The sequence below is a fragment of the Arachis ipaensis genome, chromosome B10 (assembly GCF_059453495.1).
Source record: "Arachis ipaensis isolate K30076 ecotype BB chromosome B10, ASM5945349v1, whole genome shotgun sequence".
Taxonomy (NCBI): domain Eukaryota; kingdom Viridiplantae; phylum Streptophyta; class Magnoliopsida; order Fabales; family Fabaceae; genus Arachis; species Arachis ipaensis.
Window position 1 is genome coordinate 96,721,703 of NC_142435.1, and position 144,179 is coordinate 96,865,881.

General features: G+C 38.7%; 5 non-coding genes and 1 pseudogene across 5 annotated transcripts; 5 read left to right on the forward strand and 1 right to left on the reverse strand.

Annotated features, from left to right (window-relative positions):
- Positions 1-2,314: 2,314 nt before the first annotated feature.
- On the forward strand, positions 2,315-107,572 carry LOC148580984 (uncharacterized; annotated as a pseudogene).
- LOC148580985 (small nucleolar RNA R71) lies at positions 25,255-25,358 on the forward strand. The gene has a single exon (XR_015894491.1). It is a non-coding gene; the product is annotated as a small nucleolar RNA R71 (small nucleolar RNA).
- On the forward strand, positions 62,883-62,990 carry LOC148580986 (small nucleolar RNA R71). Its single transcript, XR_015895854.1, has one exon. It is a non-coding gene; the product is annotated as a small nucleolar RNA R71 (small nucleolar RNA).
- On the forward strand, positions 81,929-82,032 carry LOC148580987 (small nucleolar RNA R71). The gene has a single exon (XR_015894750.1). It is a non-coding gene; the product is annotated as a small nucleolar RNA R71 (small nucleolar RNA).
- On the reverse strand, positions 102,663-102,769 carry LOC148580988 (small nucleolar RNA R71). The gene has a single exon (XR_015899494.1). It is a non-coding gene; the product is annotated as a small nucleolar RNA R71 (small nucleolar RNA).
- A 26,580-nt stretch (positions 107,573-134,152) lies between the features above and the next one.
- LOC148580989 (small nucleolar RNA R71) lies at positions 134,153-134,260 on the forward strand. The gene has a single exon (XR_015899704.1). It is a non-coding gene; the product is annotated as a small nucleolar RNA R71 (small nucleolar RNA).
- Positions 134,261-144,179: the final 9,919 nt, after the last annotated feature.

Here is a 144,179-nt window from a genome sequence, read left to right on the forward strand (position 1 = left end):
TTACTCAGAGGTTTCGCAATCTTAGAAAAGTCCTTTATAAACCTCCTATAAAATCTTGCATTGCTTAAGAAACTTTTTATTGCCTTAACATTAGTGGGTGGTGGTAATTTTTCAATTACTTCCATCTTGGCTTTATTAACTTCTATTCCCTTTCTTGAAATCCTGTGACCAAGAACAATTTCCCCAGTTACCAAAAAGTGACATCTTTCCCAGTTCAAAATGAGGTTTGTTTCTTGACACTGTTTCAAGACCAAGGCTAGATGCTTAAGACAAGAATTATAGGAAATGCCAAAAATAGAGAAGTCATCCATAAATACCTCAATGAACTTTTCAACTATGTCTGAAAAAGAAGAAAGCATACACCTCTGAAAAGTTGCTGGGGCATTACAGAGTCCAAACGACATGCTCCGGTAAGCGAATACTCCAAAGGGACAAGTGAATGCCATCTTCTCCTGGTCTTGAAGGTCTACTGCAATCTGGTTATAGCTAGAGTATCCATCGAGAAAGCAGTAGAAAGCACGGCTGGCTAGCCTCTCGAGCATCTGATCAATGAAAGGTAGGGGGAAGTGATCCTTCCTTGTGCCATTATTGAGCTTCCTATAGTCAATACACATTCGCCATTCTGTGACAGTTCTTGTGGGGATAAGCTCATTATTTTCATTCTGAATTACTCTAATTTCCCCTTTCTTGGGAATCACTTGTACTGGACCTACCCATGTGCTATCAGAAATAGGATAAATAATTTTGGCTTCCCAGAGCATCATAACTTCCTTTTAGACCACTTCTTTCATGGTTGGAGATTCAATCGCCTCTGTGGTTGCACAACTAGTTTAACATCATCTTCAAGCAAGATCTTGTACATATACTTGGTTGGACTGATACCTTTTAAGTCACTAATGGTCCATCCAAGTGCTGTTTTATGATTTTTAAGCACCTGAATTAGCACCTCCTCTTCCTCCTGTCTCAGGGAGGAACTTATAATCACTGGATACGTGTTTTTGTCACCTAGGAATGCATACTTCAAGGATGGAGGCAGCGACTTTAACTCGAGCTTAGGAGGTCTTTCATCAGTGCAAGGCTTCTCTCTCTGAGGTGCTAGCTCATCAATTTCAAGCAGAGTGTCTTCAGAGGAAGCGTCCAGATCATCTTCAAGCTTTCCAGCTTCAAATATCTCTTCAACCAGAGGTTAAATGATATCAATTCTCATGCGTTCTTCAAAATAATAAGGATGTTGCAAAGCCTCTAAAACATTTAGCACAATCCCTTCTTCATTGACCCTCAGAGTTACTTCACCCTTCAGAACATCTATAAGGGCTCTTCTTGTGGCTAAGAAGGGTCTTCCATGAATTATGAATGTATTCTTGTCCTCTTTCATATCGAATATCACAAAGTCAGTAGGGAAGATAAAAGATCCTACTTTCATAAGTAGATCCTCCGTCTACCACTCTAAAAGGGTACATGATAGAGCGGTCAGCAAGTTGGAGACAAATACGGGTAGGCTTCACTTTACTAATTTGGAGCTTCCTCATTAATGATAGTGGAATAAGGTTGATGCTTGCTCTATGATCACACAAGGCCTTTTGAATAATGGTGTTTCCAATGGTGCAAGGAATCACAAAACTCCCAAAATCCTGTAGTTTCTCAAGGAGATTCCTCTAGATGATTGCACTATATTCCCTAGTAAGTACCACTGTCTCTACTTCTTCCCAATCCCTCTTGTTACTCAACAACTCCTTCTTGAACTTGGCATACAGAAGCATTTGTTCAAGGGCTTCTGCAAAGGGGATGTTGATTTCAAGCTTCCGAAAGACTTCTAGAAACTTGGAGAATTGCTTGTCTTTTTCCGCTTTCTGAAGTTTCTGAGGGTTTGGTAGTTTGGCCTTGTATTCTGGGGCCTTGGGGAGTGCCGGATGTGTGTCAAGAGTGACTGAAAAAAGGATTGTCAGGGTGCCTGGGGGGAAGGTTCTTTGAATTTTCATTGGCGTTCAGTCCCCCCCTTACTGGGTGTTCAGCGCCCTTGGTGCTCCTTGATGGGCGTTCAGCGCCCATGGTGGTACTCTCTGTCTTTGTAATTTCCTGCTCTGGTGTCTCTTTTCCACCTGGGTTTTCACTATTTTTATGTTGAGTGACTAATGTCTTGCCACTCCTCAGTTGAATTGCCTGGCATTCTTCTCCACCATTGGGGACGATATTAATTAGTACAGCTTGCTTAGATATTCGCTGGTCCATTTGGTCCATTCGTATCTCCAGGTTCCTAAAGGAGGTTTGGGTTTCTTGTATAAAGCTTTGTTGGCTCTTTGCAAGTTCTACAATAATGGATGCCAATTCAGGGGTACTCTGAGATTGTGGGGGCTGAAATGGGAAGTTGTTGATTGAATTTTGATTAGGACCTTCTTGAGAGTTGCTGGCATAAGTTGAAATCATCTGCTTTAATAGGAGGCACACTAATACTCCTTTCATAGAAATCTGGAGCAGGCGCTATGTAGGAGCCCATGGTTCTTCTAAGTTGTGAATTTCCATTCGGATCCATAGTGAACTCCTCCTGTTCCTTGGTGCACGAAATTGTGATTACACTTTAATTATGTAAAATTCATGGCTCTTTCTTCCCCTGGCAATGGCACCAAGAACATGGTGCCAATGCCATGGTTCACAACTTCGATACAACTAACCAGCAAGTGCACTGGGTCGTCCAAGTAATACCTTACGTGAGTAAGGGTCGAATCCCACGGAGATTGTTGGTATGAAGCAAGCTATGGTCACCTTGCAAATCTCAGTCAGGCAGATATAAATTGATAATGATGTTCTCGAATAATAAATAATAGAATAGGGATAGAGGTACTTATGTAAATCATTGGTAGGAATTTCAGATAAGCGAATGGAGATGCTTTTCGTTCCTTTGAACCTCTGCTTTCCTGCTATCTTCATCCAATCAGTCTTACTCCTTTCCATGGCTGGCTTTATGCAAGGGCATCACCGTTGTCAGTGGCTACATCCCCTCCTCTCAGTGAAAAATATGCTCACATGCTCTGTCACAGCACGGCTAATCATCTGTCGGTTCTCGATCATGCTGGAATAGGATTCACCCTCCTTTTGCGTCTGTCACTAACGCCCAGCACTCGCGAGTTTGAAGCTCGTCACAGTCATTCAATCATTGAATCCTACTCGGAATACCACAGACAAGGTTTAGACTTTCCGGATTCTCTTGAATGCCGCCATCATTCTAGCTTACGCCACGAAAATTCCGGTTAAGAGATCTAAGAGATATTCATTCTAGCTTATTTCATGTAGAACGGAAGTGTTTGTCAGGCACGTGTTCATAGGGGAGAATGGTGATGAGCGTCACACATAATCATCATCTTCATCACGTTCTTGGGTGCGAATGGATATCTTAGAAGCGAAATAAGATGAATTGAATAGAAAACAGTAGTACTTTGCATTAATCTTTGAGGAACAGTAGAGCTCCACACCTTAATCTATGGGGTGTAGAAACTCTACCGTTGAAAATACATAAGTGAGAGTCCAGGCATGGCCGAGATGGCCAGCCCTCAAACGTGATCTAAGATAGCATACAATTGATCAAAGATGTCTAATACAATAGTAAAAGGTCCTATTTATAATAAACTAGTCACTAGGGTTTACATGAGTAACTAATTAATGCATAAATCCACTTCTGGGGCCCACTTGGTGTGTGCTTGGGCTGAGCTTTGAGTGTTGCACATGCAGAGGTCCTTCTTGGAGTTGAACGCCAGCTTTTGTGCCAGTTTGGGCCTTCAACTCTGGTTTTGGCTCCTTTTCTGGCGCTGGACGCCAGAATTGGGCAGAGAGCTGGCGTTGAACGCCATTTTACGTCGTCTATTCTTGGCCAAAGTATGGACTATTATACATTACTGGAAAGCCCTGGATGTCTACTTTCCAACGCAATTAGAAGCGCGCCATTTCGAGTTCTCTAGCTCCAGAAAATCCACTTTGCGTGCAGGGAGGTCAGAATCCAACAGCATCAGCAGTCCTTCTTCAACCTCTGAATCTGATTTCTGCTCAAGTCCCTCAATTTCAGCCAGAAAATACCTGAAATCACAGAAAAACACACAAACTCATAGTAAAGTCCAGAAATGTGAATTTAACATAAAAACTAATGAAAACATCCCTAAAAGTAACTAGATCATACTAAAAACATACTAAAAACAATGCCAAAAAACGTATAAATTATCCGCTCATCACAACACCAAACTTAAATTGTTGCTTGTCCCCAAGCAACTGAAAATCAAATAGGATAAAAAGAAGAGAATATACTATAAATTCCAAACTATAAAATGAAACATAGCTTCAATCATATGAGCGGGACTTGTAGCTTTTTGCCTCTTGAATAGTTTTGGCATCTCACTTTATCCATTGAGGTTCAGAATGATTGGCATCTATAGGAACTCAGAGTTCAAATAGTGTTATTGATTCTCCTAGTTCAGTATGATGATTCTTGAACACAGCTTCTTTATGAGTCTTGGCCGTGGCCCTAAGCACTTTTTTTTCCAGTATTACCACCGGATACATAAATGCCACAGACACATAATTGGGTGAACCTTTTCAGATTGTGACTCAGCTTTGCTAAAGTCCCCAATTAGAGGTGTCCAGGGTTCTTAAGCACACTCTTTGTTTTTGCTTTGGACCTTGACTTCAACCGCTCAGTCTCAAGTTTTCACTTGACACCTACACGCCACAAGCACATGGTTAGGGACAGCTTGGTTTAGCCGCTTAGACCAGGATTTTATTCCTTTAGGCCCTCCTATCCACTGATGCTCAAAGCCTTGGGATCCTTTTTATTGCCCTTGCCTTTTGGTTTTAAGGGTTATTGGCTTTTTTTTTTTTGCTCTTGCCTCTTGGTTTTAAGAGCTTTGACTTTTTCTGCTTGCTTTTTCTTTTTCTTTCTATTTTTTTTCGCTTTTTTTTTTCTGCAAGCTTTGTTCTTTGCTGCTTTTTCTTGCTTCAAGAATTATTTTTATGATTTTTCAGATTATCAAATAACATGTCTCCTAGTCATCATTCTTTCAAGAGCCAACATATTTAACATTCTTAAACAACAACTTCAAAAGACATATGCACTGTTCAAGCATACATTCAGAAAACAAGAAGCATTGTCACCACATCAATATAATTAAACTAAGTTCAAGGATAAATTCGAAACTCATGTACTTCTTGTTCTTTTGAATTAAAACATTTTTCATTTAAGAGAGGTGATGGATTCATAGGACATTCATAACTTTAAGACAAAGTTACTAACTACTAATGATCATGTAATGAAGACACAAACATAGATAAGCACTTAACATAGAAAACGAAAAAACAGAGAAAGCAAGAACAAGGAATGAATCCACCTTAGTGATGGTGGCGTTTCCTTCTTGAGGAACCAATGATGTCCTTGAGCTCTTCTATGTCTCTTCCTTGTCTTTGTTGCTCCTCCCTCATTGCTTTTTTATCTTCTCTTATTTCATGAAGCATGATGGAGTGCTCTTGATGTTCCACCCTTAGTTGTCCCATATTGGAACTCAATTCTCCTAGGGAGGTGTTGATTTGCTCCCAATAATTTTGTGGAGGAAAGTACATTTGAGGCATCTCCGGGATCTCATGGAAATGAGCTTCTTGCGCCTCTTGAGCTCCATGACTGGGCTCTCTTGCTTGCTCGATCTTTTTCTTAGTGATGGGCTTGTCCTCTTTAATGAGGATATCTCCCTCTATGTCAATCCCAGCTGAATTGCATAGGTGGCAAATGAGGTGAGGAAAGGCTAACCTTGCCATAGTGGAGGACTTGTCAGCCACCTTGTAGAGTTCTTGAGGTATAATCTCATGAACTTCCACCTCTTCTCCAATCATGATGCTATGGATCATGATGGTCCGGTCTATAGTAACTTCAGACCGGTTGCTAGTGGGAATGATTGAGCATTGAATGAACTCCAACCATCCTCTAGCTACAGGCTTGAGGTCCAATCTTCTTAGTTGAACCGGCTTCCCTTGGAGTCAACCTTCCATTGAGCTCCTTCTACACATATGTCCATAAGGACTTGGTCCAACCTCTGATCAAAGTTGACTCTCCTTGTGTAGGGGCATGCGTTCTCTTCCATGTTTGGCAAGTTGAACGCCAACCTCACATTTTCCGGACTAAAATCCAAGTATTTCCCCCGAACCATTGTAACATAGTTCTTTGGATCCGGGTTCTTACTTTGATCATGGTTCTTGGTGATCCATGCATTAGCATAGAACTCTTGAACCATTAGGATGCCGACTTGTTGGATGGGATTTGTTAGAACTTCCCAACCTCTTCTTTGAATTTCATGTCGGATCTCCGGATACTCATTTCTTTTAAGTTTGAAAGGGACCTCAGGGATCACCTTCTTCTTGGCCACAACATCATAGAAGTGGTCTTGATGGGCTTTGGAGATGAACCTTTCCATCTCCCATGACTCGGAGGTGGAAGCTTTTGTCTTCCCCTTCCCCTTTCTAGAGGATTCTCCGGTCTTAGGTGCCATCAATGGTAATGGAAAAACAAAAAGCTTATGCTTTTACCACACCAAACTTAGAATATTGCTCGCCCTCGAGCAATAAACAAAAGAATAGAAGAAGAAGAAGAAGAAATATGGAGAGGGAGAGGGAGATGTGGTTTCGGCCAAGAGGAGTGTAGAGGGGTGTGTTGTGTGAATTTGATGAAGAATAGAGGTCTTTATATAGGGAAGGGAGGGGGGGAAAGGTTTCGGCCATATGGGTGGGTTTGGGGAATTGGTTTTGAATTTTGAAGGTAGGTGGGGTTTATGAGGTAGGTTTATGGGGAAGAGTGGTTGAGGTGATTGGTGAAGGGTTTTTGGGGAAGAATGTTTATGGGGTTGTGTGAAAGAGAGTGGTGAGAAGAAGTGAGTGGAGGTAGGGGGATCCTGTGGGGTCCACAGATCCTGAGTGGATCCTGTGGGGTCCACAAATCTTGAGGTGTTCAAGGATTTACATCCCTGCACCCATTAGGCATGTAAAAATGCCTTTGCACACAACTCTGGACGTTCAGCGCCAGGTTGGTGGCCATTTTGGGCGTTCAACGCCCATTTGTGTGCCATTTCTGGCGTTGAAAGCCAGAACCATGCCTGTTCTGGCGTTCAGCGCCCAGAAGCTGCCCATTTTGGGCGTTCAGCGCCAGAACCATGCTCTGTTCTGGCGCTGAACGCCAGACAGATGCTCCTCCAGGGTGTGATTTTTCTTCTGCTGTTTTTGATTCCGTTTTCAATTTTTATATTTATTTTGTGACTCCATATGATCATGAACCTACAAAGACATATAACTAAGAAAAATATAGTTAGATAAATAAACATTGGGTTGCCTCCCAACAAGCGCTTCTTTAATGTCAATAGCTTGACAGTGGGCTCTCATGGAGCCTCACAGATGTGCAGAGCTTTGTTGAGACTCTCCAACACCAAACTTAGAGTTTGACTGTGGGGGCTCTGGTTGACTCTGCTTTGAGAGAAGCTTTTTCTGCTTCCTCTCCATGGTTGCAGAGGGAGATCCTTGAGTTTTAAACACAAGGGAGTCCTTATTCCATTGAAGGACTATTTCACCTCTGTCAACATCAATCACAGCTCTTGCTGTGGCCAGAAAAGGTCTTCCTAGGATGATGGATTCATCCTCTTCCTTTCCAGTATCCAGGACTATGAAATCAGCAGGGATGTAAAGGCCTTCAACCTTTACTAACACGTCCTCTACTTGTCCATAAGCCTGTTTTCTTGAACTGTCTGCCATCTCTAATGAGATTTTAGCAGCTTGCACCCCGTAGATTCCTAGTTTCTCTATTACAGAGAGGGGCATGAGGTTTATTCCTGAACCAAGGTCACATAGAGCCTTAAAGATCATGGTGCCTATGGTACAGGGTATTATGAACTTTCCAGGATCCTGTCTCTTCTGAGGCAATGTCAGTTGATCTAGATCACTTAGTTCATTGATGAACAAGGGAGGTTCAACTTCCCAAGTATCAATGCCAAATAATTTGGCATTCAGCTTCATGATTGCACCAAGAAACTTGGCAGTTTGCTCTTCAGTAACATCCTCATTCTCTTCAGAAGAGGAATACTCATCAGAGCTCATGAAGGGCATAAGGAGGTTCAATGGAATCTCTATGGTCTCTAGATGAGCCTCAGAGTCATTTTGTTCCTCAGAGGGAAGCTCCTTATTGGTCACTGGACGTCCCAGGAGGTCTTCCTCCTTGGGATTCACGTCCTCCACTCCCCTTGTAGGTTCGGCCATAGTACTTATGTCAATGGCCTTGCACTCTCCTTTTGGGTTCTCTTCTGTATTGCTTGGGAGAGTATTGGGAGGGATTTCAGTGATCCTTTTACTCAGCTGGCCCACTTGTGCTTCCAAATTTCTAATGGAAGATCTTGTTTCATTCATGAAACTTACAGTGGCCTTAGACAGATCAGAGACTAAGTTTGCCAGATTAGAAGTATTTTGTTCAGAGTTCTCTGTCTGTTGCTGAGTGGATGATGGAAAAGGCTTGCTGTTGCTAAACCTGTTTCTTCCACCATTATTAAAGCCTTGTTGAGGCTTTTGATCCTTCCATGAGAAATTTGGATGATTTCTCCATGATGAGTTATAGGTGTTTCCATAAGGTTCACCTAAGTAATTCACCTCTGCTATTGCAGGGTTCTCAGGATCATAAGCTTCTTCTTCATAAGAAGCCTCTTGAGTACTGTTGGATGCAGCTTGCATTCCATGCAGACTCTGAGAGATCATATTGACTTGCTGAGTCAATATTTTATTCTGAGCCAATATGGCATTCAGAGTATCAACTTCAAGAACTCCCTTCTTCATAGGCGTCCCATTATTCACAGGATTCCTTTCAGAAGTGTACATGAACTGGTTATTAGCAACCATGTCAATGAGTTCTTGAGCTTCTGCAGGCGTTTTCTTTAGGTGAATGGATCCACCTGCAGAAGTGTCCAGTGACATCTTTGATAGCTCAGATAAACCATCATATAATATATCCAGAATGGTCCATTCTGAAAGCATGTTAGAAGGACACTTTTTGGTCAACTATTTGTATCTTTCCCAAGCTTCATAGAGGGATTCACCTTCTTTCTATCTGAAGGTTTGAACATCAGCTCTAAGATTGCTCAGCTTTTGAGGAGGAAAGTACTTGGCTAAGAAAGCCGTGACCAGCTTATCCCAAGAGTTCAGGCTGTCTTTGGGTTGAGAATTCAACCATAATCTAGCTCTGTCTCTTACAGCAAAAGGGAAAAGCATGAGCCTGTAGACTTCAGGATCTACTCCATTAGTCTTAACAGTATCACATATCTGCAAGAATTTAGTTAAGAACTGAAAAGGATCTTCAGATGGAAGTCCATGAAACTTGCAGTTCTGCTGCATCAGAGAAACTAATTGAGGTTTCAGCTCAAAGTTGTTTGCTCCAATGGCAGGAATGGAGATGCTTCTTCCATGTAAATTGGAATTAGGTACAGTAAAGTCACCAAGCATCTTCCTTACATTATTATTATTTTCGGTTGCCATCTCCTCTGCCTGTTCAAAAATTTCTGAAAGGTTATCTCTGGATTGTTGTATTTTAGCTTCTCTTAGTTTCCTTTTCAGAGTCCTTTCAGGTTCTGGATCTGCTTCCACAAGAATGTTCTTATCCTTGCTCCTGCTCATATGACAAAGAAGAGGGCACATAAATAATAATAATAATAATATGGATCCTTTATACCACAGTATAGGGATCCCTTTGTGAGTGGAAGAAAAGAGGGAGACAAAGAGTGTGATGTAAAGAAAGAAACACAACTGTGAGGATGGCAGAGATGTGAGATGAGATGTTAGTAGATAAATAAATAAATAGAATAAGATGGGAGAGGGAGAATTTTCGAAAAATATTTTTGAAAAAGAGTTAGTGATTTTCTAAAATGGTTTTTGAAAAATGTTAGTATTTTTCGAAAATTTTTAAAATCAAAAATAAAAAATAAGAATAATTAGTTAATTAAAAAGAAATTTTTGAAAAAGAGGGAAGATATTTTCGAAAATTAGAGAGAGAGAGTTAGTTAGGTAGTTTTGAAAAAGTTAAGAAACAAACAAAAAGTTAGTTAGTTAGTTGAAACAAATTTTGAAAAGATAAGAAGTTAGGAGGTTAGAAAAGATATTTTGAAACCAACTTTTTGAAAAAGGTAAGATAAGAAGATATTTTAGAAATTAGTTTTGAAAAAGATTTGATTTTTAAAATCTCAATTAATGACTTGATTCATAAGAAATCACAAGATATGATTCTAGAACTTAAAGTTTGAATCTTTCTTAACAAGTAAGTAACAAACTTGAAATTTTTGAATCAAAACATTAATTGATTATGTTATTTTCGAAAATTTGGTATAAAAATAAGAAAAATGCATGGGCATATGTAAAATGAGAAAAGACTTACCAAGAAAAATGCATATGTAAAACAAGAAAAGACACAAAACAAGAAAAGACACAAAACAAAAAATCATCAAGATCAAACAAGAAGACTTACCAAGAACAACTTGAAGATCATGAAGAACACTATGAATGCATGATATTTTTCGAAAAATGCAAGATGCATATGCAATTGACACCAAACTTATAACATGACTCAAGACTCAAACAAGAAACAAAAATATTTTTGATTTTTATGATTTTCTAATTTTTTTGGATTTTTTTCGAAATTTATATGAAAAAGAAAAAATAAGGATTCCAAAATTTTTAACATGAATTCCAGGAATCTTGCATTCTTAGTCTAAAGCTTCAGTCCAGGAATCAGACATGGCTCACTAGCCAGCCAAGCTTTCAATGAAAGCTCCGGTCCAAAATACTAGACATGGCCAATGGCCAGCCAAGCTTCAGCATGTAATTCAGACATGACACGCCTGACATACCCATTCCCAAAGGAATTAGATATGGCTTTATAGCCAGCCAGGCTTCAACATGCTTCATGAAACACTAGAATTCATTCTTAAAAATTTTGAATAAAATTTTTGAAAACATTTTTATATTATTTTTTTGAAAACAGATGAGAAAATTTTGAAATATTTTTGAAAAATTTTTGAAAAGAAAACGAAAAGAAAGTTACCTAATCTGAGCAACAAGATGAACCGTCAGTTGTCCAAACTCAAACAATCCCCGGCAACGGCGCCAAAAACTTGGTGCACGAAATTGTGATGTCCAGGCTCGAACAATCCCCGGCAACGGCGCCAAAAACTTGGTGCACGAAATTGTGATTACACTTTAATTATGTAAAATTCATGGCTCTTTCTTCCCCTGGCAATGGCGCCAAGAACATGGTGCCAATGCCATGGTTCACAACTTCGATACAACTAACCAGCAAGTGCACTAGGTCGTCCAAGTAATACCTTACGTGAGTAAGGGTCGAATCCCACGGAGATTGTTGGTATGAAGCAAGCTATGGTCACCTTGCAAATCTCAGTCAGGCAGATATAAATTGATAATGATGTTCTCGAATAATAAATAATAGAATAGGGATAGAGGTACTTATGTAAATCATTGGTAGGAATTTCAGATAAGCGAATGGAGATGCTTTTCGTTCCTCTGAACCTCTACTTTCCTGCTATCTTCATCCAATCAGTCTTACTCCTTTCCATGGCTGGCTTTATGCAAGGGCATCACCGTTGTCAGTGGCTACATCCCCTCCTCTCAGTGAAAAATATGCTCACATGCTCTGTCACAACACGGCTAATCATCTGTCGGTTCTCGATCATGCTGGAATAGGATTCACCCTCCTTTTGCATCTGTCACTAACGCCTAGCACTCGCGAGTTTGAAGCTCGTCACAGTCATTCAATCATTGAATCCTACTCGGAATACCACAGACAAGGTTTAGACTTTCCGGATTCTCTTGAATGCCGCCATCATTCTAGCTTACGCCACGAAGATTCCGGTTAAGAGATCTAAGAGATATTCATTCTAGCTTATTTCATGTAGAACGGAAGTGTTTGTCAGGCACGTGTTCATAGGGGAGAATGGTGATGAGCGTCACACATAATCATCATCTTCATCATGTTCTTGGGTGCGAATGGATATCTTAGAAGCGAAATAAGATGAATTGAATAGAAAACAGTAGTACTTTGCATTAATCTTTGAGGAACAGCAGAGCTCCACACCTTAATCTATGGAGTGTAGAAACTCTACCGTTGAAAATACATAAGTGAGAGTCCAGGCATGGCCGAGATGGCCAGCCCTCAAACGTGATCTAAGATAGCATACAACTGATCAAAGATGTCTAATACAATAGTATAAGGTCCTATTTATAATAAACTAGTCACTAGGGTTTACATGAGTAAGTAATTAATGCATAAATCCACTTCCGGGGCCCACTTGGTGTGTGCTTGGGCTGAGCTTTGAGTGTTGCACGTGCAGAGGTCCTTCTTGGAGTTGAACGCCAGCTTTTGTGCCAGTTTGGGCGTTCAACTCTGGTTTTGGCTCCTTTTCTGGCGCTGGACGCCAGAATTGGGCAGAGAGCTGGCGTTGAACGCCAGTTTACGTCATCTATTCTTGGCCAAAGTATGGACTATTATATATTTCTGGAAAGCCCTGGATGTCTACTTTCCAACTCAATTGGAAGCGCGCCATTTCGAGTTTTCTAGCTCCAGAAAATCCACTTTGAGTGCATGGAGGTCAGAATCCAAGAGCATCAGCAGTCCTTCTTCAACCTCTGAATCTGATTTCTGCTCAAGTCCATCAATTTCAGCCAGAAAATACCTGAAATCACAGAAAAACACACAAACTCATAGTAAAGTCCAGAAATGTGAATTTAACATAAAAACTAATGAAAACATCCCTAAAAGTAACTAGATCCTACTAAAAACATACTAAAAACAATGCCAAAAAGTGTATAAATTATCCGCTCATCATTCCTACACATACAAACAGAAAACACAGAGGAATGGAAATCTCTACGTCAGAGTATAGAGGATTTCCTATGAGGTATCTTGTGGAAAAGAAATAAAATAAAACAAAGCAAGCACTTGAACTTAAAAATTTTGAAAACACTAAAGAGATAAATAAACCAAAATTTTCGAAAATTAAAAATAAAAGACACTAGTAATTTCAAAAATTAAAAAGAAAGAAGACCATTAAAGGGACACCAAACTTAAAATAAAAAATTAAGGGCAAGTAAACAAAACTAAAATCGAAAATTAAAAGAAAAATTAAACAAACAAAACTAAGAAAAAAAAACCTAATCTCAACAATCAGACAACTAGAAATTGTCAATCACAGACAATTCCCAGCAACGACGCCAAAAACTTGGTGCACGAATTAGGATTTTGCACAGCTTAACTGGTAAGTACACTGGGTCATCCAAGTAATACCTCAAGTGAGTGAGGGTCGATCCCACGAGGATTGTCGGACTGAGCAATAATGGTTGTCCAACTGGCATAGTTAGGCGAACTAAAAGGGGTTTTGATGGTTGAAATTCGCATAAAACAATAAACAAGACAATAAAGAAAGCAATTAAGGGTTTGGTGTAAAACAGTAAGAGAAAACAGTTAAGATTTCAGAGATGTTTATTTTTCCATGTTAAAAGATCTTACTAACTATTTTAGCAATACATGGTTCATTTCATGGCAAACTATAAATGACTAAACTCTAATCTCTTAGTGATTTAGTCTTTTCTAACCTTCATTAACCGCCACTCTCATGGTCACTTAATTCTGATTAGAGGGTTAAGTTCAAAAATAAGTTTATGGCCACAAAAACTCTAATTACCCAAAGCTAACAGGATTATATGTCATATATCCCAATTAGTTCATGTAATTAGCAATTTAGGAGGCATTTATTTTCAAGTTATTGTTCAAGTGAGATAGCTCTCTCAAGAATCACAAGAACTCAAGTAGAATAAGGATCATACTCTCGTTCCACCCAGATTCAAAAGATTAAGAATGAAAACAATCCTTGAAATTGAATTAATACATTAATTTAAAATAGAAAAGCAATAGTTCTAATCAATAGAAATAAACAGAGCTCCTAACTTTAACCAAGAGGTTTAGTTGCTCATGACTTACAGAAAAACTAGGGTTCGGAAAAATGTGCGGAATGGCCAGCAGATCCTCGATTACAAGAGATCTTTTCCCTTTTATATTAACCTAACTTTAATCGGAAATTAAAATAAAAAAATAAAAATAATAGCATAAAACTAAGAGGTATTGTTTGTAAATAAAAATTACAACAAGAAAATAAAATAAAACTAATAAATGCTAAATCTACTTGAGAAGCCCAAAGAGAAGAAATTCGGGTAGCCTTGCTGGTGTTAAACGCCATATTGGGCTTTTAACGCTATAGAGGGGGTAGGCATTTCTGGTTCTGAGTCCCTTGCTGGCGCTAAACGCCAGTTGAGTGTTTAGCGCCCAAGGACGGTGCTACCAGCTTTTCTCCCTTTTACTCCAAACTTTGCCAAATTGCTATGAATTTTACCTGAAGTCATACAAATACTAAAACAACTCAAAGTATCATCCAAAGAGGAATTTTACACTAAATTCAAATAAAAATAAATAAAATTTAACTAAAAACAATTAGAAAATGATATGAAAAATGGTACAAGATGCTCACGTATTAGTAAGACAGAGAATATGGTGCCCTCGAACTCCGGAGGGAGAAGTCAAGACATAGGATGAGGAAGGAATTAACGATGAATGATGAAATTGGTAATTTGAATTTTCTTTTCTGGTGGTTAGTTGTTTCTTTCCTTTTGTTTGTTTATTCTTTTTCCTTGTCGTTTTTCTTTCTTTCTTTCTTTCTTTTTTCTTTCTTTCCTTTTTATGAATCATGTTTTTGTTTCTATTTTCTTTGTTTTCTTTAGTGATTAAACTTGTACTTGTTCTCCAGTACTTTATTGGTGTAAAGTGAGTGGTTTTTAATGAAAAGAATGAAAAATAAAAAGAAAGTTCAAAATAAACGTGGTGGTTATTAGAAGTATGGTTATATTCCATGGACCTAAAGTATATGAATGGATCTTGAGGAAAAGGAGATAGAATCTCCAAAAACAAAGGTTTTGGAGAAATAATTTGAGAATCCAAATGTCCAATTCCTTGATGCAGTGAAAAAAGAGTATGGGAAGATCGAAAAATCCAAAAGCAATAAGGCTCTAAGCACCAATGACTAGAGCCAGTTATGTGCCTGTGATGCTTGTGTGCAAGGAGAGACTTGGGTAAGTAAATCCGAAGAGTGTCTTATTACCGGATAACTTGGGCCAACTGGCTCAGGATTATCGACTGAAAACCCATATTAAGAGTTGCCTTGAGACAAAGCATTTATAGTCCAAAGAGACTCTCGGCATCTATGTCTGGATGAATGAATTCCTAGTTATTTGCTTGTGGTGATGATTATGTCAAGGAGAGACTTGCATAACTTGATCTGAGGGGTGCTTCATCATCCGATAACTTGGGCCAACTGGCTTCGGATTATCGATTAAAAACCTATTAAAAAGTTGCCTTGAGACAAAACACTTAGAGTCAAACACTTCAAATATCTTTCCTCGGTTAAAATAGTTAAGTAACTGCAATTCCAAGGCCATACAAGTCTAAGAGGATTCTCATAATACAAATTAGAGTTGAGTTTTTGAATATTCTTGATTCTCAAGTATGCAAGATTCATCAAGATAAGAGGAGTCATATGTAATCATGGAGGTTATCATAAACCCCACTTTTATTTGAACTTAAATTTACAAAATCTTCAATTCTTTTCACTAAGATAAACTCTATTTACTCTTCTTTTTGCTTGAGGACAAGGAAAGTTTTAAGTTTGGTGTTGTGATGCTTAGGCATCTTTAGTTGTTTTTAGGTTACTTTTTGAATAGTTTTCTTAGGTTTGAATCAAAGTTCTTATGTTTTTAGTAAATTTTTATAACTAATCATATGTTTGGAGTTATTTTAGAATGAATTATAGTTGATGTATCAACAGACTTTGATGTATGGTTGTTACTTATTAGAGTTGATGTATTAATACACTTTGTTTATGTTTTGAATTATATTGACTTGCTTGTTTATAGTACTTTTCTTTTAGTTTGATAATACGATAAATTTATTTATTTTTTGAAATATTATAAATATTCGAATACAAAATAGATAAAAAAAATTGTATTTATTAAATTTATATTTATTTTGTATAAAAACAGGTTTATTTTGCAATGGAAAAATCTAAAAAAAAAATCTATTTTACATTACTGACGGATTTATAGACGGATTTTCTGTCTGTATTCAGAGGTATGGATGGTTTTCCAAGGTTCCAATTACAGACAGAAAATCTGTCAAAAAATCTGTTTCCAATTACCGACGGAAAATCTGTCGAAAAATATATCTCTAATTACATACGAAAAATCCGTCAGAAAATCTGTGTCTAATTACCAACGGAAAATCCGTCAGAAATTTCGACGCTAAAGGGAAATGGAGGGGAGAATTTACCAAGGAAAAATCTGTCGGTAATTGGTAAAAATTTGTCGGTAAATTACCGATGGAAAAAATCCATCGGTAAATAATTTCCGATGTGGCTTTTACAGAGGGACAAAATCCGTCGGTAATTTTGTCGGTAACCAAAAATTCGTCTGTAATAAAGACCAAATCTGTCTGTAAACCTCGCTTGTCGAGGTTGCGGCACCGGCATAAAGACGATGGTTAACTGATAAACCACTATTTTATGATTTATATTGTGTTTAATTGAATGGTTTTATCAAGTCTTTACCCACTATACGATTAGCATGGTATTACAATTCCATCCCAAAATTGTTCAATGGTTGAAAACTTGCTCCGTAGATATCTTTTAACTATACATTTTAACTCTCCTCCATCCCATTCGATGCCGTGATCCGTGTGTTAAGTGTTTCAGGCTTCATAGGGCAGGAATGGCTTAGAGAGTGGAGAGGAAACTTGCAAAAATGGAAGGAACACAAGAAACCAAGGAGATGACCAGCGAATAATGACGCGAGCACATGGCCCATGCGAGCGCGCGAAAAGAAGAAATCGCAGTGACATGAACGCGTGCCTGACGCAAACGCGTGGATTGAAGCCTGCACGAATGACGCGAACACGTGGACGACGCGAACGCGTGACAAGGAAAATCGCTGAATGACGCGAACGCGTGGACGACGCGCGTGCGTGACCTGCACGATCTGCAAAAATAACAGAATACGCTGGGGGCAATTTTGGGCCATGTTTTGACCCAATTTTCGGCCCAGAAACACAGACTAAAGCTAGGGAATATGCAGAGACTCGAGGAGGCTTCCACACACATTCAGATTCATCACATTAGGATTACTTTAGTTTTAGATCTGAATCTAGATTAATGTTATATTGATAGTTTATGCTTTTTCTTTGGATTGTGGATGTTGAAGAGTCATTACCTCCGTGAAGATATTACCTTAGTTTGTTTCCTTATTCCTTTACTCTTATTAGATGCTCATTGACCCTATTCAATTAAGTATGTTGCATTTGGAATTTATTAATATATAGAGTTATTTTTATTCTTAATTAATTTTAATTCTCTATTTAATTTTATTTAATTATGTCTTCTTATATTTTTATGATTATTAATTTCATGTCAATAGAGTAGATTCTCTACTTGACATGGGGGTTGATTAAGAGGAGATACTTGAGTTGGAATGCTCAAGTGCCTAGTTAAATTGGACGTTGTTGGCTAATTCTGTATCTGCTAACGCTGGACCTTCTCGAGGGAGAGGACTAGGATTTGCGGGTAAGAGTTAGTTCAATCACTATACTTTCCTTTATTCAGTAAGGGTTAACCAAGTGAAAACAACAACCTCTTTACACTACACTTGAGAAGATTTCAACAAGGATAGGACTTCCACTTAATTATTTCCCCAGTCAAGGCCTTTTATTTGGAATATCAATAATTATTCTTAGTTTATTTTTATTGCTTTAATTCACAATTATTTTAATTACTCATTATCAAAACTCAAACTTTCTGGGAATTCTCTGATTAATAAATTAGCACTCTTTGTTGCAACTTGTTGGGAGACGACCTGGGACTCATACTCCAGTATTTTTATTTCTAAAATTTGTGATAACCCTTTTTAAATTGGTGAGGCAGATCTTAGCTGGTTAAGAGCTATACGTGCAACGCTATTCTCTTATTTGGAATCTCTTAATTCGTCAACTTCTGCCGCGCACCAATTTTTGGCGCCATTGCCGGGGAGTTGCAATAGTGTGCTAAATTATTAATTAGTGTAAATATTTATTTTTAATTGCATATTTTATTTTTGTTTTATTACCGTGAGCTTCATGTCTTTCTCATTGAATGACGCGTTCATTGCCTGATCCGAGTTTAGTCCCATTTGACCCTGAAATTGAAAAGAACTCTTTCACGTATTAGACGAACTCGACGTCGGTTAGTCTCTGAGGGTGGTGAAGTGATTGTTATCGATTCACCAGTCTCATCTGAGGGCGAATCTGAACTGCCATCTGAGAGCGAGACAAGCTCCTTTACTACTGATCCAGTTGATTCACGTGCAGGTGACATGGCAGAACCTAGGAGAATTACTCTCCAGGAAGCTGGAGCCCCAAACTTCACTCTGCAACCATATCAAGTGCGTCATCCAAATCTGGCTACAGATTTTGAACTAAAGATTGCACTAATCAACTTGATGCCCAAGTTTCATGGCTTACCTGCTCAAGAGCCTATCAAGCACCTTAGGGATTTCCAGACAGCCTGTTCTACTGTTAGGCGTCATGGTGCAGATGAAACTTCTATTCTATTAACCACTTTCCCATTTTCTCTTGAGGGAAAGGCGAGGGAGTGGTACTACACTCAACCTGAAGCGACTGTTACTAACTGGGATACGCTTAGAAGAGAATTTTTGGAAAAGTACTTTCCGGCTGAAGTTACTGATAGATTGAGGAAGGAGATTTCAATGATTATTCAAGGCAAATCCGAGACTCTCTACGAATATTGGGAGCACTTCAACAATCTCCTGGACGCATGTCCCCATCACATGATTGATAGACTAGTATTGATCAGCTACTTCACTCAAGGCATGAACCCTAGTGCACGAAATTGTGATCTCAACGGCGCCAAAAACTTGGTACGCACAATCATAATCTCAATTCTTATTCACAACTTCGCACAACTAACCAGCAAGTGCACTGGGTCGTCCAAGTAATAAACCTTACGTGAGTAAGGGTTGATCCCACGGAGATTGTCGGCTTGAAGCAAGCTATGGTCGTCTTGTAAATCTCAGTCAGGCAGATTCAAATGGTTATGGGATTTTGATAATTAAAATATAAATAAACATAAAATAAGATAGAGATACTTATGTAATTCATTGGTAAGAATTTCAGATAAGCGTATGGAGATGCTTTGTTCCCTTTAAATCTCTGCTTTCCTACTGCCTCCATTCAATCCTTCATACTCCTTTCCATGGCAAGCTGTATGTTGGGGGATCACCGTTGTCAATGGCTACCGTCCGTCCTCTCAGTGAAAATAGTCCAAATGCGCTGTCACAGCACGGTTAATCATCTGTCGGTTCTCACTCATGCTGGAATAGGATCCGTTGATCCTTTTGCATCTGTCACTACGCCCAGTACTCGTGAGTTTGAAGCTCGTCACAGTCATCCCATCCCAGATCCTACTCATAAGTGAAAGTGGTCAAGGCATGGCTGAATTGCCAGCCCCCTAAACCTGATCTCTGAACATAAAATTATACAAAAGATATGAAATAAATCACTAAAAGTAGTTTTTATACTAAACTAGTAGCTAGGGTTACACAAGATAAGTAAATGATGCAGAAATCTACTTCTGGGCCCACTTGGTGTGTGCTTGGGCTGAGCATTGAGCTTTCATGTGTAGAGACTCTTCTTGGAGTTAAATGCCAGGTTGTAGCCTGTTTCTGGCGTTTAACTCTGATTTGCAACCTGTTTCTAGCGTTTAACTTCAGAATAGGGAAGGAAGTTGGCGTTTGAACGCCAGTTTGCATCATCGAGACTCAGAAAAAGTATGGACTATTATATATTGCTGGACAGCCCTGGATGTCTACTTTCCAACGCAATAGAGAGTGTGCCAAGTGGGTTTCCGTAGCTCCAAAAAATCCACTTGGAGTGCAGAGAGGTCAGAATCCAACAGCATCTGCAGTCCTTCTTCAGTCTCTGAATCAGATTTTTGCACAAGTCCCTCAATTTCAGCCAGAAAATACCTGAAATTACAGAAAAACACACAAACTCATAGTAAAGTCCAGAAATGTGATTTTTATTTAAAAACTAATAAAAATATACTAAAAACTAACTAAATCAGACTAAAAATACTAAAAAACAATGCCAAAAAGCGTATAAATTATCCGCTCATCACAACACCAAACTTAAATTGTTGCATGTCCCCAAGCAAATGAAAATCAAATAGGATAAAAAGAATAGAATGTACTATAAATTCCAAAATATAATGAAACTTAGCTCCAATTAGATGAGCGGGACTAGTAGCTTTTTGCCTCTGAACAGTTTTGGCATCTCACTTTATCCTTTGCAGTTCAGAATGATTGACATCTATAGGAACTCAGAATTTAGATAGTGTTATTGATTCTCCTAGTTCAGTATGTCTATTCTTGAACACAGCTACTTTATGAGTCTTGGCCGTGGCCCTAAGCACTTTGTTTTCCAGTATTACCACCGGATACATAAATGCCACAGACACATAACTCGGTGAACCTTTTCAGATTGTGACTCAGCTTTGCTAGAGTCTCTAATTAGAGGTGTCCAGGGTTCTTAAGCACATTCTTTTTTGCTTTGGATCACGACTTTTACCGCTCAGTCTCAAGCTTTTCACTTGACACCTTTACGCCACAAGCACATGGTTAGGGACAGCTTGGTTTAGCCGCTTAGGCCAGAATTTTATTCCTTTGGGCCCTCCTATCCACTGATGCTCAAAGCCTTGGATCCTTTTTACCCTTGCCTTTTAGTTTAAAGGGTTATTGGCTTTTTGCTCTTGCCCTTTTGGTTTAAAGAGCTATTGGCTTTTTCTGCTTGCTTTTTCTTTTTCTTTCTCTCTTTTTTTCGCATTTTTTTCTTTTCTTTTTTTTTCTATAAGCTTTTGTATTCACTGCTTTTTCTTGCTTCAAGAATCAATTTTAGAATTTTTCAAATTATCAATAACATTTCTCCTTTTCATCATTCTTTCAAGAGCCAACAAATTTAACATTCATAAACAACAAATTCAAAAATATGCACTGTTCAAGCATTCATTCAGAAAACAAAAAGTAGTGTCACCACATCAATATAATTAAACTAATTTCAAGGATGAATTCGAAATCATGTACTTCTTGTTCTTTTGTTTTTATAACATTTTTCATTTAAGAGAGGTGATGGATTCATAGGACATTCATAGTTTTAAGGCATAGACACTAGACACTAATGACCATGTAGTAAGACACAAACATAAACAATGCATAGAGAATGAAAACAGAAAAAAAACTAAATAGACAAGGAGATTAAGGAACGAGTCCTCCTTATTGAGGGTGGCGTCTTCTTCCTCTTGAAGAACCAATGGTGTTCTTGAGCTCCTCTATGTCTCTTCCTTGCCTTTATTGCTCCTCCCTCATAGCTCTTTGATCTTCTCTAATCTCATGGAGAGTGATGGAGTGCTCTTGGTGCTCCATCCTTAGTTGTCCCATGTTGGAACTTAATTCTCCTAGGGAGGTGTTGATTTGCCCCCAATAGTTTTGTGGAGGAAAGTGCATCCCTTGAGGCATCTCAGGGATTTCATGATGAGGAATTTCCTCATACTCTTGTTGAGGTCCATGAGTGGGATCTCTTGTTTGCTCCATCCTTTTCTTAGTGATGGGCTTATCCTCATCAATGAGGATCAATGAGGATGTCTTCCTCTATGTCAATTCTAGCTGAATTGCAAAGGTGACAAATGAGGTGAGAAAAGGCTAACCTTGCCAAAGTGGAGGATTTGTCAACCACCTTGTAGAGTTCTTGAGGTATAATCTCATGAACTTCCACTTCCTCCCCAATCATGATACTATGGATCATGATGGCCCGATCCACAGTTACTTCGGATCGGTTGCTAGTAGGAATGATAGAGGGTTGGATGAACTCCAACCATCCTCTAGCCACAGGCTTAAGGTCCGGTCTTCTCAATTGAATCGACTTACTTCTTGAGTCAACTTTCCATTGAGCTCCTTCTACACATATGTCCATGAGGACTTAGTCTAACCTTTGATCAAAGTTGACCCTTCTAGTGTAGGGGCGTGCGTTTTCTTGCATCATTGGCAAGTTGAATGCCAACCTTACATTTTCCGGACTGAAATCTAAGTATTTTCCCTGAACTATTGTAAGCCAATTCTTTGGATTTGGGTTCATACTTTGATCATGGTTCCTAGTGATCCATGCGTTTGCATAGAACTCTTGAACCATTAAGATTCTGACTTGTTGAATAGGATTGGAGAGTACTTCTCATCCTCTTCTTCTAATCTCTTGTCGGATCTCCGGATATTCGCCCTTTTTGAGCTTAAAAGGGACCTCAGGGATCACCTTTTTCTTGGCCACAACTTCATAGAAGTGGTCTTGATGGACCTTTGAGATGAACTTCTCCATCACCCATGACTCAGAGGTGGAAGCAATTGCCTTCCCTTTCCTCTTTCTTAAGGTTTTTCTGGCCTTAGGTGCCATTAATGGTTATGAAAAAACAAAAAGCAATGATTTTACCACACCAAACTTAAAAGGTTTGCTCGTCCTCGAGCAAAAGAAGAAGGAAAATATTAGAAGAAGAAGAAAATAGAGGAGATGGAGGGAAAGAGTGTACTCGGCCAAGGGGGAAGAAGTGTTTGTAATGTGTAAAAATGAAATAGTGGTGATGGGTTTATATAGGGGTTGGGGGTTAGGTTTCGTGTATTGGGGTTGGGTTTGGGAGGGAAAGGAATTTTTGAATTTGGAGGTAGGTGAGGTTTTTGGGGAAGAGTGGATGGATGTGAGTGGTGAAGAGTATTTGGGGAAGAGATATGGAGGTGATTGGTGAAGGGTATTTGGGGAAGAGTATTATGAAAGGGTGTGAAGAGGAGAGAAGAAGAGGTGGGATAGGTGGGGATCCTGTGGGGTCCACAGATCCTGAGGGGTCAAGGATTTAGCATCCCTACTCCATTTAGGCATGCAAAACGCCCTTAGAGTGCACTTCTGGCGTTAAACGCCAGGTTGCTGCTTGTTTCCGGCGTTTAACGTCAGCTTTTCTCCCATTCTTGGCGTTAAACGCCAAGCAGATGCTCTGTTCTGGCGTTAAACGCCAGTCTGGTGCTTGTTTCTGGCGTTAAACGCCCAGAATGGTGCCAGACTGGGCGTTTAACGCCCATTCTGCTACTCTTACTGCGTTTAGATGCCAGTAAGCTCTTCCTCTAAGGTGTGCTATTTTTAATGCTGTTTTTCATTCTGTTTTTGATTTTTCAATTATTTTTGTGACTTCACATGATCATCAACCTAAAGAAAATATAAAATAGCAATGGAAAATAAATAGATATAATTAAATAACATTGAGTTTCCTCCCAATAAGCGCTTCTTTAATGTCAATAGCTCGACCGTGAGCTCTCATGGAGCCTCACAGATAACCAGAGCAGGGTTGGGGCCTCTCTACACCAAACTTAGAGTTTGGTTGTGGCCTCTCAACACCAAACTTAGAGTTTGGTTGTGGCCTCCCAACACCAAACTTAGAGTTTGAATGTGGGGATTTTGTTTGACTCTGTATTGAGAGAAGCTTTTCATGCTTCCTCTCCATGGTTACAGAAGGAGAACCTTGAGTCTTAAGTACAAGGTAGTCTTCATTCAACTGAAGGACCAACTCTCCTCTGTCAACATCAATCACAGTTTTTGTTGTGGCTAGGAAGGGTCTTCCAAGGATGATGGATTCATCCTCATCCTTCCCAGTGTCTAGGATTATGAAATCAGCAGGGATGTAAAGGCCTTCAACCTTTACTAGCACGTCCTCTACTAGTCCATAAGCCTATTTCATTGATTTGTCTGCCATCTCTAGTGAGATTCTTGCAGCTTGTACCTCAAAGATTCCCAGTTTCTCCATTACAGGGAGTGGCATGAGGTTTATCCCTGACCCCAGGTCACATAGAGCCTTCTCAAAGGTCATGGTGCCTATGGTATAAGGTATGAAGAATTTTTCGGGATCCGGTTTCTTCTGAGGTAATGTTTGCCTCATTAATGCACTCAGTTCATTGGTGAAAAAGGGGGGTTCATCCTCCCAAGTCTTATTACCAAATAAACTGGCATTCAACTTCATGATTGCTTCTAGATACTTAGCAACTTGCTCTTCAGTGACATCTTCATCCTCTTCAGAGGAAGAATATTCATCAGAGCTCATGAATGGTAGAAGGAAGTTCAATGGAATTTATATGGTCTCTGTATGAGCCTCAGATTCCTTTGGTTCCTCAAAGGGAAACTCCTTTCTGTCCAGAGGACGTCCCATGAGGCTTTTCTCACTGGGACTCACGTCCTCCTCACTCTTTCCAGGTTCGGCCATGTTGGTCATGGTTATGGCCTTGCACTCTCTCTTGGGATTTTCTTCTGTATTGCTTGGGAGAGTACTTGGAGAAGTTTCAGTAATCTTCTTACTCAGCTGACCCACCTGTGCCTCCAAATTTCTAATGGAGGACCCTGTTTCATTCATGAAACTTAGTGTGGTCTTGGATAGATCAGAGACTATGGTTGCCAGGCCAGAATGGCTCTGTTCAGAATTCTATGTCTATTGCTGAGAAGATGATGGAAAAGGCTTGCTATTGCTAAACCTATTTCTTCCACCATTATTATTGAAGCCTTGTTGAGGCTTCTGTTGGTCCTTCCATGAGAAATTTGGGTGATTTCTCCATGAAGGATTATAGGTGTTTCCATAGGATTCTCCCATGTAATTAACCTCTGCCATTGCAGGGTTCTCAGGATCATAAGCTTCTTCTTCAGAAGATGCTTCTTTAGTACTGTTGGATGCAGCTTACAATCCATTTAGACTCTGAGAAATCATATTGACTTGCTGAGTCAATATTTTATTCTGAGCCAATATGGCATTCAGAGTGTCAATTTCAAGAACTCCTTTCTTCTGAGTTGTCCCATTATTAACAGGATTTCTTTCAGAAGTGTACATGAATTGGTTATTTGCAACCATTTCAATGAGTTCCTGAGCTTCTTCAGGCGTCTTCTTCAGATGAAGATATCCACCTACAGAGTTGTCCAAAGACAACTTGAACAGTTCAGACAGACCACCATAGAATATACATATGATGCTCCATTCTGAAAGCATGCCAGAAGGACACCTTCTGATCAATTGCTTGTATCTTTCCCAAGCTTCATAGAGGGACTCACCTTCCTTCTGTCTGAAGGTTTGGATTTCCACTCTAAGCTTGCTCATCTTTTGAGGTGGAAAGAATTTGGCTAGGAAAGTACTGACCAGCTTTTCCCAAGAGTTCTTGTGAATCTAACCATGTTCTAGCTCTGTCTCTTACAGCAAAAGGGAAAAGCATAAGCCTGTAGACCTCGGGATCAACTCCATTGGTCTTGACAGTGTCACAGATTTGTAAGAATTTAGCTAAGAACTGATGAGGATCTTCCAATGGAAGTCCATAAAACTTGTAATTCTGTTGTATTAGAGAAACTAATTGAGGCTTAAGCTCAAAGTTGTTTGCTCCAATGGCAGGAATTGAGACGCTCCTTCCACAGAAGTCAGAAGAGGGTGCAATAAAGTCACCAAGCATCTTCCTTGCATCTCCACCATTGTTATTGGGTTCGGCCATGTCTCCTTCTTTTTCGAAAATTTCTGTCAGGTCCTCTCCAGATAGTTGTGCTTTAGCTTCTCTTAGTTTCCTCTTAAGAGTCCTTTCAGGTTCAGGATCAGCTTCAATAAGAATGTCTTTATCCCTGTTCCTGCTCATATGAAAACAAAGAGAACAGAAAAGAATAGAAATCCTCTATGTCACAGTATAGAGATTCCTTTATGTGAGTAAAAGAAGAGAAGAATAGAAGAAGGAGAAGAGAAAAAAATTCAAATTTAATTTAAAATAAAAAAATATTTTTGTTTTTATTTAGAAATCAGTTATAATTCGAAAATTAAAAAGAGAAACAAAATGAAATTTGAAACTAAATGAATTAATTAAATAAAAAGATATTTTTGAAAAAGTTGTTAGGGATTTTCGAAAATTAGAGAGAGAAAAGTAGTTAGGTGATTTTGAAAAAGATATGATTGAAATAGAAAATTTTTAAAATCAAACTGAAAAGTTAAGTAGTTAATTGCAAAACATTTGAAAATCAATTTTAAAAAGTTAAGAAGTTAGAAAAGATTTTGAAAAAGATATGATTGAAAATCATTTTAAAAAAGATTTGAAAAGGAAATTAAAAAGATTTGATTTTTGAAATTAAAGTTGGTTACTTGACTAACAAGAAACTAAAAGATATGATTTTAGAATTTAAAGTTTGATCCTTTCTTAATAGGCAAGTAACAACTTAAAATTTTTGAATCAAAACATTAATTGTTAGCATTAATTTTGAAAATATGAAATAGAAATAAGAAAAAGATTATGAAAATAAATTTTGAAAATTTCGAAAATATGAAAGAAAAAATGAAAAAGATTTGATTTTTTGAAAAAGATAGAATTTTTAAATTGAAATTTATGAGTAAAACAAAGAAAGATATATTTTTGATTTTTGGATTTTTAGTAAAGAGAAAGAAAAACACCAAATTGAAACAAAACATAGAAATTATGAATCAAAACAACTAATGCATGCAAGAAAACTTTGAATGTCAAGATAAACACTAAGAACACTTTGAAGATCATGATGAACATCAAGAACATGTTTTTGAAAATTTTTAAGAAAAGAAAAATATGCAAGACACCAAACTTAGAAATTTTTAATGTTGACACACTAACAAATTGAAAATGCACATGAAAAACAAAAAAAAAAAACACAAAACATGAGAATGCAAAGATCAAACAAAGAAGATCATCAAGAACAACTTGAAGATCATGAAGAACACATGATGAATTTTCGAAAATTAAAGGGAAATTAAAAAGATGCAATTGACACCAAACTTAAAAATTGACACTAGACTCAAACAAGAAACATCAAATTTTTGGGTTTTATGATTTTATTAAATTTTTTGGTATTCTTTTTTTTGAAAAATTTTTTGGAAAAAGAAAAATAAGGATTTCAAAATTTTTAATGAGAATTCCAAGAATCATGCAATGTTAGTCTAAAGCTCCGGTCCAGGAATTAGACATGACTTACTAGCCAGCCAAGCTTTCAGTGAAAGCTCCAGTCCAAAACACTAGACATGGCCAATGGCCAGCCAAGCTTCAGCAAAACATTACATACAACAGCTAATTTGCTAAGAAAGACAAAGAAGCTCTTCGAAAGATAGTTAAAACCTCGGTCCAAAAGATTAGACATGGCTTAACAGCCAGCAAGGATTCAACATATCTCATGAAACTCTAGAATTCATTCTTAAAAATTTTGAAGAACATAGAATAATTTATTTTATTATAAAATTTTTTTTGAATGATTTTTTCGAAAACAAAAAGAATAAAAACAAAAAGCTTAAAATTAAAATAAAATTACCTAATCTGAGCAACAAGATGAACCTCAGTTGTCCAAACTCGAACAATCCCCGTCAATGGTGCCAAAAACTTGGTGCACAAAATTGTGATCTCAACGGCGCCAAAAACTTGGTACGCATGATAAACCACTATTTTATGGTTTATAATGTTTTTAATTGCGTGGTTTTATCATGATCTTTACCCACTTATTCATATGATTAGCATGCATTTATATATCCTTCCTAAAATTATTACATGATTGAAAACTTGCTTCCTAGAGACTTTTAATTATGCATTTTAATTCTCCTTTATTCCATTCGATGCCGTGATTTGTGTGTTAAGTGTTTCAGGCTTTATAGGGCATGAATGAGTTGGAGATTGGAAAGGAAGCTTGCAAAAATGGAAGGAACACAAGAAATTGAGGAGATAACCAGCGAGAAGTGACGCGGCCGCATAGCTCACACGACCACGTGGAAGAGAGGAAATCGCAGTGACGCGGCCACATGGCTTACGCGACCGCGCGGAAGAGAGAAAATCACAGTGATGCGGCCGCATGGCTCACACGACCGCGCGGATTGGAATAGCACAAGTGATGCGGAGGCATGGACGACGTGCCCGCGTGGCAAAGCAAAACGCCGCATGACGCGTCCGCATGAATGACGCAATCGCGTGACATGTGCGATCTGCATAATCTGCAGAATTCGCTGGGGGCGATTTTGGGCCCTGTTTTGACCCAGTTTTCGGCCCGGAAAGGCAGACTAAAGCCAGAGGACATGCAAAAACCAAAAACAACATTCATTCTACACAGTTTTTAGTTTTTAGATCTAGTTTTACTCCTCCTCTAGGTTTTCTCTCTACACATTCATAGTTCTTAGGATTTTTACTGCTTTTTGCATTGGGATATTGAGAAGAGTTGTTACCTCACCAAGACTTCGTTATTCTAGTTCGTTCTCTTTACTTGGCTTTACTCTTCCATGTCCTTTAATTTACTCAATTTTACTATTGGATTATTTTAGAATTTATTAATACAAGAGTTACTTTTATTTTTAATTGATTTCTTTGAGTTTTATTTATCATGTCTTTCTTTAATTCCCTTTCCTATGTTATGAATTCCACATTCACAATGAGCGAGTAGTTCCCTAACTTGATGGGGAGTTGATTGAAAGGAACCCTTGAGTTGGAATGCTCAAAAGAGAAATTGTAATTGGGTTTATTGTTGGATTGCTCTCTAGTCACTAACGCCAATCCTTCCAAGTAAGCGGATTGGGACTTGTGAATAGAAACAGCATTCCAGCTTGTTTGACTTTCTCTTACCTAGTAAGGGATAACTAAATAGAACAACCCCCAATTATCAATTAATCTTGAGAGTACTGCAACAAGAATAAGGCTTCCAACTAAGCTACTCTCAGTCAAGGCTTTTATTTAAATTACTTAATTTCCCCAATTTAATTTCCTGTTTATTCAACTCAAACTCTTTCTAAAAATATTTGATTAATAAAATAGCACACCTTTCTGCAACTCGTTGGGTGACGACCTGGGACTTATACTCCCAGTATTTAAATTTCAATTTTTGTGACAACCCTTCTAAATTGATAAGCGGATTTCTGGTTGGTTAAGAACTATACTTGCAACGCACAACTTATGTCAATTCTTAATTAGCCAATTTCCGTCACATCAATTTTTGGCGCCGTTGCCGGGGAGTTGCAATAGAGTGCTAAAGTTATTAATTGGATTTTATTTATTTGCATTTTATTTTATCTTGCTACCATGAGCTGCTTGTTTCTTTCGTTAGACGACGCGTTCACTTCCTGATCCAAACTTGCTAGTATTCGATCCTGAGATTGAAAGAACTATTTCACGAATAAGGCAAGCTCGGCGTCGGTTAGTCCTCTCTGAGGGCGGATCTGAAATGTCACTTGAGAAAGAAACCAGCCCCCGTTCTACTGATTTGGTTGATTTACGTGCAGGTAACATGGCAGTAGCTAGGAGAGTTACTATCCAGGAGGCTGGAGCCCCTGATTTTACAATGCAACCATTTCAAGCGCATCACCCAGCGGTGGCTATAGACTTTGAAATAAAGACTGCACTGCTCAATTTGATGCCCAAGTTTCATGGCTTGCCTGCTCAAGAGCCTATCAAGCACCTGAGAGATTTTCAAGCAGCCTGTTCTACTGTCAGGCGTGATGGTGCAGATGAAACTTCAATTTTGCTGAAAGCTTTCCTGTTTTCTCTTGAGGGGAAGGCAAGATAGTGGTACTACACTCAACCAGCAGCAACTGTATCCAACTGGGTTACACTTAGAAGAGAATTTTTGGAAAAGTTCTTTCCAGCTGAAGTTACTGATAAACTGAGGAAAGACATTTCCATGATTGTTCAAGATGAATCTGAGACTCTCTATGAGTACTTGGAGTGCTTCAATAATCTTCTGGAAGCTTGCCCCTACCATATGATTGACAAGATAGTGTTACTCGGCTACGTCATGCAAGGCATGAGGCCCCAAGATAAGACCATATTGGAAAATGCTAGCATTGGGTCTATGAAAAAGTACAAGACCACTGATGAGGCATGGCAATTGATCAGCGACTTAGCTGAATCTACTAGGAATCACAGGCAAAAACAAGGCCGTGCAAAAGCCGTTGCAGAAGTATCCTCTAGCCGAGAGACTGCTGCTTTAACTCAGAGTATCTGTGAAATGACCAACTTGCTGAAGCAGATGCAATTGAACCAACAACAAGTTCAGCAAGCTCAACCTTCTCCACCACAGCAAAACCAACAGTTAGTCCCACAGAGAGTTTGTGGAATCTATGTTGATTATAGCCACTATACTGATGAATGTCCGCAGCTCCAGTAGGAAGACAACACTGTGGCAGCCACTCATAATTTCTATGATCACCCCAACCAAGGGTACAATCAAGGTGGCAACTACAACCATGGATGGCAGGACAATTCTAATCAGAATTGGAGGGACAACAACAATAACAGAGGAGGCAGAGACAATCAGGGAAATCAGAGGTGTAATAATAACAACAACAGGCAGCAGAACCAGAACCAGCCTTACAGAGCACCTCACTTGAGACAGTCCCAAGGATCACAGAATATCCAACAGCAGACCTCTCAAATTACTTATCCTTCCTCATCTTCTAATGATGATTTACTACAATCCATTGATCGGAGACAACAGACCATGAAAAATAACATTAATGCCACTCTAAATGGTCTGAACGCTACTCTGCAAGCTCTTGTCTCACAGATTGGATCAATGAATAACTCCAATAACCAGCCTTTGAGCTCCAATGGAATCCCCTCTCAACCATTACCCAATCCCAAGGGTGGCATTAATGCCATCACCCTGAGGTCCGAAACCACACTGCAGAAGAGGAATCAGGAGGAGCCAAGCCTACCAGAACACGCCTCAGCTGAAGAGGAAGAGGACATACAGGACATAGCTGAAAAAGAAGAAGTTCACCCACAGGAGGAAGCATCACAGGGTGCAGATACTGCAGAAGACACCATTCCTATCCCCTTTCCACAACTTACAAGGAAGCCCAGGAAGCAGCTGGAACCTGATCCCAAAATGGTAGAGATATTCAAAAAAGTTGAGGTAACTGTTCCTCTTTTTGATGTTATTCAACAGGTACCTAAATATGCAAAGTTTCTAAAAGATTTATGTATACATAAAGACAAAATTAATGAATTAGAAACTATTCCTTTAGGTAGTTCCATATCTGCTTTAATGGGAGGTTTACCTGAAAAGTGTAGTGATCCAGGTCCTTGTATAGTTAATTGTACTATTAGTGGTGTGATAATTTCTGACTGCATGTGTGATTTAGGAGCATGTGTGAGTATAATGCCTTTGTCTATATATGATATTTTGAGGCTCCCTCCCTTAAAAAGGTTGGCAGCTCGTTTTGTGTTAGCAGATAAGAGCATTATTACAGTGGTTGGAGTTGCTGAAGATGTATTAGTGGGCATTAAGGGACTCACATTCCCCACTGATTTTTATATTCTGGAGATGCCCCAAAATGACTCAGAGAAGCCATCATCAATCCTACTTGGAAGACCTTTCCTGAAGATATCAAAGTTCAAATTGGATGCTTTTTCAAGAACATACTCTTTTGAAATAGATGGCCGATTAGTAAGTTTCAATCTGAATGGAGTTATGAAGCACCCTCCAGAAGATCATTCTATCTTCCAGTGTGACATCATAGATGAAACTGTAGCTGAAGTTCACCAGGAGGAATTAGAGGAGAAGCACACAGGACAAGTTCCAAGTGTGGGGACATTCTCAGAGGACAATGACAGTGCTTTACCATTGTTACCAGCTCCAGACAACCCAGAGCCTGACCATGATCAGAAGTTACACTTGTAACCCCTTCCTCCACACCTCAAATATGCTTACCTTGAGGACAAGCAACAGTGTCCAGTTATCATTGCAAGGGAACTCACTTCTCAACAAGAAGAGCAGTTACTTAGTGTGCTGAGGAGGCACAAGAAGGCAATTGGGTAGAGTTTGGCAGATATAGTAGGCATCAACCCCCAAGTATGTGAGCACAGAATATTTTTAGAAGAGGGAGCAAGGCCCGTTTGTCAACCCCAGAGAAGATTGAACCCCACTATCTTAGAGGTTGTCAAAAAGGAAGTGACCAGACTACTGGAGGCAGATATCATCTATCCCATCTCAGACAGTGAATGGGTAAGCCCAGTACAAGTAGTACCAAAGACGTCTGGAGTCACTACAGTAAAGAATGAGCATGGAGAGCTCAGAGCAACCAGAGTACAGAACGCTTGGAGGGTCTGCATTGACTACAGACGCCTCAACCAAGCAACCTGTAAGGATCACTATCCTCTTCCATTCATTGATCAAATGCTGGATCGCCTGTCAGGTAAATCACATTATTATTTTTTAGATGGTTACACAGGCTATTTCCAGATTCATATAGCTCCTGAGGATCAGGAGAAGACTACTTTTACATGTCCTTTTGGGACTTATGCTTACAAGAGAATGCCCTTTGGCTTGTGCAATGCACCAGCTACCTTCCAAAGGTGCATGATGAGTCTTTTCTCTGATCTTATTGAGGACTGTATGGAAGTTTTTATGGATGATTTTAGTGTTTATGGCGATTCCTTTAGTCTTTTCTTAGATGGATTATCTAGAGTATTAGATAGATGTGTTAGTACAAACCTCGTATTAAATTTTGAAAAATGTCACTTTATGGTTAAACAAGGTATTGTACTAAGACATGTTGTGTCTAATACTGGCATTTCTGTAGATCCAGCAAAGGTGGATGTTATTTCTAGTTTACCTTACCCCTCTTCTTTGAGGGAAGTCCGTTCGTTCCTTGGCCATGCAGGTTTTTATAGGAGATTCATTAAGGACTTCAGTAAGGTAGCGCTTCCCTTATCCAGGCTACTACAGAAAGATATTGAGTTCGAGTTCAGTGAAAATTGCAAACAAGCGTTTGATAAGCTGAAGACCGCCCTGACTTAAGCTCCAATTGTGAGAGGACCAGACTGGAACTAGCCATTCGAAATAATGTGCGACGCTTCCAACCATGCAGTAGGAGCAGCATTGGCTCAGCGTGAAGGTAAGGATCCTTTTGTTACTGCTTATGCGTCTAAAACTCTAGATGCAGCACAGTCCAATTACACTACTACTGAGAAAGAGCTTCTTGCTATTGTTTTTGCTCTGGATAAATTCTGAGCCTATTTACTTGGTACGAAGGTAGTAGTATACTCAGACCATGCAGCTCTAAAGTATCTATCAGCTAAGAAGGAGTCCAAACCAAGGCTTATACGTTGGATACTGCTATTACAAGAATTTGATTTAGAAATTAAGGATAGGAGTGGTAACCAGAATTTAGTGGTAGACCACTTGAGTCGCCTTGAGCACATTTTAGATGACCCCACTCTTATAGCTGATAATTTTCCATTTGATAACCTGCAAGCAGTATCTGAGATAGTCCCTTGGTATGCACCTGTAGCTAATTATCTAGTTAGTCGTACCTTTCCTCCAAACTTTTCTAAGCATCAAAGAGACAAGCTGAAAAGCGAGTCTAAATATTATACATGGGATGACCCATATTTACGGAGATGTGGTGCTGACCAGGTAATTAGACGGTGTGTGTCTCAATCAAAATTCCAGTCCATCTTAGAGGCCTGTCACTCATCTGAGAGTGGAGGATATTTTGGCCCTCAAAGAATTGCTAGAAAAATCTTAGACTGTGGATTTTGGTGGCCTACTCTTTTTAGAGACTCTACTGAATTTTGTAGATCTTGTTTCCCATGCCAGAAATTTGGTAATATATCCAGGAGGGATGAGATGCCTCAACAAATTATGCTTTTTTGTGAAATTTTTGATGTTTGGGGCATTGACTTCATCGGTCTATTTCCAAATTCTAATGGTTATTTTTATATATTGTTAGCTGTGGATTATGTTTCCAAATGGGTGGAAGCAATTCCTACCCGCACTGATGATGCTAACACTATTGTTTTCTTTGTGAGAAACCACATTATTTGTCACTTTGGATCACCACGAGCAATCGTGAGCGATCAAGGCACCCATTTTTGTAACAGGAGACTAACAGGATTAACGAAGAAGCATGGAATAACTCATAAGGTTGCAACAGCCTACCATCCTCAGACTAATGGGCAAGCTGAGGTGTCAAATAGAGAGATAAAGCGTATCTTGCAGAAGATAGTCAAACCTCATAGAAGAGACTGGAGCACCAGGCTACAAGATGCACTTTGGGCGTACAGAACCGCATACAAATCACCTATTGGGATGAGTCCTTTCCGCTTAGTTTATGGAAAAGCTTGTCATCTCCCTGTTGAAATAGAGCACAAAGCCTTTTGGGCAGTAAAGGAGTGCAACATGGGAATTGAGAAAGCTGGAGCTGAAAGGAAATTACAACTGCAAGAATTAGAAAGCCTTCGCCTGGAAGCTTATGAGAACTCAAGACTATACAAGGAGAAGATGAAGGCGGTACATGATCAGCACATCAGGAGGAAAGAGTTCCAACCTGGGGATTTAGTCCTCCTTTACAAATCTCGACTAAGGCTTATGCTAGGCAAGTTGAGATCAAGATGGGAAGGTCCATACAGAGTAGAGAAGGCCGAACCGTACGGAGTTTATCACCTAAGCCATCCTTCAAGCTCTGAACTTATCAAAGTTAATGGACATCGTTTAAAGCTGTACCATGGTGAGCAGCTGAAGAAAAACAAGGAGCTCGAGATCTTCCTCTTGGAAGATCCCCACATAGCCAAAGATTGAGCTAATGGAGTGATGCCAGGGCATCTTGGCCAGTTTCACTGACCTTTTCTTTACTGTTTTTAAGGTAGTTTCATGCATTTTCTTAAGAAATAAGCTAGTTTTGGGTGGATATTCACTTACATCTTGATTCAAGCATACATTGTGCATTTTACATGATTTCATTAGGATTTTGCATGAATTATATGATAAATTGGATGATGCATGATCCATGATTAAGAGCAAAACTTTGATGCACTTTGTTTGATTGATTTCAGGCCAAACGAAGAAGAGAAGAGCCACGTTAGTGGCTACGTTAGTTACACTAACGTAGGCACTAACGTGGAAGGAAGGAAAGCCCCAACGTTAATGGGAAAAGCTAGTGGCATTAACTTTGAAGAAAGGAAATGGAGCCAACGTTAGTGACACTTAACATTATCACTAACGTTGGACCAAGCTCATAAGTGGGCACGTTAGTTCCCATGTTAACTTAGTTAACGTGGCCTCTAACGTTAAGAAGAAAGGAGGAAAGCCAACGTTAGTGACATTCAACATTGTCACTAACGTTGGCCCAAGTTACAACAAAGCCACGTTAACTCCCACGTTAACTTAGTTAACGTCGAAGCTAACGTGGAGAAAGGTGGTGATCGACAACGTTAGTGACACCAAACATTCTCACTAACGTTGGAGTGAACTCACAAGCCCCCAATAAGCCACGTTAACTCCCACGTTAACTTAGTTAACATGGTAGTTAACGTGGGCAAAAGTCCCACCTGGCAGCCTGACCATGCCTTCTTCAAACACGCATAACTTGAGCCACAAAGCTCCAAATGAGGTGATATCAGTGGCATTGGAAAGTAGGATTCCAGAGCTTTCCAAGCATATATGGCACTACATGGTTGACACTAAATTTGAGGAAGAAAACCTGCCCCAAAAGTGCAATGATGAACATGGTATCAGCCTGTATTTAGGCCAACTGACCTCTTCACCTTCCAAGAAGTATAACTCGAGTTGTAGAGCTCCAAATGATGCGCTTCCAAAGGAATTGAAAAGTAGACATCCAGGGCTTTCAAACGATATATAATAGTATGGGGTGGACACTATGTTTGAGCTTCAGAAACGGGAAATCGCTAATGTTATTGGCAATCAACATTTCCAGTAACGTTGGCATATATGCCAGCGACCATGTCCACTTCAGAGGGGCATAACTTGAGTTACAAAGGTCCAATTGAGGTGATTTCAGTTGCGTTAGAAAGCTGACATTCAGAGCTTTCCAACGATATCTAATACTCTATAGTGGGCATGAAATTGGAGTACAAACAAGAGGTATCTTTTAAGCCCCAAAAACACCAACTGGGCAGCAAGTGCAACGTTAGCCACAATAACTTCAGCACTAACGCCACACTTGTAGCGTTAGTTTGGCTAACTTTGGCACTAACTTTAGCACCTAGACCTCAACTTGACTCACTTCTCTCTCAAGCCCACTTCAAAGCTCAAGCAAGCAAGCCCACAATTGTCAACCAATCAAGGCCACAAGAAGCATCTAGAATAGGAATTTTCATTTAATTGTAATTTGCTTTTAATTTCATTTTGTAATTTAGGAGAGCCTATATAAAGGCCTTAGTTTTTACATTGAAATCATCTGAGGCTAGACGAGGCTGGGAATTCTGGAAGGAGGGATTAGAGAGGGGTCTTCGGACTCCCTCCCCTCACACACTTTTCCTTTTCTTTCTTTTCTTTGCACTTTTCATTTATGAATTCTGAAGTTTCAATTTTAGTTTTAATCTTCATCTTTACTTTTCTGCACTTTCTTTCTTTTCTATTTTTGTAGAGCAATGATCAACTAACTCTTTACATTGGGTTAGAGAGCTCTATTGTGATTCAATGGATCAATTGTAGTTCTTATTCTTCTTCTTCTTTCTTTTCTCTTGATTTTACTTGAAAGCTTTCGGTCTTCATCCAATTGGATAGTTATCTTGGAAAAGAAGCTATTCATACTTGGATCTCTTCTGAACCTTGAAAGAGGAATGAAGAGATCAAGCTAGAAATGCTTTCTCATGCTGGACCAAATTGGGTTTGGATGGATATGTGACTATAATCCTCTCAACACTTGATTTGGGAAATGCATGTGGTATAATCAGTGACCATACTTCATCTCTTCTCATGAGCAATTGACCAAGGAATTGGCTATTGATCAAGATTTGAGAGATTGAATTACAAGAAATTGTAATTCAATCACTTAAGATTGCCAAGGAGATCAATGAGTGCATTGATTGAGGAAGAGATGATGAGAATGAACATGATCCGGAGGATTACAATATCTCTTGATCCCAATGTTCATTTTATTTTTAGTTCTTACATTTACTTTTCTTGTCATTTTACTTTTCTGCACTTTATTGCTTTCTTTACTTTTCTGTCAATTTACATTTCCTTGTTACTTATGACTCCATTATAATTCGTCTAACTAGGATAATCAATTAACCATTGATTGCTTAATCTGTTAATCTCTGTGGGATTCGACCTCACTCTATTGTGAGTTTTACTTGACGACAATTCGATACACTTGCCGAAGGGAAATTTGTTGAGAGACAAATTTTCCGCGCATCAAGTTTATGGCGCCGTTGCCGGGGATTAATTGTGATTAACAAACTACCGGTTGATTGATTTACTAGATTAGACACTTTTCTTTTGTCTTTGTTTTCTTTTATTTCTTTATTTTCTCTTGCTAACTAACTGTTTGTGATATTGCCTCACTGAAAATTTCCTCATCTGTGACAATGGAGATTCCAATTTCTTTTGGTGATTATTGTTTGAGACAGAGCTTTCTGCAGGAAAGAAAGGAGCATCCATCATATTTTAGTCAATCAAATTTTATGGGAATCTCGCCACCACCACAGAAAGATTCACTTTACTATGCTCATGGTGGGTGGGAGTATCAAGAACATGAAATGGGGTACTTCCCAGGGTCACAAAATGGTTCATATTTTGATGACTTTGATCACTACTCAAGTTGTACCTGGGAAGATCAAAACCAAAGAGATTTCACTCATCCATACCCCATTCATTAAGAGCCATCACCTCTGAATTATACAACCTCACCTCCAAGTTTCACATGCCTAAATCCTTCATCATTTGAGTATGCCTCAGCACAAAAGTCTATCCAAAATCCATACAATTCATTTCACCATCCACAAAACTTAATCCACTACCCACAAGAGTCATACCACTTTCAGAACACACAACTACAAAACAACCAATTCCATTCACAAACCAACCCCGCCCAACCATTACAACCTACCCAACCACCTTTAGATAGACTTGCTAGGATGGAACTCTTCATGGAAGAGCTCAAAAGAAGTAGAGAAGAAGAGAGACTCATTAGGATAGAGCTCCTCCTTGAAGAAATAATAAAGACAAACAAAGAGGAGAAAATAGCAAGAAGGGACCATGAAGAAAAATTGAGACAGAATACACAACTCTATTCTGAAGAACAATGCATTGAAGAGCTGAGAGCACAAAGAGAGACCACTTCACTCTCTCCTGAAACAGAGGAGTTCATTCAAAGGTGAAGAACAATAGAGGAAGTCAATCAAGGGAGCCCACACTCCAATGAAACAGAGAGTTGCATAGAGGGTGAGTTCATTGAACCACCAATTCAAGAGGTTCTTGATGAAGAGGATGCTCCACCCATCATACAATACCCAAATCCTGAAATCAAGGTGGTAAAGGCAATCAACATGAACACTAACAAAAGGATGGTGACCAAGAAAAGAAGGACAATATTTATGAAGAAGAAAAGGTCAACCAAAAGCCATCCCACCCCTACCCCAACAAGCAAGTTTACTCAAGCTAACAACAGAAGAAGGCTTGCTGGGGAGAGGCACTCAAAACAAGGGGCATTAACTGGCTCCTCTTTCCTCTTGAGGTCATTCCTCTTAACAAACTGGAAGAAGAGGAAGAAAGTTGTGAACAACATGTCAAGCTAATGACATTAAAAGAGCGCTTGTTGGGAGGCAACCCAACCGTAGGTAACATTTTCTTGCTTTGCTTAGTTTACTTTCAATAATTTGGCATATGATTGCACTCTAAGTTTGGTGTTGCCATGCAACAATTTGATTTCCAATCTTCACTGGGTACTTGCAACAGTCTAAATCGATAGTGGCACACTAAGTTTGGTGTTGCCACTTAACTTTCATGCAAAGTACCATGCCAACACCACTCATCAATGCAATAACATTGTCTCTGTTTTACTTCTTGTGCTTTTGTTGTGATCCATAATCTTGCTTGCTAAAACACATGCATACTCACACTTTATTTTAAGACATTCATGATCCATCATAAACCCCGTCACCACTGTTTTAATTGTTGCTTGAGTATAAGCAATCATTCTATGTCTGGTGTGGGAAGGGGAAGAATAGGAGGAAAAGGGCAACAACAAGGAAGATAAAATACAAGGTGGTAAAGTTCCTTTCTCCTCTTACTTATTTCCAGCACTTTAATTTGCATGATTGTCTTCTATTTTCTTTGTATGCATGTGTGATTTCTCCCTGTGAATAAGCATGTCAATTCTGTCCTTTAAAGGTTTTTGTTGATTAGGGCTGTGTTTGCTAGTCTGAATGTCATTACTGCATCATCTCCTTACTTACTTGTATGCTTGTCCTTTTGAATCAAATGAAAGGAGAATGAGTATTTTTAAAAGACCAGAGTAGAGTTCATACTATGGAATGAGTTCATGAGTTTGTGGTGTGGTCATAAGTTAGCTAAGTTGGTTCAACCACAAGGGTGGGAAGACAACTATCTGTCATGAATACTATGCTTGAGACACACCCCATGAGACTAGCTAAATAAGAAGATCCTAATAAGAAAGAGGGAAAGAACAATGAAAGTGGAAGAATAAAAGAAAAAAAGTAAGCAATAAGGCTAGGCACCAATGGTTTTAATCTTGAAGCATGTGTTTGTGGTGCTCCTGTGTGAGGGATCTACTTGGATGAATAAGCTCTTTGGGGTGCTTTATCACTTGGTAACTTGGGTTAACTAACCCGTGATTATCAGCTGAAAGTCCACTATCAAGAGTAACCCTCACTACAGAGCATTTAGTAACCCAAAGAGGTGCTGGACACCAAGGTCTCAAGAAAAGAAAATAAATAAACTATGTGCCTGTGGTGTGTATGTGTGGGGGAGAGACTTGAGCAAGTAAGTCCTTAGGGGTGCTTCAACACCTAGCACCTTGAACCAACTGGTTCGGGAGTGTTGGCTGAAACCTTATTTTAAAGAGTTGCCCCCTTACGGAGCACTTAGCCTAAGAACAAAAATAAACCCTGAAATGACAACAAAAGGATCAATGAATAAAAGTCTCATGGGATGCAATCACAGTGAGTATTCTAGGACATGATAAAGGTCTGAAAGCCAGGAATGAACCTAAGTTGCTATGCATGAAACCACCATAAAACCAGGGACATGACTTCCACAAGAATGACTCATTTCTCTTGGCATTCCATTCATCATTCTCTTGTTCCAGTACTTGCTTAGGGACAAGCAAGCTTTAAGTTTGGTGTTGTGATGCCAGGGCATCTTGGCCAGTTTCACTTAGCTTTTTTTTACTGTTTTTAGGTTAGTTTCATGCATTTTCTTAGGAAATAAGCTAGTTTTGGGTAGATATTCACTTACACCTTGACTCAAGCATACATTGTGCATTTTACATTATTTCATGAGGATTTTGCATAAGTTTAGTGACAAATTGTATGTTGCATTGCCCATGACTTGGACTAGAACTTTGATGCACTCTATTGTTTGATTTCAGGACCGAAAGAAGCAAGGAAAGGGAGGAAACTTGCAAGGTTAATGAGAAAAGTGATTGCCAATGACACTCTCATAGCCATCATTGCCCACGTTAAGAATCATGTTAACTAAGTTAACGTGAACTCTAACGTGGAAAAGGGAAGTTGAGCTAACGTTAGTGACACTTAACATTGTCACTAACGTTGGCAAACACTCATGAGTGGCCACGTTAGAGCCCACGTTAACCTAGTTAACGTGGCTTCTAACGTTAAAGGGGGAAGAGAAGCCAACTTTAGTGACATTCAACATTGTCACTAACATTAGCCTAAGGATGCAACACACCACGTTAACTCCCACGTTAACTTGGTTAATGTGGGAGCTAACGTAAGAAGTTAGAGTTGTCGCCAACGTTAGTGACACTCAATATTGTCACTAACATTGGAAGCAACCACACAACCCCCCAAGGAGCCACGTTAACTTCCACGTTAACTTAGTTAACGTGGAAGCTAACGATGAGGAATGAATGATGAGCCAATGTTAGTGACACTCAACATTGTCACTAACATTGGGATGGCTAAGAATGGCCACGTTAGAAGCCACGTTAACCTAGTTAACGTGGACTCTAACGTGAGATCTAGGGGCACATTGGAACGTTAGTGACAATGTTGAGTGTCACTAACGTTCTCGAAGGTTGGCAATGCCACGTTAGAAGCCACGTTAACCTAGTTAACGTGGAGCTTTAACGTGAAGCAAAAAGGGGCACACTGGAACGTTAGTGACAATGTTGAGTGTCACTAACGTTCTCGAAGGTTGGCAAGGCCACGTTAGAAGCCATGTTAACATAGTTAACGTGGGCTCTAACGTGAGGCAAAGGGGTACATTGGAACGTTAGTGAAAATGTTAAGTGTCACTAACGTTCTCGAACTTATACTTTCAATAAATGTTAACACCCCTAACGCCCTGAGCTGAAGTCTCTGCCCACTTAGCACTTTCTCTCTGCAAGTAAAGCCAAGCCCAAATGAAGAAAAGAACTGCTTCAAACTCAAGATCCAAAGGCCCAAGACTTGAAGAGCAAACTAGAAGCTGAGAAGAGTAGTATATATAGGAGTAGCTTTGAATTGTAAAAGGAGTTCTGGAGGCTGGAAAAAGAGAACTACTCTCTGTATTTTACTTTCTCTGCATTTTCGAGTTTTATGATGTATTCTCCATCTTTGTTTTCATTTTCAAGAGCTATGAACAACTAAACCCCTTTCATTGGGTTAGGAAGCTCTGTTGTAATTTGATGGATTAATACTAATTTTCATTATTCTTCTTCTATCTTTTCTCTTGATTTTACTTGAAAGCTTTCGATCTTCATCCAATTGAGTAGTTATCTTGGAAGAGAAGCTATTCAAACTTGGATCTCTTTTGAACCTTGAAAGAGGAATGAAGAGATCAAGCTAGAAATGCTTTCTCATGCTGGACCAAATTGGGTTTGGATGGGTTTGTGACTATAACCCTCTCAATACTTGATTTGGGAAATGCATGTGGTATAATCAGTGACCATACTTCATCTCTTCTCATGAGCAATTGACCAAGGAATTGGCTATTGATCAAGATTTGAGAGATTGAATTGCAAGAAATTGTAATTCAATCACTTAAGATTGCCAAGGAGATCAATGAGTGCATTGATTGAGGAAGAGATGAAAATGAACTTGATCCGGAGAATTGCAACATCTCCTAAGCCCAATGAACTCCCCATCTCTGATCTTACCCATTCTCTTTAATTTCTGCCATTTACTTTTATGAGCAAATCCCCCATTCCCATTTACAATTCTGCAATTTATTTTCAGTCATTTACTTCCAGTCCTTTAATTCTAGCATTTACTTTTCTGTTATTTACATTCCCGCCATTTTATTTTCTGCAACTCTCAAACCAAATTCTGAATTCGCTCAACTAGAACATTCTTCTAATTAAAGTTGCTTGATCAATCAATCCCTGTGGGATTCGACCTCACTCTATTGTGAGTTTTTACTTGACGACAAATTTGGTACACTTGCCGAAGGGAGATTTGTTGAGAGACAAGTTTTCCGTGCATCAAGTTTATGGCGCCGTTGCCGGGTATTAATTATGATTAACAAACTACCAGTTGATTGATTTACTAGATTAGACACTTTTCTTTTGTCTTTGTTTTCTTTTATTTCTTTATTTTCTCTTGCTAACTAACTGTTCTTATTTTATTGCATCACCCACAACTAACAGTAATTCTGAGTAGATGAGGTTAGCAATATACCCACTTAACCATTCATAAACTTGATGCATGGAAAACTTGTCTCTCAACAAATCTCCCTTTGGCAAGTGTACCGAATTGTTGTCAAGTAAAACTCACAATAGAGTGAGGTCGAATCCCACAGAGATTAACGGATTAAGCAATCAATGGTTAATTGATTATCCTAGTTAGACGGTTCAGATTTGGATGATGAGCAGCAGGAATTGTAAATTGACAGAAAAGTAAAGAAAGCAATAAAGTGCAGAAAAGTAAAATGGCAAGAAAAGTAAATATAAGAACTAAAAATAAAATGAACATTGGGATCAAGAGATATTGCAATCCTCCGGATTATGTTCATTCTCATCTCTTCCTCAATCAATGCACTCATTGATCTCCTTGGCAATCTTAAGCGATTGAATTACAATTTCTTGTAATTCAATCTCTCATATCTTGATCAATAGCCAATTCCTTGGTCAATTGCTCATGAGAAGAGATGAAGTATGGTCACTGATTATACCACATGCATTTCCCAAATCAAGTATTGAGAGGATTATAGTCACATATCCATCCAAACCCAATTTGGTCCAGCATGAGAAAGCATTTCTAGCTTGATCTCTTCATTCCTCTTTCAAGGTTCAGAAGAGATCCAAGTATGAATAGCTTCTTTTCCAAGATAACTACCCAATTGGATGAAGACCGAAAGCTTTCAAGTAAAATCAAGAGAAAAGAAAGAAGAAGAAGAATAAGAACTATAATTGATCCATTGAATCACAATAGAGCTCTCTCACCCAATGTAAAGAGTTAATTGATCATTGCTCTATAAAAATAGAAAAGAAAGAAAGTGCAGAAAAATAAAGATGAAGATAAAAACTAAAATGGGGTACTTCCCAGGGTCACAAAATGGTTCATATTTTGATGACTTTGATCACTACTCAAGTTGTACCTGGGAAGATCAAAACCAAAGAGATTTCACTCATTCATACCCCATTCATCAAGAGCCATCACCTCTCAATTATACAACCTCTCCTCCAACTTTCACATGCCTAAATCCTTCATCATTTGAGTATGCCTCAGCACAAAAGTCTATCCAAAATCCATACAATTCATTTCACCATCCACAAAACTCAATCCACTACCCACAAGAGTCATACCACTTTCAGAACACACAACCACAAAACAACCAATTCCATTCACAAACCAACCCCGCCCAACCATTACAACCTACCCAACCACCTTTAGATAGACTTACTAGGATGGAACTCTTCATGGAAGAGCTCAAAAGAAGTAGAGAAGAAGAGAGACTCGTTAGGATAGAGCTCCTCCTTGAAGAAATAATAAAGACAAACAAAGAGGAGAAAATAGCAAGAAGGGACCATGAAGAAAAATTGAGACAGAATACACAACTCTATTCTGAAGAACAATGCATTGAAGAGCTGAGAGCACAAAGAGAGACCACTTCACTCTCTCCAGAAATAGAGGAGTTCATTCAAAGGTCAAGAACAATGGAGGAAGTCAATCAAGGGAGCCCACACTCCAATGAAACAGAGAGTTGCATAGAGGGTGAGTTCATTGAACCACCAATTCAAGAGGTTCTTGATGAAGAGGATGCTCCACCCATCATACAATACCCAAATCCTGAAATCAAGGTGGTAAAGGCAATCAACATGAACACTAACAAAAGGATGGTAACCAAGAAAAGAAGGACAATATTCATGAAGAAAAAAAGGTCAACCAAAAGCCATCCCACCCCTACCCCAACAAGCAAGTTTACTCAAGCTAACAACAGAAGAAGGCTTGCTGGGGAGAGGCACTAAAAACAAGGGGTATTAACTGGCTCCTCTTTCCTCTTGAGGTCATTCCTCTTAACAAACTGGAAGAAGCGGAAGAAAGTTGTGAACAACATGTCAAGCTAATGACATTAAAAGAGCGCTTGTTGGGAGGCAACCCAACCGTAGGTAACATTTTCTTGCTTTTCTTAGTTTACTTTCAATAATTTGGCATATGATTGCACTCTAAGTTTGGTGTTGCCATGCAACAATTTGATTTCCAATCTTCACTGGGTACTTGCAACAGTCTAAATCGACAGTGGCACACTAAGTTTGGTGTTGCCACTTAACTTTCATGCAAAGTACCATGCCAACACCACTCATCAATGCAATAACATTGTCTCTGTTTTACTTCTTGTGCTTTTGTTGTGTTCCATAATCTTGCTTGTTGAAACACATGCATACTCACACTTTATTTTAAGACATTCATGATCCATCATAAATCCCGTCACCACTGTTTTAATTGTTGCTTGAGTATAAGCAATCATTCTATGTCTGGTGTGGGAAGGGGAAGAATAGGAGGAAAAGGGCAACAACAAGGAAGATAAAATACAAGGTGGTAAAGTTCCTTTCTCCTCTTACTTATTTCCAGCACTTTAATTTGCATGATTGTCTTCTATTTTCTTTGTATGCATGTGTGATTTCTCCCTGTGAATAAGCATGTCAATTCTGTCTTTTAAAGCTTTTTGTTGATTAGGACTGTGTTTGCTAGTCTGAATGTCATTACTGCATCATCTCCTTACTTACTTGTATGCTTGTCCTTTTGAATCAAATGAAAGGAGAATGAGTGTTTTTAAAAGACCAGAGTAGATTTCATACTATGGAATGAGTTCATGAGTTTGTGGTGTGGTCATAAGTTAGCTAAGTTGGTTCAACCACAAGGGTGGGAAGACAACTATCTGTCATGAATACTATGCTTGAGACACACCCCATGAGACTAGCTAAATAAGAAGATCCTAATAAGAAAGAGGGAAAGAACAATGAAAGTGGAAGAATAAAAGAAAAAAAGTAAGCAATAAGGCTAGGCACCAATGGTTTTAATCTTGAAGCATGTGTCTGTGGTGCTCCTGTGTGAGGGATCTACTTGGATGAATAAGCTCTTTAGGGTGCTTTATCACTTGGTAACTTGGGTTAACAAACCCGGGATTATCAGCTGAAGGTCCGCTATCAAGAGTAACCCTCACTACAGAGCATTTAGTAACCCAAAGAGGTGCTGGACACCAAGGTCTCAAGAAAAGAAAACAAATTAACTATGTGTCTGCGGTGTGTATGTATGGGGGAGAGACTTGAGCAAGTAAGTCCTTAGGGGTGCTTCAACACCTAGCACCTTGAACCAACTGGTTCGGGAGTGTTGGCTGAAAGCTTATTTTAAAGAGTTGCCCCCTTACAGAGCACTAAGCCTAAGAACAAAAATAAAGCCGGAAATGACAACAAAAGGATCAATGAATAAAAGTCTCATGGGATGCAATCACAGTGAGTATTCTAGGACATGATAAAGGTCTGAAAGCCAGGAATGAACCTAAGTTGCTATGCATGATGGAGCATCCAACTTACGAACGTTAAAGCAAAGTGCTAGGTGGGAGACAACCCACCATGGTATGATCGTTCCTTTCTTTATCTTTAATTTTCCTATTCAATAACTCTTCTCTTTATTAGTACATTTCATGCATCTGCATTTACATACTTTTATTTTTTAAAATAAATGTTATGTGACGCGACCGCATCATTGACGCGTCCGCATCACTAGGAGATGGGAGAAAATAAAAAACAAACAGAGAGTCAAGCAAGAGCGTGGCTGGAGGCGTGCCAATGGCACAAATCATCCCATGCGACCGCGTCGCTGACGCGTCCGCGTCGAGTGGGAATACTGGCCTCCCACGCGACCGCGTGCCGCACGCGGCCGCATGACCTGGACTTCGACGTAAAAAGGGGTGCACGACCGAAAGTTGTGCTAGAGTGGTGCTGGATTGGTGCTGGACGCATAATCCTTTCCACGCGGCCACGTGACCGACGCGATCGCGTCAAATCCCAATAATTGACCACTCACGCGATTGCATGCCCCACGTGATCGCGTCACCCAATATTTGGCATTTCATGATTTTGAACAGAGAGTTGTGCGAGCGCGAGGCTGCCCTCGCGCCATTAGCCTAAAATTGGTCACGCAACCGCGTGACCGACGCGACCGCGTCAATCAGTATCAGCGCAAGTCACACGACCGCGTTCCCCACGCGACCACGTCGATTGCGCCGCACAACTTCCCTGATTTGCCACTTATCTTATCTTTTTCTCCTCAAATCCTATTTTCTCTTTTCCTTCCTTATTTCTTCCTTCCCCTTTCTTCTTTCTTTCTCACTTTTTACACCCTCACTCTCTCTTTCTCTCTCTTTCTCTCTCTCTCTCTCTCTCTCTCTCTCTTTCCCCCATTAACAAGGTTTTCTTTTTCTTCTTCTCTCTTTACTTTTCTATTATTCTTCTTAATTTTATCTGTTATCTTCTTTTCTTTTCATTTTACCTTCATTATTCATATTTTCTTTTTCTTTCTTTTTCCTTTTTAATTGGTGTTATAAATTTATGTGAGTCATTATTTCTCATTATATGCTTGTGGATTGTTATAAATTTGTTTGACAATTATATATTACTTTTTCAAAGGATGCTTGCATGTTCAATTTCATACTTTCAATAACTTAATTATCATGCATGCTATATGTTTGTGAAAAAGCCCATATGGCATTTTGCACTTTTCTCCGTTGTTCTACTCTACTATTAAATGCCCGTTTTTCACAAAATCCCTTTTATATTTTATTCGTTATAAATAATTGTCAATACAAATCTAATGGTTTATTACGAGTGATGCTTGATCTATGCTACTCATGCCTTTGCCAACATGCCAATAAACACCTTGCATTCACTTGTCATTATATGCACTAACTATTTTCCATTGATGACTTTCCACATGTAGTCATGACCATGTGATAACATCATTTACCTTTTACTGTGCATTCATAACCACCCCTTTTCCATTCTCTTCCTTACTCTATCTCTTTGAATTTAATTTACTTTCTCTTCCCTTTTTCAGAATGGCCACCAAGAAAGAAAAAGATAAAGCTACTCCCAAATCAACAGCAAGAAGAGGAACAAAAAGAGCATTAGTGGCAGAATCCTCTTCAACTACGGTTAAACCCTCAACAAAGAGACTTAAGAGGATTATAAAGGTTGATGATAAAGAAAAAGCCTTCCCAGCAAAGGACACTGCACGATTTCCCAATCGCTACTGTGAGCAGATGTTCTCCATCCTGGCAGAAAGGAGCTACAACAACGAATACCTTCTTCTCCTCCCAAACCATATTGCTACCTTTATTGAGCCGCAAATTGCACAAAGACAATAGGGTTTCCTACAGAGACAGCCGAGGCAGGTCAATCTTTCTTGGGTAGTCGAGTTCTACTCCAACTTCCACCTGCCAACCCTGCAGTCTGTCTTTGTCCGTCAGAAGCAAGTCCCCACTACAGAAGAGGCCATTCAAAATGCTCTAGGTCTTCCCCCTATTCCAGAAGGTGTGGATGCCTTTCAAGAAGCCGCACTCAAGTGCCAGATGTACCAATTTAACTGGGACGCCGTTCTCAGAGTTATCGCACTACCTGGCAGCCGATGGATCTACGGATACCATCGTACCCGCCCTAAGGGAATTTTGGCTTCAGCACTTACCTTGGAGGCTCGCGTATGGGCACAAATCATATCCCATTACGTCTTTCCGAGCACTTACGAGTCCTCCTTTACTGCGGACATGGCCGTTCTACTATGGTGCATCCTTACAGACCAGCCTCTGAACCTACCAAGACACATCCGGAATGCCATGGGACACATACAAATCGCAGGCAACTTACCTTTCCCCGCCTTGGTCTTAGATCTCGTCTCAGCAGCCGGAGTCTCCTTTAGAGCTGGGGACACCAAAGCCATACTTCCATGGGATGATCAATATGTCCCTAATGGGAAATATATCAGACCCTCAGCAGCCACTACAAGCCAGCCCACTGAACCGGCTCAGGACATTCCTCTTTCCATACCACAAGCACCTACCACAGACCAAATGCTCCATCAGATACTCGAAAGGTTGGATCGGCAGGAACACAAAGCTAAGATGAGAGAGCGCCGTAACAAGCGCCGATTCACATACCTCAAGGAGCTGATTATGGGAAAATTCAAGGACTCAGACACCCTGGACTCCACTTTCTTTACTAGCACAGGGAGCCATGATGGTCCCGACTGTGGAGATATTGCTACCAGCCCACCCCTGTTCCTGACAGATGGCACCGAGGACGGCGCAAAGCCTAAAGTGCGGGGAGGTCGGTCAATACCTAACTTCCGGAGGTAATTTCTTTTCCCTAAACACCAATAAATTAGGATATTTAGTTAGTTTTTCTTTTATAGAATAGGATAAATTGCATAGTAATAGATTAGTTGCATGCATGTTCCACTTGATTGAAAAGACAATAAGTTTCTTCTAAGACTCTATCTTTGGAACAAAATTTCACTAATTTTAATTAAATTTTTACGTTAAAATTGCTTGAAGTTGTATTTGGAACATGATTTTTGAGCAAAAGAACACACAACCTGTGAGAATTGAGACTTTATGCATGGTTACATTATTTAACCATAATTATTTTATTCTTGTGTGTTTACTTCTCTATGATTGTAATCTATATTTTGTTTCATCCTATATGTCCAATGTTTATTATATTTATATGTTTGCATATGATTGAGGCCATTAATTGTTTAGCTCACTTATCCAAATTAAGCCCACCCTTTCAATTACCTTTGTTAGCCACTTTGAGCCTTTAAATCCCATTTGTTCTATATTTTACCACAATACTAGCCTTAAGCGAAAAAACAATTATATATCCCAAAGTGAATCTTTGGTTAGCTTAAGATTGAATTGTGTGTGCTAATTAAGTATGGGAAATTGTGGGAACAAAAGATAATAAGGGAATGTGTCATGATAATATAATGGGAATTTGGGTACCTACTCATGTGAACTTATAAGAATTCAAAATCTATGTGCATTGATAAGCTATGTTTATTTTTGATGCTTATATATATAAAAAAATATTCAATAAATAAATAAGGGGACAAAATTACCCCAACGTTAAGTTAAGAATTCAAAGGTCAATGCATGTATGATAAAAATTAAAATAAAAGTTGATACATGAGTATGGAATGTGAAAGAGAAATTCTGGGTAGCTAGGTATGAATTCTAAAGTTATATAGAATATATATATAGGTTATGTTAAAGCTTGGGTTAATTAAAGATTCAGTTTATAAGCTTACTTAGCCATATATGTATCCTTACCATTACCTTGGCCCCGTTACAACCTTGAAAAGACCTCATGATGTTTGCATTGGTATATCAAATGTTGTTGATTGATTAGGAGAAGAACAAAAATTAGAAAGCATGATTAGAGAAGGATGGAGTGATTACCGTATACACTACAGAGACTAAAGTGTACATACACCATCAGTGAGGGTTCAATGCTTAAAATTTTATGTTCCCTGCTTTCATGAGTTATCTTCTTGCATTTTTAGCTGTTCTTACTGTATAAGAATTGAATTAGTGGAATTTAATTTATATTTGTCTTGAAGAACTTATTTATTATTGATCAAGTGGACAGAAATCATATAGTTGCATTCACATATATAGGTTGCATTGCATTGCACGAGTTCTACATGTCCCTACTCATTCATTTTATCTCCTTCAACTAAGCATGAGGACATGCTAATGTTTAAGTGTGGGGAGGTTGATAAACCACTATTTTATGGTTTATAATGTGTTTAATTGCGTGGTTTTATCATGATCTTTACCAACTTATTCATATGATTAGCATGCATTTATATTTCCTTCCTAAAATTATTACATGATTGAAAACTTGCTTCCTAGAGACTTTTAATTATACATTTTAATTCTCCTTTATTCCATTCGATGCCGTGATCTGTGTGTTAAGTGTTTCAGGCATTATAGGGCATGAATGAATTGGAGATTGGAAAGAAAGCTTGCAAAAATGGAAGGAACACAAGAAATTGAGGAGATAACCAGCGAGAAATGACGCGGCCGCATGGCTCACGCGACCGCACAGAAGAGAGGAAATCGCAGGGACGCGGCTGCATGGCTCACGCGACCGCGCAGATTGGAATAGCACAAGTGATGCGGAGGCGTGGACGACGCGCCCGCGTGGCAAAGCTAAACGCCGCATGACGCGTCCGCATGAATGACGCAATCGCGTGACATGCGCGATCTGCATAATCTGCAGAATTCGCTGGGGGCAATTTTGGGCCCTGTTTTGACCCAGTTTTCAGCCCGGAAAAGCAGACTAGAGCCAGAGGACATGCAGAAACCAAAAACAACATTCATTCTACACAGTTTTTAGTTTTTAGATCTAGTTTTACTCCTCCTCTAGGTTTTCTCTCTATACATTCATAGTTCTTAGGATTTTTATTGCTTTTTGCATTGGGATATTGAGAAGAGTTATTACCTCACCAAGACTTCGTTATTCTAGTTCGTTCTCTTTACTTGGCTTTACTCTTCCATGTCCTTTAATTTACTCAATTTTACTATTGGATTATTTTAGAATTTATTAATACAAGAGTTACTTTTATTTTTAATTGATTTCTTTGAGTTTTATTTATCATGTCTTTCTTTAATTCCCTTTCCTATGTTATGAATTCCACATTCACAATGAGCGAACAGTTTCCTAACTTGATGGGGAGTTGATTGAAAGGAACCCTTGAGTTGGAATGCTCAAAAGAGAAATTGTAATTGGGTTTATTGTTGGATTGCTCTCTAGTCACTAACGCCAATCCTTCCAAGTAAGCGGATTGGGACTTGTGAATAGAAACAGCATTCCAGCTTGTTTGACTTTCTCTTACCTAGTAAGGGATAACTAAATAGAACAACCCCCAATTATCAATTAATCTTGAGAGTACTGCAACAAGAATAGGGCTTCCAACTAATCTACTCCCAGTCAAGGCTTTTATTTAAATTACTTAATTTCCCCAATTTAATTTCCTATTTATTCAACTCAAACTCTTTCTGAAAATATCTTATTAATAAAATAGCACACCTTTCTGCAACTCGTTGGGAGACGACCTGGGACTCATACTCCCAGTATTTTAATTTCAATTTTTGTGACAACCCTTCTAAATTGATAAGCGGATTTCTGGTTTGGTTAAGAACTATACTTGCAACGCACAATTTATGTCAATTCTTAATTAGCCAATTTCCGTCACGTCAACGCACAATCATAATCTCAATTCTTATTCACAACTTTGCACAACTAACTAGCAAGTGCACTGGGTCGTCCAAGTAATAAACCTTACGTAAGGGTCGATCCCACGGAGATTGTCGGCTTGAAGTAAGCTATGGTCATCTTGTAAATCTCAGTCAGGAAGATTCAAATGGTTATGGGATTTTGATAATTAAAATATAAATAAACACAAAATAAGATAGAGATACTTATATAATTCATTGGTAAGAATTTCAGATAAGCGTATGGAGATGCTTTGTTCCCTTTGAGTCTCTGCTTTCCCACTGCCTCCATTCAATCCTTCATACTACTTTCCATGGCAAGCTGTATGTTGGGGGATCACCGTTGTTAATGGCTACCGTCCGTCCTCTCAGTGAAAATGGTCCAAATGCACTGTCACCGGACGGCTAATCATCTGTCGGTTCTCACTCATGCTGGAATAGGATCCGTTTATCCTTTTGTGTCTGTCACTACGCCCAGTACTCATGAGTTTGAAGCTCGTCACAGTCATCCCATCCCAGATCCTACTCAGAATACCACAGACAAGGTTTAGACATTTCGGATATCAAGAATGCTGCCAATTGATTCTAGCTTATACCACAAAGACTCTGATCTGAACCAGGGGGCTAAGAGATTTGCATTCAAGCTCTTTTTCATGTAGAACGGAAGTGGTTGTCAGGCACGCGTTCATAGGTGAGAATGGTGATGAGTGTCACATAATCATCACATTCATCATGTTCTTAGGTGCGAATGAATATCTTAGAATAAGAATAAGCTTGAATTGAATAGAAAAACAATAGTACTTTGCATTAATTCATGAGGAACAGCAGAGCTCCACACCTTAATCTATGGGTGTAGAAACTCCACCGTTGAAGAATACATAAGTGAAAGTGGTCAAGGCATGGCCGAATGGCCAGCCCCCTAAACATGATCTCTAAACATAAAATTATACAAAAGATATGAAATAAATCACTAAAAGTAGTTTTTATACTAAACTAGTAGCTAGGGTTACATAAGATAAGTAAATGATGCAGAAATCCACTTCCGGGTCCACTTGGTGTGTGCTTGGGCTGAGCATTGAGCTTTCATGTGTAGAGACTCTTCTTGGAGTTAAACGCTAGGTTGTAGCCTGTTTTTGGCGTTTAACTCTGATTTGTAACCTGTTTCTGGCGTTTAACTTTAGAATAGGGCAGGAAGTTGGCGTTTGAACGCCAGTTTGCGTCGTCAAGACTTGGGAAAAGTATGGACTATTATAGATTGCTGGAAAGCCCTGAATGTCTACTTTCCAACTCAATTGAGAGCGTGCCAATTGGATTTTTGTAGCTCTAGAAAATCCACTTTGAGTGCAGGGAGGTCAGAATCCAACAGCATCTGCAGTCCTTCTTCAGCCTCTGAATTAGATTTTTGCTCAAGTCCCTCAAATTTAGCTAGAAAATACCTAAAATCACAAAAAAAGATACAAACTCATAGTAAAGTCCAGAAATGTGATTTTTATTTAAAAACTAATAAAAATATACTAAAAACTTACTAAATCATACTAAAAACTACTTAAAAACAATGCCAAAAAGCGTATAAATTATCCGCTCATCAAACCCCCAGGATAAGACTACACTGGAAGGTGCTAGTAATGGTTCTTTGAAAAAGTACAAAACCGTAGATGAAGCATGGCAGATGATTAGCGACTTAGCTGAGTCCACTAGGAATCACAGACAGAGGCACAACCATCCCAAGGCTGTTGCCGAAGTTTCTTCTAGCATTGAAACTACTACAGAGTGTATGTGAAATGACAAACCTACTTAAACAAATGCAGTTGAATCAACAACAAGCACAACAAGCTCAGCTCTCCCACCACAACAAAGCCAATAGTTAGTTCCACAAAGAGTATGCGGGATCTGTGCTGATTATAGTCATTATACTGATGAATGTCCGCAGCTCCAACAGGAAGACAACACTGTGGTAGCCACTCACAACTTCTATGACCGCCCGAATCAAGGATACAATCAACAAGGTGGCAACTACAACCAAGGTAGCAACTATAACCATGGATAGCAGGACAACTCCAATCAAGGCTGGAAAGACAATTCTAACCCTGGCTGGAGGGACAACTATAACAGAGGAGGCAGAGACAATAATAAAAACCAGAGGTGGAATAACAATAATAACAACAGAAAACAGAATCAGAACCAACCTTACAGAGTACCTCACCTAAGACAATCACAAGGAACCCAGCACAACCAACAACAAGTTCCTCAGATCACTTATTCTAATTCTTCATCAAATGACGAGATGCTCCGTTCTCTTGTGCAAGGACAACAAGACATGCAGGTGCAGCTGAACTCTAGTCTGAATGGCTTGACTGCAACTTTACAAGCTCTCGTCTTCCGGATGGATTCATCACTTAATTCCACACATCAACCTTCAAGCTCCAGTGGAATTCCTTCTCAACCATTGCCTAATCCCAATGGTGGCATCAATGCCATCACTTTGAGGTCCAGAACCACATTACAGGAGAGGAACCATGAGGAGCCAAGCCCACCAGAACACGTGCCAGCAGAGGATGTGGTGGAAGTGGAAGATGCTGAAGAGGAAGAGGACGTACAAGACATAGTTGAAGAAGAGGAAGCTCAACCACATAATGAAGCACCAAGGGATGCAGAAGCTGCAAATCGCACCCATCCTATCCCCTTTCCACAACTTGCAAGGAAGCCCAGAAAGCAGATGGAACCTGATCCCAAAATGGTAGAAATATTCAAAAAGGTCGAGGTAACTGTTCCCCTTTTTGATGTTATTCAACAGGTACCTAAATACGTAAAGTTTCTAAAGGATTTGTGCATACATAAAGATAAGATTAATGAATTAGAAACTATTCCTTTACGTAGTTCTATATCTGCTTTAATGGGAGGTATACCTGAAAAATAAGGGATCCAGGTCCATGTATGGTTAACTGTACCATTGGAGGTGTGATATTTTCTGACTGTATGTGTGATTTAGGAGCGTGTGTTTGTATAATGCCTTTGTCTATATATGATACTTTGAGGCTCCCTCCCTTAAAAAGGTCGGCAGCTCGTTTTGTGTTAGCAGATAAAAGCATTATTACAGTAGTTGGAATTGTTGAAGATGTATTACTAAGCATTAAGGGACTCACATTTTCCATTGATTTATACATCTTTGAAATGCCCCCTAATGACTCAGGAAGACCATCATCAATCCTGCTTGGAAGACCATTCCTGAAGACTTCAAAGTTTAAGCTGGATGCATTCTCAGGAACTTACTCCTTTGAGATAGATGGCAGAACAGTGAGTTTTAGTTTAAATAAAGCTATGAAGCATCCTCTGGAAGATCATTCTATCTTCCAGTGTGACATTATTGATGAAACTGTGGCTGAAGTTCACCTGGAAGAATTAGAAGAGAAGTACATGGAGCAAGGTCCAAGTGTGGGGACACTTTCTGAAAATAATGAGAACACTTTACCATTATCACCAGCCCCAGATGATCCAGAGCCTAGCTATAAGCAGAAATTAGAATTAAAGCCCCTTCCTCCACACCTCAAGTATGCTTACCTTGAGGACAAGCAGAAGTTCCCAGTTATCATTGTAAGGGAACTCACTTCTTAACAAGAAGAACAGCTACTCAGTGTGCTGAGAAAACATAAGAAAGCAATTGGATCGAACTTGGTGGATATAGTAGGCATTAGCCCTCAAGTTTGTGAACACAGAATATTCTTAGAAGAAGGTTCAAAGCCTGTCTATCAACCTCAAAGAAGATTGAATCCCACCATCTTATAAGTTGTCAAGAAAGAAGTGACCAAGCTACTTGAAGTAGATATCATTTACCCCATCTCAGATAGTGAATGGGTCAGTCCAGTACAAGCGGTGCCCAAGATGTCTGGAGTCACAACAATAAAGAATGAGCACGGAGAGCTCCTGACAACTAGAGTGCAGAATACATGGAGAGTTTGCATTGACTATAGGCGTCTCAACCAGGCCACTCGCAAGGATTATTACCCCTTGCCATTCATTGATCAGATGCTTGATCGCCTGTCAGGTAAATCTCATTATTTCTTTTTAGATGGCTATACAGGATACATTCAAATTCATATAGCTCCTGAAGATCAAGAGAAAACCACTTTTACATGTCCCTTTGGAACGTATGCTTATAAAAGAATGCCTTTTGGCTTGTGTAATGCACCTGCTACTTTCCAAAGATGCATGATGAGTATCTTTTCAGATCTTATTGAGAACTGTATAGAGGTTTTTATGGATGACTGGTGCACGAAATTGTGATGTCCAGGCTCGAACAATCCCTGGAAACGTGAGCAACTTGGTACGCGTAATCGTGATTACACTTTAATTATGTAAAATTCATGGCTCTTTCTTTCCCTGGCATTGGCGCAAAGAACATGGTGCCAATACCATGGTTCACAACTTCGATACAACTAACCAGCAAGTGCACTGGGTCGTCCAAGTAATACCTTACCTGAGTAAGGGTCGAATCCCACGGAGATTGTTGGTATGAAGCAAGCTATGGTCACCTTGCAAATCTCAGTCAGGCAGATATAAATTGATAATGATGTTTTCGAATAATAAATAATAGAATAGGGATAGAGGTACTTATGTAAATCATTGGTAGGAATTTCAGATAAGCAAATGGAGATGCTTTTCGTTCCTCTGAACCTCTGCTTTCCTGCTATCTTCATCCAATCAGTCTTACTCCTTTCCATAGCTGGCTTTATGCAAGGGCATCACCGTTGTCAGTGGCTACATCCCCTCCTCTTAGTGAATAATATGCTCACGCACCCTGTCACGGCACGGCTATTCATCTGTCGGTTTCCGATCATGCTAGAATAGGATTCACCCTCCTTTTGCGTCTGTCACTAACGCCCAACAATCGCGAGTTTGAAGCTCATCACAGTCATTCAATCATTGAATCCTACTCGGAATACCAAAGACAAGGTTTAGACTTTCCGGATTCTCTTGAATGCCGCCATCATTCTAGCTTACGCCACGAAGATTCTGGTTAGGAGACCTAAGAGATATTCATTCTAGCTTATTTCATGTAGAACGGAAGTGTTTGTCAGGCACGTGTTCATAGGGGAGAATGGTGATGAGCATCACACATAATCATCACCTTCATCACGTTCTTGGGTGCGAATGGATATCTTAGAAGCGAAATAAGATGAATTGAATAGAAAACAGAAGTACTTTGCATTAATCTTTGAGGAACAGCAGAGCTCCACACCTTAATCTATGGAGTGTAGAAACTCTACCGTTAAAAATACATAAGTGAAAGGTCCAGGCATGGCCGAGATGGCCAACCCCCTAAAACGTGATCAATAGATCAAAAGATAATCCAAAGATCCAGGATGACTAATACAATAGTAAAAGGTCCTATTTATAATAAACTAGTCACTAGGGTTTACATGAGTAAGTAATTGATGCATAAATCCACTTCTGGGGCCCACTTGATGTGTGCTTGGGCTGGGCTTGAGTGTTGCACGTGTAGAGGTCCTTCTTGGAGTTGAACACCAGCTTTTGTGCCAGTTTGGGCGTTCAACTCTGGTTTTGGCTCCTTTTCTGGCGCTGGACGCCAGATTTGGGCAGAGAACTGGCGTTGACCGCCAGTTTACATCCTCTATTCTTGGCCAAAGTATGGACTATTATATATTGCTGGAAAGCCCTGGATGTCTACTTTCTAACGCAATTGGAAGCGTGCCATTTTGAGTTCTGTAGCCCAGAAAATCCACTTTGAGTGCAGGGAGGTCAGAATCCAACAGCATCAGCAGTCCTTTTTCAACCTCTGAATCTGATTTCTGCTCAAGTCCCTCAATTTCAGCCAAAAAATACCTGAAATCACAGAAAAGCACACAAACTCATAGTAAAGTCCAGAAATGTGAATTTAACATAAAAACTAATGAAAACATCCCTAAAAGTAACTAGATCCTACTAAAAACATACTAAAAACAATGTCAAAAAGCGTATAAATTATCCGCTCATCACAACACCAAACTTAAATTGTTGCTTATCCCCAAGCAACTGAAAATCAAATAGGATAAAAAGAAGAGAATATACTATAAATTCCAAACTATCAATGAAACAGAGCTTCAATCATATGAGCGGGACTTATAGCTTTTTGCCTCTTGAATAGTTTTGGCATCTCACTTTATCCATTGAGGTTCAGAATGATTGGCATCTATAGGAACTTCAGATTTCGAATAGTGTTATTGACTCTCCTAGTTCAGTATGATGATTCTTGAACACAGCTTCTTTATGAGTCTTGGCCGTGGCCCTAAGCACTTTGTTTTCTAGTATTACCACCGGATACATAAATGCCACAGACACATAATTGGGTGAACCTTTTCAGATTGTGACTCAGCTTTGCTAAAGTCCCCAATTAGAGGTGTCCAGGGTTCTTAAGCACACTCTTTTTTTGCTTTGGACCTTGACTTTAACCGCTCAGTCTCAGTTTCTCACTTGACACCTACACGCCACAAGCACATGGTTAGGGGCAGCTTGGTTTAGCCGCTTAGACCAGGATTTTATTCCTTTAGGCCCTCCTATCCACTGATGCTCAAAGCCTTGGGATCCTTTTTATTTGCCCTTGCCTTTTGCTTTTTTAAGGGTTATTGGCTTTTTGCTCTTGCCTCTTGGTTTTAAGAGCTTTTGGCTTTTTCTGCTTGCTTTTTCTTTCTATTTTCTAAATTTTTTTTTCGCCTATTATTTTTTTTTTCTGCAAGCTTTGTTCTTTGCTGCTTTTTCTTGCTTCAAGAATCATTTTTATGATTTTTCAGATTATCAAATAACATGTCTCCTAGTCATCATTCTTTCAAGAGCCAACATATTTAACATTCTTAAACAACAACTTCAAAAGACATATGCACTGTTCAATCATGCATTCAGAAAACAAGAAGCATTGTCACCACATCAATATAATTAAGCTAAGTTCAAGGATAAATTCGAAACTCATGTACTTCTTGTTCTTTTGAATTAAAACATTTTTCATTTAAGAGAGGTGATGGATTCATAGGACATTTATAACTTTAAGACACAGTTACTAACTACTAATGATCATGTAATGAAGACACAAACACAGATAAGCACATAACATAGAAACGAAAAACAGAAGAAATAAGAACAAGGAATGAATCCACCTTTAGTGATGGTGGCGTTTCCTTCTTGAGGAACCGGTGATGTCCTTGAGCTCTTCTATGTCTCTTCCTTGTCTTTGTTGCTCCTCCCTCATTGCTTTTTGATCTTCTCTTATTTCATGAAGCTTGATGGAGTGCTCTTGATGTTCCACCCTTAGTTGTCCCATATTGGAACTCAATTCTCCTAGGGAGGTGTTGATTTGCTCCTAATAATTTTGTGGAGGAAAGTGCATTTAAGGCATCTCCGGGATCTCATGGAAATGAGCTTCTTGCGCCTCTTGAGCTCCATGACTGGGCTCTCTTGCTTGCTCCATCTTTTTCTTAGCGATGGGCTTGTCCTCTTTAATGAGGATATCTCCCTCTATGTCAATCCCAGCTGAATTGCATAGGTGGCAAATGAGGTGAGGAAAGGCTAACCTTGCCATAGTGGAGGACTTGTCAGCCACCTTGTAGAGTTCTTGAGGTATAATCTCATGAACTTCCACCTCTTCTCCAATCATGATGCTTTGGATGATGATGGCCCGGTCCATAGTAACTTCAGACCGGTTGCTAGTGGGAATGATTGAGCATTGAATAAACTCCAACCATCCTCTAGCTACAGGCTTGAGGTCCAATCTTCTTAGTTGAACCGGCTTGCCTTTGGAGTCAACCTTCCATTGAGCTCCTTCTACACATATGTCCATAAGGACTTGGTCCAACCTTTGATCAAAGTTGACTCTCCTTGTGTAGGGGCGTTCATCTCCTTGCATCATGGGCAAGTTAAACGCCAACCTCACATTTTCCGGACTAAAATCCAAGTATTTCCCCCGAACCATTGTAACATAGTTCTTTGGATCCGGGTTCTTACTTTGATCATGGTTCTTGGTGATCCATGCATTAGCATAGAACTCTTGAACCATTAGGATGCCGACTTGTTGGATGGGATTTGTTAGAACTTTCCAACCTCTTCTTTGAATTTCATGTCGGATCTCCGGATACTCATTTCTTTTGAGTTTGAAAGGGACCTCGGGGATCACCTTCTTCTTGGCCACAACATCATAGAAGTGGTCTTGATGGGCTTTGGAGATGAATCTTTCCATCTCCCATGACTCGGAGGTGGAAGCTTTTGTCTTCCCCTTCCCCTTTCTAGAGGATTCTCCGGTCTTAGGTGCCATCAATGGTAATGGAAAAACAAAAAGCTTATGCTTTCACCACACCAAACTTAGAATATTGCTCGCCCTCGAGCAATAAACAAAGGAATAGAAGAAGAAGAAGAAGAAATATGGAGAGGGAGAGGGAGATGTGGTTTTGGCCAAGAGGAGTGTAGAGGGGTGTGTTGTGTGAGTTTGATGAAGAATGGAGGGCTTTATATAGGGAAGGGAGGGGGTTAAGGTTTCGGCTATATGGGTGGGTTTGGGTGGGAAATTGGTTTTGAATTTTGAAGGTAGGTGGAGTTTATGAGGTAGGTTTTTGGGGAAGAGTGGATGGATGTGAGTGGTGAAGAGGTGATGGGGAAGAGAGGTTTGAGGTGATTGGTGAAGGATTTTTGGGGAAGAGTGTTTATGTGGTTGTGTGAAAGAGAGTGGTGAGAAGAAGTGAGTGGAGGTAGGTGGGGATCCTGTGGGGTCCACAGGTCCTGAGTGGATCCTGTGGGGTCCACAGATCCTGAGTGGATCCTGTGGGGTCCACAGATCCTGAGGTGTTCAAGGATTTACATCCCTGCACCCATTAGGCATGTAAAAATGCCTTTGCACACAACTCTGGGCGTTCAGCGCCAGGTTGGTGGCCATTTTGGGCGTTCAACGCCCATTAGTATGCCATTTCTGGCGTTGAATGCCAGAACCATGCCTGTTCTGGTGTTCAGTGCCCAGAAGCTGCCCATTTTGGGCGTTCAGCGCCAGAACCATGCTCTGTTCTGGCGCTGAACGCCAGACAGATGCTTCCTCCAGGGTGTGATTTTTCTTCTGCTGTTTTTGATTCCGTTTTCAATTTTTATATTTATTTTGTGACTCCACATGATCATGAACCTACAAAGACATATAACTAAGAAAAATATAGTTAGATAAATAAAAATTGGGTTGCCTCCCAACAAGCGCTTCTTTAATGTCAATAGCTTGACAGTGGGCTCTCATGGAGCCTCACAGATGTGCAGAGCTTTGTTGAGACTTTCCAACACCAAACTTAGAGTTTGGATATGGGAGTTCAACACCAAACTTAGAGTTTGGTTGTGGCCTCCTAACACCAAACTTAGAGTTTGACTGTGAGGGCTTGGGTTGACTCTGCTTTTAGAGAAGCTTTTCATGCTTCCTCTCCATGGTTGCAGAGGGAGATCCTTGAGTTTTAAACACAAGGGAGTCCTCATTCCATTGAAGGACTATTTCACCTCTGTCAACATCAATCACAGCTCTTGCTGTGGCCAGGAAAGGTCTTCCTAGGATGATGGATTCGTCCTCTTCCTTTCCAGTATCCAGGACTATGAAATCAGCAAGGATGTAAAGGCCTTCAACCTTTACTAATACGTCCTCTACTTGTCCATATGCCTATTTTCTTGAATTGTCTGCCATCTCTAATGAGATTTTAGCAGCTTGCACCCCATAGATTTCCAGTTTCTCTATTACAGAGAGGGGCATGAAGTTTATTCCTGAACCAAGGTCACATAGAGCCTTAAAGATCATGGTGCCTATGGTACAGGGTATTATGAACTTTCCAAGATCCTGTCTCTTCTGAGGCAATGTCAGTTGATCCAGATCACTCAGTTCATTGATGAACAAGGGAGGTTCAACTTCCCAAGTATCAATGCCAAATAATTTGGCATTCAGCTTCATGATTGCACCAAGAAACTTGGCGGTTTGCTCTTTAGTAACATCCTCATTCTCTTCAGAAGAGGAATACTCATCAGAGCTCATGAAGGGCATAAGGAGGTTCAATGGAGTCTCTATGGTCTCTAGATGAGTCTCAGATTCCTTTGGTTCCTCAGAGGGAAGCTCCTTATTGGTCACTGGACGTCCCAGGAGGTCTTCCTCCTTGGGATTCATGTCCTCCTCTCCCTCATTGGGTTCGGCCATTTTGCTTATGTCAATGGCCTTGTACTCTCCTTTTGGATTCTCTTCTGTATTGCTTGGGAGAGTACTGGGAGGGATTTCAGTGATCCTTTTACTCAGCTGGCCCACTTGTGCTTCCAAATTTCTGATGGAAGACCTTGTTTCATTCATGAAGCTCACAGTGGCCTTGGATAGATCAGAGACTAGATTTGCTAAATTAGAAGCATTTTGTTCAGAGTTCTCTGTCTGTTGCTGAGTGGATGATGGAAAAGGTTTATTATTGTTAAACCTATTTCTTCCACCATTATTAAAGCCTTGTTGAGGCTTTTGATCCTTCCATGAGAAATTTGGATGATTTCTCCATGATGAGTTATAGGTGTTTCCATAAGGTTCACCTAAGTAATTCACCTCTGCTATTGCAGGGTTCTCAGGATCATAAGCTTCTTCTGCATAAGAAGCCTCTTGAGTACTGTTGGATGTAGCTTGCATTCCATGCAGACTCTGAGAGATCATATTGACTTGCTGATTCAATATTTTATTCTGAGCCAATATGGCATTCAGAGTATCAACTTCAAGAACTCCCTTCTTCATAGGCGTCCCATTATTCACAGGATTCCTTTCAGAAGTGTACATGAACTGGTTATTAGCAACCATGTCAATGAGTTCTTGAGCTTCTGCAGGCGTTTTCTTTAGGTGATTGGACCCACCTGCAGAAGTGTCCAGTGACATCTTTGATAGCTCAGATAAACCATCATAGAATATATCTAGGATGGTCCATTCTGAAAGCATGTCAGAAGGACACTTTTTGGTCAACTGTTTGTATCTTTCCCAAGCTTCATAGAGGGATTCACCTTCTTTCTGTCTGAAGGTTTGAACATCAGCTCTAAGCTTGCTCAGCTTTTGAGGAGGAAAGTACTTGGCTAAGAAAGCCGTGACCAGCTTATCCCAAGAGTTCAGGCTGTCTTTGGGTTGAGAATCCAACCATAATCTAGCTCTGTCTCTTACAGCAAAAGGGAAAGCATGAGCCTGTAGACTTCAGGATCTACTCCATTAGTCTTAACAGTATCACATATCTGCAAGAATTCAGTTAAGAACTGAAAAGGATCTTCAGATGGAAGTCCGTGAAACTTGCAGTTCTGCTGCATCAAAGAAACTAATCGAGGTTTCAGCTCAAAGTTGTTTGCTCCAATGGCAGGAATGGAGATGCTTCTTCCATGTAAATTGGAATTAGGTGCAGTAAAGTCACCAAGCATCTTCCTTACATTATTATTATTTTCGGCTGCCATCTCCTCTTCCTGTTCGAAAATTTCTGAAAGGTTATCTCTGGATTGTTGTATTTTAGCTTCTCTAAATTTTTTCTTCAGAGTCCTTTTAGGTTCTGGATCTGCTTCCACAAGAATGTTCTTATCCTTGCTCCTGCTCATATGACAAAGAAGAAGGCACAGAAAAATAATAATAATAATAGAGATCCTTTATACCACAGTATAGGGATCCCTGTGTGAGTAGAAGAAGAGGGGGAGACAAAGAATGTAATATAATGGAAGAAACACAAATGTGAGGAGGCTAGATATGTGAGATGAGATGTTAGGATATGAATGAATAAATAGAATGAGATGGGAGAGGGAGAATTTTCGAAAATATTTTTTTGAAAAAGAGTTAGTGATTTTCGAAAATGGTTTTTGAAAAATGTTAGTAATTTTCGAAAATTTTTAAAATCAAAAATAAAAATAAGAATAATTAGTTAATTAAAAAGAAATTTTTGAAAAAGAGGGGAGATATTTTCGAAAATTAGAGAGAGAGAGTTAGTTAGGTAGTTTTAAAAAAGTTAAGAAACAAACAAAAAGTTAGTTAGTTAGTTGAAACAAATTTTGAAAGGATAAGAAGTTAGGAGGTTAGAAAAGATATTTTTGAAATCATATTTTTGAAAAAAGTAAGATAAGAAGATATTTTTGAAAAGATATGATAGAAATTAGTTTTGAAAAAGATTTGATTTTTAAAATCTCAATTAATGACTTGATTCATAAGAAATCACAAGATATGATTCTAGAACTTAAAGTTTGAATCTTTCTTAACAAGCAAGTAACAAACTTCAAATTTTTGAATCAAAACATTAATTGATTATGTTATTTTCGAAAATTTGATATAAAAATAAGAAAAAGATTTTTGAAAAATATTTTTTTGAATTTTCGAAAATAACTAAGAATTTTGAAAAAGATTTGATTTTTGTAAAGAATTTTGAAAAAAATAAGATTTTCAAATTGAAAATTTGATTTGACTCATGAAAACAATTTGATTTTAAAAATTTTTGAAAAAGTCAATCCAAATTTTCGAATTTGATGAGAGAAAATGGGAAAGATATTTTTTTGATTTTTGAAATTTTTATGAAAAACATGAAAATTATGCAATGCATGAAATTTTTAGATCAAAACAATGAATGCATGCAAGAATGCTATGAATTTCAAGATGAACACCAAGAACACTTTGAAGATCATGATGAATACCAAGAACATATTTTTGAAAAATTTTTAATGCAAAGAAAACATGCAAGACACCGAACTTAGAATTCTTTAATACTTACGCACTAAGAATTCAAGAATGCATATGAAAAACAAGAAAAGACACAAAACAAAAAATCATCAAGATCAAACAAGAAGACTTACCAAGAACAACTTGAAGATCATGAAGAACACTATGAATGCATGAAATTTTTCGAAAAATGCTAGATGCATATGCAAGTGACACCAAACTTATGATATGACTCAAGACTCAAACAAGAAACAAAAATATTTTTGATTTTTATGATTTTCAAATTTTTTTGGATTTTTTTTTTCGAAAATTATATGAAAAAGAAAAATAAGGATTCCAAAATTTTTTATATGAATTCCAGGAATCTTGCATTCTTAGTCTGAAGCTTCAGTCCAGGAATTAGACATAGCTCACTAGCCAGCCAAGCTTTCAATGAAAGCTCCGGTCCAAAACACTAGACATGGCCAATGGCCAGCCAAGCTTCAGCATGTAATTCAGACTTGACACGCCTGACATACTCATTCCCAAAGGAATAGGACATGGCTTTACAGCCAGCCAGGCTTCAACATGCTTCATGAAACACTAGAATTCATTCTTAAAAATTTTGAATCTAAAAAATTTTTTCGAAAACAGGTGAGAAAATTTTGAAAGGTTTTTGAAAAATTTTTGAAAACAAAACAAAAAAGAACTTTACCTAATCTGAGCAACAAGATGAACCGTCAGTTGTCCAAACTCGAACAATCCCCGGCAACGGCGCCAAAAACTTGGTGCACGAAATTGTGATGTCCAGGCTCGAACAATCCCTGGCAACGTGAGCAACTTGGTACGCGTAATCGTGATTACACTTTAATTATGTAAAATTCATGGCTCTTTCTTTCCCTGGCATTGGCGCCAAGAACATGGTGCCAATACCATGGTTCACAACTTCGATACAACTAACCAGCAAGTGCACTGGGTCGTCCAAGTAATACCTTACGTGAGCAAGGGACGAATCCACGGAGATTGTTGGTATGAAGCAAGCTATGGTCAGCTTGCAAATCTCAGTCAGGCAGATATAAATTGATAATGATGTTTTCGAATAATAAATAATAGAATAGGGATAGAGGTACTTATGTAAATCATTGGTAGGAATTTCAGATAAGCGAATGGAGATGCTTTTCGTTCCTCTGAACCTCTGCTTTCCTGCTATCTTCATCCAACCAGTCTTACTCCTTTCCATGGCTGGCTTTATGCAAGGGCATCACCGTTGTCAGTGGCTACATCCCCTCCTCTTAGTGAATAATATGCTCACGCACCCTGTCACGGCACGGCTATTCATCTGTCGGTTCCCGATCATGCTGGAATAGAATTCACCCTCCCTTTGCGTCTGTCACTAACGCCCAACAATCGCGAGTTTGAAGCTCGTCACAGTCATTCAATCATTGAATCCTACTCGGAATACCACAGACAAGGTTTAGACTTTCCGGATTCTCTTGAATGCCGCCATCATTCTAGCTTACGCCACGAAGATTTTGGTTAGGAGACCTAAGAGATATTCATTTTAGCTTATTTCATATAGAACGGAAGTGTTTGTCAGGCACGTGTTCATAGGGGAGAATGGTGATGAGCATCACACATAATCATCACCTTCATCACGTTCTTGGGTGCGAATGGATATCTTAGAAGCGAAATAAGATGAATTGAATAGAAAACAGAAGTACTTTGCATTAATCTTTGAGGAACAGCAGAGCTCCACACCTTAATCTATGGAGTGTAGAAACTCTACCGTTAAAAATACATAAGTGAAAGGTCCAGGCATGGCCGAGATGGCCAGCCCCCTAAAATGTGATCAATAGATCAAAAGATAATCTAAAGATCCAGGATGACTAATACAATAGTAAAAGGTCCTATTTATAATAAACTAGTCACTAAGGTTTACATGAGTAAGTAATTGATGCATAAATCTACTTCCGGGGCCCACTTGATGTGTGCTTGGGCTGGGCTTGAGTGTTGCACATGTAGAGGTCCTTCTTGGAGTTGAACTCTAGCTTTTGTGCCAGTTTGGGCGTTCAACTCTGGTTTTGGCTCCTTTTCTTGCGCTGGACGCCAGATTTGGGCAGAGAGCTGGCGTTGACCGCCAGTTTACGTCGTCTATTCTTGGCCAAAGTATGAACTATTATATATTGCTGGAAAGCTCTGGATGTCTACTTTCCAACGCAATTGGAAGTGCGCCATTTCGAGTTCTGTAGCTTCAGAAAATCCACTTTGAGTGCAGGGAGGTCAGAATCCAACAGCATCAGCAGTCCTTTTTCAACCTCTGAATCTGATCTCTGCTCAAGTCCCTCAATTTCAGCCAGAAAATACCTGAAATCACAGAAAAGTACACAAACTCATAGTAAATTCCAGAAATGTGAATTTAACATAAAAACTAATGAAAACATCCCTAAAAGTAACTAGATCCTACTAAAAACATACTAAAAACAATGTCAAAAAGCGTATGAATTATCCGCTCATCAATGATTTTAGCGTATATGGTGATTCATTTAGCCTTTGCTTGGATAGTTTATCTAGAGTGTTAGACAGATGTGTTAGTACAAACCTTGTATTAAATTTTGAAAAATGTCACTTTATGGTAAAACAAGGAATTGTACTAGGACATGTTGTGTCTAATACTGGCATTTCTGTAGATCCAGCAAAGGTGGATGTTATTTCTAGTTTACCTTACCCCTCCTCCGTGAGGGAAGTCCGTTCGTTCCTTGGCCACGCAGGTTTTTACAGGAGATTTATTAAGGACTTCAGTAAGGTAGCATTTCCTTTATCCATATTGCTGCAGAAAGATATTGAGTTCGAGTTCAGTGAGAGCTATATGCAAGCATTGGATAAGCTGAAGATCGCCCTGACTCAAGCTCCAATTGTAAGAGGACCAGACTGGAGCCAGCCATTCAAAATTATGTGTGATGCTTCCAACCATGAAGTAGGAGCGGCGTTGGCTCAGCGCGAAGGTAAGGATCCTTTTGTAATCGCTTATGCATCTAAGACTTTAAAAGCTGCTCAATCTTATTACACTACTGCTGAAAAAGAGCTTCTAGCTATTGTTTTTGCTCTAGATAAATTTCAAGCCTATTTACTTGGTACTAAGGTAGTAGTGTACTCAGACCATGCAGCTCTAAAATATTTATTAGCAAAAAAGGAATCTAAACCAAGGCTAATACATTGGATACTGCTGCTGCAAGAATTTGATTTAGAAATTAAAGATAGGAGTGGTAACCAGAATTTAGTGGCAGATCACCTGAGTCGCCTTGAGCACATTAAGGATGACTCCACTGCTATAAATGATAATTTCCCATTTGATAGCTTACATGCAGTATCTGAAGTAGTTCCTTGGTATGCACCTGTAGCTAATTATCTAGTTAGCCACACTTTTCCTCCAAATTTTACTAAGCATCAAAGAGACAAGCTGAAAAGTGAGTCAAAATATTTTATATGGGATGATCCATATTTATGGAGGTGTGGTGCTGATCAGGTAATTAGACGGTGTGTGCCTCAATCAGAATTCCAGTCCATTTTAGAGGCCTGCCACTCATCTGAGAGTGGAGGACATTTTGGCCCTCAGAGAACAGCTAGAAAAATTCTAGACTGTGGATTCTGGTGGCCTACTCTTTTTAAAGACGCTGGTGAATTTTGTAAATCTTGTTCCCCATGCCAAAGGTTTGGTAATATATCCAAGAGGGATGAGATGCCTCAATAGATTATGCTTTTCTGTGAAATTTTTGATGTTTGGGGCATTGACTTCATGGGTCGATTTCCAAATTCTAATGGTTACTTTTATATGCTGTTAGCTATAGATTATGTTTCTAAATGGGTGGAAGCAATTCCTACCCGCAATAATGATGCTAACACTGTTGTTTCCTTTGTTAGAAACCATATTATCTGTCGCTTTGGATCACCACGAGCAATCGTGAGAGATCAAGGCACCTATTTTTGTAACAGGAGACTAACAGGATTACTCAAGAAGCATGGGATAATTCACAAAGTAGCAACAGCTTATCATTCCCAGACCAATGGACAAGCAGAAGTCTTTAATAGAGAAATTAAGCGTATTCTGGAAAAGATAGTAAAACCTCATAGGAAGGACTGGAGTGCCTGGCTACAAGATGCACTCTGGGCATATAGAACAGCGTACAAGACACCCATTGGGATGAGCCCCTTCTGCTTAGTATACGGAAAGGCTTGCCACCTCCCAGTAGAGGTGGAACACAAGGCTTTCTGGGCTGTGAGGGAGTGCAACATAAATCTTAAAAAAGCTGGTGCTGAAAGAAAACTACAACTAGCAGAACTGGAGAATCTTCGCCTAGAAGCATATGACAACTCCAGACGTTATAAGGAGAAAATGAAGGCTGTCCATGACAAGTATATAAAAAGGAGAGAATTCAGACCAGGGGAGTTAGTTCTTCTTTATAACTCCAGACTAAGGCTTATGCCAGGTAAACTAAGATCAAGATGGGAAGGTCCCTACAAAGTAGAAAAGGCAGAGCCATACGGAATTTTCCACCTACGTCATCCTACTAGCTCCAAATTTTTGAAGGTCAATGGACATCGCCTGAAGCTTTACCATGGTGAGAAGATGAAGGATAATAAAGAACTAGAGGTTTTCCTCTTGGAAGACCCACTGATAGAAGCAGAATGAGCCTAAAGAGTGTCCAACTTAAGGACGTAAAAGCAAAGTGCTAGGTGGGAGACAACCCACCATGGTATGATCGTTCCGTTTCAGTCTTAGCTTTATTTTTACTTTATTTTATTTTTATGATGTTAATGACTCTTCTCATCACCCCTGCATATAGCTGCATATAAGTTTGCATTAGCATTCTGCATATCTAAAAAAAAAAAAACGCACGCGACGCGTTATGAAGAAAAGAAAATTGAACAGAAAGTCACGCGAAAGCGTGGCTGGAGGCGTGCCCTAGGCACAATCATGCCCACACGACCGCGTTAATGACGTGGCCGCGTCATTTGCAAAATAGCCTTCCCACACATCCGCGGTGCACGAAAATTACTTTACAATGTAATTCCGCACAACTAACCAGCAAGTGCACTGGGTCGTCCAAGTAATACCATACGTGAGTAAGGGTCGATCCCACGGAGATTGTTGGCTTGAAGCAATCTATGGTTATCTTGTAACTCTTAGTCAGGAAAACAATAAAATAATTCACTTATCAAATTTGATTGCAAGGGATAAAAGGGCAGAACACAAATTATACTTGTATGCAATGATGGAGAATATGTTGGAGTTTTGGAGATGCTTTGTCTTCTTAAATTCTACTTTCCTCTGTTTTCTGATTCACGCACGCACGTCCTCCTATGGCAAGCTGTGTGTAGGTGGATCACCGTTGTCAATGGCTACCATCCATCCTTCCAGTGAAAAGGGTCTAAATGCGCTGTCACCGCACGGCTAATCATCTGCAGGTTCTCAATCGTACCGGAATAGGATTTACTATCCTTTTGCGTCTATCACTACGCCCAGCATTCGCGAGTTTGAAGCTTGTCACAGTCATTCAATCCCTGAATCCTACTCGGAATACCACAGACAAGGTTTAGACTTTCCAGATTCTCTTGAATGCTGCCATCAATCTAGCTTATACCACGAAGATTCTGATTAAGAGATCTATGAGATATTCATTCATTCTACGGTGGAACATAAGTGGTTGTCAGGCACGCGTTCGTGGAGGAATGATGATGATTGTCACGTTCATCACATTCATATTGAAGTGTGAATGGATATCTTAGATAGGAACACGTGTGTTTGAATGGAAAACAGAAATACTTGCATTAATTCATCGAGACACAGCAGAGCTCCTCACCCCCAACAATGGAGTTTACAGGCTCATGCCATCAAAAGATACAAAGTTCAGATCTAATATGTTATGAGGTGCGAAATAAACCTCTAAAAGTTGTTTAAATACTAAACTAGTAACCTAGGTTTACAGAAAATGAACAAACTATGATAGATGGTGCAGAAATCCACTTTTGGGGCCTACTTGGTGTGTGCTGGGGCTGAGACTTAAGCTAATCACGTGCATAGATCTGTTTTGGGTGTTCAACGCCAGCTTTGGATCCTTTTCTAGCGTTGAACTCCACTTTGTAACTTGTTTCTGGCGCTGGACGTCAGACTGCAGCATGGAACTGGCGTTGAACGCCAGTTTACGTTATCTATCCTTGAGCAAAGTATAGACTATTATATATTTCTGGAAAGCCCTGAATGTCTACTTTCCAACGCAATTGGAAGCGTGCCATTTGGAGTTCTGTAGCTCCAGAAAATCCACTTTGAGTGTAGGGAGGTCAGAATCCAACAACATCAGCAGTCTTTTTTCAGCCTGAATCAGATTTTTGCTCAGCTCCCTCAATTTCAGCCAGAAAATACCTGAAATCACAGAAAAACACACAAACTCATAATAAAGTCCAGAAATATGAATTTTTCCTAGAAACTACTGAAAATAAACTAAAAACTAACTAAAACACACTAAAAACTATATGAAATTAACCCCAAAAAGCGTATAAAATATCCGCTCATCAGTCCGCGTCACCCACGCGAACGCGTGCCCCTAAAAATCGATGTAAAAGAGGTGTATGACAGCAAGTTATGATGGAGCTGGGCTGGAATGATGCTGGAAGCACCAGCCCCATCACGCAACCGCGTGCCCCATGCAGCCGCGTCGTCCTCAAAACATGGCCATTCACACGATCGCATCGACCACGCGATCGCGTCACCCTCAAATTTGGCAAAATGGGTTTTAAACAGAGGGTCGCGCAAACGCATGGCTGCCCTCGCGCCATTCCCATAAATCAAGTCACGCGACTGCGTGACCCACGCGTCCGCGTCACATGACAAAAATCACACACCACGCGACCGCGTCACTCACGCATCCGCGTCATATGCGTCGCACAGCTTATCCAAATCAGCCAAAATATCTTATATTTTCTTCCCCTAATCCTAATTTTTCTTATCCCTTCTAACTTCCTTCATCTCTCTTCTTCCTTTTCTATTTTTTCTCACTTTTTTACTTTCTCCCTTTTTCTTTTTCACATCCATTATCAAGGTTCTTTTCTTCTTCCTTCTTTATTTCTTCATTATTATTCTTTTTCTTTTATTCATATTTTCTTCTTTATTTTTCTTTCTACTTTCATTGTCTATATTTTCTTTTTCCTTCTTTTTATTCCTTTAATTAGTGTTACAAATTTATTTGGGTCATTATTTAATTCTATATTTTGCTTGTGGGTTATGATGAAACTGTTTGACAATTATTTATTACTTCCTTAAAGGGTTGCTTGTATGTTCTATTTTATATTTTCAAACAACATATTTACCATGCATGCTAAGTGTTTGTGAAAAAGCCCGTATGGCATTGTGCATTATTTTAAATTATTCTATTCTACTATTCTAATGCCTGTTTTTCACAAAACCCCTTTTATATTTTATTAATTAAACATAATTGTCAATACAAACAGGTTATTAGTTTGAAAGGCTTGGTAATCTAACTTGGACATTGAATGCTTGATCTATGCTACTCATGCCTTTGCCAGCAGGACAATAAACATCTTGCATTTAATTACCATCACATGCACTTACTCTATCACCTTTGATGCACTTTTCACATGTAGTCTAGACCATGTGTTAACGACATCCTTATTTACTGTGCATTGATTATCGCCCTTAATATTCGCTCCCTTGCTCGAACCCTTAGCTTTACATGTACTTACTTTCTTTTTCGCTTTTTTAGGATGGCCACCAAGAAAGGTAAAAAAAAAGCTACTCCCAAACCACTAGCAAGGAGCGGAACAAAAAGAGCATTAGTGACAGAACCATCTTCAACAGCAGTGAAACCCTCAACAAAACAAATCAAGAGGATCATCAAGGTCGATGAAAAAGAAAAAGCTTTTCCAGCAAAGGACACTGCGCGGTTTCCTAACCGCTATTGTGAGCAGATGTTTCCCATCTTGGTAGTAAGGAACTATAACAATGAACACCTTCTTATCCTCCCAACCCACATTGCTGACTTTGTTGAGCCCCGCATTGAGTGAAGACACTGGGAATTCCTACGGAGACAGCCACAGCAGGTTAATCTTTCATGGGTAGTAGAATTCTACTCCAACCTTCACATGCCAACCATGCAGTTTCTCTATGTCCGTCAGAAGTAAGTCCCCATAACTGAAGAGGCCATTCAACAAGCTTTAGATCTTCCCCCTGCTCCAGAAGGATTGGACGCATTTCAAGAAGCCTCGTTCAAGCGCCAGACATACCAATTTGACTAGGACGCCGTTCTCAGAGTCATAGCACAACTTGGCAGCAGATGGATCTACGGATACCATCGTTCCTGACCTAAGGGCATATCGGCTTCAGCACTTACCTTGGAGGCTCAAGTATGGGCACAGATTATGTCTCATTACGTCTTTCCGAGCACTCACGAGTCCTCCTTCACTGCAGACATGGCTGTTTTACTCTGGTGTATCCTTACAGACCAGCACCTCAATTTACCAAGACACATTCAGGGTGCTATGGGACACGTATAAATTGCGGGCAACTTGCCTTTTCCCGCCTTGATTTCAGACCTCGTCTCAGCAGCCGAAGTCTCCTACAGGGCTGGAAACACCAAAGCCATGCTTCCAAGGGATGATCAGCACATCCCTAACGGGAAATATATCAGACCTCCAGCAGAAGACACCCCCTCTTCTTCCACACCACAAGCACCTACAACAAACCAACTGTTCTATGAAATACTTGAAAGGTTGGATCGGTAGGAGCACAAAGCAAAGCTAAGAGAGCGTCGTAACTAGCACCGATTCACATACCTTAAGGAGCTACTTATGGGAAACTACAGACCAGATAAAGACCCAGACACCCCGGACTCCGCTTCATTTACCAGCACAAGGAGCCATGACGGTCCCGATGGTGGAGAGTGCAAAGCCTTAAGTGTGGGGAGGTCGGTCAGTACCTGACTTCCGGAGGTAAATTCTCTTCCCTAAACACCAATAAAATAGGATATTTAGTTAATTTTTCTTTTGTCTAGAATAGGATAGATTGCATAGAAATAGGTTATTTGCATGCATGTTCTACTTGATTGAAGATAATAAGTTTCTTCCAAGACCCTATTTTTGAAAAATTTCACTAACTTAAATCAAAACTTTTGTGATTAAATTTGTTTGAAGTTGTATTTGGAACATAGTTTAAAAGGCTAAGAACACACAACCCGTGAGATTTTGAGCTTAATTACATGGTTACATTACTTAACCATGAATATTTTATTCTTGTGTGTTTACTTCTCTATGATTGTAATCTTTATTTTGTTTCATCCTATATGTCCAATGTTTAATGTGTTATATGCATACATATGACTGAGGCCATTATTTGATTTTAGCTCACTTATCCCAAATAAGCCTACCATTCAAATTACCTTTGTTAGCCTTTTTGAGCCTTTTTATCCCATCTGTTCTATATTTTACCACATTACTAGCCTTAAGCAGAAAAATAATTAAATATCCCAATTGAATCTTTGGTTAGCTTAAGATAGAAATTGTGTGTTAATTGAGTATGGGAAATTTGTGGGAACATGGGTTAATAAGGGAATGTGTCATTATAAAATAATGAGAATTTGGGTATCTACTCATGTAAAACTAGAAAAATTAAAAATCCATGTGCATTGATAAGTTATGTTTACTTTTAATATATATATATATATATTCAATAGATAAGTAATTAAATAAGGGGACAAAATTATCCCAATTCTAAGTTAAGTAAAACCCCAATGCATATGTGATACAAGTTAAGATAAAAGGTTAACACATGAGTATGTAATGCAAAAGTGAAAATTATGGGTAGTTAGGCATGATTCTAGAGTTATATGGAGTGTATATATGCTAGATAAGAGCTTAGGTTAGTCAGATATTCAATTTATAGCTCACTTAGCCATATGTATACCCTTACCCTGACCTTAGCCCCATTACAACCTTGAAAAAGACCTCATGATGTTGCATTGGTACATTAAATATTGTTGATTAGTTAGGTGAAAAACAAAATTCAGAAAGCATGATTAGAGAAGGATAGAGTGATTACCCTATACACTTGAGAGACTAGAGTGCACATACACCATCAGTGAGGGTTCAATGCTTGACTCTATGCTCCCTGCTTTCATGAGCTATCTTCTTACAATGTTACCTGTTTTTACTATATAATTTGAATTAGTGGAATTTGATTTGTGTTTGTCTTGAAGAGCCTATTTATTTTTAACCAAGTAGACAAGAATCATATAGTTGCATTCATATATATAGGTTGCATTGTATTACATGAGTCTTACATTTCCCTACTCATTCATTTTATCTCCTTAAGCTAAGCATGAGGACATGCTAATGTTTAAGTATGGGGAGGTTAATAAATCACTATTTTATGATTTATATTGTGTTTAATTGAATGGTTTTATCAAGTCTTTATCCACTTATTCATATGATTAGCATGGTATTACAATTTCTTCCCAAAATTGTTCCATGGTTGAAAACTTGCTTCTTAGAGATCTTTTAATTATACATTTTAACTCTGCTCTATCACATTCGATGCCGTGATCCGTGTGTTAAGTGTTTGGTGCACGAAATTGTGATCATCAATGGCGCCATCAACATGGTACGCTCAATTGTAATCTCAACTCTTTATCACAACTTTGCACAACTAACCAGCAAGTGCACTGGGTCGTCCAAGTAATAAACCTTACGCGAGTAAGGGTCGATCCCACGGAGATTGTTGGTATGAAGCAAGCTATGGTCATCTTGTAAATCTCAGTCACGCGGATATAGAATGGTTATGGAGTTTTTGAATATTAATAATAAAATAGGGATAGAAATACTTATGTAAATCCTTGGTGAGAATTTCAGATAAATGCATGGAGATGCTTTCGTCCCTCTAAACCTCTGCTTTCCTGCTGTCTTCATCCAATCAGTCTTACTCCTTTCTATGGCTGGCTTTATGTAAGGACATCACCGTTGTCAATGGCTACTTTTAATCCTCTCTGGAAAATGGTCCGATGCGCTGTCACTGCATGGCTAATCGTCTGGAGGCATCACCCTTGCCAATGGCTGCATCCTATCCTCTTGTGAAAATGGTCCAAATGCTCTGTCATAGCACGGCTAACCATCTGAGGTTCTCGATCATACTGGAATAGGATTCACCCTCCTTTTGCGTCTGTCACTATGCCCAGTATTCGCGAGTTTGAAGTTCGTCACAGTCATTCAATCCCAGAGTCCTACTTGGAATACCACAGACAAGGTTTAGACTTTCCGGACCCTCATGAATGCCGCCATCAATCTAGCTTATACCACGAAGATTCTGATTAAGAGATCTAAGAGATACTCATTCAATCTAAGGTAGAACGGAAGTGGTTGTCAGGCACGCGTTCATAAGGAATGATGATGGTTGTCACGTTCATCACATTCAGGTTGAAGTGCGAATGAAATCTTAGAAGCGGAATAAGTTGAATTGAATAGAAAAACAGTAGTACTTTGCATTAATCTTTGAGGAACAGCAGAGCTCCACACCTTAATCTATGGAGTGTAGAAACTCTACCGTTGAAAAATACATAAGTGAACATAGGGTAAGCATGGCCGAGTGGCCAGCCTCCCATGGAGGTCTAGAGATCTAAAAATGATCAAAATATGATTCCAAAGATGTCTAATACAATAGTAAAAGGTCCTATTTATAATAAACTAGCTACTAGGGTTTACAGAAGTAAGTAATTGATGCATAAATCAACTTCCGGGGCCCACTTGGTGTGTGCTTGGGCTGAGCTTGAATGTTACACGTGCAGAGGCTCTTTCTGGAGTTAAATGCCAGGTTGTAACTTAATTCTGGCGTTCAACTCTGGTTTGTGACTTGTTTCTGGCGTTTAACTCCAGACAGCAGCGTAGAACTGGCGTTCAACGCCCTTTTACGTCATCTAAACTCGTTCAAAGTATGGAATATTATATATTGCTGGAAAGCCCTAGATGTCTACTTTCCAACGCAATTGGAAGCGCGCCATTTTGAGTTTTGTAGCTCCAGAAAATCCACTTTGAGTGAAGGGAGGTCAGAATCCAACAGCATCAGCAGTCCTCCTTCAACCTCTGAATCTGATTTTTGCTCAAGTCCCTCAATTTCAGCCAGAAAATACCTGAAATCACAGAAAAACACACAAACTCATAGTAAAGTCCAGAAATATGAATTTAACATAAAAACTAATAAAAACATCCCTAAAAGTAACTAGATTCTACTAAAAATATACTAAAAACAATGCCAAAAAGCGTATAAATTATCCGCTCATCACAACACCAAACTTAAATTGTTGCTTGTCCCCAAGCAACTGAAAATCAAATAGGATAAAAAGAAGAGAATATACTATAAATTCCAAACTATCAATGAAACATAGCTCCAATCAGATGAGCGGGACTTGTAGCTTTTTGCCTCTTGAATAGTTTTGGCATCTCACTTTATCCATTGAAGTTCAGAATGATTGGCTTCTATAGGAACTCAGAGTTCAGATGGTGTTATTGATTCTCCTAGTTCAGTATGATGATTCTTGAACACAGCTATTTTATGAGTCTTGGCCGTGGCCTTAAGCACTTTGTTTTCCAGTATTACCACCGGATACATAAATGCCACAGACACATAATTGGGTGAACCTTTTCAGATTGTGACTCAGCTTTGCTAAAGTCCCCAATTAGAGGTGTCCAGGGTTCTTAAGAACACTCTTTTTTTTGCTTTGGACCTTGACTTTAACCGCTCAGTCTCAAGTTTTTACTTGACACCTTCACGCCACAAGCACATGGTTAGGGACAGCTTGGTTTAGCCGCTTAGGCCAGGATTTTATTCCTTTAGGCCCTCCTATCCACTGATGCTCAAAGCCTTGGGATCCTTTTTATTTACCCTTGCCTTTTGGTTTTAAGGGTTATTGGCTTTTTGCTCTTGCCTCTTGGTTTTAAGAGCTTTTGGCTTTTTCTGCTTGCTTTTTCTCTCTTTTTTTTTCTATTTTTTTTCGCTATTTTTTTTCTGCAAGCTTTGTTCTTTGCTGCTTTTTCTTGCTTCAAGAATCATTTTTATGATTTTTTAGATTATCAAATAACATGTCTCCTTGTCATCATTCTTTCAAGAGCCAACATATTTAACATTCTAAAACAACAACTTCAAAAGACATATGCACTGTTCAAGCATTCATTCAGAAAACAAGAAGCATTGTCACCACATCAATATAATTAAACTAAGTTAAAGGATAAATTCGAAACTCATGTATTTCTTGTTCTTTTGAATTAAAACAGTTTTCATTTAAGAGAGGTGATGGATTCATAGGACATTCATAACTTTAAGACAAAGTTACTAAATACTAATGATCATGTAATGAAGATACAAACATGGATAAGCACTTAACATAGAGAAAACGAAAAATAGAGAATGTAAGAACAAGGAATGAGTCCACCTTAGTGATGGTGGCGTTTCCTTCTTGAGAAACCAATGATGTCCTTGAGCTCTTCTATGTCTCTTCCTTGTCTTTGTTGCTCCTCCCTCATTCATTTTTGATCTTCTCTTATTTCATGAAGGATGATGGAGTGCTCTTGATGTTCCACCCTTAATTGTCCTATGTTGGAACTTAATTCTCCTAGGGAGGTGTTGATTTGCTCCCAATAGTTTTGTGGAGGAAAATGCATTTGAGGCATCTCTGGGATCTCATGGTGATGAGCTTCATGCGTCTCTTGAGATCCATGAATGGGCTCTCTTGCTTGCTCCATCCTTTTCTTAGTGATGGGCTTCTCTTCCTCAATGGGAATGTCTCCTTCTATGAAAGCTCCAGTTGAGTAACATAGATGGCAAATAAGATGAGGAAAAGCTAGCCTTGCCCCAGGAGAGGGCTTTTCGGCTATTTTGTAGAGTTCAAGGGAGATGACTTCATGAACTTCTACTTCTTCTCCAATCATGATGCTATGGATCATGATGGTCCGATCCACAGTAACTTCAGATCAGTTGCTAGTGGGGATGATGGAGCGTTGGATGAACTCCAACCATCCTCTAGCTACAGGCTTGAGGTCCAGTCTTCTTAGTTGAACCGGTTTGCCTTTGGAGTCAATCTTCCATTGAGCTCCTTCCACACATATGTCCATGAGGACTTGGTCCAACCTTTGATTAAAGTTGACCCTTCTAGTGTAGGGGCATGCATCTCCTTGCATCATAGGCAAGTTAAACGCCAACCTCACATTTTCCGGACTAAAATCTAAGTATTTCCCCTGAACCATGGTGAGATAATTCTTTGGGTCCGGGTTCTTACTTTGATCATGGTTCCTAGTGATCCATGCATTGGCATAGAACTCTTGAACCATTAGGATTCCGACTTGTTGGATGGGTTTTGTTAGAACTTCCCAACCTCTTCTTTGGATTTCATGTCGGATCTCCGGATACTCATTCTTCTTGAGCTTGAAAGGGACCTCAGGGATCACCTTCTTCTTGGCCACAACATCATAGAAGTGGTCTTGATGAGCTTTGGAGATGAATCTTTCCATCTCCCATGACACGGAGGTGGAAGCTTTTGTCTTCCCTTTCCCTTTTCTAGAGGATTCTCCGACTTAGGTGCCATCAATGGTAATGGAAAAACAAAAAGCTTATGCTTTTACCACACCAAACTTAGAATTTTGCTCGCCCTCGAGCAAGAAAAGAAAGAATACATGAAGAAGAAGAAGAAATGTGGAGAAGAGGGGGAGACGTGTATTCGGCCAAGAAGAGAAGAGAGGGTTGTGTTGTGTGAAAATGAGGAAGAATGGAGGGCTTTATATAGGGAAGGGAGGGGGGTTAGGTTCGGCCATTTAGGGTGGGTTGGGTGGGAAATTGATTTTGAATTTTGAAGGTAGGTGGAGTTTATGAGGTAGGTTTATGGGGAAGAGTGGATGGATGTGAGTGGTGAAGTGGTGATAGGGAAGAGAGGTTGAGGTGATTGGTGAAGAGTTTTGGGGGAGAGTGTTTATGGGATTGTGTGAAAGAGGGGTGAGAAGAAGTGAGTGGAGGTAGGTGGGGATCCTGTGGGGTCCACAGATCCTGAGGTGATTCTGTGGGGTCCACAGATCCTGAGGTGTTCAAGGATTTACAACCTTGCACCAAATTAGGCATGTAAAATGCCTTTGTACACAACTCTGGGCGTCCAGCGCCAGATTGGTGCTTGTTCTGGGCGTTGAACACCCATTTGTTGCCCATTTTTGGCATTGAACGCCAGAACCATGCTTGTTCTGGGCGTTCAGTGCCAGCTTTTCTCCAGGGTGCAATTCTGGTATTCAAATGCCCAGATGTTGCCCATTTTGGGCGTTCAGCGCCAGAACCATGCTCTGTTCTGGCGTTGAACGCCAGCCAGGTGCTTCTTACTGGCGTTTAAACGCCAGTAAGGTCTTCCTCCAGGGTGTGATTTTTTGCTGCTGTTTTTGATTCCGTTTTCAATTTTTATATTTATTTTGTGATTCCACATGATCATGAACCTAATAAAACATGAAAAATCATGAAAATAAAAATTAGATAAAAATTGGGTTGCCTCCCAACAAGCGCTTCTTTATTGTCAATAGCTTGACAGTGGGCTCTCATGGAGCCTCACAGATGTTCAGAGCATTGTTGAGACTCCCCAACACCAAACTTAGAGTTTGGATATGGGAGTTCAACACCAAACTTAGAGTTTGGTTGTGGCCTCCCAACACCAAACTTAGAGTTTGACTGTGGGGGCTCTGGTTGACTCTATTTTGAGAGAAGCTTTATATGCTTCCTCTCCATGGGTACAGAGAGATATCCTTGAGTTTTAAACACAAGGTTGTCCTCATTTAATTGATGGATCAATTCTCCTCTGTCCACATCAATCACAGCTCTTGCTGTGGCTAGGAAGGGTCTTCCAAGAATGATGGATTCATCCTCATCCTTCCCAGTATCCAGGATTATAAAATCAGCAGGGATGTAAAGGTCTTTAACCTTTACTAACATGTCCTCTACATGTCCATAAGCTATTTTTATGGATTTGTCTGCCATTTCTAATGAGAAATTGGCTTCCTGTACCTCAAGGGTTCTTAGTTTCTCCATTACAGAGAGTGGCATGAGGTTTATTCCTGACCCAAGGTCACACAGAGCCTTTTCAAAGGTCATGGTGCCTATGGTACAAGGTATTAAGAACTTTCCAGGATCCTGTTTCTTCTGAGGCAATGTCAGCTGATCCAGATCACTCAGTTCATTGGTGAACAAGGGAGGTTCATCTTCCCAAGTCTCAATACCAAATAATTTGGCATTCAGCTTCATGATTGCACCAAGGTACTTGGTAACTTGCTCCTTAGTAACATCCTCATTCTCTTCAGAAGAGGAATACTCATCAGAGCTCATGAATGGCATAAGGAGGTTTAATGGAATCTCTATGGTCTCTAGGTGAGCCTCAGATTCCTTTGGTTCCTCAGAGGGAAGCTCCTTATTGGTCACTGGACGTCCCAGGAGGTCTTCCTCCTTGGAATTCACGTCCTCTCCTTCCTTTACAGGTTCGGCCATGGTAATTAATTCAATGGCCTTACACTCTCCTTTTGGATTCTCTTCTGTATTGCTTGGGAGAGTACTAGGAGGAGTTTCAGTGATCTTCTTACTCAGCTGGCCCACTTGTGCTTCCAAATTTCTAATGGAAGACCTTGTTTCATTCATGAAACTTACAGTGGCCTTAGATAGATCAGAGACTAAGTTTGCTAAATTAGAGGTATTTTGTTCAGAGTTCTCTGTCTGTTGCTGAGTGGATGATGGAAAAGGCTTGCTATTGCTAAACCTGTTTCTTCCACCATTATTAAAGCCTTGTTGAGGCTTTTGTTGATCCTTCCATGAGAGATTTGGGTGTTTTCTCCATGAGGGGTTATAGGTGTTTCCATAAGGTTCACCTAAGTAATTTACCTCTGCTATTGCAGGGTTCTCAGGATCATAGGCTTCTTCTTTAGAAGGCGCCTCTTGAGTACTGTTGGATGCAGCTTACATTCCATTCAGACTCTGAGAAATCATATTGACTTACTGAGTCAATAGTTTGTTCTGAGCCAATATGGCATTCAGAGTATCAATTTCAAGAACTCCCTTCTTCATAGGCGTCCCATTACTCATAGGATTCCTCTCAGAAGTGTACATGAACTGGTTATTAGCAACCATGTCAATGAGTTCTTGAGCTTCTGCAGGCATTTTCTTTAAGTGAATGGATCCACCTGCAGAGGTATCCAATGACATTTTAGCTAATTCAGACAGACCATCATAGAATATGTCCAGGATGGTCCATTCTGAAAGTATGTCAGAAGGACACTTTTTGGTCAGTTCTTTGTATCTCTCCCAAGCTTCATAGAGGGATTCACCTTCTTTCTGTCTGAAGGTCTGAACATCCACTCTAAGCTTACTCAGCTTTTGAGGAGGAAAGAACTTGGCTAAGAAAGCCTTGACCAGCTTATCCCAAGAGTTCAGGCTATCCTTAGGTTGAGAGTCCAACCATATTCTAGCTCTGTCTCTCACAGCAAAAGGGAAAAGCATGAGCCTGTAGACTTAAGGATCTACTCCATTAGTCTTAACAGTATCACATATCTGCAAGAATCTAGTTAAGAACTGAAAAGGATCTTCAGATGGAAGTCCATGAAACTTGCAGTTCTGCTGCATCAGAGAAACTAATTGAGGTTTAAGCTCAAAATTGTTTGCTCCAATGGCAGGAATGGAGATGCTTCTTCCATGTAAATTGGAATTAGGTGTAGTAAAGTCACCAAGCATCCTCCTTGCATTATTATTATTTTCGGCTGCCATCTCCTCTTCTTGTTCAAAAATTTCTGAAAGGTGCTTGCTGGATTATTGTAATTTAGCTTCTCTTAGTTTTCTCTTCAGAGTCCTTTTAGGTTCTGGATCTGCTTCAACAAGAATATTCTTGTCCTTGCTCCTGCTCATATGAAATAGAGGGAACAGAAAAATAATAATAATAGGGATCCTTTTTACCCAAGTATAGAGGTTCCCTTATGTGAGTAGAAGAAAAGAAGAAGAGAATTTTTGAAAATAATTTTTGAAAAAGAGTTAGTGATTTTCGAAAATAGTTTTTGAAAAAGGTTAGTAATTTTTTTCGAAAATTAAAATCAAAAATTAAAATAATTAGTTAATTAAAAAGAAATTTTGAAAAAGAAGGAAGATATTTTCGAAAATTAGAGAGAGAGAGTTAGTTAGGTAGTTTTGAAAAAGATAAGAAACAAACAAAGAATTAGTTAGTTAGTTGAAACAAATTTGAAAATCAATTTTGAAAAGATAAGAAGATAAGAAGTTAGAAAGGATATTTTAAAATCAAATTTTGAAAGAGATAAGATAAAGAGATATTTTTGAAAAGATATGATTGAAATTAGTTTTGAAAAAGATTTGATTTTTAAAATCACAATTAATGACTTGATTCACATGAAATCACAAGATATGATTCTAGAACTCAAAGTTTGAATCTTTCTTAACAAGCAAGTAACAAACTTGAAATTTTTGAATCAAAACATTAATTGATGATGTTATTTTCGAAAATTATGAGATAAAATTAAGAAAAAGATTTTTGAAAAATATTTTTAAAATTTTCGAAAATAACTAAAAAAATGAAAAAGATTTGATTTTTGAAAAAGATTTTGAAAAAAAATAGAATTTGAAAATTGAAAATTTGATTTGACTCATAGAAAACAACTAGATTTTAAAATTTTTTGAAAAAGTCAACTCAAATTTTCGAATTTTATGAGAGAAAAATTTTTGATTTTTGAAATTTTTAATGATGAGAGAGAAAAACACTAAAAATACTCAATGCATGGAGATTTTATATCAAAACAATGAATGCATGCAAGAATGCTATGAATGTCAAGATGAACACCAAGAACACTTTGAAGATCATGATGAACATCAAGAACATATTTTTGAAAAATTTTATATGCAAAGAAAACATGCAAGACACCAAACTTAGAAATCTTTCATGTTTAGACTCTATGGATGCAAAAATGCATATGTAAAACAAGAAAAGATGCAAAACAAGAAAATATCAAGATCAAACAAGAAGACTTACCAAGAACAACTTGAAGATCATGAAGAACACTATGAATGCATGAATTTTTCGAAAAAATGCAAGATGAACATGCAATTGACACCAAACTTAAAATCTGACTCAAGACTCAAACAAGAAACATGAAATATTTTTGATTTTTATGATTTTCTAATTTTTTTGCATTTTTATTTTATATTTTTCGAAAATAAATTTGAAAAAGGAAAATAAGGGTTCCAAATCATCATGAAACACTAGAATTCATTCTTAAAAATTCTGAAGAAAAATATATTTTTTTGAAAACATTTTTTTTAAATTTTTTTTTCGAAAACAAAGGAGAAAATTTTTGAAAAATTTTTTTGAAAACTTTTTGAAAATAAGAAGAAAATTACCCAATCTAAGCAACAAGATGAACAGTCAGTTGTCCAAACTCGAACAATCCCTGGCAACGGCACCAAAAACTTGGTGCACCAAATTGTGATCATCAATGGCGCCATCAACATGGTATGCTCAATTGTAATCTCAACTCTTTATCACAACTTCGCACAACTAACCAGCAAGTGCACTGGGTCGTCTAAGTAATAAACCTAACGCGAGTAAGGGTCGATCCCACGGAGATTGTTGGTATGAAGCAAGCCATGGTCATCTTGTAAATCTCAGTCAGGAGGATATAGAATGGTTATGGAGTTTTCGAATATTAATAATAAAATAGGGATAGAAATACTTATGTAAATCCTTGGTGAGAATTTCAGATAAATGCATGGAGATGCTTTCGTCCTTCTAAACCTCTGCTTTCCTACTGTCTTCATCCAATCAGTCTTACTCCTTTCTATGGCTGGCTTTATGTAAGGACATCACCGTTGTCAATGGCTACTTTTAATCCTCTCTGGAAAATGGTCCGATGCGCTGTCACTGCATGGCTAATCGTCTGGAGGCATCACCCTTGCCAATGGCTGCATCCTATCCTCTTGTGAAAATGGTCCAAATGCTCTGTCACAGCACGGCTAATCATCTGAGGTTCTCGATCATACTAGAATAGGATTCACCCTCTTTTTGCGTCTGTCACTACGCCCAGCATTCGCGAGTTTGAAGCTCGTCACAGTCATTCAATCCCAGAGTCCTACTCGGAATACCACAGAAAAAGTTTAGACTTTCCGGACCCTCATGAATGCCGCCATCAATCTAGCTTATAGCACGAAGATTCTGATTAAAAGATCTAAGAAATACTCATTCAATCTAAGGTAGAACGGAAGTGGTTGTCAGGCACGCGTTCATAAGGAATGATGATGGTTGTCACGTTCATCACATTCAGGTTGAAGTGCGAATGAATATCTTAGAAGCGGAATAAGTTGAATTGAATAGAAAAACAGTAGTACTTTGCATTAATCTTTGAGGAACAGCAGAGCTCCACACCTTAATCTATGGAGTGTAGAAACTCTACCGTTGAAAAATACATAAGTGAACATAGGGTAAGCATGGCCGAGTGGCCAGCCTTCCATGGAGCTCTAGAGATCTAAAAATGATCAAAAGATGATTCCAAAGATGTCTAATACAATAGTAAAAGGTCCTATTTATAATAAACTAGCTACTAGGGTTTACAGAAGTAAGTAATTGATGCATAAATCCACTTCCGGGGCCCACTTGGTTTGTGCTTGGGCTGAGCTTGAATGTTACACGTGCAAAGGCTCTTTCTGGAGTTGAACGCCAGGTTGTAACGTAATTCTGGCGTTCAACTCTGGTTTGTGACTTGTTTCTGGCGTTTAACTCCAGACAGCAGCGTAGAACTGGCGTTCAACGCCCTTTTACATCATCTAAACTCATTCAAAATATGGACTATTATACATTGCTGGAAATCCCTGGATGTCTACTTTCCAACGCAATTTGAAGCGCGCCATTTTGAGTTCTGTAGCTCCAGAAAATCCACTTCAAGTGCAGGGAGGTCAGAATCCAACAGCATCAGCAGTCCTCCTTCAACCTCTGAATCTGATTTCTGCTCAAGTCCCTCAATTTCAGCCAGAAAATACCTGAAATCACAGGAAAACACACAAACTCATAGTAAAGTTCAGAAATGTGAATTTAACATAAAACTAATAAAAACATCCCTAAAAGTAACTAGATTCTACTAAAAATATACTAAAAACAATGCCAAAAAGCGTATAAATTATCCGCTCATCAGTGTTTCAGGCTTCATAGGGCAGGAATGGCTTAGAGAGTGGAGAGGAAGCTTGCAAAAATGGAAGGAACACAAGAAACCATGGAGATGACCAGCGAACAATGACGCGAGCGCATGGCCCACGCGGGCGCGCGAAAAGAAGGAATCGCAGCGACGCGAACGCATGCCTGACGCAAACGCGTGGATTGAAGTCTGAACGAATAACGCGAACGCGTGGACAACGTGAACGCGTGACAAGGAAAACCGGTAAATGACGCGAACACATGGACAATGCACACGCGTGACCTGCGCGTTCTGCAAAAATAACAGAATACACTGGGGGCGATTTCGGGCCGTATTTTTACCCAATTTTTGGCCCAGAAACACAGACTAAAGCTAGGGAACATGCAGAGACTCGAGGAGGCTTCCACACACATTCAGATTCATCACATTAGGATTACTTTAGTTTTAGATCTGAATCTAGATTAATGTTATATTGATAGTTTATGCTTTTGCTTTGGATTGTGGATGTTGAAGAGTCTTTACCTCCGTGAAGATATTACCTTAGTTTGTTTCCTTATTCCTTTACTCTTATTAGATGCTCATTGACCCTATTCAATTAAGTATGTTGCATTTGGAATTTATTAATATATAGAGTTATTTTTATTTTAAATTAATTTTAATTCTGTATTTAATTTTATTTAATTATGTCTTCTTATATTTTTATGATTATTAATTTCATGTCAATGGAGTAGATCCTCTACTTGACATGGAGGTTGATTAAGAGTAGACACTTGAGTTGGAATGCTCAAGTGCCCAGTTAAATTGGACGTTGTTGGCTAATTCTGTATCTGCTAACGCTGGACCTTCCCGAGGGAGAGGACTAAGATTTGCGGGTAAGAGTTAGTTCAATCACTATACTTTCCTTTATTCAGTAAAGGTTAACCAAGTGAAAACAACAACCTCTTTACACTACACTTGAGAAGATTCCAACAAGGATAGGACTTCCACTTAATTATTTCCCCAGTCAAGGCCTTTTATTTTGAATATCAATAATTATTCTTAGTTTATTTTTATTGCTTTAATTCACAATTATTTTAATTACTCATTATCAAAACTCAAACTTTCTGGGAATTCTCTGATTAATAAATTAGCACTCTTTCCTGCAACTCGTTGGGAGACGACCTGGGACTCATACTCCCAGTATTTTTATTTCTAAAATTTATGATAACCCTTTTTAAATTGGTGAGGCAGATCTTAGCTGGTTAAGAGCTATACGTGCAACGCTATTCTCTTATTTAGAATCTCTTAATTGGTCAACTTCTGCCACGCACCACTAACATAAATAGGATCATTTTGCTCTTGGATCGATGGGTGTGGATATTCTTCCATGGAGGGTTGTGATGTAAAAGATGGTTTATAGTGTTGGGGGTAGCCATCGTATATGGTAGGTGGTTCATTTTGGTGAGAATATTGAGGTGGTGTATATACAGGTATTTATTTAATAAGTTCATGCGAGTATTGATACTGGAATAGTGTTTCTGAGTATGGTTCATATGGCTCGTATGGTTGTTGGTATAGTGGATATGGGTTATGATCATATGGAGGTTTTTGGTACTATGGGACTTGCGAGTATGATGGTTGCGGGCTATGTTGAGGGGGGGTTCATAAGCATATGGTGGTTGTGGTTGATAACCCAAGGAGGTCCACCATATCCATTAGATTAGTATGCACCATGGGTTGGATTATGCTCATAGTATACTGGATGAGGTTGTTGCCATGAAGATTGTCTATATTCTTGAGGCTCCTCCCACCTTTGATTTCCAATTCTTGATGCAAACTGGTATGCAAAATTGTGATCATCAACAATGGCGCCAAAGGACTTGGAGCTCTCAAACATGAATCACACGTTGTCACAATTTCGCACAACTAACCAGCAAGTGCACTGGGTCATCCAAGTAATAAACCTTACGTGAGTAAGGGTCGATCCCACGGAGATTGTCGGCTTGAAGCAAGCTATGGTCATCTTGTAAATCTCAGTCAGGCGGATTCAAATGGTTATGGAGTTTAAGGTGATGAAAATAAACATAAAATAAAGATAGAGATACTTATGTAATTCATTGGTGGATTTCAGATAAGCGTATGAAGATGCTTTGTTCCTCCTGAACCTCTGCTTTCCTATTGCCTGATTCCAATCATTCATACTCCTTTCCATGGCAAGCTTTATGTTGGGCATCACCATTGTCAATGGCTACATCCCGTCCTCTCAGTGAAAATGGTCTTGATGCTCTGTCACAACATCGGCTAATTAGCTGTCGGTTCTCGATCATGTCGGAATAGGATCCATTGATCCTTTTGCGTCTGTCACACGCCCCACAATCGCGAGTTTGAAGCTCGTCACAGTCATCCCTTCCTAGATCCTACTCAGAATACCACAGACAAGGTTTAGACTTTTCGGATCTCAGGAATGACCGCCAATAATTCTAGCCTATACCACGAAGGTTCCAATCTTAGATTAGAAACCCAAGAGATACACATTCAAGCCATTGCTAATAGAACAGAGGTGGTTGTCAGGCACATATTCATAGGTGAGAATGATGATGAGTGTCACAGATCATCACATTCATCAAGTTGAAGAACGAATGAATATCTTGGAGAAGAAATAGACTTGAGTTGAATAGAAAAACAATAGTACTTTGTATTAATTCATGAAGAACAGCAGAGCTCCACACCTTAATTTATGGTGTGTAGAAACTCCACCGTTGAAAATACAAAAGTGATAATGGTGGTCATTGGCTTCAGCCCCAGAGAGGGAACCCGAAGAACCAAGATGAAAATACAATAGTGAAAGGTCATATTTATAGAGAACTAGTAGCCTAGGGTTTAAAGAAATAAGTAATTAATGCAGAAATCTTCTTCCGGGCCCACTTGGTATGTGCTTGGGCTGAGCATTGAAGCATTTTCGTGTAGAGACTTTTCTTGGAGTTAAACACCAGCTTTTGTGCCAGTTTGGGCGTTTAACTCCAGCTTTTGTGCCCTTTTTAGAGTTAAATGCCAGAATTCTTAAGCTGACCTGGAACGCCTGTTTGGGCCATCAAATCTTGGGTAAAGTATGGACTATTAAATATTGCTGGAAAGCCCAGGATGTCTAATTTCCAACGCAATTGAGAGTGCACCAATTGGGATTCTGTAGCTCCAGAAAATCCACTTTGAGTGCAGGGAGGTCAGAATCCAACAGCATCTGCAGTCCTTTTTCAGCCTCTGAATCAGATTTTTGCTCAGGTCCCTCAATTTCAGCCAGAAAATACCTGAAATCACAGAAAAACACACAAACTCATAGTAAAGTCCAGAAAAGTGATTTTTATTTAAAAACTAATAAAAATATAATAAAAACTAATTAAAATATACTAAAAACATACTAAAAACAATGCCAAAAAGCGTATAAATTATCCGCTCATCACAAACCCTCATTGAAATTTCTATTTCTTACAACATAATTAGAACCAAACTCATAGCCAAAATAGTGAGAATTCATAGAAAAAAGGAAAACAAAAAACAAAAACTATTAAGAAACAAAGAGAACAAAATCCTAACTACTAACACAAACAAGCAAACAAACAAAAAGTAAACTATTCACAATCAACATATAAACAATAACCAATAACAAACATATATTGTAATTTGCTAGCAATGGCACCAAAACTTGATGCGAGCCAAATGTCGGTTTAGAATTTCTCCAAAAAGAATCGCGTTGTAAGTATAATTCCAAACCAACAAATGACCCTGTCAAAGTTTAATTTGTTTGTCACGAATGCAAACCAACAAAAACCGAGAGTATTAGATCTCGAGTTGTCTCTCAAAAGAATTATAATGAGGCGTGTGTATTATTGGTTATGAGAATAAGGGGTCTGAAGAGCAAGGACAAGAAAATAAATTGTAAGAAAGTAAAGATAACAACTCAAGGAGGGTAAATGCTATCATATGGAGGTTTTGGTGAGAATATTGAGGTGGTGTATATACAGGTATTTATTTAATAAGTTCATGCGAGTATTGATACTGGAATAGTGTTTCTGAGTATGGTTCATATGGCTCGTATGGTTGTTGGTATAGTGGATATGGGTTATGATCATATGGAGGTTTTTGGTACTATGGGACTTGCGAGTATGATGGTTGCGGGCTATGTTGAGGGGGGGTTCATAAGCATATGGTGGTTGTGGTTGATAACCCAAGGAGGTCCACCATATCCATTAGATTAGTATGCACCATGGGTTGGATTATGCTCATAGTATACTGGATGAGGTTGTTGCCATGAAGATTGTCTATATTCTTGAGGCTCCTCCCACCTTTGATTTCCAATTCTTGATGCAAACTGGTATGCAAAATTGTGATCATCAACAATGGCGCCAAAGGACTTGGAGCTCTCAAACATGAATCACACGTTGTCACAATTTCGCACAACTAACCAGCAAGTGCACTGGGTCATCCAAGTAATAAACCTTACGTGAGTAAGGGTCGATCCCACGGAGATTGTCGGCTTGAAGCAAGCTATGGTCATCTTGTAAATCTCAGTCAGGCGGATTCAAATGGTTATGGAGTTTAAGGTGATGAAAATAAACATAAAATAAAGATAGAGATACTTATGTAATTCATTGGTGGATTTCAGATAAGCGTATGAAGATGCTTTGTTCCTCCTGAACCTCTGCTTTCCTATTGCCTGATTCCAATCATTCATACTCCTTTCCATGGCAAGCTTTATGTTGGGCATCACCATTGTCAATGGCTACATCCCGTCCTCTCAGTGAAAATGGTCTTGATGCTCTGTCACAACATCGGCTAATTAGCTGTCGGTTCTCGATCATGTCGGAATAGGATCCATTGATCCTTTTGCGTCTGTCACACGCCCCACAATCGCGAGTTTGAAGCTCGTCACAGTCATCCCTTCCTAGATCCTACTCAGAATACCACAGACAAGGTTTAGACTTTTCGGATCTCAGGAATGACCGCCAATAATTCTAGCCTATACCACGAAGGTTCCAATCTTAGATTAGAAACCCAAGAGATACACATTCAAGCCATTGCTAATAGAACAGAGGTGGTTGTCAGGCACATATTCATAGGTGAGAATGATGATGAGTGTCACAGATCATCACATTCATCAAGTTGAAGAACGAATGAATATCTTGGAGAAGAAATAGACTTGAGTTGAATAGAAAAACAATAGTACTTTGTATTAATTCATGAAGAACAGCAGAGCTCCACACCTTAATTTATGGTGTGTAGAAACTCCACCGTTGAAAATACAAAAGTGATAATGGTGGTCATTGGCTTCAGCCCCAGAGAGGGAACCCGAAGAACCAAGATGAAAATACAATAGTGAAAGGTCATATTTATAGAGAACTAGTAGCCTAGGGTTTAAAGAAATAAGTAATTAATGCAGAAATCTTCTTCCGGGCCCACTTGGTATGTGCTTGGGCTGAGCATTGAAGCATTTTCGTGTAGAGACTTTTCTTGGAGTTAAACACCAGCTTTTGTGCCAGTTTGGGCGTTTAACTCCAGCTTTTGTGCCCTTTTTAGAGTTAAATGCCAGAATTCTTAAGCTGACCTGGAACGCCTGTTTGGGCCATCAAATCTTGGGTAAAGTATGGACTATTAAATATTGCTGGAAAGCCCAGGATGTCTAATTTCCAACGCAATTGAGAGTGCACCAATTGGGATTCTGTAGCTCCAGAAAATCCACTTTGAGTGCAGGGAGGTCAGAATCCAACAGCATCTGCAGTCCTTTTTCAGCCTCTGAATCAGATTTTTGCTCAGGTCCCTCAATTTCAGCCAGAAAATACCTGAAATCACAGAAAAACACACAAACTCATAGTAAAGTCCAGAAAAGTGATTTTTATTTAAAAACTAATAAAAATATAATAAAAACTAATTAAAATATACTAAAAACATACTAAAAACAATGCCAAAAAGCGTATAAATTATCCGCTCATCACAAACCCTCATTGAAATTTCTATTTCTTACAACATAATTAGAACCAAACTCATAGCCAAAATAGTGAGAATTCATAGAAAAAAGGAAAACAAAAAACAAAAACTATTAAGAAACAAAGAGAACAAAATCCTAACTACTAACACAAACAAGCAAACAAACAAAAAGTAAACTATTCACAATCAACATATAAACAATAACCAATAACAAACATATATTGTAATTTGCTAGCAATGGCACCAAAACTTGATGCGAGCCAAATGTCGGTTTAGAATTTCTCCAAAAAGAATCGCGTTGTAAGTATAATTCCAAACCAACAAATGACCCTGTCAAAGTTTAATTTGTTTGTCACGAATGCAAACCAACAAAAACCGAGAGTATTAGATCTCGAGTTGTCTCTCAAAAGAATTATAATGAGGCGTGTGTATTATTGGTTATGAGAATAAGGGGTCTGAAGAGCAAGGACAAGAAAATAAATTGTAAGAAAGTAAAGATAACAACTCAAGGAGGGTAAATGCTATCATATGGAGGTTTTGGTGAGAATATTGAGGTGGTGTATATACAGGTATTTATTTAATAAGTTCATGCGAGTATTGATACTGGAATAGTGTTTCTGAGTATGGTTCATATGGCTCGTATGGTTGTTGGTATAGTGGATATGGGTTATGATCATATGGAGGTTTTTGGTACTATGGGACTTGCGAGTATGATGGTTGCGGGCTATGTTGAGGGGGGGTTCATAAGCATATGGTGGTTGTGGTTGATAACCCAAGGAGGTCCACCATATCCATTAGATTAGTATGCACCATGGGTTGGATTATGCTCATAGTATACTGGATGAGGTTGTTGCCATGAAGATTGTCTATATTCTTGAGGCTCCTCCCACCTTTGATTTCCAATTCTTGATGCAAACTGGTATGCAAAATTGTGATCATCAACAATGGCGCCAAAGGACTTGGAGCTCTCAAACATGAATCACACGTTGTCACAATTTCGCACAACTAACCAGCAAGTGCACTGGGTCATCCAAGTAATAAACCTTACGTGAGTAAGGGTCGATCCCACGGAGATTGTCGGCTTGAAGCAAGCTATGGTCATCTTGTAAATCTCAGTCAGGCGGATTCAAATGGTTATGGAGTTTAAGGTGATGAAAATAAACATAAAATAAAGATAGAGATACTTATGTAATTCATTGGTGGATTTCAGATAAGCGTATGAAGATGCTTTGTTCCTCCTGAACCTCTGCTTTCCTATTGCCTGATTCCAATCATTCATACTCCTTTCCATGGCAAGCTTTATGTTGGGCATCACCATTGTCAATGGCTACATCCCGTCCTCTCAGTGAAAATGGTCTTGATGCTCTGTCACAACATCGGCTAATTAGCTGTCGGTTCTCGATCATGTCGGAATAGGATCCATTGATCCTTTTGCGTCTGTCACACGCCCCACAATCGCGAGTTTGAAGCTCGTCACAGTCATCCCTTCCTAGATCCTACTCAGAATACCACAGACAAGGTTTAGACTTTTCGGATCTCAGGAATGACCGCCAATAATTCTAGCCTATACCACGAAGGTTCCAATCTTAGATTAGAAACCCAAGAGATACACATTCAAGCCATTGCTAATAGAACAGAGGTGGTTGTCAGGCACATATTCATAGGTGAGAATGATGATGAGTGTCACAGATCATCACATTCATCAAGTTGAAGAACGAATGAATATCTTGGAGAAGAAATAGACTTGAGTTGAATAGAAAAACAATAGTACTTTGTATTAATTCATGAAGAACAGCAGAGCTCCACACCTTAATTTATGGTGTGTAGAAACTCCACCGTTGAAAATACAAAAGTGATAATGGTGGTCATTGGCTTCAGCCCCAGAGAGGGAACCCGAAGAACCAAGATGAAAATACAATAGTGAAAGGTCATATTTATAGAGAACTAGTAGCCTAGGGTTTAAAGAAATAAGTAATTAATGCAGAAATCTTCTTCCGGGCCCACTTGGTATGTGCTTGGGCTGAGCATTGAAGCATTTTCGTGTAGAGACTTTTCTTGGAGTTAAACACCAGCTTTTGTGCCAGTTTGGGCGTTTAACTCCAGCTTTTGTGCCCTTTTTAGAGTTAAATGCCAGAATTCTTAAGCTGACCTGGAACGCCTGTTTGGGCCATCAAATCTTGGGTAAAGTATGGACTATTAAATATTGCTGGAAAGCCCAGGATGTCTAATTTCCAACGCAATTGAGAGTGCACCAATTGGGATTCTGTAGCTCCAGAAAATCCACTTTGAGTGCAGGGAGGTCAGAATCCAACAGCATCTGCAGTCCTTTTTCAGCCTCTGAATCAGATTTTTGCTCAGGTCCCTCAATTTCAGCCAGAAAATACCTGAAATCACAGAAAAACACACAAACTCATAGTAAAGTCCAGAAAAGTGATTTTTATTTAAAAACTAATAAAAATATAATAAAAACTAATTAAAATATACTAAAAACATACTAAAAACAATGCCAAAAAGCGTATAAATTATCCGCTCATCACAAACCCTCATTGAAATTTCTATTTCTTACAACATAATTAGAACCAAACTCATAGCCAAAATAGTGAGAATTCATAGAAAAAAGGAAAACAAAAAACAAAAACTATTAAGAAACAAAGAGAACAAAATCCTAACTACTAACACAAACAAGCAAACAAACAAAAAGTAAACTATTCACAATCAACATATAAACAATAACCAATAACAAACATATATTGTAATTTGCTAGCAATGGCACCAAAACTTGATGCGAGCCAAATGTCGGTTTAGAATTTCTCCAAAAAGAATCGCGTTGTAAGTATAATTCCAAACCAACAAATGACCCTGTCAAAGTTTAATTTGTTTGTCACGAATGCAAACCAACAAAAACCGAGAGTATTAGATCTCGAGTTGTCTCTCAAAAGAATTATAATGAGGCGTGTGTATTATTGGTTATGAGAATAAGGGGTCTGAAGAGCAAGGACAAGAAAATAAATTGTAAGAAAGTAAAGATAACAACTCAAGGAGGGTAAATGCTAAAAAGACACTCTTGGCGAGAATTGAGAGTCAAGGCTTCCTATCTAAGTCATTGACCATAAACATGGTGATTACCTAAAGTTAATACTACTTCGTCCTCTCCAACATCAGGAGAAAGTCAAATAGGCATAGTTAGTCCTAATCCATATGTCTTACTCGTCAATGAAAACAAGAAGAACTAATAACCCTAAATCTCCAATCAATATTGGACATCAACGACTCTCGTGTCACTAACCACGACATGATAATTACAAGAGCGAACCCAATTAGTCAACCTCTAATGATGAGATAAGTTAACCGGGCTTAATCAATCTCAATCTATAGGTTTTACTCATTAATGGAAACGAGATTAATTAAAATCTCTAAATTATAGATTAATTAAAATCTCTAAATTATCAATCAAATTGGATATTAGTGACTCAAGGTCATTTAAATCCTCAATTCTAAGCCAAGAGTATAAAAATCTACTCTAAAGATAAATCAAGTATTTTATCAAATACTTGGGGTGCATAATAGAAAAGCATCATAAATTGTAAGAATTAATAAAATCTAAAACTACCAAAACAAGATAACAATAATAGCAACTAAAGCAAACATCAAAGGACATGAAAACATAAAATTGCATTAAATGAAAGTAAAATTGAACAATTGTTCATAAGCTAAAATAGACAAAATAAAGAAACAAACAAGAGAAAATAGGCAAATTGAGACAATAGAACAAGAAAATGTAAAGAGAACTACACAAGAACAAGAATTAAAATCTACATCTAAGAGAATTTAACCTAAAACTACACTAAATTATAGAAAGATGAAAGAGCTTCTCTCTCTAGAATTCTATCCTAAAACATGGTTCTAAAATATTCTATGACTACTTGGTTGATCCTCCCTTGGTCTTGCCTTCAAATGCTTCAGAAATGAGTTGGGTTAGGCCCGAAAATGGCCTGAAATCACGACCCACGTGTTTACTTAAGTAAATCACGTGCTACAAGTCATGCGTACGCATGAGGCAAGTGTACACATGACCATGAGGAACTCCAAACTTTATTTCTTCATGAATTCTCCACTTTTGCATGCTTTTTTCTTTACTTCTTCAAGTCATCCTTGCCTTCTAAGCCTAAAATCACTTAACAAACACATCAATGCATCGAATGAAATTAAAGTGAATTAAATTTAGCAATTTAAGAGCCTAAAAAGCATGTTTTTAATCATTAAGCACAATTAGGAGGAGTTCATAAATATGCTATTTCAGTGAATAAATGCAAGATAAGTTGATAAAATCCACTCAATTCGATCCTAAATTTACCATAAAATAGTAGTTTATCATCAATCCCAAGCACATTTTCCATCACCAGAGCTCAATATCGTAAGTGACGTAGCTTAGTCCTTGCCATGTAGGACATGATAATGGCTAGATGAGGTGGCAGAAAAGTGTAATTGAACCAATTTGGTCATTTTATCCCTTTTATTACCTAAATCAAATAATGTTCTTCTTATTCCTCTCCTTCATTTTCTACTTCTTCTTCTTTGTGCATAAGTATAGGTCGGGAGTCATGATTGCAGGTAGGAGCTAGAGATCTACACGTTCAACCACCAGAACCCCTAGTTATAGTAGATCTTTGCAGATATGAGAGTGGTATAGTTGTGGTTGCAGATACCAGGACCCCTAACAAGCTAAGCCATTCTTTGGCTGTCCCAACTATAATGTGAGAAACTCTACTTAATTATTTCATCTTTGTTAATGGGTTTTGTTTAAAAGTCAGAAATTCTTTGTTTCAGACCATTGGAAAGAGGTGATGCAGATTATTTGTGTGGACTATCAATGGATAAGTGGTGGGTAGAACTCTAAATTTTGGTGGAAAAGTTGAGCAAGTAAGGCTAAATTTTGTGTAGAGAATTGGGAAGTTGGAAGTTGAAATGAACCCAAAATTATACATTCAAGTGTTATTTTTGGCAGCTTTCTGTATTCTCAAGGATTAAGGAGAATGTAAGATTTTAAACCTAGAAAAATGGAAAACGTATGATGATCTGTGTTCCTTAATTGGGAATGTATCATTTTGAACTTGTAAAAATTAAAAATATAAGATGAACTCTGTTCCCTAAATGTTATATATGAAATTGCTAAAAATAAATTCTTCCTAATAACATAGGAGTACCATAATAAAAGAGTATCATAAAAATAATTTAAAATTCTCAGAGCAATCATACAATGTCATAATAAAAGAGTACCATAAACCTATAACATAATGATATCATAAGATCATTACTAACAGAAACAAGTTCCCCATTCAATAAAAGACTAATTACAAAACCAAACATACCAAAATAAGAGAATTTTATGAAATTGTATCTAACAGTTGGAAAAAAAGGACTAATGCCCTAATTGATTAACATAATCCAAAAAAGACTACACAAATGAAAGAACAAGTTCACTTCTTTTTTCTTGGTGTCTTTAAATCGGGTATTGGGACAACCTTCATGAAGCTGGCCAATCTAAAAATTGTGGCTGAGCTTGCTCCTTACAATGGATCCACAGTCACAATCCCAGGTAGTGATGAGGTCTTCTTTCAGGTTTGCAACTTGGGTGGCTGATACGTGAGCATCTTTCCTTTATTTTTTGTTTATTTTAAGTTAAAATTTACTGAGTTTTAATTAAATTTTAGTGTTTGAAACCTCTTTTGGTGCTACTTTGAGTTGCTTTGGTGTTTTAACCATTTCAGGTGAAGTTCGGATCAGTTTAGCAGAGTTTGTGTGCAACAAAAGAGAAGAATTAGAAGCTACCAAGCTGGCGCTAAACGCGGACCTGGGCGTTAGCGCCAGGAGTTCAGAAATGCGTGGAAGCCCTCTGCCCATTAGGGCGCTAAACACCAAACCAGGCGTTTAGCGCGAGGAACTCATAATCGAAAGGGAGCTTTCTTCCCACAAGGACGCTAAACGCTGGATCTAGTGTTTAGCGCCAATGAACCGGATCTCAATTCACCCAAATAGCATCTTTAGTTGGATTTAGCTTTCAATTATTCTATTTTATTGTATTTTAGTTAATTTTAAGTACAAACAAAATATTTTAGGTTTAAAATTTATTATTTTATTTTAGTTTAAAATAAAATTAGAATAGATATAAAAGGGAAAAGATTCACCCTTCGGGGAATCTTCTCTCTTACGCACTTTCACATTTTCTGAACCCTAGTTTTCTCTCTGAAGCATAAGCTACTAAACTTCTTTGGTTACGGTTAGGAGCTCTATTTATCTTTATGGATTAAGACTATTATTGTTCTATTTTAATTAATGTATTGATTCATTTTCAATGATTACTTTCGTTCTTTATCTTATGAATCTGGGTAGATCGGTAGAATAACCCTTATTCTATATGCGTTCTTGTGATTCTTGGAAGAGTTATCTCACTCGAACACTAGCTTGAAAGTAAATTCTTCTTAAATTGATAATTATTTGGACTTAAAGGGATTAAATATGGGTAATTAGGGTTTTTGTGGCCAATAAACTAGAGTTGAACCTAAACCTTTAATCGAAATTAAGTGACCAAGACATTGGCGGTTAACTAGGTTAGAAGAGATTAAATCACTAAGATATTAGGATTTAGTCACTAACAGTATTCCATGAAATGAATGTTGCATGATTAAATTAGTTGGTAAGAAAACTTAATCTGGAAGAATAAACATCTCCGATACCTTAACTGTTTTCTCATATATTCTACAACAATTCCACTGTTTGCTTTTTAATTCTCTAAATCACTGTTAAATGCTTTTAAACCCCAAAACATCACTTTCTGCTTGCCTAACTAAGTGATTCATTCGACCATTATTTCTCAGTCTATCAATCCTCGTGGGATCGACCCTCAGTCACCTGAGGTATTACTTGGTACGACACAGTGCACTTGCTGGTTAGTTTGTGGATCTAGAAATTCCGCATCATGTTTTTGACATTGTTGCCCGGGACTGACTGTGATTAACAACGAACCGTTGTTTGATTTCTTAGATTAGGTGTTTTTAGCTTTTAGTTTTTATTTGTCTTTGTTCATTAAATTTTTGCAATTTTAGTTTTATTCAAGTTAAAATTTTTCCCTTAATTTCTGAAATCAAGTTTGGTGTCCTCCTTAGTTATTTTATTTTTCCTGATTAATTTTCTTTTTAGTTATTTTTGAATTTAGTGTTTATTTTCTTAGTTAATTTTTGAAATCTTTGATGTTGTTTGTTCAGTTTATTTTACTTCATTTTTTTAAACAGGATACCTCATTGGGAATTCTGTGCACTCTAACGTAGAGATTTCCAACTTTTCTTTATTTTCTGTTGTTTATGAGCAGGAACAGGAACAAAGAACCTCTTCTAGATTTTGATCCTGAAATTGAGAGGATGTTGAGGCGGCATTTACAACAAGCAAGAGCTTATAAAGCCGGTGAAAATTGAAGAGTCCACTATGGAGCTCAACAACAATAACAATGCGGTTAATGCCAATGTTGTTAATCCTCCTGATATGCCTGCACAACCTAGGAGAACACTTGGCTCTTATACTGCTCCTAGCTCAAATTTCCATAGGAATAGCATTGTTGTACCTGATGCCAGGGCATTTTGGCCAGTTTTACTGACCTTTTCTTTACTGTTTTTAGGGTAGTTTCATGCATTTTCCTAGAAAATAAGCTAGTTTTGGGTAGATATTCACTTACATCTTGATTCAAGCATACATTGTGCACTTTACATGATTTCATAAGGATTTTGCATGAATTATATGATAAATTGGATGATGCATGACTCATGACTTGGACCAGAACTTTGATGCACTTTGTTGCTTGATTTCAGGACAAAGGAAGCAAAGAAGAACCACGTCAGCAGTCACGTTAGTCCCACTAACGTGACCTCTAACGTGGAATGGGTGCTAACTTGCAAAGTTAATGAGAAAGGTAATCACCAATAATGCCCTCGAAGCCATCATAAGCCCACGTTAAGAGTCACGTTAACTAAGTTAATGTGAACTCTAACGTGGAAGAAGACAACAAGGCCAATGTTAGTGATACTCACCTTTGTCACTAACGTTGGACCAAGCTCATAATTGGCCACGTTAGTTGCCACATTAACTTAGTTAACATGGCTTCTAACGTTAAGAAGCAAAAAGGAAGCCAACGTTAGTGACATTCACCTTTGTCACTAATGTTGGCCAAGCTTCCGTAAGCCACGTTAACTCCCACGTTAACTTAGTTAACGTGGAAGCTAACGTGGAGAGAGCAATTGGTCGCCAACGTTAGTGACACTTACCTTTGTCACTAACGTTGGGGTGAACCACCAAGAGCCACCATGAGCAATGTTAACTCCCACGTTAACTTAGTTAACGTGGAAGCTAACGTGGATAAAGAAGTAATGAGCCAACGTTAGTGACACTCACCTTTGTCACTAACGTTGGAGATGGCTAGCATGACTACTTAGAAGCCACGTTAACTTAGTTAACGTGGACTCTAACGTGAGAAAGAAGGGCACATTGGAACGTTAGTGACAAAGGTAAGTGTCACTAACGTTCTCGAAGGATTGGCAAGCTTACATTAAGAGCCACGTTAACTAAGTTAACATGGACTCTAACGTAGGGAAGGGGGAGGTTTATCAACGTTATTGGGAAAGGTAAGTCCCAATAACGTGTGCGAAGGACCAAGAGGCAACGTTAGTGGTAACGTTTGTGCCACTAACGTTGAGGTTAACGTGGCTCATACTTGGGTGAGCAAAGTTAGTGAAAAAGGTGATTGTCACTAATGTTCTCGAACCCACACTTTCACTTAACGTTAACACCACTAACGTCCTGAGCTAAAAGTCCTTGCCTACTTCACACTTTCTCTCTGCAAGCAAAGCTAAGCCCAATGATGAAGATAACTGCTTCAAACTCAGGATCCAAAAGCCCATACCCAAGACTTGAAGAGCCAACTAGAAGATCAGAAGAGTAGTATATATAGGAGTAGCTTTGAATTAATTGGGGAGTTGGAAACTATAGGGAGCCTTTGGCCTAGAATTACTCTCTGTATTTTACTTTCTCTGCACTTCTAGTTTACTTTCAGCATGTATTCTCCATCTTTGTTTTCATTTTCCAGAGCTATGAACAACTAAACCCCTTTCATTGGGTTAGGGAGCTCTGTTGTAATTTGATGGATCAATTTTAGTTTTCATTCTCCTTCTTCTATCTTTTCTCTTGATTTTACTAGAAAGCTTTCGATCTTCATCCAATTGGGTAGTTATCTTGGAAAAGAAGCTATTCATACTTGGATCTCTTCTGAACCTTGAAAGAGGAATGAAGGGATCATGCTAGAAATGCTTTCTCATGTTGGACCAAATTGGGTGTGGATGGATATGTGACTATAATCCTTCAAACACTTGATTTGGGAAATGCATGTGGTATAATCAGTGACCATACTTCATCTCTTCTCATGAGCAATTGACCAAGGAATTGGCTATTGATCAAGATTTGAGAGATTGAATTACAAGGAATTGTAATTCGATCACTTAAGATTGCCAAGGAGATCAATGAATGCATTGATTGAGGAAGAGATGAAAATGAACTTGATCCGGAGAATGCAACATCTCCTGAGCCCAATGAACCCCCAATTTCTGATCTTACCCATTCTCTTTAATTTCTGCCATTTACTTTTATGAGCAATTACCCCATTCCCATTTATGATTCTGCAATTTACTTTCCGCCATTTACATTCAGCTCTTTATTTCCAGCATTTACTATTTCTACCATTTACTTTCCCGCCATTTAATTTTCTGCAATTCTCAACTCAAATTCTGATTCATTCAACTAGAACATTCCTCTAATTAAAGTTGCTTGATCAATCAATCTCTGTGGGATTCGACCTCACTCTATTGTGAGTTTTTACTTGACGACGAATTCGGTACACTTGCCGAAGGAAATTTGTTGCAAGACAAGTTTTCCGCGTATCAAGTTTATGGCGCCGTTGCCGGGAATTGATTTTGAATCAACAATGATTAAATTGGAGGATAACTAGATTGAGCATTTTTAGTTTGTTTGATTTAATTTTCTGTTTGAGTAATTTACTTTCAGTTTTAGTTAATTTCTTCCGTTCCCCCTACTTTTTCATTTTTTTTAGTTATTTACAATTCAGTTCACTGACCCACTAACTGTTTGATATATTGCATCACTCACACTAACAGTAATTCTAATAGAAATACTTCCTGCATCTATTTTCCTTGCTTGTGCTTTGTTGGTTGTATAACAGGGAGAAGAAGCGGGGCTTCAACTTCCTTTGATTCAGAACCTGAGAGGACCTTCCTTAGATTAAGGAGGGAAGCAAGAGAAAAACAAGTAGTGGGTGCCGAGGAAGAGGATGAATACTTTGAACCAAACATGGAAGAAAACATGGAAAACCATCATGAAGAAGAGGCTCACAACCATGGCAGAAAAGGTCGAGCAAATCATGCTGGGGAGGAGAGAAGAGTTTTAGGCTCTTACATCAATCCAAACCCAGAAAACTATGGAAGTAGCATTCAAAAGCCGACCATCCATGCCAATAATTTTGAACTAAAACCGCAGCTCATCACCCTTGTTCAGAACAACTGTTCGTCCGGAGGAGGAGTCCAAGAAGATCCCAATCAACATCTAACCACCTTCCTGAGGATATGTGACACGGTGAAGTCTAATGGTGTTCATCCTGACGCCTATAGACTGCTCTTATTTCCATTCTCACTCAAGGATAAGGCAGCCAAGTAGCTTGAGTCTTTTCTGAAGGAAAGTTTGACAACTTGGGAAGATGTGGTGAACAAATTTTTAGCCAGATTCTATCCTCCCCAAAGAATCAACAGGCTGAGAGCTAAGGTCCAAACTTTCAAACAATAAGATGGTGAGACTCTATATGAAGCATGGGAGAGGTTCAAGGATCTGACAAGGAGGTGTCCACCAGATATGTTCAATGAATGGGTGTAGCTACACATTTTCTATGAAGGCCTTTCTTATAAATCAAAGAAAGCAGTAGACCACTCATCTGGGGGATCTCTGAACAAGAAGAAAACCATTGAGGAGGCCATAGATGTCATTGAAACTGTAGTAGAAAATGACTATTTCTATGCTTCTGAAAGAGGGAACACTAGAGGAGTGATGGAGCTAAACAATGTAGATGCTCTGCTGGCCCAAAATAAGCTCATTACCAAGCAGCTGGCTAACCTCACCAAGAAGATGGAGAGGAACCAAGTAGCAGCAATCACCACTTCATCAGCAACCCAAGAAGGAGTGAATGAAGAAGCAGAGGGTAGTCAGGAGCAAGCCAACTACATTGGGAATTCACCTAGGCAAAACCATGATCCATACTCCAGGACCTACAACCCTGGTTGGAGGAATCACCCAAACTTTGGGTGGGGGAATCAACAAGATCAAGGCCAAGATCAGAGACGTCACAACCCCAACAACAATGCAGCTCACCAACAATTCACACAGAGAACATATCAACACCACCATGACAACACCTCTCCACATCTATATCAAACCCAAAATAACATTTCTCATCCTTTCACCTCTAATCCCAATCCACCATCATTTGATGACAGACTCTCAAGGATTGAAAATCTACTTGAAGGCATAGACAAAGAGATTCAAGACAACAAGGCGTTCAAGGAGGAAATGCGAGCAAATTTTAAGAACCAGGGAGACACCATCAAGAGGTTGAAATCTCAAGTAGGGTATCTCTCTCAGCAGATTCCCAAACCTACAGATAGATTCCCAAGTGACACAGAGAAAAATCCAAGAGGAGAAACAAAGAAAGTAAGATGGGAAGATTGCAAGATGGCCACTACAAGTGATAAGGAGACTGAGGACAAGCCAAATAAGCCGTCAGAACAACCTGGAGATACCTCAGCAGAGGAGAAGGAAAAAAATCACCAAGAACCAAAAATCTCACAACAAGAGCTGCTGAGACTCTATGCACCCTTTTCCCTAACTACTCAATGGTGCTGTGGAGAAGAGAATATACTCAAGATTTCTTGACTTGTTTGCATCTCTGCATGTAAACATACCATTCATCAAAACCATCCAACAAATGCCTGCATACATCAAGTATATGAAGGAACTGCTTCCCAGGAAAAGCTCACTCAAGGGAGGCCAAACTATAGTGATGAACAAGGAGTGCAGCGTCCTCATTCAACCAGAGTTGCCTACAAAAAGAAAGGACCCAGGGAGTTTTCACATACCCTGTGCCATAGGAGAAACAATGTTTGATAGAGCACTCTGCGATTTGGGAGCAAGCATCAACTTAATGCCCTTGGCCCTTTTGAAGAGGCTGCAGATCAATGAGATAATGCCCACAGATGTAGTCATCAGGCTGGCTGACAAAACTCAAAAACAAGCACTAGGAGTGGTGGAAAATGTGTTGGTAAAGGTTGGAAAATACTTCCTCCCAGCAGACTTTGTCATATTGGACATGGAAGAGAGTTACACTCACCCAATCATGTTGGGAAGACCATTCCTAGCTACAGCCAGAGCACTCATAAACGTGGAGCGAGGGGAGCTAATTTTGAGGATCCATGATGAACAGCTCGCCTTCACTGTTTTCAAACACTCACAAGAAACAGATCAAGAGAACAAGGAACCAAGGAAGGATCATAGTGAGATACTGAAGGAAGAGATGAGTACTGAAGAACAACAAGCTCATCCGGAGATTCCCTTGGTTGATGGACAAGGAAACAAGCAGCTGTCACAGCTCAAGGAAAAGATGGAGGAACCTAAACCACCAGAGGCATATGAAGACAACATCAAAATTCCTTTAGAAGAAGAGGCCACAAAGAGTAAGACAACATCACAAGGAACAAAGAAGAAGGTACCAAGGAGGTGGAGGAACAAAAAGATCCCTACAGAGGACTTCTCTCCATGGGATAAAGTGATCTCAGCTTACTTCCCAGATATCCCCCCTGATCTCCCCACTGTGCCATCTCAGCTACCTAAGGTCTTCGCTATCAACAGAGTTCTCTCCTTGGAACATGTAGAGATCATTGATACAACTACTGGATATAGGTCTACTTCCAGAGGAGAAGACTTGAAGCACTATCGACCTTCCTGATAAAGGCAAAACGTCAAGCTAGTGACTCTAAAGAAGCGCTTCATGGGAGGCAACCCATATTTTATATGCTTTTAGAAAATAGTTAATAAGTCAATTTTTATGAATTCCAACCCAAACTTGACTAACACTTGGTGAAATCCTTGTTATGCAGTATATAGTGAAGAACAAGTTTGGTGTTCAAAGCATGCCAAGAAAGCATGAATGCAACTCAGAGCATGCTAGTCTTAGAGCTTTGAACAAAGACTTTTTCATCACAATGCTCCAAACTAAGTTTGGTGTCACCCAAGGTGCCACGAATATGCATATAAGGATGCACAGTTAGTTAGTTAGTTGGTATTCATGAATAAACAATCTAATTCTTTTTCTTTATTATTCTAGCCGTAAAGTTTAAATCTTTTTTTATGATATTGATTTTTTTTATTTTATTTTTATAGGGAAAAGGAAAAGAGCATTGAAGAGGATTTATTGGACAATTAAATGAAGAAGGTTCGGCCACTTCATGAAGAGGGATTACACACTTGTTCTCAAAAGGGAACGCATTGGAAAATGTTGCCATGCAACATAGAAAAGAATGGGACCCTTGAAGACCGAGCAATTTCCATCATAAAGTGATGATCCTTGTCCTTTCTCCATGCACAACCCCAACTGTCCATCAAACAACCACTCCATCAATCCACACCCTACATTCATTCACAACCTCCCTATATAAGTGACCCTTGCACCGTACCCCACCTTCACACTCCACGCCCACTCTTCACACCTCTCCCTTTCGGAACCAAGCACTTCCTATCCCATTAAAAACATTCTCACTCACTCCCTTCATTACACTCAACCCTAAACAGCCAAAAGTCTCCACACCCTTACCACCTTCACACATTAACTCTCATTCATGGCATCTTCGAGCTCTAAAAGAAAGAAAGAAAAGGAACCTATGGAGCAACACCCGTATGATGAAAAGAGATTTAGAAGCTTGTACCATGCATTACAATACGGGTGGATGGTGGATAAAGAGATCATTTATGAGCTGGGGTTTCAAGTTAGGAAAACTGAGTGTCCCGAAATTGTAAGGAGGTCTATCCTCCCAGCAGGGAACAACTCGGAAGTGAATTTCAAGAGAATCATGAATCAGTGAGGAAGGCACTTGAGGATTGGAAGCAAGCAAGATTGGCACGGGTGCGAGGAAATGCAAGAGGACACAAAGAGGACAAGCAAGGAGGAGAGCATGGGCATCCACAAGAGTAAAAGGTGGTGGAGTTCCTTCTTTGGTCCATTTTTTTCTATGCATTGAATAAGGAAGATCTTGTATCAGATAGAACATGCTTCCATGTTAGTTTGAACCTTTTTCAATTCTATCTTTTATACTTTTTGTTGATTAGGGCTGTGTTTGCTAGTCTGAATGTCATTACTGCATCATTTCCTTACTTATTTGTATGCTTGTTCTTTTGAATTATAAGGAATTGTAATTCGATCACTTAAGATTGCCAAGGAGATCAATGAATGCATTGATTGAGGAAGAGATGAAAATAAACTTGATCCGGAGAATGCAACATCTCCTGAGCCCAATGAACCCCCCATTTCTGATCTTACCCATTCTCTTTAATTTCTGCCATTTACTTTTATGAGCAATTACTCCATTCCCATTTAAGATTCTACAATTTACTTTCCGCCATTTACATTCAGCTCTTTATTTCCAGCATTTACTATTTCTGCCATTTACTTTCCCGCCATTTAATTTTCTGTAATTCTCAACTCAAATTCTGATTCGTTCAACTAGAACATTCCTCTAATTAAAGTTGCTTGATCGATCAATCTCTGTGGGATTCGACCTCACTCTATTGTGAGTTTTTACTTGATGACGAATTCGGTACACTTGCTGAAGGAAATTTGTTGCAAGACAAGTTTTCTACGTATCAGTACCCCCTGTTGCTGCTAACAATTTTGAGCTGAAGCCTCAGTTGATTTCTCGGGTCCAGTAAAATTGCTAGTTTTACAGACTCCCGCAGGAAGATCCCAACTTGTTTATTTCAAATTTCCTACAGATATGTGACACTGTAAAGATTATTGGAGTTTATTCTGATGTCTACAAGCTACTTCTTTTCCCATTTGCTGTATGGGACCGAGCTAAACAGTGGCTTGACACTCAACCCAAGGAGAGCTTGGACACTTGGGATAAGGTGGTCACAAGTTTCTAACCAAGTTATGTCCTCCTCAGAAGTTGATTAAGCTGAGGACGTATGTTCAGACCTTCAGGCACAGAGAGGGTGAGTCTCTCTATGAAGCCTGGGAAAGGTATAAGTTGATGCTCAGGAAGTGTCCTCCTAATATGTTCTCAGGCTGGATTCATTTGTAGATATTCTATGATAGAGTCTCTGAGACTGCCAGGATGTCTCTGGATAATTCTGTAGGAAGGTCACTTCACACGAAGACCCCTGACGAGGCTTTGGAGTTGATTAAGATGGTTGCCAACAACCAATATTTATACGCTTCTGAGAGAACCTTAATGAAGAAGGGAGCCATGGAGTTGGATGTGTTAGATACTATTCTTGCTCAGAACAAGGTGATGTCTCAGCAAATCAATTCGCTTACACAACACTTGAGTGGAATGCAAGTCTTAACCATTAATGATCAAGATACTCCCTATGATATGAGTAGTGGCTTTCCTTAAGGTTATAATTATGACTATGGCCAGTTTACTCTTGAACAGGTCAATTTCATGGGTAATTCATCTAGACCCTCCAATAATGATCCGTTTTCTAAGACACATAATCAAGGGTAGAGGAATCATCCTAACTTTGGGTGGAGAGACCAAGCTCAGAGGCAACCAAACTTTAATAATTCTCAGGGTAGTTTTAATCAGAATAATTTCAACTACTGTCAATTTCAAGCCTCTCAACCACAGCAAGCATCCACTCAGTTTCTGAGTATTCCTGACTTAGCCTTTATAGTTGCAGAACTCTCCAAGAATACTCACAGTTTCATGCAGAAGACCAGAGCTTCACTTTGGAACTTGGAGATACAAATGGGTCAGTTGAGTAAGCAAATACCTGAGAGACCTCCTAACACTCTTCCTAGTGACACAATGCCTAATCAAAGAGAAGATTGCAAGACCATCACAGTGTCAAGTAAGCCGGTGACAAAGGAGGAAGTACAAGTTGCTAACGGATTAGAGAAAATAGAAGCCCCAAAAAAGAATGAGGGTATGATAAACCCAATTTTATGGTTTATCTTGTGCTTATTTTGGGGAATTTTATCACCTTTTCTCACATTTATTCAATGAAATAGCATGGTTTTGTAATTCTCCCTTAATTTGTGTTTAAGTGTAAAAACATGCTTTTTTAGGCCCTTAAAATGGTAATTTTAATTCACTTTAATTCCATTCGATGCCTTGATGTGTTTGTCGAGTGATTTCAGGTTTATAAGGCAAGTATTGGATGGAAGAAGTGAAGAGAAAAGCATGCAAAAGGGAGAATTCATGAAGAAATGAGCATTTGGAGAATTGAGGGCCACGCGAACGCATCATCCACGCGTACGCGTGCATTGAAGATTTGCAAGCCACGCGCACGCGTCAAACACGTGTACGCGTGAGAAGGAGTTTTGGCCATCGACGTGCACGCGTCATCTACGCGCACGCGTGATGCTTGGCACGTGACTCACTTAAAGTGAAATCGTTGGGGGGTGATTTCTGAGCTGCCAGGCCCAAATCAAACTCGTTTTTTAGGGTATTTCATGCACAATTGAAGATTGAGCAAAAGAGGAGCACTTAGTTAGTCATGATGAGCCTTTAGTTAGTTTCTAGAGAGAAGCTCCCTCTTCTCTCTAGAATTAGGTTAGGATTAGGTTAATTTCTCTTAGATCTAGATTTGATTACTTGATTTCATATTGTTTCCTCTACAATTCCTTGTTCTAATACTTCAATTCTTCTTGGTTCTTTTGTTAATTTTCCTTTTCATGCTCTCTTTTATGATGATGAACCATTGTTGGATCTTGATTTCTTCTAATGTAATTTTATATTTTCGTATCTTCTTTTATATTTATCTTCATTGCTATTGTTGATGTCTTGCTCATGATGGTTTTGGATCTTGTTAATTCTTGCATTTTGTGATGTTTACTTCTATTGCACTCTAGGTGTTTGATGAAATGTTTTCTCTAGTTTTTGAGTAGTTTTCTTACTCTTGGCCTAGGTTAAGGGAATTGAGTGACCTTGAGTCATTGGGTCTCATTGAATAGGTGATTTGAGAACCCTTAGTGGTCAATTTGATAAGCATTGTGTAACAACCCAATTTTCAGTATGTCTAGATCATACCGGAAACTTAGTGCTACTAATTTGTCTTCCTAATTATTATCTATTATTTATCATATGAGCCTAATTCGTTGTTGAAGTGTTGTTATTTTGCGGGGTAAATTTTTTTTTCAAAACATTTAAGTTGTCAGGCATGAACATACATAGATGGTATAATAAGTAACAATAAGATAAGCAGTCAAAAGTAAACACATATTTATATAAATTCATACATATCAAACAACTGACATCATTCAGTCATCCAGCCTTTATTAGATCATAGATCTTTAGTTAGAACACCCCTAAATATATATATATATATAACATCCCAGGCCCTGACTTGTTCAAGGAGTCCATAAGCTGGCGCCCAGGCTAGCCTAGACTCTTCACTCACCTAGTCCCTCTAAACTACTAATGTGAGAGAAAGTACATTCTAGGTCTTCAAAACTCAAGTCAGGTAGAGCGTCATCAGCGAATTACGGAAGGGTACACATGCTTCCATCTGAAGGGAGAATGGAGAGAGAAGGGGTAAGAACTGGGGAGTTCTTAGTAAGGTCGGGGTTATTAGTTAAGTTCATTAATTCTATGTTGCTTAGCAGACAAATAGCAGAATACAGAGAAGCAGTAAACAGAAGATACAGATAAATAAAGAAATTAAGAAATCAGAAAGCAGAACACAACAAAGAATACAAGAAAATAAAACACAGACACAAAGAATAGAATACAAACAAAGAAATCACACATTCATACAACAATCATAACAGAGGAAATGCACAACCAAGTATGATGCATGTCTGTCCTATGCAGGCCATGAGCTCACGTGTCGGTTTACACCCTGCAGCCTGACATTACCTAGGAACTAGTCCTAGATATGGCTTTATCTCTGTAGGTGAACTTCGGCCTACAGAAATAGCACTCCTGTAAGTGAACTTCAGCTTACAGAAATAGTTCAATCACAACACAACAACTTTCTATAGGTGAACTTCGGCCTATAGAAATGGAACCTCTGTAAGTGAACTTCGGCTTACAGAAATGGCGCCCCTGTAAGTGAACTTCAGCCTACAGGTATCACAACTCTCTGTAGGTGAACTTCGGTCTACAGGAGCAACACCCTGAGATACACAATTGATATTCACTGTAGGTGAAATTCGGCCTACAGGAATAACAATGCTCTGTAGGTGAACTTCGGCCTACAGGACCTCTAGGGCCAACGGAAAAGCAGCAGATGAACATACAATAGAATATCATGCCATAAGACTTAACTCTTTATCTTTATCCTCTTTTCCTCTCTTCTCTTTGACTTTTGATTCTGCACTTGTTATCTTCTTTATCATCTTTCCACAATAATAAATCAAGCATCACAACATCTCAGTGATCTCATTTCATAATTTTCTATATACATCACAACATTACAACAGCACACTACTATTTAGCTTTTAACTCCCTCTCTTTCTAACATGATTACAAGCTTCTAAATCTTGTTTCATTACTTTACATACTTCTATACCCTTTCTTATACCTTTCCTTAGGTATTTAATAAAGAGAATTAGGAAATTCTAGACTCAAAACTACTTTCCTAAAGCTTTTAGAAAAACTGCCTTTTGTCAATATTTTATTATTATTAATAAAATAATATTATTAATAAAATAATACTTTTACTATTTTAATATTAAAATAATAATATTTTATTCAACTTTCAAAAATTGTATTTTGACCCCTGAACTTTTTGGAAATTGCATTTTGACCCTTTAACTTTTTATATTTGCACTTGGGCCCTTAACTTTTCTTTAATTAACTTTCAACCCCAAACTTTTTAATAATTGCATTTTGACCTCAAAATTATCAAATAAACGTTTTCACATCCTTCCAAAAACCAAAAACATTTTTCCAAAAGTTCATCAAATTTTAGCTTGATTTTCAACCAATTTTTCAAACTTTTCGGTAACCGATTTTTACCTGATTTTGACCAAACCAAAGAGCGACGTTTCAGCCATCAAATACACATCAAAAACACATCAAATATCATTAATTTCATGGATGGAAAGCCATGTATTCTAGTAGCAACAACAAAAACATCAAAACCATCATAAACTTAATTTTCAAGCATTAAACAACAAGATCTCATGATCAAACCCTCATACAAACACTCAAAATCAAGCCTCAAGCACCACGATCTGATTTAACACTTCAAGAACACAACCAATCATTGATTAATTTACCAAACCTTACCTCCTTTGCTGCTACTAAAAGTTGAACCAAAAACAAGCTTATAGAAGCACTTTTACGCCTATTTTAACATCAAAAACAACTTTAGAACCATATGAACCATGAAGGCTGAAGCTTCATGATGATGAAAAGAAGGTTTTTCTCACCTTAAATCAGCTAGAAATCACGTTTTCTTAGAGCCTATGGTGATTGAACAAGAGATCCTAAGAGAAAACATGAAGAAAATATCATCAGCTTGAGTTTTCACCATGGCTGAAACTTCAAGGAGGAGGAGCAGCCATCATACCTTGATTTACTCTTTGAAGATTGGCATAGAAATGAAGAGGAGGAAGAGACGAACACTTTGGTTGGATTAGATTTTTGATAGGGGTTTTAGTTTGAGAAAGAATGGAGAAAGAATCTCAGGTGTTCATGGAAGTTTTCATGGAAGTTCTTCCATTTCTCTCTCAAGGATTTCAAAAATTCTAGCTTGTTTGGAAGAAAAGTTTATGGTAATGATGAGCCTAGGAATTTGTGGGGTTAGGATAAGCATTATCCTAAAGTTTGGTATAAAAATATCTCAAGAAAGGATAATTACTAAAGCTAGATGTATTAGAATACAAGTGTTTCTCACTTTTTCCTTAAGAAAGCTTGGCTTGGAGAGAAAGAAAGAAAACATGTGGTGGCTAACTCTGGGAGAGCCATGTGTCACTGGGTGCTGACTCATCAGAGTTTAATAATAAAATATTATTCTGAAGATAATTACTAAAACTAGATACATCAGATTACACTACTAAAGGATAAGCATGAGCTTTACTAGTATAAATAATAATAATAACATGATAATCATCAGAATAAACGATATATGATGAAGCATTAGCATTGCTAAGTTTATCTAGGAATGCCGGTATTATCCATTACCGGTAGATTTTCTAGCTCAGTTATTATATTACTAAACATAGATCAACATTAACCATAGTAGAGGAATTAATAATATAATATTCCGAATAAAATAATAATATATGAATATTATATTAATATAATTTTTTTCTCAAAATTCGAGACTGGCTCGTCACAATGAGACTAACCATGGAAATCAGAATTTTGAATTTCGGACTGGAAGTGGCTCAAAAACGCAACTTTTCACGACGTGCTTACTTAGATCAGGAGAGGTGTCTGGTGCAGTCAAGCTGCTGACTCAGCAGCTTGATGACACAGCACCTGTGCAGCAGAGGTGCTTATATGCACTAAAATTCCTAAAAATTCCATAAAATTTCTGTTTGATCCCAAAAAATCGCTATTTCTTCGAGGCTAAAAGCTAGGCCATTACACATTGACTCTAGCCTACTACTAAGTTAATTAGTAGCTAGGTTAGGACTTATGGATTGATGTTGATCAAGCCATTTGACGTACTTCAAGACTAGGAGTAGATATTACGTACTTAAGGCTTTCGGAAGTAGACTTAATGAGCTTGGTTCCTCATAATTGTCAATATATGGTTTGTAGACAAGGATGATGATCTCAAATACCTATGTCTAGCCAAGAGTTCTTTTCCTTCTTTTATTAATTCTTATTATTTACTTTCTTGCTATTTGCTTTTCTTGCCAATTACAAATCAAACCCCTTTGTTCTTCATAGCTAATAATTGATCACTTCATTACAATTCCTTATGAGACGACCCGATGTTTGAATACTTCGGAAAATTTTCATTTGGGGTTTGTACTTGTGACAACCAAAATTTTGATTGGGAGGATTGTTTGTTGGTATAGAACTATACTTGCAACGAGAATTTATTTGTGAAATTCTAAAGGATATTGAATTAGTATCAAGGCCTCAGAATACAGAATAGAAGTTAACACAATGCGTGTGCGCATCTATGCGTGTATCCATTTGTATCCGCATACCGGATATGTTACGCTAAATTGAAGAAAGAAATATAGATTATAGATTAACGACCTCTCAATCGTGGGTACAGATGTATCCTTACTATACTGAAACGGCTTCCATTATCGGTGTCAAACCAATAGCGATTCATACAAGCTAAATCCTCTAATCGAAAATTTGGCCAAAGAAAAAAATGGAAATTCATTAGGTTTTTTTTTCTATCAAGATCCTTATTTTCAGCTAAAACGTTACAGCAATTATTTACTTTATTATTCTTATTGTAAAATGTTGTTTTTCTATGTGCACTATTTCTATTCTTAGAATTGAAACAAATTAGAATTCTTAATTCTCTACGACGTCTAGCGCAAAAAAAGAATTCAGGAACAAGCAAATCATAATGATTTTTTTCTTTATTTTCTGTTATTTTTTGATCTCTTGTTCTTGGAATGGATTTTGCAAAGTTCGTCTTATCAACATTGGTTTTTTCTGGATATCTTTTCTTAATTTGACGCTTACTCTTATGAAGCAATGAAAGTACTATGGTTTGATATATATAAAATTGTTCATCCTTTTCTCTAGACAGACGAATTGGTTCCACAATAAACATTGATTACCATCAATAAATCTTCACTATCAAAATGGCATCGTTGCCGTGGAATTGCAATAGTGCTATGTTATTGGCTATTATAAATATTGTGAATATGCTTGCCTTTTTCTTCTTTGTTAGTTTTTGCTAGTTCTAGGATTTGGTTTTCTTTGTTTTTTGTTAGAATTTGTTTTTGTTTTCTCTTATCACCATGAATTCTCCTCACTTTGGCTATGAGTGTGGTTCAAACTATGTTGTAGGAAATGGAAGCTTTAATGAGGAATTGCATCAAGGATTTGGAGATCAAAGGTGGGAGGAGCCTGGTGCCCAGAATTGTGATCACACTTTTCACAACTCCGGTACAACTAACCAGCAAGTGCACTGGGTCGTCCAAGTAATACCTTACCTGAATAAGGGTCGATCCCACGGAGATTGCCGACTTGAAGCAAGCTATGGTTATCCTGTAAATCTTAGTCAGGAGATTCAAATGATATGAATGATTTTGTTTATGAAAAGTAAATAACATGAAATGAATGATACTTGTGATTCAGTAATGAGGAAAAGGTTGAGGTTCCGGAGATGCTTTGTCGTCTAAATCTCTGCTTTCCTACTGTCTTCTTCTCCAAACACGCAAGGCTTCCTTCCATGGCAAGCTGTATGTTGGTGGATCACCGTTGTCAATGGCTACCATCCGTCCCCTCAGTGAAAATGGTCTAGGTACAGTTTCTGTACGGCTAATAAACTGTCGAATCTCTCATCTCGGATGAAAAATACCAGGCACAGCTACCACACGGCTAATCATCTGTCGGTTCTCACTTGTGTCGGAATAGGATCTCTCTATCCTTTTGCACACTGTCACTGCGCCCAACATTTGTGAGTTTGAAGCTCGTCATAGTCATCCCGTCCCAGATCCTACTCGGAATACCACAGACAAGGTTTAGACTTTTCGGATCTCAGGAATGCTGCCAATTGGTTCTAGCCTCTACCATGAAGGTCCTGATCTCATGGGTTTGAATGCTCTGTTGTCAGGAGATGCAAGTCAAACTCGTGGATTAGAAACCCAAGAGATACGCAGTCAAGCTGTCGCCCAATGACTACGTTGAGCTCAGATAGAACGGGAGTGGTTGTCAAGCACGCGTTCATAAATTTGAGAACGATGATGAGTGTCACAGATCATCATATTCTTTATATTGAAGTAAGAGTGAGTATCTTAGAACAGAATCAAGCGTGATCGAATAGAAAACAATAGTAATTGCATTAATCTATTGAGACACAATAGAGCTCCTCACCCCCACCTATGGGGTTAGGAGACTCATGCCGTAGAAGATACAATATGAGATGTAAAATGTCATCCCCCCCAAAACGAATCTCTAAAAGTAGTTTTTATACTAAACTAGTAACTTAGATTTACAGAAAATGAGTAACTAAGTGCAGATAGTGCAGAAATCCCCTTCTGGGGCCCACTTGGTGAGTGTTTGGGCTGAGCTTTGAAGCTTTCACGTGCATAGGCCATTCTTGGAGTTAAACACCAGCTTGGGTGCCAGTTTGGGCGTTCAACTCCAGTTTTGGTGCCAGTTCCAGCGTTTTACGCCACAAAAGGTTCTCTGGCTGGCGTTTAACGCCAGTTTGGGCCATCAAATCTCGAGCAAAGTATAGACTATTATACATTGTTGGAAAGCCCAAGATGTTAGCTTTCCAGACCAATTAAAAACGTGCCAATTGGACTTCTGTAGCTCCAGAAAAACGTGTTTGAGTGTAAGGTGGTCAGAATCTAACAGCATCTGCAGTCCTTTCTCAGTCTCTGAATCAGATTTTTGCTCAGGTCCCTCAATTTCAGCCAGAAAATACCTGAAAATATAGAAAAATACACAAACTCATAGTAAAGTCTAGAAATGTAATTATTGCATAAAAACTAATAAAAATATAATAAAAAGTAACTAAAATATACTAAAAACTACCTAAAAATAATGCCAAAAAGCGTATAAATTATCCACTCATCACAACACCAAACTTAAATTGTTGCTTGTCCCCAAGCAAACAAAAAAAAAAGATAAAAAGAAGAGAAAATACAATAAATTTCAAAATATCAATGAAGCTTAGTTCCTAGTTTAGTATGTTGATTCTTGAACACAGCTACATTATGAGTCTTGGCCGTGACCCTTAGCATATTGTTTTCCAGTATTACCACCGGATTCATAAATGCCACGGACATATAACTGGGTGAACCTTTTCAGATTGTGACTCAGCTTTGCTAGAGTCCCCAGTTAGAGGTGTCCAAAGTTCTTAAGCACACTCATTTTGCTTTGGATCACGACTTTAACCACTCAGTCTCAAGCTTTTCACTTGGACCTTCATGACACAAGCACATGGTTAGGGACAACTTGATTTAGCTACTTAGGCCAGAATTTTATTCCTTTGGACCCTCTTATCCATTAATGCTCAAAGCCTTGGATCCTTGCCTTTTAGTTTAAAGGGTTATTAGCTTTTTGCTCTTGCCTTTTGGTTTAAAGAGCTATTGGCTTTTTCTGCTTGCTTTTTCTTTTTCTTTCTTTTTCTTTATTTTTCGCCTTTTTTTTTTTGCAAGCTTTGTGTTTTTCACTACTTTTTCTTGCTTTAAGAATCAATTTTATGATTTTTCAGATTATCAATAACATTTCTCTTTTTTTATTATTCTTTCAAGAGCCAACAATTTTAACATTCATAAACTTCACTATAAAAAATATGCACTGTTCAAGCATTCATTCAGAAAACAAAAAAGTATTGCCACCACATAAAAATTATTAAACTATTTTCAAGATAGAATTCGAAATTCATGTACTTCTTTTTCTTTTTCAGAAAACATTTTTCATTTAAGAAAGGTGAAAGATTCATGGAACATTCATAGCTTTAAGACATAGACACTAAACACTAATGATCATGTAATAAAAACAAGACTTAGACAGAAAATAAACATAAAAACAGACAAATAATAATAAAAGCAAGGAATTTAAGGAGTGGGTCCACCTTAGTGACGGCGGCTACTTCTTCCTCTTGATGGTCCAATGGAGTGCTTGAGCTCCTCTAGTTTGCTCCATCCTCTTAGTGATGGGCTTTGGTGATGAATTTCTCCAACTCCCAAGGTTCGGAGGCGGAAGCAATTGCCTTCCCTTTCCTCTTTCTAGAGGATTCTCTGACTTTGGGTGCCATAAGTGGTAATGGAAAGCAAAAAGCAGAACTTTTCCACACTAAACTTAAAAGCTTTGCTTGTCCTCGAGCAAAATAAGATAGAAGGGAGTAGAAGAAGAATGAGGTAATTAATTTTGAAAAACTTGTTAATGTTAAAAAAATTAAAAGGATTTGAAAAGAATTTGAGAAGATATGTAAGTTTGGAAAAAGATATGGACAAGAATTAAAAAGAATTAAAAAAAGAATTAAAAAGAATTGAAGGAATTATTAGTTTTTGAAAATAGAAATTGAAAGATGAACATTTGAAATATTTTTTATGCAAAAAAATTATGAATTAAAACATGAAAATTGAAAAAAATCGAATTGGAAACAAAATTACCTCCCCTTTGCTGTTCTGGCGTTAAACGCCCAGAATGATAGCCTTTCTGACATTTAACGCCCATCTGGCAGCCAATTTGGGCGTTAAACATCTAATTTTTTATAATGGCTGGGTTAGTTACCTCCCAGCAAGCGCTTCTTTACTGTCTTTAGCTGGACTTTACTAAGCTTTTAATTTAGTCTTAGTTTTGAGCACTCTTGCTCAACATTGCCTTCAAGATAATGTTTGACTCTCTGTCCATTAACAATGAACTTTTTGTCAGAGTCAATATCCTGAAGCTCTACATATCCATATGGTGACACACTTGTAATCACATATGGTCCCTTCCACCGGGATTTTAATTTCCCAGGGAACAATCCGAGCCTAGAGTTAAACAGCAGAACCTTCTGTCCTAGCTCAAAGACTCTAGATGACAGCTTTCTGTCATGCCACCTTTTTGCTTTCTCCTTGTAAATTTTAGCATTTTCGAAAGCATTGAGTCAGAACTCCTCCAGCTCATTCAACTGGAGTAATCTTTTCTCTCCAGCTACCTTAGCATCAATGTTTAGGAACCTGGTTTTCCAGTAGGCCTTGTGTTCTAGTTCCACTAGCAGATGACAGGCTTTTTCATACACAAGATGGTATGGAGAGGTCCCTATAGGAGTCTTGAATGCGGTTCTGTATGCCCACAGAGCATCATCCAGACTTCTTTCCCAATTCCTTCTATGAGTATTTACAGTCCATTCCAGGATTCGTTTTAGTTCTCTATTTGAGACTTCAGCCTGCCCATTTGTCTGTGGATGATATGGAGTTGCCACTTTGTGGTTAATTCCATATCGGATAAGAGCAGAGTCAAGCTATTTATTACAGAAATGAGTGCCTCCATCACTGATCAGTACCCTAGGGACACCGAACCTGCTGAAGATATGCTTCTGGAGGAACTTCATCACTGTCTTAGTATCATTAGTGGGTGTTGCAATTGCCTCTTCCCATTTAGATACATAGTCTACTGCCATCAGAATATAAGTGTTTGAATATGATGGTGGGAAAGGCCCCATGAAGTCAATACCCCATACATCAAACAACTCAATCTCTAAGATCCCTTGCTGAGGCATGGCATAACCGTGAGGCAGATTACCAGATCTCTGGCAACTGTCACAGTTACGTACAAACTCATGGGAGTCTCTATAGAGAGTAGGCCAGTAGAAGCCACATTGGAAAACCTTTGTGGTTGTTCGCTCACCTCCGAAATGTCCTCCATATTGTGATCTATGGCAATGTCATAGGATCTTCTGTGCCTCTTTTCTAGGCATATATCTATAGATTATTCCGTCTGTACATCTCTTAAAGAGATATGGTTCATCCCACAAGTAGTACTTTACATCAGAAACCAATTTTTTTGTTTGCTACCTACTGTACTCTTTGGGTATGAATCTCATAGCTTTATAGTTTACAATATCTGCAAACAACAGTACTTCCTGAATGGCAAAGAGTTGCTCATCCGGAAAGGTTTCAGAGATCTCAATAGGAGGGAGGGACGCTCCTGCTACTGGTTCTATCCAGGACAGGTGATCAGCTACTTGGTTCTCTGTCCCTTTTCTGTCTCTTATTTCTATATCAAACTCTTGCAGAAGCAACACCCATCTTATGAGTCTGGGTTTTGAATCCTGCTTTGTGAGGAGATATTTTAGAGTAGTATGGTCAGTGTACACAATCACTTTTGATCCTACTAAATAAGATCTGAACTTGCCAATGGCATAAACCACTGCAAGCAACTCCTTTTCTGTGGTTGTGTAATTCTTCTGCGCGTCATTTAAAATACGACTAGCATAATAAATGACATGCAGAAGCTTGTCATGCCTCTGTCCCAATACAACACCAATGGTATGGTCATTGGCATCACACATTAGTTTGAATGGTAATGTCCAGTCTGGTGTAGAAATGACTGGTGCTGTGACCAGCTTAGCTTTCAGAGTCTCAAAGGCCTGCAGACACTCTGTGACAAAGACAAATGGTGTATCAGCGGCTAGCAGATTGCTCAAAGGTTTTGCAATTTTTGAAAATTTCCTTTATAAACCTCCTATAGAATTTTGCATGCCCCAGAAAGCTTCTGATTGCCTTAACATTGGCAGGTGGTGGTAATTTTTCAATTACCTCTACTTTAGCTTGATCCACCTCTATTCCCTTGTTCGAAATTCTGTGCCCAAGGACAATTCCTTCTGTCACCATAAAGTGACATTTCTCCCAGTTTAAAACCAGGTTAGTCTCTTGGCACCTTTTTAGAAAAAAGTGCTAGATGGTCAAGACAGGAGCTGAATGAGTCTCCAAATACTGAGAAGTCATCCATGAAGACTTCCAAAAATTTCCTTGCTATATCACAGAAGATAGAGAGCATGCACCTCTGAAAGGTTGCAAGTGCATTGCACATACCAAATGGCATCCTTCTGTAGGCAAATACCCCAGATGGACATGTGAATGCTGTTTTCTCTTGGTCCTGAAGATCTATTGCAATTTGGTTGTAACTTGAATAGCCATCCAAAAAGCAGTGGTATTCATGACCTGCTAGTCTCTCTAGCATCTGGTCTATGAATGGTAAAGGAAAATGATCCTTTCTGGTAGCTGTATTGAGCCTTCTATAGTCAATACACATACGCCACCCTGTAACTGTTCTTGTAGGAACCAGTTCATTCTTTTTATTATGAACCACTGTTGTGCCTCCCTTCTTGGGGACAACTTGGACAGGACTCACCCAAGGGATATCAGAAATAGGATAAATAATTCCAACCTCTAGTAACTTAGTGACCTCTTTCTACACCACCTCCTTCATGGCTGGATTCATCCACCTCTGTGGTTGAACCCCTAGCTTAGCATCATCCTCCAATAGGATCTTGTGCATGTATCTGGCTGAGCTAATGCCCTTAAGATCACTTATGAACCGCCCAAGAGTTGTCTTGTGTGTCCTTAGCACCTAAATTAGTGCTTTCTCTTCCTGTGGCTCTAAAGTAGAGCTTATGATTACTGGGAAAGTATCATCTTCTCCCAAAAATGCATATTTCAGGGATGGTGGTAGTGGTTTGAGCTCGGGTTTAGGAGGCTTCTCCTCTTCCTGAGGAGTCTTCAGAGGTTCTTCTGTTTTCTCTGGTTCCTCCAGATCAAGCTGAACATCTTTAAAAATGTCCTCTAGCTCTGATTCGAGACTCTCAGTCATATTGACCTCTTCCACCAGGGAGTCAATAATATCAACGCTCATACAGTCTTTTGATGTGTCTGGATGCTGCATAGCTTTGACAGCATTTAACTTAAACTCATCCTTATTGACTCTCAGGGTCACCTCCCCTTTTTGGACATCAATGAGGGTTCGTCTAGTCGCTAGGAAAGGTCTTCCTAGAATGAGAGTTGCACTCTTGTGCTCCTTCATTTCCAGCACCACAAACTCAGTGGAAAAGGCAAATGGCCCAACCTTGACAATCATGTCCTCAATTACACCTAATGGAATTTTAATGGAGCCATCAGCAAGTTGGAGGCATATCCGGGTTAGTTTGACTTCATCAGTCAAACCAAGCTTTTTTGATAGTGGATGCAGATATCAGGTTGACACTTGCCCCAAGATCACATAGAGCTGTCTTGGTACAAGCATCCTCTAATGTGCATGGTATCATAAAGCTTCCGGGATCTTTAAGCTTCTCTGGTAAGCTTTTTAAAATGACTGCACTACATTCTTTAGTAAGAAAAATTTTTTCAGTCTCTCTCCAATCCTTCTTATGACTTAAGATCTCTTTCATGAACTTAGCATAAGAGGGTATTTGCTCAAGTGCCTCTGCAAATGGAATCTCTATTTCAAGAGTCCTGAGATAGTTTGCAAAGTGGGCAAATTATTTATCCTATTCTGCTTGACAGAGTTTCTGTGGATAAGGCATATTGGCTTTATATTCTTCAACCTTAGTGGCTGCAGGTTTATTTCCTACAGAAGTGGTTGGAGAAGCCTGCTTAAGGGGGTTGTTATCAGCACTTGCAGGTGTCTGATCCCTCATTGGCGTTTGAACGCGAGAATTGGGTGCTGTATGGGTGTTCAACGCCAGATTGCCACTCTTTTCTGGCATTTGAACGCCAAAATTGGCCATCCACTAGGCGTTCAACGCCAACTTCTCACCCTTTTCTGGCGTTTGAACGCCAGAATCATTCCTCTCTGGGCTCTTGCTGTCCTCAAACGGATTTTGGACAGTGGTTTGGTCATCCTCTATCAGTTGTTCCTTTCTTGGCTTTTACTGCTTTGAGTTGAGACATTCAATGTCTTCCCGCTCCTCAAATGAATAGCTTGGCATTCTTTTGTTATCTGTTTAGATAACTGCTGCCTTGTCTGATTCAATTGTTCCTCCATATTCTTGTTAGCATCTTTGGTTTCTTGTAGCATCTCTTTAAATTTTTCTAACTATTTTGTTACAGAAAATAGTTGTTGATTGAGTTCAGAAATTTGTTCTAGAGGACTAAGTTCAGTGGATGCTGCCTCAGCTTCTTCTTTCATGGAGGTCTCACCACTTGAGTACAGGTGCTGATTACTGGCAACTATATCAATGAGCTCTTGAGCCTCTTCAATTATCTTTTTCATATGTATATATCCACCAGCAGAGTAGTTTAGAGACATCTGGGCCTTTTCTGTAAGCCCATAGTAAAGGATGTCTAATTGCACCCATTTTGAAAATATTTCAGAGGAGAATTTCCTTAGCATCTCTCTGTACCTCCCCCAGGCATTATAAAGAGATTCATTATCCTCTTGTTTAAAGCCTTGGATGTCCAGCCTTAGCTGTGTCATCATTTTTGGAGGGAAATATTGATTCAGGAATTTGTTTGACAACTGTTTCCATGTTCTTATGCTGGCTTTGGGTTGGTTGTTTAACCACCTCTTAGCTTGGTCTTTTACAGCAAATGGAAATAGAAATAATCTGTAGACATCCTGATCTACTTCCTTATCATGTACTGTGTCATCAATCTGTAAGAACTATGCCAGAAACTCAGTAGGTTCTTCCTGTGGAAAACTGGAATACTAGCAATTTTGCTGCACCATGATAAACGAGCTGAGGATTTAACTTAAAATTGCTGGCTCTGGTGGGGGGTATATAGATACTACTCCCATATGAAGCAGTAGTGGGGTTAGCATATAATGCATGGAAAACTTGTCTCGCAACAAATTTCCTTCGGCAAGTGTACCAAATTTGTCGTCAAGTAAAAACTCACAATAGAGTGAGGTCGAATCCCACAAGGATTGATTGATCAAGAAACTTTAATTAGAGGAATATTCTAGTTGAGCGAATCCAAGATTTGAGTTTAGAATTGCAGAAAATAAAATGGCGGGAAGGTAAATGACAGAAAAAGTAAATGCTAAAATTAAAGAACTGAAAGTAAATGACTGAAGTAAATTGCAGAATTGTAAATGGGAATGGGGGAATTTCTCATAAAAGTAAGTGACAGAAAATAAAGAGAATGGGTAAGATCAGAAATGGGGAGTTCATTGGGCTCAGGAGATGTTGCATTCTCCGGATCAATTTCATTTTCATCTCTTCCTTAATCAATGCACTCATTGATCTCCTTGGCAATCTTAAGTGATTGAATTACAATTTCTTGTAATTCAATCTCTCAAATCTTGATCAATAGCCAATTCCTTGGTCAATTGCTCATGAGAAGAGATGAAGTATGGTCACTGATTATACCACATGCATTTCCCAAATCAAGTGTTGAGAGGATTATAGTCACATATCCATCCAAACCCAATTTGGTCCAGCATGAGAAAGCCTTTCTAGCTTGATCTCTTCATTCCTCTTTCAAGGTTCAGAAGAGATCCAAGTATGAATAGCTTCTTTTCCAAGATAACTATCCAATTGGATGAAGATCGAAAGCTTTCAAGTAAAATCAAGAGAAAAGATAGAAGAAGAATAATGAAAACTAGTATTGATCCATCAAATTACAACAGAGCTCCCTAACCCAATGAAAGGGGTTTAGTTGTTCATAGCTCTGGAAAATGAAAACAAAGATGGAGAATACATAATGAAACTAGAAGTGCAGAGAAAGTAAATACAGAGAGTAATTCTATGCCCAGAGGCTCCCTATATTTTTCCAACTCCCGATTAATTCAAAGCTACTCCTATATATACTACTCTTCTACTCTTCTAGTTGGTTCTTCAAGTCTTGGGTCTAGGCCTTTGGATCTTGAGTTTGAAGCAGTTATCTTCTTCATTGGGCTTGGCTTTACTTGCAGAGAGAAATTGTGAAGTGGGCAGAGACTTTTGCTCAGAACGTTAGTGGTGTTAACGTTCAGTGAAAATATGGGTTCGAGAACGTTAGTGACATTCAACTTTTTCACTAACGTTCCTTACCCAAGTAAGAGCCACGTTAACCTCAACGTTAGTGGCACAAACGTTGCCACTAACGTTGCCTCTTTGTCCTTCGTGCACGTTATTGGGACTCAACTTTCCCAATAACGTTGAGAAGCCTCCCCCTTCCCAACGTTAGAGTCCACGTTAACTTAGTTAACGTGGCTCTTTTAACGTAGGCTTGCCAACCTTCGAGAACGTTAGTGACACTTAACATTGTCATTAACGTTCCAATGTGCCCCTTAGCTCCCACGTTAGAGTCCACGTTAACTAGGTTAACGTGGCTTCTAACGTCGCTTATGCTAGCCATCTCCAACGTTAGTGACAAAGTTGAGTGTCACTAACGTTGGTTCAACATTCCCTTATCCACGTTAGCTTCCACGTTAACTAAGTTAACGTGGGAGTTAACGTGGCTCATGGTGGCATGTGTGGGCTCCTTCCAACGTTAGTGACAATGTTGGGTGTCACTAACGTTGGTGTCACCTCCCTTCCTCACGTTAGCTTCCACGTTAACTAGGTTAACGTGGGAGTTAACGTGGCCTAGAGTGACTTGGCCAACGTTAGTGGTAATGTTGAATGTCACTAACGTTGGCTTCCCCCCTTTCTTCTTAACGTTAGAGGTCACGTTAACTAAGTTAACGTGGACTCTAACGTGGCCACTTATAGCTTGGTCCAACGTTAGTGATAATGTTAAGTGTCACTAACGTTGGCTCCATTTCCTTTCTTCCACGTTAGAGTTCACGTTAACTTAGTTAACGTGACTCTTAACGTGGGCAATGATGGCTTCGAGAGCGTTATTGGCAATCACTTTTCTCATTAACTTTGCAAGTTACTCCCATTCCACGTTAGTGTAACTAACGTAGCCACTAATGTGGTTCTTCTTTGCTTCCTTTGTCCTGAAATCAAGCAATAAAGTACATCAAAGTTCTAGTCCAAGTCATGGGAAATGCAACATCAAATTTGTCCTTAAATTCATGCAAAATCCTCATGAAATCATGTAAAGTGCACAATGTATGCTTGAATCAAGATGTAAGTGAATATCTACCCAAAACTAGCTTATTTCCTAAGAAAATGCATGAAACTACCCTAAAAACAATAAAGAAAAGGTCAGTGAAACTGGCCAAAATGCCCTGGCATCAGCATATGATCCCAGAGTCCTTCTGGACTGTTCATTTCCACTTAGGTCCATGATGGAGAAAGGGAGATGATGTGGATTGTAAATAAAAAAAAATTCTCTTTTTTGTGAAATTAAAGAAATTAAAATAAAGTAAATAAAAAAATTTGATGCAAGTTTCAGAAATTAAGAAAAGAAAAAGAGATAAAAGAAAATAGAAAACTAAATTAATTAATTAATTAAAAAGATTTGAAAATTTTTGGTGTGGATTTTCGAAAAAAAATGAGGAGAGAGAAAGTGGTTAGGAAGTTTTGAAAAAGATATGTCTTAAAATTTAAGATACTTGAAAATTAATACTTGTAAGAAAATAAATAAAAGAAAAGATTAGAAAAAGATATGATTTTAAAATTTTAAAGATTGAAACTTTCTTAACAGGAAAACACCCAACTTAAAATTTTTCAATCAGAATAATAAAATATGACAAGCAATTCGAAAATTATAAAAAAAGAAAAAGATTTTGAAAAAACAAAATTATAAGAGATTTTCGAAAAATATAAAAATAAAATTGAAAAAGAATTTGTTTTGAAAAAGATTTAAAAAGATAAATTTTTAAAATGACACCAAACTTAGAATTTTTAGATCAAGACAAAGAAAACAAACAAGAAAACTTTGAATGTCAAGATGAACACCAAGAAGACTTTGAAGATCAAGATGAACACCATGAACAAATTTTGAAAATTTTTAAGGAAATAAGGACACAAAAAACACCAAACTTAAAAATTTTTATACTTTGGACACTAATAATTCGAAAATGTATAAGATAAACAACAAAAGACACCAAACAAGAAAATTTAAAGATCAAAGAAGGAAAATTATCAAGAACAATTTGAAGATCAAGAAAGAACTAAAAACATGTAACTAAAAATATGAAGAAAAATAAAAACATGCAATTCGAAAAATTGAAGGAAAATAAAAACATGTAATTGACACCAAACTTAAAACATGAAACTAAACTCAAACAGAAGACTCAACTGTTAGTTTATTGGTTTTTATCTATTTATTAAAAATTCTCGAAAAAATCTAGAAAAAGAAAACAAGAATTTTAAAATTTTAACAAAAACAGTAATAAAAGACTCAAAGGAAAATTAAAGATTAATAAAAAAATAAGATTTTTGAAAAGAAAATAAAAGACTCAAATTTAGTGACTCTAAACAAAAAAGATAAATTTTTTCTAATCTAAGCAACAAGATGAACCATGAGTTGTCCAAACTCGAACAATCCCCAGCAACGGCGCCAAAAACTTGGTGCACGGAATTGTGATCACACTTTTCACAACTCCGGTACAACTAACCAGTAAGTGCACTGGGTCGTCCAGGTAATACCTTACGTGAGTAAGGATCGATCCCACGGAGATTGCCAGCTTGAAGCAAGCTATGGTTATCCTGTAAATCTTAGTCAGGAGATTCAAATGATATGAATGATTTTGTTTATGAAAAGTAAATAACATGAAATGAATGATACTTGTGATTCAGTAATAAGGAACAGGTTGAGGTTCCGGAGATGCTCTATCATCTGAATCTCTGCTTTCCTACTGTCTTCTTCTCCAAACACGCATGGCTTCCTTCCATGGCAAGCTGTATGTTGGTGGATCACCGTTGTCAATGGCTACAATCCGTCCTCTCAGTAAAAATGATCCAGGTACGGTTTCTGTATGGCTAATCAACTATCGGATCTCTCGTCTCGGATGAAAAATACCAGGCACAGCTACCGCACGGCTAATCATCTATTGGTTCTCACTTGTGTCGGAATAGGATCTCTCTATCCTTTTGTACACTGTCACTGCGCCCAACATTCGTGAGTTTGAAGCTCGTCACAGTTATCCCGTCCCAGATCCTACTCAAAATACCACAGACAAGGTTTAGACTTTTCAGATATTAGGAATGCTTCCAATTGGTTCTAGCCTCTACCACGAAGGTTCTGATCTCATGGGTTTGAATGCTCTGTTGTCAGGAGATGCAAGTCAAACTCGTGGATTAGAAACCCAAGAGATACGCACTCAAGCTGTCGCCCAATGACTACGTTGAGCTCAGATAGAACAGGAGTGGTTGTCAAACACGCATTCATAAATTTGAGAATGATGATGAGTATCACGGATCATCATATTCTTTATATTGAAGTACGAGTGAGCATCTTAGAACAGAATCAAGCGTGATCAAATAGAAAACAATAGTAATTGCATTAATCCATTGAGACACAGCAAAGCTCCTCACCCCCACCTATGGGGTTTAGAGACTCATGCCGTAGAAGATACAATATGAGATGTAAAATGTCATCCCCCGCAAAATGAATCTCTAAAAGTAGTTTTTATACTAAACTAGTGACTTAGGTTTACAGAAAATGAGTAACTAAGTGCAGATAGTGCAGAAATCCACTTCAGGGGCCCACTTGGTGAGTGTTTGGGCTGAGCTTTGTAGCTTTCACGTGCATAGGCCATTCTTGGAGTTAAACGCCAGCTTGGGTGCCAGTTTGGGCGTTCAACTCCAGTTTTAGTGCCAGTTCCGGCGTTTTACGCCAGAAAAGGTTCTCTAGCTGGCATTTAACGCCAGTTTGGGCCATCAAATCTCGGGCAAGGTATTGACTATTATACATTGCTGGAAAGCCCAAGATGTTATCTTTCCAGCCCAATTAAAAACGCGCCAATTGGACTTCTGTAGCTCCAGAAAAACGCGTTTGAGTGTAAGGAGGTCAGAATCCAACAGCATCTGCAGTCCTTTCTCAGCCTCTGGATCAGATTTTTGCTCAGGTCCCTCAATTTCAGCCAGAAAATACGTGAAATTACAGAAAAATACACAAACTCATAGTAAATTCCAGAAATGTGATTTTTGCATAAAAACTAATAAAAATATAATAAAAAGTAACTAAAATATACTAAAAACTACCTAAAAACAATGCCAAAAAGCGTATAAATTATCCGCTCATCAGAGCCCCAAGCTTATGGACAACCTTCTTGGCAACAACCTCCTTTCGAATAAAGTTTGACTAGAGTACTTCGGGATATGACTACTCTCCTCAAGGACCAATAGGCATTTTATTCCATCCAAGCCATTCAAGCGTCACCCCAACATGACTACCCTCCGGATTCTTATGGGTATAATCCTAATCCTAATGCATACCAATCCAATGTATGTGATGACCCTTATTGTGATTGTCAACCACAACCACCACATACATATGACCCCTTCCCTCAATGTGGTTTTGAACCACCTTACTCACAAGCCCCTTACCACCGAGCACCTCCATATGACCCTAATCCTTATCCACCATACCAACCACCTTTTGAGCCATATGAACCATATGTGGAACCACAAAAATTCCAACACAATTAATCCCAAGAACCACCTCCATATACACCATCTCCATACCCTTACCAAGAAGAACCATCATCCAATTATGAATCCTTTTCCCCAAATAATGAACCCTCTTTTCCACCACCGCTCCCTAATGACCCCCTCATGCTAGAATTAAGAGATCCTGATTCTCATATCCAAAGGCAACAAGAGGGGATGGAAAAGGATTTTAAGGAGATAGAAGCCAAGATTGCTATTGTGGCGGAAGCCGTTAGTAACATGTACTCATCCTACCTAAGCTCACACGATCAAGGCACTCCCATTGTTGATTGTGGAGAAGCAATTGGTGCACGAAATTGCGATCATCAACAATGGTGCCAAAGACTTGGTGCTCTCAAACGTGAATCACACTTTGTCACAACTTCGCACAACTAACCAGTAAGTGCACTGGGTTGTCCAAGTAATAAACCTTACGTGAGTAAGGGTCGATCCCACGGAGATTGTCGGCCTGAAGCAAGCTATGGTCACCTTGTAAATCTCAGTCAGGCGGATTCAAATATTTATAGTGAATTGATAATAAAAATATAATTAAAATATAAACTAGGATAGAGATACTTATGTAATTCATTGGTGAGAATTTCAGATAAGCGTATAGAGATGCTTTCGTTCCTCCTGAACCTCTGCTTTCCTGTTGTCTTCATCCAATCATTCCTACTTCTTTCCATGGCAAGCTGTATGTTGGGCATCACCGTTGTCAATAGCTACATCCCGTCCTCTCTGTGAAAATGGTCCAATGCGCTATCACTACATGGCTAATCATCTGTCGGTTCTCGACCATACTGGAACAGGATTTACTATCCTTTTGCGTCTGTCACTACGCCCAGCACTCGCGAGTTTGAAGCTCGTCACAGTCATCCCTTCTCAGATCCTACTCAGAATACCACAGACAAGGTTTAGACTTTTCGGATCTCAGGAATGGCCATCCATGGGTTCTAACTTATACCACGAAGACTCTAATATCTCGGACTCGGTCCCCTGTATTAGATATCTAAGAGATACCCATTCTATCTCTTCTTCATGTAGAACGGAAGTGGTTGTCAGGCACACGTTCATAGGTGAGAATGGTGATGAGCGTCACATAATCATCACATTCATCATGTTCTTGGGTGCGAATGAATATTTTAGAATAGGAATAAGCTTGAATTAAATAGAAAAACAATAGTACTTTGCATTAACTCATAAGGAACAGCAGAGCTCCACACCTTAATCTATGGTGTGTAGAAACTCTACTGTTGAAAATACATAAGTGATGAAGGTTCAGGCATGGCTGAATGGCCAGCCCCCATAAAGGTCTAAGATAGCATAAAACTGATCAAAGATGATCCGAAGATGTAAATACAATAGTAAAAAGTCCTATTTATACTAAACTAGTTACTAGGGTTTACAGAAATGAGTAAATGATGCAGAAATCCACTTTTTGGGGCCCACTTGGTGTGTGCTTGCACTGAGCATTGAGCTTTACACGTGTAGAGGCTTCTCTTGGAGTTGAACGCCAGTTTGTAACTTGTTTATGGCGTTTAACTCCAGAATGCAACATGGAACTGGCGTTGAACGCCAGTTTGCGTCATCTAAACTCGAGCAAAGTATGGATTATTATATATTGCTGGAAAGCCCTAGATGTCTACTTTCCAACTCAATTGAGAGCGTGCCATTTGATGTTCTGTAGCTCCAAAAAATCCACTTTGAGTGCAGGGAGGTCAAAATCTAACAGCATCTGCAGTCCTTCTTCAACCTTTGAATTTGATTTTTGCTCAAGTCCGTCAATTTCAGTCAGAAATTACCTAAAATCACAGAAAAATATACAAACTCATAGTAAAGTACAGAAATGTGATTTTTATTTAAAAACTAATGAAAATATACTAAAAACTAACTAAATCATACTAAAAACTATGTAAAAATAATGCCAAAAAGCGTATAAATTATCCGCTCATCACAACACCAAACTTAAATTGTTGCTTGTCCCCACGCAACTGAAAATCAAATAGGATAAAAAGAAGAGAATATACTATAAATTTCAAAATATCAATGAAACTTAGCTCCAATCAGATGAGCGGGACTAGTAGCTTTTTGCCTCTTGAATAGTTTTGGCATCTCACTTTATCCCTTGAAGTTCAGAATGATTGGCATCTATAGGAACTTAGAATTCAGATAGTATTATTGATTCTCCTAGTTCAGTATGTTGATTCTTGAACACAGCTACTTTATAAGTCTTGGCCATGGACCTAAGCACTTTGTTTTCCAGTATTACCACCGGATACATAAATGCCACAGACACATAACTGGGTGAACCTTTTCAGATTGTGACTCAGCTTTGCTAAAGTCCCCAATTAGAGGTGTCTAGGGTTCTTAAGCACACTCTTTTTTTGCTTTGGACCTTGACTTTAACCGCTCAGTCTCAAGTTTTTACTTGACACCTTCACGCTACAAGCACGTAGTTAGGGACAGCTTGGTTTAGCCGCTTAGGCCAGGATTTTATTCCTTTAGGCCCTCCTATCCACTGATGCTCAAAGCCTTGGATCATTTTTATTACCCTTGCCTTTTGGTTTTAAGGGCTATTGGCTTTTTCTGCTTGCTTTTTCTTTTTCTTTCTCTTTTTTTTCGCCATTTTTCTTTCTCTTTTTTTTTCTGCAAGCTTTGTATTCACTGCTTTTTCTTGCTTCAAGAATCAATTTTATGATTTTTCAGATCATCAAATAACATTTCTCCTTTTTCATCATTCCTTCAAGAGCCAACATATTTAACATTCATAAACTACAATTTCAAAAGACATATGCACTGTTCAAGCATTCATTCAGAAAACAAAAAGTATTGTCACCACATCAAAATAATTAAACTAGTTTCAAGGATGAATTCGAAACCATGTACTTCTTGTTCTTTTGTAATTAAAACATTTTTCATTTAAGAAAGGTGATGGATTCATAGGACATTCACAACTTTAAGTCATAGACACTTAGACACTAGTGATCATTGAAGACACAAACATAAATAAAACATAAAGCTCAAAAATAAAAAAACAGTAAAATAAATAGACAAGGAGATTAAAGAATGAGTCTTCCTTAGTGAGGGTGGCGTCTTCCTCTTCTTGATGAACCAATGGTGCTTTTGAGCTCCTCTATGTCTCTTCCTTGCATTTGTTGCTACTCCCTCATAGCTCTTTGATCTTCTCTAATCTCATGAAGAATGATGGAGTGCTCTTGGTGTTCCACCCTTAGTTGTCCCATGTTGGAACTTAATTTTCCTAGGGAGGTGTTGATTTGCTCCCAATAGTTTTGTGGAGGGAAGTGCATCCCTTGAGGTATCTCAGGGATTTCATGGTGAGGAATTCCTCATGCTCTTGTTGAGATCCATGCTCTCTTGTTTGCCCCATCCTTTTCTTAGTGATGGGCTTGTCCTCTTCAATGAGGATGTCTCTGGCCTTAGGTGCCATAAATGGTTATGAAAAAAAAGCAATGCTTTTACCACACCAAACTTAGAAGGTTTGCTCGTCCCCGAGCAAAAGAAGAAAGAAGTGAGTAGAAGAAGAAGAAAATGGAGTAGATGGAGGTGTGTTAATGGTTCGGTCAAGGGGGTTTTAGGTGGTTATGATGTGTGAAAAGGAAGGAGTGATGGTTTGAATTTGAGTAGGTGGGTGTAGGTGGGTTGTATGATGGTTTTGGAGGAGTAATGGAGGTTGTTTGTGAAAGAGAGTTATGAAAAGGTGTGAAGAGGAGAGAAGAAGAAGTGGGGATCCTGTGGGGTCCACAGATCCTGTAGGGCTAAGGACTTAACATCCCTGCTCCAATTAGGCGTGCAAAACACCCTTGCTGTGCAATCCTGGCGTTTAACGCCAGACTGCTGCTTGTTTCTGGCGTTAAACGCCAAAATGTAGCCTGTTTCTGGCGTTTAACGCCAGGTAGATGCTTGTTTCTGGCGTTAAACGCCAGCTTGGTTCTTGTTTTTGGCGTTAAACGCCAGACAGATGCTTGTTTCTGGCGTTTAAACGCCAGAATGCTCCTCCTCTAGGGTGTACTATTTTTAATGCTATTTTTCATTCTGTTTTTGATTTTTCAGTAGTTTTTGTGACTCCACATGATCATTAACCTAATAAAACACAAAATAAAAATAAAATAGAATAAATTAAATAACATTGGGTTGTCTCCTAACAAGCGCTTCTTTAATGTCAGTAGCTTGACAGTGAGCTCTCATGGAGCCTCACAGATGTTCAGAGCATTGTTGGGACTTCCAACACCAAACTTAGAGTTTGAATGTGGGGGTTCAACACCAAACTTAGAGTTTGGTTGTGGCCTCCCAACACCAAACTTAGAGTTTGATTGTGGGGGCTTTGGTTGACTCTCCAGTGAGAGAAGCTTTTTATGCTTCCTCTCCATGGTTACAGAAGGAGATCCTTGAGTTTTAAACACAAGGTTGTCCTTATTCAATTGAAGGATCAATTCTCCTCTGTCCACATCAATTACAACTCTTGCTGTGGCTAAGAAGGGTCTTCCAAGGATGATGGATTCATCCTCATCCTTCTCAGTGTCTAGGATTATGAAATCAGCAGGGATGTAAAGGCCTTCAACCTTTACTAACACATCCTCTACTTGTCCATAAGCCTGTTTTCTTGAGTTGTCTGCCATCTCCAATGAGATTCTGGCAGCTTGCACCTCAAAGATCCCAAGTTTCTCCATTACAGAAAGTGGCATTAAGTTTATTCCTGACCCCATGTCACACAGAGCCTTCTCAAAGTTCATGGTGCCTATGGTACAGGGTATTAGGAATTTGCCAGGATCCTATTTCTTTTGAGGTAATGTCTTTCTATCCAATGCATTCAGTTCATTGGTGAGCAAGGGAGGTTCATCTTCCCAAGTCTCATTACCAAATAATTTGGCATTTAGCTTCATGATTGCACGAAGGTACTTAGCAACTTACTCTTCAGTAATGTCTTCATTCTCTTCAGAAGAAAAATACTCATCAGAGCTCATGAAGGGCAGAAGGAGGTTCAATGGAATCTCTATGGTCTCTAGATGAGCCTCAGATTCCTTTGGTTCCTCAAAGGGAAACTCCTTATTGGTCACTGAATGTCCCAGAAGGTCTTCCTCACTAGGATTCACGTCCTCCTCCTGCCTTGTAGGTTCGGCCATGATGGTCAAGTCAATCGCCTTGCACTCTCTCTTTGGATTTTCTTCTGTATTGCTTGGAAAAGTACTAAGAGGAGTTTCAGTGACCCTTTTACTCAGCTGTCCCACTTGTGCCTCCAAATTTATAATGGAGGACCTTGTTTCATTCATGAAACTCACAGTGGCCTTAGATAGATCAGAGACTATATTTGCTAAGCTAGATGGGTTCTGCTCAGAATTCTTTGTCTATTGCTGAGTGGATGATGGAAAAGGTTTGCTATTGCTAAACCTATTTCTTCCACCATTATTAAAGCCTTTTTAAGGTTTTTGTTGATCCTTCCATGAGAAATTTGGATGATTTCTCCATGAGGGATTATAGGTGTTTCCATAGGGTTCACCCATGTGATTTACCTCTGCTATTGCAGGGTTCTTAGGATCATAAGCTTCTTCTTCAGAAGATGCCTCTTTAGTACTATTGGATGATTCCTTCAATCCATTCAAACTCTGAGAGATCATATTGACTTGCTGAGTCAATATTTTGTTCTGAGCCAATATGGCATTCAGAGTATCAATTTCAAGAACTCCCTTCCTTTGAGGCGTCCCATTACTTACAGGATTCTTCTCAGAAGTGTACATGAACTGGTTATTAGCAACCATGTCAATCAGTTCCTGAGCTTCTGCAGGCATTTTCTTTAGGTGAATGGATCCACCTGCAGAATGGTCCAGTGACATCTTTGATAGCTCAGACAGACCATCATAGAATATATCCAGGATGGTCCATTCTGAAAGCATGTCAGAAGGACACTTTTTGGTCAGTTCCTTGTATATCTCCCAAGCTTCATAGAGGGATTCACCTTCTTTCTGTTTGAAGGTTTGAACATCCACTCTAAGCTTGCTAAGCTTTTGAGGAGGAAAGAACTTGGCTAAGAAAGCCGTGACCAGCTTATCCCAAGAGTTCAGGCTATCTTTAGGTTGAGTATCCAACCATATTCTAGCTCTGTCTCTTACAGCAAATGGGAAAAGCATAAGCCTGTAGACCTTGGGATTAGCCCCATTGGTCTTAACAGTGTCACAGATCTGCAAGAATTCAGTTAAGAACTGAAAAGGATCTTCTGATGGAAGTCCATAAAACTTGCAGTTCTGTTGCATCAGAGAAACTAATTAAGGTTTCAGCTCAAAAGTTGTTTGCTCCAATGGCAGGGATTGAGATGCTTCTTCCATGTAAATTGGAATTTGGTGCAGTAAAGTCACCAAGCATCTTCCTTGCATTGTTATTATTTTCGGCCATGTCTCCTTCTTTTTCGAAAATTTCTATCAGATTTTCTCAAGAGAGTTGTGCTTTAGCTTCCCTTAGCTTCCTCTTTAGAGTCCTTTCAGGTTCAGGATCAGCTTCAACAAGAATGTTCTTATCCTTGTTCCTGCTCATATGAAAAAGAAGAGAATAGAAAATATGGAATCCTCTATGTCACAGTATAGAGATTCCTTATGTAAGTATAAGAAGAGAATAATGGAGGAAGGAAAAGATAAGAATCCAAACACAAGGGAGAGGAATGAGTTCGAATTCTTAGGTGAAAGGGGGTGTTAGTAGATGAATAAATAAACAGAAGGGGATGGGAGATGAGAGAATTCGAAAATTAAATAAATTAAATTTAAAAAAAATTTGTTTTAAATTAAATTTAAAGTTAGAATTCGAAAATACAAAAAAGAAAAATGAAATTAAATTAAAGTAAAAATTAAAACAATTAGTTTATAAAAAAGGACTTTTGAAAAAGAGGGAAGGGATTTTCGAAAATTAGAAAGAAAGGGTTAGTTAGGTAGTTTTGAAAAACATATGAATCAAACAAAAAGATAAGATTAATTGAAAAAGATTTGAAAATCAATTTTGAAAAGATAAGAAGCTAGAAAATAAGTTAGAAAAGATTTTGAAATTAATTTTGAAAAAGATGTGATTGAAACTTATTTTGAAAAAGATTTGAAAAAGAACTTTAAAAAGATTTGATTTTGAAAATCAAAGTTGATTACTTGACTAACAAGAAACAAAAAGATATGATTTTGAAATTTAAAGATTGGACCTTTCTTACTAGGCAAGTAACAAACTTAAAATTTTTGAATCAATCACATTAATTGTTAGCATTAATTTTGAAAATATGAAATAGAAATAAGAAAAAGATTTTGAAAATAAATTTTGAAAATTTTGAAAATTATGAAAGAAAAAGTGAAAAAGATTTGATTTCTGAAAAAGATTTGAAAGAGATAGAATTTTTTAATTGAAAATTTGATTTGACTCATAAGAAACAACTAGATTTTTAAAACTTTTGACTAAATCAAATCAAATTTTTGAAAATTTATTAGAGAAAAAGGAAAAGATATTTTTTTGATTTTTGAATTTTTATTGAAGAAAGAGAAAAACATGAAAAAGACTTAAATCATGAAAGTTTTGGATCAAAATAAATGATGCATGCAAGAACATCTTGAATGTCAAGATGAACACCAAGAACACTTTGAAGATCAAGATGAACATCAAGACTTATTTTTGAAAATTTTTAAGAAAAGAAAAACATGCAAGACACCAAACTTAAAAATTTTTCATGTATGGACACTAACAAATTGAAAATGCATATGAAAAACAAGAAAAGACACAAAACAAGAAAATATGAAGATCAAACAAGAAGACTTACCAAGAACAACTTGAAGATCATGAAGAATGCAATGCATGAATTTTCGAAAAATGAAAGAAAGAGATAAACATGCAATTGACACCAAACTTAAAAACTGACACAAGACTTAAACAAGAAACATCAAATTATTTTTTTGATTTTATGATTTTATTAAAAATTTTTTGGTATTTTTCGAAAATCATTTGGAAAAAGAAAAATAAGGATTTCAAAATTTCTAATGAGAATTCTAGGAATCATGCAATGTTAGTCTAAAGCTCCAGTCCAGGAATTAGACATGGCTTACTAGCCAGCCAAGCTTTCAGTGAAAGCTCCGGTCCAAAACACTAGACATAGCCAATGGCCAGCCAAGCTTTAGCAAATCATTACATACAACAACTAAATTACTGAGGAAGATAAAGAAGTTCTTCTCTTAAGGATAAGTGAAACCTCGGTCCAAAAGATTAGACATGGCTTAACAGCCAGCCAGGATTCAACATATCTCATGAAACTCTAGAATTCCTTCTTAAAAATTCTGAAGAATATAGAATAATTTATTTTTGAAAAAAAAATTTTTTTTCTTTTCGAAAATAAAATTAATAAAAACAAAAAGCTTAAAATTAAAATAAAATTACCTAATCTGAGCAACAAGATGAACCGTCAGTTGTCCAAACTCGAACAATCCGTGGCAACGGCACCAAAAACTTGGTGCACGAAATTGCGTCCATCAACAATGGCGCCAAAGACTTGGTGCTCTCCAAACACCAACCAAAAACATGAATTTAGACTAATTTCCAATATGTACAAAAAGAGAAAATGAAAAGAAGTTACCATGGTGGGGTGTCTCCCACCTAGCACTTTTGTTTATTGTCCTTAAGTTGGACTTATGGGGAGCTCCTCTCAAGGTGGCTTGTGCTTGAAGCTATCTTTGAACATCCACCAATGCTTGAATCTCCAATAAGCTCCATTCTTCAATTTTAATGTCTTCAAGCTTTGATGGAGTTCTTCACAAACCATGAGCTCCCAAATTTGATTTTCCTTGTGAGATCCGGGATCCCACACTTTGTTTTGACACCCGTCCTTAAATTGGTCATCATTATTCTATCCGAGTGGCATGACCTTAGAATTCTCAAAAAAGCTTCCAAAAAACTTCCTAGACCCATGCAATTTGGTTTCACACCAACCATTGCTCTTGAATTTTGAGCTTGCAACCGTCATGAGCTTAGAATGATGTTTGATGACAAGTCATCTTAGCCTAGTTTCACTAGCCTTTTTCTTTGTTTTAATTAGGTTTTATGCACTTTCTTGCATTCTAAGTAAGTAATTTGGAATGAAAATACATGACTTCTTTAAATCAAACAACCACCATGTAATTGATGCTAAATCATGAGGTTTAAGCTAAATTTAATTGATAATTAATTGATTTTTAAACCTTGTGAAATTTGTGATACTTTGATTGGTTGAATTGATTACTTGTAGGTGAAGTAAGAAGAAAATAAGAAAAGCGTGGCTTAAGAAGCGTGCCCAAGGAAAGAAAAAGCGTGGCAAAAATCAAAGAAGACTGAAAGCTAAGTTGAGAAAGCAAACTGAGCTTCACAAGGACAAATGGGAGAAGGCAAGGCACCAAGCTCAGTTCAATTAGTTAACTGAGCACTAAAGAAAGCAAGGAAACAACATAAGGATCAGTTCACTAAGTGAGCTTTATTGGGGGCTTCTCAAAATTAATTCAAGATGAAATTCCAAGGGAGGAAGCCATCAAGTTTCGAACTCATGAACTCAAGGAAGGTAAGGAACGCTCCTTGCAAGGAAAATCAAGAAGAAATGGCCAAAATGCTTCCTCCAAGGTTCGAACATGGAACCTCAAGCTACCGAGCTTGCAAGGAAAATAAGCCAAAATTTGCCAAAAAGCATACACCAAGACTTGAACCTTGCACCTAACAAATGATAAGAAGGCGCTACTCCAAGGAGGCAAGGGCGCTCAACTGCTTTACTTAACTGAGCGCTACATTATATTGCTAGGCATAAGGAAAATTGACTCCACAAAATGCATTCACTAGGATTCGAACTTGGGAGCCTCTCACTTGCAAGGAAGGAGCACTACTCTTGGTGAAAGGAAAATGAGCCAAGATGGCTCCCCCAAGGTTCGAACCTGGAGCTTCCTTGTACAAGCACTCCTTACATTCTACTCCTCCAAGGAAAATAAACTCTCATTTGCTTCCACCAAGAGTTGAACCTGGGACCTTGGAGTGCAAAGCTAAGCGCTACACAAGGGGAGCTCAGTTGGTTTTTCCAACTGAGCACTACCTCCCCAATCTTCCCCACACTTTGACACGGCCATGACACCATGAGGCGCATCACATTGACACACATATAGCTCAGTTCAAAATTCCAACTGAGCTCTAGTGTCAAGCAACACAGCAAGGAGCTGGGCGCACCACACTTGACACGGGCAGCAACATTTGGGCGCTCAGTTTGGTTTTCCAACTGAGCTTGCCCCTGGGAGGTGCACTTGGGCTGGAAATTGAATTAAAAATCCAACTTAATTCATTTCTTCACCAAATCAAAAGCCCATCCAAATTCCAAAATCCAAGAATAGAAAGTGTATAAATAGGAGCTAGTTTGATGTAATCAGGACCTCTAGACTTTACTTTGAATTTTCCTTTTAATTGTCATTTTCATTTTTGAAGCTTTTTACTTCTGAATTTGGATCTTAGAGAATTTGGAAGGAGAATTGATCTCTCTTCTTCCTGGTTCTTGCTTGAGCACTCTTTACTTTTCTTGTTTTTGATCTTGGGTGAAGAATTGAAGAACTTCTGTTTCAATCTCACCTTGAGATCTCTTGTTTACTTTCTCTGCATAATTGAATTTCCATTTCTGTTTACTTTACTGCTTCATCTTCTCTTTAATTCTGCAATTTACTTTTCTTTATCTCCTTTGCAATTGTTCTTGTTGGATCAAGGAAGGATTTGAGATCTAGACTTGTTATCTAGTCTCTTCCACTCCTGAGATCTTCAACCTCTTTTACGTTGCTGCAAATTAAGCATTGCTTTCTCTGTTTTTAAATTCTCAAGGCATTTTACTCTTCTATTTAAGATCTACTTCACTGCAATTCAATTTTCTCTTTTATGTTTAATGCATTTTACTTGTTCTTGTTTAAATTTCTGCAATCCCAACTCCCAATCCCGTTTACAATTCAAGCAATTTACGTTTCTTGTACTTTAAGATTCAGTCATTTACATTTCTTGCAATCTAAGTTTCTGCAATTTATATTACTTGTTCTTTAGGATTCAGCTTATTTACTTCCTTTGCTCTTTAATTTACTGCAATTTACCCCTCTCCCTTTACATTTCAAGCAATTTAGTTTCTGCAAACTACAAACCACTCAACCAATATTTGATTCGCTTGACTAAATCAACCACTAAACTAAAATTGCTCAATCATTCAATCCCTGTGGGATCGACCTCACTCATGTGAGTTATTATTACTTGATGCGACCCGGTCCACTTGCCGGTGAGTTTTGTGTTGGATCGTTTTCCACACATCAAGTTTTTTGGCGCCGTTGCCGGGGATTGAAATAGATTGTCAATGATTAAGTGAAGTGAAGATCTAGATCAAGCACTTTTTATTTTCTGTTTCTTTAATTTTTGACTAACCCACTAACTGTTTGAATTTTTGCTTAATCCAACTAACATTTCACTTTAGCAATGGATTGAAGTGTTATTGCCTTTCTGGTGTTGTGTGATTCTTATGCTTTGGTTGTATGTCAGGTACAAGGAGAATTACACCCACTTTTTGTGAACAAGACGAAAGAACCCTCAGAAGATTAAGAAGAGCTGAAAGAGGGAAAAACATTGTTGGAGAAGAGGAGTCCAAAGAAGAATTCCAGGATATGGAGGAACACTTAACAAATCCACCAAATGGAGCAGAAGGGACAGCCAATAACAACAATAATCCACCACAGAGAAGAGTTTTGGCTTCCTACACATGTGTAGATCCTAGACATTGTGAGAGTAGCATTCTTACCCCAAATGTTAATGCAAATAACTTTGAACTAAAGCCACAACTCATCACCTTAGTTCAAAACAATTGTTCTTATGGAGGAGGACCACTTGAAGACCCAAACCAACACTTGTCTACTTTCTTGAGGATTTGTGACACTGTCAAAACCAATGGTGTGCACCCTGACAGTTACAAGCTACTGCTATTTCCATTTTCTCTTAGAGACAAAGCCACTCAATGGTTGGAATCCTTCCCAAGAGACAGCATCAACAATTGGGATGATCTAGTAACCAATTTTCTTGCCAAGTTTTACCCACCTCAAAGAGTTATTAGATTGAAGACTGAAGTACAAACATTCAAACAAATGGATGTTGAACCTTTGTTTGAGGCATGGGAACGATATAAAGCTCTAATCAGGAAGTGCCCACCTGGAATGTTCAGTGAGTGGGACAGATTGCAGAATTTTTATGAAGGCTTGACATTGAAATCTCAAGAGGCTTTAGATTATTCAGTAGGAGGCTCTTTGCAACTCATAAAAACTGCATAGGAAGCCCAAAATCTCATTGATATGGTGGCCAACAACCAGTATTTCTTTGCTCACCAAAGGCAACGCCAACCATCACAAAGGAAAGGAGTGATGGAGTTGGAAGGAGTAGACTCAATCCTAGCTCAAAACAAAATGATGCAGCAGCAAATTCAACAACAATTTGAGCAAATGGCCAAGAGGATTGACAATCTTCAAGTTGCAGCAGTCAACACAAGCCAACCATCAACCACATGGGGGCAAAATGAAGAAACTCAAGAAGATCAGCAGCAGGAACAACCTCAATATGTGCACAACCAAAGCTCCAGCCAAAATGAAGTCTATAGTGACACCTACAATCCATCCTGGAAGAACCATCCAAACATAAGATGGGGAAATAACCACACTCAAAACCAGCAACCATGGTAAAGAAATTCAAACCAAAACAACTCAAGAAACAACCAAAACCATAACCAGCAAAATACTAACCCCAATCCATATAGAAAACCCCAAAATAACCACCCAAATTCTAGCTACTATCCACTCAATAACCAAACCACTAACCAAAACACATACCATCAACCTTCAACATCTCACAACCAGCCACAAGCGTCACAAGACACTCAAAAAATCTCCACTTTGGAGATATTGATGGAAAAGATGATGAAGCACCAAGACATAATGATGGAGAAACTCATGAAAAATCAAGAGATGGCAAGACAAGATCAGGAAGTAGCAAGGAAAGATCAAGCCATAACAAGTAAAAACCAAGAAGCTTCAATCAAAAACCAAGAAGCTTCAATCAGAAATCTTGAGAGGCATATGGAACAAATGGCTAAACGAATTACAGAGATGGGTGAGAAGCAATCAAATGCATCCCCTAGTGCCACTCAAGACCACCCAAGGGACAAAGGAAAAGCTACAAAGTGGGAGGAGTGCAAAGCAATCATAGTGGGAAGTGAGAAGGAAGCAATCAATCAGGAAGAACACAACAGACAAGTTCAACAAGAAGAGACAGAAGAGAGAAGTGAAGAGGATAGAAAGACCGAGAATACAAAAAGCTCAAAGAGAGATAAGAACATCCTTGAAGCAAAGCTACAAGAGAAGAAGGAAGGGGTGAAGCCAGATGTCCCCAAACTTCCGTACCCTCAGAGGTTCAAAAAAGAAAATGAGGATAAGCATTACTCAAAGTTCCTGGACATATTCAAGACACTCAGCATCAATATTCCTTTCTTAGAAGCACTTGAACATATGCCATTATATGCCAAATTTATGAAAGAAGTGCTAACAAAGAAAAGACCCTTGAAGGAAGGACAGATTGTTGAAATGACAATGGAGTGTAGTGCTATTCTCCAAAGAGGTCTACCAGAGAAGAATGATGATCCTGGAAGGTTTTATATACCTTGTACCATAGGAGACATAACTATTGAGAAATCATTCTGTGACCTTGGTGCAAGCATAAACTTGATGCCTCTATCTCTTATGAGGAAGCTTCAAATTTTTGAACTGAAACCCACTCGAATAGCTCTTCAAATGGCTGACAAGTCCATTCAGCAAGCACTTAGAGTTGTAGAGAATGTGCTGGTAAAAGTGGGGAAATTCCTTCTCCCAGCTGATTTTGTCATCCTAGATATGGAGGAAAACCCTAACACTCCCATCATCCTGGGGCGGCCTTTCCTGGCTACGGGCAGAGCATTGATAGATGTTGAAAAAGGGGAATTCTTGCTGAGAGTGCATGATGAGCACCTAGCATTCCATGTTTTTAAAACCCTGAATGAGCCCACTCAAGAAGAAGATTGTATGGAGGATAAAGCCAGGGATCAAAGCTTGAAGGAGGTAGTCAATGAGTTAGCTCCAAGACTTCTAAATCCATGCTTGAAAGTAGTAGAGATGGTGCAGCAAACCAAAGAAATCAAGAAGGAACTAGATCCAAAACCTCCAGACGAGAAATTGAACATCTCAGATAAGGAACCACCAAGGCAGGGAGTATCTTTTGAGAAAGAAAAGAAGAAGAGGCCAAGAGGGTGGAGAAACAAGAAGATCCCTACTGAAGGCTTTTCACTAGGGGATAAAGTGATGTTAAACACCCAACCAATGAAGGTGTCTCCACAATTATCTGAGTACTATACTGTGAACCGGATCCTTTCACTTGAACACCTAGAGATCATCAAAGAGGAGACCGGAAGGAAGTTCACAGTAAGAGGAGAAAAGCTAAGGCACTATGATTTTCAGCCTCCATGATCAAAGAACAAGATGTCAAGCTAGTGACATTAAAAGAGCGCTTGTTGGGAGGCAACCCAACCTGAGGTAGTTTTCTTTTAATAGCTATTTTAATAAAAAGGTTAATTAGTTTATCTATATTGCAAGGAGCTAAGTTTGGTGTTGCACACCAAAATAATCTAAGGGAGAATGAAGGATTCTAAGTTTGGTGTTCCACCAAAATCTCATCATAAAATATATTCTCACCTTCTGCATAATACTAGCTACAAGCAATTAGATGAACCAATTAATCAAATTGCTGTTCTCTAATCTTTGATTTTATAACCTTTAGCAAAGACAAAAGAATTCATGAATGGTTAACTTGTTGCATCGGAGACATTGGCAAGGAATTAAGTTTGGTGTTCCCACACTAAAATAAGTTTGAACGCCATGCTCAATTCTTGCACACTAACCAGTTGCCTAAGGACTTGGGGAACAAGCAACTTTCAATATCTTTTGTAGGAAGTCATTCAATCTCTTGGAGGAAACGGTACATCATCATGGACAGAGGGAGGACATGGAATCTAACACTGATAATGACAGAGAGGAAACAAATAGACTCCAAGAGGTTGTATTATTCTCTGACTGATTCTAGTTCAACTATGTTAATTGAAAGTGCAAATATCCCCTGTTAATTAGTGTCTTCTTAGATTCATTTACTGTCTGCGAGTTTGTTTGTTTTCATTCTGTTATGGCTTGCTAGTCTAAGTGCTTGATTCACTTTCATCTTACTTGAATTATATGCTTTGTTCCTCATGCTTGAATAAAAGAAAAATAACTGTGAAATAGAGAAAGAGTAAAAGTCTAGTATGATATGAGACAAAATAAGATTATGTGGTAGTATGTGCTGGTTCATTAGTTGATTTATAAATAAGGCTGAATGCAGGCATGACTTTGTGATATGAACTTGAGTTACATTTCATGAGACTTGACAAATGAAAAAAGTCCAAAAGAAAAGAAAGAAAATACAAGAGAAATAAGCAAAAAGAAATACACAAGGCTGGGCACCAATGGCTGCAAATTTAGATAAATGCCTGTGATGCTCTTGTACAAAGATAAGCTTGGATAACTAGATTCTAAGGGGTGCTTCATCACCCGGCAATTTGAGTTAACTAACCCGGGATTGCCAACTAAAAGTCCACCATCAAGAGCTACTTTGAGACAAAGCATTTAGTAATCCAAAGAGGTGATGGGCATCAATTTCCAAAGAACAAACAGAGATGAACAAAATAAGCTAAATGCCTGTGATGTGTGTGTGCTAAGGAGAGGCTTGAGCAAGTAAGCCCATAGGGGTGTTTCAACACCTAGCATCTTGAACCAACTGGGGCGGGAATGCTGGCTGAAAGCTTACTCTAAAAAGCTGCCTTACAACATAGCA